The 144179-nt window shown below is 36.2% G+C and overlaps 1 protein-coding gene across 1 annotated transcript; it reads right to left on the bottom strand.

The window, feature by feature from the left end:
* Nucleotides 1-36994: 36994 nt before the first annotated feature.
* Nucleotides 36995-141053, bottom strand: LOC139695078 (fibrillin-2-like). Its single transcript, XM_071593702.1, has 51 exons — nt 140978-141053; nt 108693-108791; nt 107447-107542; nt 105667-105861; nt 104701-104955; nt 104011-104166; nt 102676-102840; nt 98249-98371; nt 97852-97974; nt 96465-96713; nt 96185-96304; nt 91182-91397; nt 90149-90348; nt 89059-89239; nt 88761-88930; nt 87563-88067; nt 85804-85929; nt 85008-85133; nt 84532-84657; nt 84347-84428; nt 82114-82280; nt 79360-79553; nt 79144-79278; nt 77853-78030; nt 77239-77352; nt 76976-77110; nt 75545-75759; nt 70180-70318; nt 69974-70087; nt 69629-69787; nt 69127-69321; nt 68824-68952; nt 66320-66568; nt 64162-64310; nt 60715-60823; nt 60390-60554; nt 60013-60120; nt 56857-57036; nt 53529-53638; nt 53296-53428; nt 49782-50030; nt 48340-48543; nt 45876-46001; nt 45530-45769; nt 44405-44580; nt 43818-44012; nt 41793-41897; nt 41442-41585; nt 41160-41303; nt 40837-40974; nt 36995-39156 (listed from the first exon to the last, which is right to left on the bottom strand). The coding sequence occupies exons 1-51, from the start codon at nt 141030-141032 to the stop codon at nt 38908-38910; spliced, it is 8415 nt and encodes a 2804-aa protein (XP_071449803.1). The 5' UTR covers nt 141033-141053; the 3' UTR covers nt 36995-38907.
* Between the last annotated feature and the right edge of the window lie 3126 nt (nt 141054-144179).

Genomic DNA, 144179 nt, shown 5'->3' with positions numbered 1-144179 from the left:
ATTGGATCAAGCGCTGGCATAAGTGTGTTGCAGTCGATGGGGATTACTTTGAAGGGGACAATATAGATTTAGATGAATAAACTTGTATTTTTAATTTTCTGAATAAATTCCGGGAAATTTTTGATCAAGGTAGTATGTTATGAAACTCAAGGGTGACAAATAAAAGGCAAAAAAGGAAAAATTCTCAAAAACGCAAGCTTATATTTTTTTAGAACAAGCATCCCAACTAAACTAGGAGGATTATGTGCAACCGTGTGATTGCACAAACCTGAGGATATGAAAGAATGAAGGAAACTCCGATGATATACACGAGATGTTTCCCGTCCCCACCCGCTTTCATTCCTCCAGCATCCCTGATCTTGCCAGCGTAGACGCCTTCTTTATCCTTAAAAAGACCCTCCCATTCCACTCCCATATATACGATGAACATATTTTTGTTTAACATAGGGGCGAACCAAAAAAAAGATCCTAAAAGACACCTAACTCAGGAGTCCTCTCCCTACCCGCCTCTATTCCTTGTTTGAGTACGAGGCGTCGGCCCGCATCGGGAAAGGCCGGGAAAAGGGGCCATCACACACATACACACTCACACAAGGGTCCCGTCGTGGAGGTATGGGGGTGAAGGGAGTGATATCAAGCAGTTAGTTGTAGAACCAGAAGGTGCCAACAAGTTAAGGGGAGGGTTGGGGGTCCACGGGCTGTGAGAACAGGGTGGGTGTGCATCTATAGCAAAGAATATCCCATAAGGGGTTGATTTCCAGGTAGCACGGTCCCCCGTTGGACCGTGAGAAAGCTTCCCCAAACTGTTTGCCCAAGCATGGAGACTCTTCCAAATCTCCGAAAATGATCGTGACTAGGCATCCGAGATACAGTGCATGAGATGCCACCGCCACCAAAACAAAAAAAGAAAGTTCCAGAGCTACTGTGGGAAAATATGCGTAGGCAAGAGAGTGTAATTCCTAAGATTCCGAAAATATATTCAGTAAATTCTTACTTGCATCTCGCAAGTCTTACACGCATACAAAACTCAAGGTATTGACAGGAAGTGTTGCTAGAAAGTCTCTACTAGAAAGCATTGATAATTGAACCGAACTGAACGAAGAATATCATAATTTTAGCATCTTTAACGGTTTGGGCATTTTTCCAATGCTGAGTAAATTACATAATTCACAGTTCGATAATTTCAAAACAGTTAAAATAAATATAAAGCACCCCTGAGATACTCTACATAAGGGCCAATTTCATGGCCATCAACGCAAGATTATCGCGTTAGAAAACAATAACCTGCATTCTAATCGAACACCGTAAACTCATGAGAGTGCAGCAATCTGAAATGCAAGCGGAAATTGTAACTTCGGAATGCAGAATTAAAGACGTGTACAGCAGCATGATGAGCGGGAAGATGGGATCTGTAGCTTTTTCATTTAAACACGAAATCTTTAACGTCTGCCTCAGTATTGAAGAAATCGCGCCGACCTTGGAAACTGTGGAATTATTAAATCACATCGCTCAGATATATCATTACATGGTATATTCAATTTATAGCCTAACTACTTGATATTTTTAACCACGTTTGGGTATTTAAATTAGAGTATTGCCAGCTAAAGGTAATTTAAAAGTAATTCGAAAAGCAAGCAATAAAAAGGCGTCGACAGTTGGACGTGAATAGTTGAAAATGAAACGATAGCATTATCGAAGAGGCAGAATGTTTCAGGGCAATATTCTTATACTTAGGCGGAACCTTTGTATTTGGCTTCATTCTTAGGGTAAAGAAAAAGCACGAAAGGAATGAGAATATATCGTCTTGCGACAACACTCTTGTACGTGAAAAATATACGCTTTCATTCATCAGATTTGGAACAGAATTTTAGTACCTTTTATTATTTTTCTATATTATTACTTTATTTATCTCTGTAAGACTCCAAATCCATACTACAAATGACTAACGGAGATTTCTAAAACAGATACTAGGAAAATTGCAATTTTATTTCAAGTAAATGCTTCCTTATGACCATTGATCAGAATTCGACGGGGGGCTTAGAAAGGCCATAGTTATTGTTATTATGTATGAGGGATAGTCAAATGAAAACTGAACACCCGCTGCAACAACCAGTCCACGCACATACAAGGACATGACCCAAAAACTGCGTGTACCGGTAAGTTGTCACTATCACTGTGCAGTTCTCCTACCACAGCGATGGCAGTATCGATACGTAGCAACAGTGTTGGCACCTTTCACGCGGACTGTGTTTTAGCGGGAGATGCGTTTTCATTTGACTGCCCCTAGAAAAAGTAACCTCAATTTCAAACATGTAAAATACACTTTTAGATCGAACATTTACAATGGATTCCTGAGAATGTAACGCACACATTCTCAAACGTTCGATCAAAGATGCAGGCTCATCACAAAAGAGAGTTACTCCAAGTGTGGTTAAAATAATGAATTCTAAATGTAGCCAGCTCTCAAGGACTTCCGACGGCTGAATTTGATCAGATATTCTCACAGCTAACACGAGTTTGTGACGTGGATGTTGGCTCGTTAGGCCATCCATTAGTTGGTCCGGCTATCAACACACCTCATTTTTTCGATTTTCTGTCGTGGACACCTGCCGTCAAAGGAGAACTAATGGGTACACCATCGCCTCTTGGAATCATGTTCCGATTGGCTGAAATTGATCAATCCGGTAACCTGCAACAGCCGGCTCATTGGCTTAACTAAACAAACACTTTTCTCACGCAGAGAGCGCCGAAAAACATTATCTCGCTTGTTTGGAAAAACAAATTCTCAATCTGAGAACCTGATATGGATGACTTGGATTTTATATAAATCAACCATTACAGATGTTACCTTGTAGTTATTAAGAGTGGCCAATTTTGTAGCGATGAGATATCGTACCTGCTCGTTATACGAGAAAATTTTAATTACTAAGATTATATATGGGTTTGAAAATTATATTTCCCATTTATCATAGTTTTCACTTATCACAAAATAAGTTCGATAGACAGCGGACGATTGGTACATACTATTAGAGTAACACAGTTTTCTCAGGAAATGGCGCGGAGTAGTATCCCAAAAGGTAATAAATGAAAATATTCCTGAAAAAAATCTGCCACAGTAGCATTATATTTAAAAAATCTTCTTTAAAAAATGTGAAATTATGCGTGAAATGAGATTTTATGGATATTGTGTGGATATGATAATAACATTGACGAACAAACCAAACCCATTCACTTCATAGCTCATCAGCAGAAGGTAAACTTCACACCTCGTATTATAGAACATCTATTATTAATAACTTGCCTCTCGCCCTAAAAAAATATCTACCAACGTAAACGCTAATAAAGATAACTGAACGATCCACATATCATAAATATGTACACAAAATATCTGCAAACAAATATGTTAACATAAATCAGTTAGAATATCCCTCACAGAACTAAGCGCCACACATTCAAAATCAATATCTTAAGTGCGTCAGGGACTTTTGTCTTATAGCCTCCTAGACTTGGCCGGTACAAATACATTCTCGTGAAGGTTTTCCCCAAGGCTCCCTAATGGTCCGAAATGAATACGTTAATGAATGACTAAGTAACAGGTAATACGCCTCACCCTTCGAAGCATCCGAAAGCAACCTCTATTAACATATTTCCGTTGTCTTCGGCGATAAAACCAGAGACCTATACTATATGTATGTATATATATACAAAAATATGTGTGTGTGTGTATATATATATATATATATAATGGGCTGACACAATATAACACAAATAGAATAGAATAGCAACATTTAAAAGGACACTCACACGGTAAATTGTTCGAGCTTTCGGCCCTCTCAGAGGCCTTCTTCAAGAGAGACTCATATATATATATATATATATATATATATATATATATATATATATATATATATATATATATATATATATATATATATATACATACGAGGGTCATCCGGAAAGTAGTACCCGTTCGTGCCGCATGAAGTGCTGACGACGCGAGTAGCCGCTGGACGAGGTCAGATAGCTTCAGTGGCTTGTCTGCCTTCTCTGAGCCAAGTTGCGTGACGCTAGCATTGCCTGTGTTGTTTCTGTGATTGTTTACAATGTTTAAAAAAATTGAGAACGCCGCCAGTTGTGAAGTGAGGGCAGTGATTAAATTCCTCAATGCAAGAAACGTTCGCCCATGTGATATTCATCGCCAATTAAAGGAGGTGTATGGAGACAATGTAATGGACGAGTCGTCTGTTCGGCGGTGGTGTCGCAACTTCAACATGGGGAGGGGGAACACACACGACGATGAGCGTTCGGAGAGACCGTCTGTCATTACAGACCAACTGGTGAGCTCAGTTGACGAATTCGTGAGGAACGATCGGCGCGTCACAATTGATGACATCAGTGAGCATTTTCCCAATGTTTCTCGAACAATTGTTCATGAAATTGTTAAACACCATCTGCATTATGCAAAAATTTGTGCAAGATGGGTCCCTCGCGTATCTCAATGAGCTGGCGGCGAAGGACTATGCAGCAGGAATACAGAAACTTGTCACACGTTATGACAAATGCCTTAATTTGCTTGGAGATTATGTTGAGAAGTAGTTTAAAGTATCCTCTTTCAAATAAAATTTTTTATGTTTGTTAATATTTACTTTTGTGTCTTTATTTCACGAACGGGTACTACTTTCCGGATGACCCTCGTGTATATGTATATGTATATATATATATATATATATATATATATATATATATATATATATATATATATATATATATATATATATATATATATATATATATATATATATATATATATATATATATATATATATATAAACACACACACACAGTCGTTCGCGAAAATCCACCCAAAGGCGAAAACATATTCACATGAACATATACGATAAGGAAAGGGATTGTCAATGCGCAAAGAGGGACACACAAATATAAACTGATAAGGTACACAAAAAGAGTGAATGCAAGGTCCCATCCATTATCCCATATTCTTGTGAATTTATATTTATTTTCATAACCTTTTCGATTGCTCTCGGTGAAACACCCCATGAATTCCTCCCTTTTGTTAACCAGGAACGTGGTGTTTACCCCTACTCACAGAACTTCCTTGCAATCAAAAGGTCCCCTCGTGAAAGGAAAAGAAAACTATGTTGGTGGTCATCCCCCTGATGGAGTCCGAGGAGCACAATAACAGGAATGCGAGCCCTCTCGAAAGGCAGCCACTCATCCCCAGAGGCCTCCAGAGACGCTGACCTTCACATGGAATCCCACCATCTTCCCCCCATTATCAGTGTAGCCCCGTCCCATGGAGAGAGCGCCGTCAAGTGACCATCGCCTCCCTCACTGTTTTGGCACATGAGGGACCAACTCCCACCCGGGAGAGACGAGTGAAAGGGAACGAGAGCACTCTCACGCAACAATCAAGAGCGCCAGATCATCCCAATTATGGATAGCCATCAAATATATTTCTTTCAAATATTGAGTCGGCCAGTTGTTGGCCGCCCAACTTGATTCCTTCAATTTTTGATTGGCTTTTATTTTTAACTCAAATTATTTATCAATGGCACAAGTAATTAATACGATTGAATAACCATTTATCGGGATTTCGTCTCTTGCGTGAATCGCACGGATTGAGGGAAGCAGTAATCAACAGTAACAGTAGTATAGTAGTAAGGGAGCACTGGGTGGACGGAACAGCTATTGACAAATCTGTCACTTGACGCATGAACGAATTAAAATGTTTTACAGTAAATTTAGGGTCAATATCAGATTGGCTTGAGGCTAAATGGAGGAATGGCTTGAGGCTTGTCAAAAATTATGGAGTAGTTATTGATGCACTTTTTGAGGAAATAATTTAAACCTCCTCAAATGGCGAGTACAAACACTAAATACAAATACTAGAATAGAGAATTGAGGGGATGAGAGTGACCATGAATTACCGCATTAAGCGTAGTTTACTAGAACACTGGAATGTCAAACCTTTGGTTAAGTCATTTTGCTCTTTAGCTTTTCATTTCAATAATAGTATTCCCAGTTGAGGGCCCGAGAAAATAATTATAGAGATACTAACAGCTCCGAATGTAGATAGCATCCTTCTAGAAGTTGCTGTCCACCGTATTGAAATACAACCCTGCTTCTGAAATTTTAAAGAAAAGTCTATAAATGGCAAGGCTTAGAAATTATAGTAGTATAGTATAAATAGGTATTGTATAAAGTAGAGTATAAATGGAAAGGGTTAGAAATTATAGTGCACCATCAAGCCTACATAATACGCCACAATTCGTGATCATTTATTATACAAAATACGCAGCTACAGGGTACGTGCATTAAAGCGTTTTTTTACAACTTGAAGATCAACCACAAATATTGGTTAACGTGGAAAATTTCGTTTTTGCATACTCACAGTGGTATTACTCTGGATTATTACGCATTATGCAATCTTGAAATGCTTAAATAGCATCAGAAATAAAACTGGGTCATAGTAATAACAAAAATTATTAGGAAATCTACCGGTTAAAGTAGGTTTTGGATGAACACAGCATCCAAATAACTATTTTGTTTCTCCTAACAAGACACAACCTAACATCCTGCTCCACAAAAAGCCCCTCTTCATCTCTGTGTGCTTCCTCCCTTCATCTCGCCCAATCCTTCGTATCCTATTCCTGCCCCTCCAGCGTTTGCCTAACATTCCCCCTTCTATCGCATTCTTCAACATCCCACTGCCGATCAATACGCTCTTCGTCCATTTTTCCTGCTTCCTAATGATTCCTCTCAAGAATCCTCTCTCCTCCCCAACATACCTAGCACTTTCTCATTTGTTTTCCCATCGGTCCATTTCACCTTCTCCATCATTCTCCACACCCACAATTCAAAAGCTTCCAATCTAAGAGCTTGGTAAAGAGTATACAACACTCAAGGAAAGATTTCAATATGCGCGTGGTTAGATAACTAAAACGACTGACTCTGGTACTGATATCAATTAAAATATTAAAGGAGTAACGTCTCTCATTTCAGTCGCTCGATTTTGGTGAAACAATAGTGAATTAGTAATCAGACCCTCAAGCAAGATTTCTGTCTCTCCAAGGATTTTGCTAATATTTGTTTGCTGAGACTTAGTTGCTGTGCAACGAGGATGGAAAGAATATTATCTTGATATTAGTAAGAATTGACGCAGTAATTGATACCAACATACGAGTACTATATGAGCCCTAGGGAAAAGACGTGCTGATAGAGCGTTGCAGTTGCTTTTCGCGTACAAAGAAAACTTTTCCCTGTAAGTATTACCTTAAACCAGGATTAAGATAAAATGAAAACTGACTAAAAACGAAAGATTTACTTCTGTTGCACTGCTTCTAATACTTTAAATATTTTCTTGGTCACTATCCAGTGAAAATATATATTCGGAGCAGGTGTCTACATTCCAATAACTTTGAATGCCAATTAGGCAATATGTATATTATATATATCTATCGTACATTCTAGGACTTAGATGGAAACAGATAAAATAATATACATTACTATTTATAGCATCATTTCAACGCGAATTTCGTTGCTTCAGAAATTCAGGGAGTTGAAATGTTTCAACTTTTAATATGATTACCACCTGGGTAATAATAATACTATCGACTTTAGTCGTATTATTACAGTATTGACTTGATTCGCATACCTGAATACACCTATTTGTATTAATTCGTAGAAATATTAATAGAAAGCAGGTTTATAATTCAAACCAATTGGACGTCTTTTAAATTATTTGTCGGGTAGTAAAACGGTCGTACAAGGACTCCTGGACATATTTGGCACCCGTATTACTTTCCAATGATGGTTTATTATGCAGGAGAACAAGAAATCGAAGGGCGCTATCACTCAGGCTTAAAACTCGTGAGCTGAGATCTTGCCTACGGTTTATAACGGGTGAACTAGTCGGAGGATTGCTGGAATTCATATTATTCGAATCACACCTAAATGCCTGCCACCAATCTTTTTCTCCTGTACGATATGATTGCCAAAATTTGATTCTCGCATTAAAATCTTGCTTGAGCAAAAACAAAGGATTGCTGGTAGTAATTCGGATTTTAGGAAGGAATTTGAAGTTGGGCATTAAAATAACGGCCTATATTATTCATTATTTTAATATTGCATGCTTGAACCCAGTGAATCAGGATCGTCAAAGGATGAAAGGAAATTCCTCTGGGTGTAGGAGCTACCTCCCAGAAGGGCAAAACTGGAGTATAGTGAGCGATGTCGGCATTTTCCCACATGATAATATATTCCGACTGACCTGTTCTTTTCTGGCTATTTTAAGAGCTGGTGAAATAATATAGATAAATGGAATTCCAGTACTTTATTTCTAGTATATGAGGAGATTACGCTTTGATATATTTAATATGCATTGGCTCGTTCCAACTTCTGGGTCGGAGGAAAACTTGCTTGTCCCTCTTGAGAGGTTCTATAATTGATTTTAATTTTATGATCATTCAATGGGGAGTCCCGCCACAATAAATATCAGCGTAATTTCTCCAGGTTTAAAATAAATTCCTTGTACTCATGGGAAACCTGAACAGCAGATTAGAGTTTGGAAATAGTTGTTGCACATCATTTCACTCCGCTGACTTCACGTAAACGACTGTAACAGGTCCTTTCTTAAATAGAGCCGTTGGTGAAAAGACACAAGGACCCAGGAACATGACTTTCCTGTCAATTATTTTAACCAACAACAACGGATCCATCCAAGGAAATTCCAGTCGCAAATTACGCCTCACGAGTTTTTTGATATTCACTTTAGACCACGGAGATGCATATTCAGATAATGAGCAGTGATTTAATCGACGTAATATTTTGTAATATTGATAAGATAATAAACACCTTTACAAATTGTGGTTGTGGGTTATAGAAAGGAAGTAGGTCTTGTATTATATTAGCATATCCACTTGATATGCATGCCATCGACGTACACCAACCTCTCTTTCCCCGCCCCCCCAGATACTCCTACCACTTGAACAATCGCTGGAGGGCTTCTTATATGGGCGCATGAGTGCTGACCAATTATCACCTCCGAGCGACATAAGCCATCTCGCATATTCGCGCCGCCATTTTATTTAATTTAATCTCTTCCGAGAAGCGAACTCATAAATCTACTTCCCTCTTTCGCGCAATAATGGAGGAGAGAAAAAAGTTTCCTCGGCGCTACCTTCACAAATAGTCTTTTTTCATATTCACGATCCTTTTTTTAACGATCCATAAAACGTAATTTCAAAGGTCTCATTTTAGGAGAGGCGCTTTCTTTCCTCTCTTTTTTTCTAAAAATATATTTTTTCGCCCCAAGACAAATTTCTTCGACTAGTCCGACATCCATCCGCTCGTCAAGGTATATCGCTAGCAGTCTAATTAGTGGCTGCGTCATGCCGGTCAGCCTCGTGCCGTGGTAAAATGCGAAATGACACAATGACCATGGTCATGTTACAAGTAAAACGAGGCAAAATAGCGAATCGCCAAAGGCAACTTTTAGCCGGTAGCTCGATATAGGAATTCATCGAAACTTCGTAAACGCCAAAGAAATCAGAAATAAAATGTCATTGGCCATTTTTATGAAGCAATCGGAAAAGAAATGTGATGACTTTCTATTTCATAGCATTAGCTATCGATTTGCTTTCGCTCCCTCCTTTTCATTCCATGCAAGCAAGCCTCTGCTTCATTCGCTTTAATGTCACCTTATGCAACAATGAAATACAGCTACTCTGCTACTAGAGGTGAGCATGCTAGAAATATATGCTTCGCTACAAGAGTTTCTCTTCTGCATTATTAGCCGATAAGTACGCAACTTTCATCGGTTTATCCGGTTCATACTATTTAAAAAATTTTAAGAAAATATGCCTTAAAGGAATGAATACTAGCTTTAACGGAAAAATGAAAATTTTTCAAATAGATTACTTATTATGAAGCTCGGAGAGAGGTAGATATGTTGGAGACAATCGCCGTGAAGGTATTATTCGCTTAGTGATAATTTAGTTGGAGTTTTTTTGGCCTAGGATGCTCCGATAGCTAAGGCATTGGTTTCTAATTTCAAGAATGAAAGAAAACCTTAAACAGTATTCACAAGTCAAGCGTTTTTCAAACTTCCTGATTTTAGTTTAGCCATCCAACAGATACCCCTATCAAAATGAGTGGAAACTGGGCACTGGTTCGACAACTATATTTCCGTGGAAGTTCATTAAACTCATTATGTAATTCCTAAGAAAGATTCTATTCTAATCTATTAAATTTATGAATCAATAGGGAAAGAAAAAGGGATAGGAACACAAAAATAGGACGAATACCCTAGAGGTGGGGAAGGCGTAATCAGGCAAATCACGAGTGTAAAAATATTTCCTAGACCGGGACTTGAACTCCGGATCTTTCCACTTGCCGGGCGGATGCTCTTAACCACTAGAGCTATCCAGGAAAAGTAATTTACCCTGAGATCTGCAATGCTTCGAGGCGGGATTTTGGGTTTAAATGTGTATTAGGCCAATTGGCTCGTCTCTTCTTCTGGCTATGCGTGTCACCAAACGCACTTTTCTTACCCTTTCTGATGTTGCATGATTGCTAAACTACCATCCTTCCCTCTTGTGTGTTGTCTATTTCTCCTTTGGTGGGTGAAACAGCTCCCTAACGCCATCTCTAGGCCAAGGAATCGGGGCACTTGGTTGCATAAAGCATCGCAGATCTCTGTATAAATTACGTTTCCTGGATAGCTCAAGTAGTTGAGAGCCTCTGCCCGGCAAGTGGAAAGATCCGGAGTTCAAGCCCCGGTCTAGGGAATATTTTTACACTCGTGATTTGCCTGATTCTGCCTTCCCCACCCCAACTGTGTTCGTCCTTTATTTGTGTTCCTATCCCTTTTCCTTATAACTATTTCTATGTGAATGAGTATACATATATATATATATATATATATATATATATATATATATATATATATGTATATATATAGTATATACAATAATACATATATATATATATATATATATATATATATATATATACAATAATACATACTTGTACACACACTATAACCTTTCTAAGCCGATAAATGATATGACCTTCATTTTTTACGTTTCTCCAAACATCAGTCAAGGGAATGAATAGGAATAAAATTTAAAATAAGAATAAATTATCCTCTACTTCCAATGAGAAAGGCACCGATGCTACATATTCTTTTGAAGCAGCGATTCAACATAACAGAATAATGAACATCACTGGCTACACAAAAGATATTTTTCGACCATTTCAAAAGAACAGTTTCATATAGCCAACGGGGACTGTGAAACCTACTTTTATAGGTAAATTATCATGATCTAAGTGAAATGCTGACTTTCTGAAGTAGGATATTTTTTCTAAACAGTAAATTACAGTTCTGTTGCTTGATACAGGTAATACGATATTTTCGAAATGGAAAATATGCTAGGTTTATTATCAAGTACGAAATATAAAACCTATCTAAATGTTTAAATAGCGACTTCACTCCCCTTCATAAACGAAAAGGAATATCTATAATGTGAAAATTGTTGAAAAAAAATTAGAAACGGATTTTGTCAACAAACTTTTACGAAAATGGCAAAATTGCGACTGAAAAAGAAATTTTATTGAATTATCAATGAACGATCACAACAGTCCAAAGTTATAGCAACTGCAACAGCAAACTGACTACATTTAAAGGGACCTGTAACTATTATGTAACCAATCTTGCAAGCACCGTTCCATCCTGCCCATCTGATTGCTGTCATCTAAACAATGTAAGTCCAAAATTTACAAAAGCACTGGTATTTTTGAGAATAATGATACACAAACATCCTGATTTTTATTTTATGCCAAGACATTAACGCCGTTTATTATCCGCGGTTTATTCAGGGTATGCCATTTTATTTCAATTAAAAGTCCATTTTAATCGCTATTACGAAGGATATGATATAACTCGCTGTTGTTTACAGTAAACACGTATGCCATAACAATCCTTAATGTTCCACGAAAGTAAACGAAAATATGACTTCTTTGGCTTCTGCCTGGTTAAAATATAACTTAACCCTTAATGACAGAATGAGTAACACCTTTTAATATGAACTTCGAATTTGCTTGTGGTGCAAGTTCGTTTTTAATGACGGGGCCAAGCATGGCCCTATGGCAGTAAAGTGCCATTCCATATAATTAACGCAGAAAGGGCTTAATAAGGGAGCGACAGTCACTCAACATAATTAAATTCCTAACCGTACCTCGCAGGGAATAGAAAACTATAACCATAGCCATAATTTGGCAGGCAAGCACCGTCACCTGTTGCCAATTCAAATAGGAATCACATTCCGACCAATAATTCGCTGACGCTCACCTTACACGAAACTATCGCATGTTTTATAGACGGGATCTCGTCCTTGAAGCTCAAAGGGGGTAAGAAAAATTTAAATTTAAAAAATTCACTATTTGAACAATGTATAATTCATTCAAATGGAGCAGGCTGATCTTCACAAGTTATCACACGAAGCACACCTTTTGTAATTCGCGAAAATTGGATGAAGTGCGCATGTATAGAAAATAATGACGTTAGGGGAGAACCATAACCCGTAAACTATCCACTGCTAAGAGTATCATCGATCACCATCTTACTGATCAGAATAAAATTCCCATAAAATTGTTGGGACTAGAATTCAATAGTTGCATCATCATAGTTATTGAAGACATCCATTCTCAGAAAAGTGCGTAGATAACACAAAGGTTTGGGGAGCAATGGGTGCCGAGGCCAACAACACAAGAACAAAAGGAGCTTATGAATTAAATATGCACATCACGCCTTTCGATCCATAAACGGAAAAGATAGACGCCTCTCATATTAAATGCGCCGTAAAAAGAGCTTTATTTTCAATTTTTATGGAGCAAATTATCCACCGGGAGAGCCCTAATGAAGAGAGCCCTCCCAGTTTAGGCAGCCATAAATCGCAGGCGATGGTCTCGGTTCGTTTGTAAAGATGTAGCAATCAATCATACAATTACGGTTTTTTAAATTCATTTCATATACTTACTGAACGTATAAAAGTCAGCCAAAGAATCCTCAAGAAACGACCACATTCTTTCACGGACTTACGGAGTAAAAGCAACAAAATTTTACTTGGCATTTGATTGATCAAAACTCGTATCAGGTACTCGCATGTTTTTTCCTAGTTATTATGTTACCAAAAATATCAAAATCATTTTCTGCCGCATTTACTATTTAAGAGGATAGACCCAGTACAGAATAAACCAAACTTTGGGTAGATTGAAAACTAAGGTATAAAAGAACCAATGTCAATGCCTAGGTTGAACATCCACGTACCATATATAATTTATTCGTAAAATTGGCACGTACCTTTCGTGTTTATTCTGAAATTTACGACAACGGTTATAAATTCAAATTAATTCTCACTTTGCTTTTACTTTCACGATTTGCAAAATTGTAATACTTCGGTGAATTCTCATTGAGCATTTCAACTTATCCACGATTTTTTTAAATTGTCAACAAAATTCTTCTTCATGTTTTTGCCGAGGACAACGTCTTGAAAGTTTTAACGCTTATTTTTTTAACTCATTCGTAATCCAAAATTTTCAAATAATTTCCAGGAATGCGGTAGTGCAAATCTCTGGTTCCGAACTCAGTGACCTCAGATTTAACTCCTACTTCACGAAAGCTGTCGGTCCGTTTCGCTATAGCAAACGAGGGGGGGATTCCACGATGGGCATAAGGTCAAGTAGAGTGGGGAAAGGTGGTGTGGGAAGGAAATGGGCCGCCTTTACGGATAGGCGGCGGCGGGCCGCCTCAGGACGAGATCGAGCGCCGGAATCAATTTAACGGTCTTCGTCAGTTAGGCGACCAGTCGGCCACTCCTTGATTCTTAATCCCCACCTCCCGATTCCCCTCTCCCACTATGTTTTTACATCCTCCTCATTCTTGTTTTCCCTCTACTTCGACAACCCTATCTCCTTCTTTCCTCCCTTCGACTCTTACCCGTCAAGATCCCGTCTCTTGCCGTATTCCTTCTCCCCGTCACCCTCGCCTTTGGACCCAAAGTTCTGTCTTGCTATCACTCTCCCCTTCTCTCGACTGGGCCTATGGATGCGTGCAGAAACGATGCCACTAACTGCGAGTGGGAATAGGTCTAATCATGCGTGACGCTACGAGACAAAAGGAAACGAGGAGTGAGTTCACGGAACAGATAACATCACTTTCACAAGATGCCTCAATTCTTGAAAAAAATTCTTATCACTTTTGAACAAACGCTATCCTCTCTAACATTTTCACTCCATTTCTTTACCATGGAATTTTTGGACGAGTTATAGAGAGAAGTAAGTGCCTAGCAAAGAAAATTACTTGGAAAATATAAATGCGAGAAATTTTAAATGCTGTGTAATGTTGTTTTTATGTTGAGAAAACCACCAAACAGTGGCCCCTCAAGTCAAAGCTCCTTCTTATACATTTGGCATTCTTAGCTATGATGACGATAAATGAGATACTAAATAAATTTAGACGCACGGTAAATCACAGCGAGAAAGCTATTGCTAGAATATTGATTTGTTAGATGGAGATCAAATGGTACACAAATTAGTCAGGTCTTTGGTATACAAGTATATGTTTTCGTATTCTTCAAATGGAGTATGGTAGCGCTGAAAATGTAAGACATTTCGTACTAGTCTAATTGTATTCTTAAATCATGTTTTGTGCCTTTAGGCTCCTTGAAAATGTCATCCATTGTTCTACCCCTCCATTTACAGAGTATATATCATCATTTACACCACACATTGCTTCCACAAAAGCCGAGGAGATTACAGGAGAAAGGCGATGGCCAATAATAATGGTTTGAGCAATATCGAGTACTCGTTTTCAATTCGAATATTTACCTCGTGCAAATACAATCAATTCTTCTCCTCTTTGTCGTATTTCATGGCACACGCATTCCTCCACTCGTATTTATCTTTGCAAAACTATTTCATCGCCAGGTGGCACACTAATTTGAAGAGGTGGTCTAAATGCTGGCGAAGTAGGACGCGTGTGTCGCCAATTACAAGTTAAACCCGAATTTTGACCCCTCACTTAAAAGACGCTTGAAGCTCACCCAACAGTGGAATGCAATGTTATTTGATTTCATCTTTAAAAAGAGGATTTTCAATGAAAATCCGGCATCTATCGCCTGACACCTTTTAAACAAGGGAAATCAGTGCTTCATTTCGTTAATACTGTCGAGGCATTAATTACGAGGTCGCAAGGAATTAAATAACACATGTAAACTAAGGAACAATAACAATTGAATATCATCGAGTTTTATTTAAACTCCTATATTAATAGAGGATTCCATCAAAGCGTATTAGCTACCATTAACATTTAAAATATGGCTGAGAAACAAATGAGTAAAAATGAATGCGCAAAGGTGATTAAAGAGTATATGAGCATATGCTTTAGTTTTTTAAGTGTAAGATCGTGAGAACATTCCTAACTTGTTCGATCACATCGTCACGCGCAAGCCAGAAACACGACCTGAAAGCACGATTTTGACCTTCACACCTTAAGTCGTTATCTAATACAGCCATTCCAATTACCGAAGTCCTCCTCATCCCAATGGAAAGCGATCTCATTCAATGGGATACGAATAAACCGTTCCCAAATAGGGAAAGCACTTAGCCCACCTTTGAATCCTCCACTGCCGAATATGCAGATTTAATATCTACCAGATAAGTGATTCCCCAGATTATAGTAATCAATGTGCTACTTTTCATAACGCGTAGATTCAAAATATTTAGATACGTCCATGTGATCTATCCGTAATATTTCGATGACTACACCAAAAAAGATTTTTTCGTAACAGCACAAGATTAATCACCGAACGACGCATAGAAAGAAGATGGCCTGCGTGAAAAAGCGAGAGTACAACTGAACTCCAATATACCTCGGAAACTACAAAAAGAAATATTTGGAGAGCCAGTGGAAAAAAGGAATGAAAAGATACCTCACAGAAGGCGCCACTCACTCGCCTCCTCCTCCAAACTTAATTAGCCAGAACCATATAAATCAAGGTTACAGTACAGCCCTGAATCCATACTGTGAATTTTATTACCTTACATTTGCCTCCATCCTAAAGTTGGTTTAAAGAATATTATTCTTTACACATTCTAAAGAAAAGCAAACGGTTGCACCGAAGAAAAAAGTGATAATGTTATATAAGCCAACCGAGAGCTTATTCATGTAATATGTTAATACTATGAAGTAACCTGAGGGAGAAAAAATCGGACTAGATATCATTTCAGCTGTCAAGCTTCCTCCGGCTGACCTGCTTGAAAAAAATTTCCTTGTGCTTCAATTCGGCTTAATCATGTACCACGCTTGTTTTATGCAAAGCATGACGCGAGAGCTGGATTTTCTTTTTCCTTCTTCAGATTGACGTTCCTTGGATGAGTCTTATTTTATTGTCATTGATAGCCCTTGTCTTATCAATAGTGTTTATTTTGATTCAATTCCGAAAAAGCTTAATTTGACATGAAACACGAAGTGTATATTAGCATAGTTTTAAATTTTTATTTTCACGTAAGGATAAAGAATATTTTTGCCGAAAGTTCATTCGCCTAAGACTCGAACCCGAAGTAACCCGAAGAAATTTCGTCAAAGAATGAATACGTACACCCTTGAAAACTACAATTTCCCTCGGTTACAACTCATTCAATAGATAATTATTATTATTACAGGAAATCCACCGGTGTCTGTGTCTGATATTGTCCCTCCTAATAAAACGCAACCTAACATCCTACTTTACAAAAAGCCCCTCTTCATCTAATAGATACGTAATTTTGATTACAACATCTAAAGAGATAAAATCGTGTACCGAATTTTTGGATGAACAAGATATTCTCCAGTCCATTCAAACTACGTTGATTAGAAAGCTCATTTTTATTTCTGTCAGCGTTAACGCCACAAACGAAAACAAGTGTATGCCTGGTGAAAACAATAGAATGAAAATGAGGACGACAGAGAACTAGTAACCGTTTTCTTATTTCATTTTCATATGTTATGCTAATAACTTATATTCGTGTTACGATTTCACTTTCATTCGCAAAATAATATATCTTGAGGGAGTATCTATATTTTAAAAAAATTGAATTTCATTAGCTTTAATCGTAAATGAGGACTACGCATTTCTTGTATTTTAGAGACTAAACTACGATTATTATCCTGCGTCAGATAAAAAAGATTACTTTTGATAAAATAATGTTTTGTTAGACCCTGATGTCATTCGATCTTTGCAACCAAACCTTAAGCCGATGATCTCCTTATTTGCGAGGGAAGCCTGAACGGCCATTGATGCTATCGCCTACTTGGCGGAGCAGTTCCAACCTCGCAGACGGAGAAATAGTTCCTTCTGAGCGGTCCCTTCCAAAGGATGACTCCGCAGGCTGATTGCTGACATCCCTGGTGCCCCGCGTCAGAGAACAAAATTTACGGCCGCATTGGCGCCGCCGGGGGCTGCGCTCGCATGAATCCTGATTGTGCACCACCCCCCAGGCCAATCCAGAGAAAACTCCCCCTGCCGCCGCGCCCGCGGTCTTTACATGAATGGGAGAACGTGTTGGCTCGCTGGCAGCTTCCACGGAGGCGAGAGAGGAAATAAAACTGGATGCGCATCTGTTTCGAAGGCGCGATGGGACTGACCAACGGCGTACACCCCGAGGGCAAGCCCTTTTCCAATGGTCTTGATAAACGAGCTTGGATAAGGTGAAAATAAATGACCGCTGGCGTATCACAAGGAAGGTGTCGTGGTTGATTTCCGTCGATGGAGAACGGAGACAGTCCCGGAGATAGTATTCCGATCCCGCCGAAAGGGATAATCGAAAAGTTTACGCGCTGCTGCTTGTTTCATAATTCATCGACGGAGTGAAGAAATAAACTCGCAAGTGGCAATAAAATGGTAGAGCCAGACGGATAGTGAATCTTGCATGCACGATGGGACGTCAATGTTGACGCTCTTTTTTTATCTATCGACGAGAAAATGCAAAGCCTGCGCAAGGCTTAACAGAAGGGTTAAGCTAAGGGGATTGGTGCGGTGACTACTGCACTTCCATCGCAGACCTGTCACTCCCGCGGATTTGTTAGCGATATGTATTCTCGCATGGACTTGTGTCTCGACGAGGGATTTCAAATCCTGCACCACCCACTCACCCTACTCACCATACACTCCTTTTTGGTCGGCACGTCAACCGAGGGCTCTCAACTGCCCTTCTTCAGAAGTAACCTCGACCTAGTAACTGTCAACTTTTTCCACCTCTCCGGTTCATGAAATTGGTCAACCTGGAGTAAATTTCTCTGTTTAAGCACATGATTTGTCATCTAAATTAGCGTAAACACCACCATCATAAATTTCGGCAATACTTGGTGTTGGCAGTTATTTCTTATATCAATATACTTGACTTTTACAGGTTTTTCATACCGAAAATCATGCTTTTCCGTATCCTTCCTTACATTTACCTTGAAAAAAAACAATGAAAGGACTGCTTCAAAATACTACCATTGTAAATAATCTACGCATATATACACACACACATATTATATGGCTATTTCATTATACACCAGAATCAAAAGGCTAATTTGACCATATTTCATTTAAAAGGTTTGGTGCTAAATAAAAGTACTTAACGAAATAAGAAACACTTCCTTTCCTGAAAAATTATAGATGCAGCCTTCCTTTATAAAATGCCGTCCACATTTTGAAGCGCATCCTGTCAACGAGAAAAAATACAAATAACCTATAAATTTTTTCCAGCAGTGTTTCCTATATTCCTTAATCTTTGTCGTTATTTCATAGACCAATAAAATCCTTGATTTTTCCAAGCTTTCCACATAGGTGGCAGCCCTAAATATAAAAAAGGCCTGCAGGTAGCCTTGTTTTAGAACTTTTAAAATCGTAGTTTCATGTTTGTGGGCATTTTTGCCAAAATTTGGCTTTTCTGGGGTCATAGAAATGGCTTACGTGAAGGGCGATACAGAAATGGATACTTTTCAACTTGCCCCAAACTTGTACGCCGCTTTCTTCAGAAAGCCTTATGCAGGCCACATTTCGATCATAACTTCCATAATAAGAGACATCTGCTGGATCCTGGCTCGCTAATCACACCCTTGTCCGAAGCACCGATCATAGTGCGCCTACTGCATTTTCCGATTAATTAATGCTAATGCCTTCTCCTATGCGGCAGCATCTACTTACAGATTCCTCCACTTTTCATCGTCAATTTCTACGACGAAGTGACCAGAATAAATATCTATCTGTGATGACACTTCTTTCCATCCTCTTCGAACGGCAGCTGCCAAAGAAGGGTACTCAGAAGGTTTCTCTACGGCCATGCTAACAACCTTTAAAGAAATTCACAGCAGAAAATAATTAGACGAAACAAAAGGAATGCAGCCGATGGAGAGGGCTGGAGGCGTTTCAATCGGGGGTAAAATCGTTGCCTATCTTTTACTTACTGCAAACAAGGAATAACCGAATTCCCATTCATTGCAACCCTGCTTCGTGCAAGGATGCTGTTTTAATGAGCCACAGTTATTCTGATTATATGACAATAACGAAACAACTTTTAGCGTCTTGTAGATGTGCGCATGTTGAGTAATATCACCAGGCGTACGCACCAATGTTCATATGCTTATAAAACTTGAAAAATCACAAAGCTTCTTCGTGGCTAACCTCCTGTTACATGTCTCCTCTGTCACTTGTTACTGCTCCGTCTTTGGACATAGATTGGGCTACTCACACAGCATAAAAACATAAATCCATTGGAGCGCCGATAGCACTAGTATTTCTACCAATCTATTGCGGTTTCTACTAGCCGTCATTACGAAGTATGAACCTAGCCTCAAGCCCCCATTATTATTTCATGAGAGCGTTACTGCTTATGACATACAAGAATGGTTCATTGAGCCTCTGCTTCTGTTAGTAGTATTACATTTAAGCAGAAACGTGTTCAACGCAAAATTATAAGATTTTTAGTAAAATTAAATGCAATTATTGAAGAGAAAATTAATATTTGAATAAATAAAGCAATTGATATGTTTTACACTACGGAAAGTGTGAGAAACCAAAAACTCAGAGCATGTTTGGACTCCCATAGATTTCAACGCATATATTTCGTTCACATCCCTGCCAACCATTTAATACAAACAGCGAAGTCATTTGAGTTATTAAATGCAAGTAAGCATGACTAATATCAACCTTTTAACGACGAACGAAATGTTTTTGCTATATGAAATTGTAATCGGAAAATTCAAGCTGTGTGCATTCTCCCTACAGTTAACGTTGAGAACGACTCGAATCATTCAGACGTCATGGGTGCTCTGAAGCTATTTATTTACTTCTTGAGCTGATGTATTAATCTTAGGAGATATTTAATAAAATTAGCCTACAGTTTTCGATGTACATCAGTAATAAATTCGCCTCAGGATAACATGTCAATAAAAAGGTTGACTTTTTTATTTCGGCTTGCTTAACATTCTTTTCAAACAAAAGATTGCAAATTTTTATTATTGTAGATAGTTTATTTATCTTTCTGATTTTTTATTTTATTAATCTTGGTAGGCATATCGCCTCGATGTCGTACGGCATGACAATTAGAGGACCGGGAAGAGAGGTGGGTGCACAAGAATCCCGCCGTAAGGATTCCAGCATCGTTTTTGACGGGTCTCCTCACCAAGACCCCACTAAAAGCCAAAGCCCAAAAATTGCAAGAGCTCATGATGTGGCAGCCTTTTTAGGCGTAATTATTTTACCGCTTGGCTTGCAGAATTAATTCTTTCGTCAGGGCTCCCTAAACACCCACTCCTAATAGTAACATTTGCATCCGCTCTTTTTGATCTTTTATCTAATATGTGATGCTTCGTCACCTCGATCCATTCTCCTCCGCAATTGATATGGCAGAGATACCGTGACACATTCCGTCATGGCTAAGTAGTCATAACATAAGCAGCATTAATAATGATAATCAAGGTTTATATAAACACACCAGACTGCAGGAAAAAATGACTTATTCCTTGAGAATACTCTTCAGACGAATTGTGTCTTACTCTTAGTGTCTCGGGGTTTACTCAAATTATTTTTATCCCATTTTTACTGCTCAACTCAATGCAAACAGAACGCGAAAATAATATATAAACTAAGATAATGTCAAGATGTAAGCGGACTACCTCGCTGAATAGCACTCGATAAGTCCGTCGGTCGAAAATGCATCACCATACTTTCTGTGAAAACTGAAGGATAAGTGGATATTTGGTGGGTTTCTAAGATGGGAGAGAAGGTAAGGGCGGAAGTGCTAATAAAGCAGCTAGCCTAATGCGAAGTGACGAAGGTGTTGGTTGGGCTAAAAGCTTTGGCATGACTCTTCAAGTCAAGCTCCTGAGTGGGCGGCGAGGGGGAGGAGTGACTGGGGATGAAATATCCCACCTTGATTTATCTTAGTGTCGGATCTAGACCCTAAGGGAAATGGAACTCTCGCCGCCAAAAGTGCGAAGAAGTATACCTTTAACTTTCAATTTTTTTCACTGACTCCTCTGACTGTATATCCTCTCCGTACCTGGCCGAGGCGCCTTTCATCAATCGATCTGTTCTCGCTTTAAAACCCGACCCTTGGGACTTCAGTGAGACCGATTTTTTTAAAGTTCTCGTGAGGTCCAAATTGATCATCATTATCTTGAGCATCCTACCCGGACCTCTTCACATATAAGCTCTAGCAGTCAATTCGTTACTTCAATGCCATTCATTCCTTCCCTATTATTCTCCGAAGATTTTAATTCTGAAGAATTCTAGACTTCAATCGAAGCAAGATAAAAATAACTAGATAAAATTTCTATATAAATTTAAGGCAAAATAGTACTTTTCGTTGAGTGATAAGACGACATCAGGATTCTTACCCATTAAAAATTGTGCTGAATGCACTATTGCTAGTTGCATAGTTCTCGTCGGGTTCTAATTAACCATTATTATCTTGAGAATCTTATCCGGACCTCTTCACATGTAAGCCCCAACAGCCCATTCGTTACTCCAATGCTATCCATTCCCTCCCAATTATTCTCCGAATATTTTAATTCTAAAGAATTCTAGACTTCAATCTAAGAGAGATAAAATTAACATGATAGAAGTTCTATATAAATTTACAGTAAACTTGCGCTTATCATTGAGTGATAAGACGACATCAGTCTCCTATTCCATTAAAAATGTACTGAATGCATTACTGTAAAAAATTTTAATCCGATGACATTTTTTGGGAAAAATATCCCTTTGGCAGATAGCTTCACCCATAGTATTTTTCAAAATAATTAGGTAATTATAACGTGGATACAAATTTGAATTTTCGAAGTTTTAAGCAAAACTGCCACAAAGATGAATCACACCCTTCAAATTTTTAAGGCATGCTGCGATCGCAATTTCCTAAAACTGATATGTGCTAATGTTAAAACTACTGCCCTCCGTTAAATTGTAGTTTCGTAGGTCTCGATAGTTCCACGCGGAGACCGATATTATTTTCATAATTATTCCCAACAACTGATACTGACCGTAGACCCGAAATACGAGGAAACATTCACCTCCACCATCTTTGCCATGGCCGCCACTTTTTAATTTCTTCCTCGAACTGCTGAGCTTACCACTAAACTGCAGCGAAGCGGTAATAGTCATCGTAGACATATTATTCATGTCGTCTGTATGGTGCTGCCAGCCGATTTAGGAATGAACTACTAGTACTGGAAATGAATTTCGGAACGAACCCATTAATGTTAACTCTTCCGTTAGTTGTTTGTTACCAAGTTTATCTAGAAACGGTTGCTAATGGTAACTGTCACAAACATCAACGATCACAATATTCTAACTAGTAGATTAAGTAGGCGAAAAACATACAAACTCACGAAATTATCACCATGCAAACATTCTCGGAAGAATCCCACTCAACTGCTATTACTGACGCAATATCTAATAACAGTGGTCTGACGGAAAATGATATCGTCAGTTTTGTGGCTGAGAGTCGGAAAAGGAAAGCAACACGACAGTTCGCTCGAAGCGTTCGAGCAAGGCTACAGGAGCTATTGAAGACGGGCACTATTGTCGCCATGGATGATGGATATTACTTGCGCAAGTGCTCCATTGCCTCAAAAAATCCAAATTCATACACTGAAGATGGGTCAATGGATATGGACGATGATAAGATTATACCAAAGCCGTCGCAAAACTTGTCCAGGACCAGCATGGAAGTATTCAAGAATGAAATAAAAATGCCGGATACACATATTCAAAATTTCTCCGGTGATAATTTCAAAAATCTACCGAGTAAATCCACTCAGTCATTATAAATGCATTACACTCAAAAGAACGCTGAAATAAGAATATGGGTATGGCCACTCATCGACTCGGCAAAATCAAATCCACAAATGTTGGCAAAAATCAAATTTGCCAGTGAGACTCCCAGTTCCCATTGAACCCTGGGATGAGCACTGTTCACAATAACCTAAACTCCAATTGAATATGATAAAACTTGTGTTGAATAGTGTCAACGGTTCCGAAGCTTGGCAATAAACCTTTGTACAAGAATCTGTCTCTATTATTGACCATTCACTTTACTTCATGGCCATTGAGGAATCATGAAACAAGTATAATACCCTTTCTCATAGCATATAATCAAATATTGAAATACAGCGATATTTCACCCAAGATAACATAACTGGGTATTACCGAGTGAAATTCCGCACCATACCATATGAATAGCAATCAAATGAAATATAAACGAACAGAGCAAACAATTCTTCTTAAATTCTACAGTTTAAAACTAAGCCCAGATTCGTTGCCTCTTCACATTTTACCCATAGAAAAGGTTTTCTATACCAATTCATACGTATGCCAGGACCTGGAATTATTTACCTTTCGTACGTTTAAATCCTGGAATAATTCTGACTTGCTTCAGAATAGTCTGGCTGACCGAGGCTATTACTGCTTCATAAAGTTAATGCTGCCACTTCATCTCTGAAAAGAGTTGTCATTATAAATTACGAGCATTTGTTTTAAATACTTGTCAAATAGATATGAAAGCTTTACTCAAATTACCATTTTTAGCAAAGAAATAAATCGCTCATGTCCTCCAACCTTCAAATGCTTCCAGATACTTCCAACCGAATGACTTTGCAGTAAAGCAACATTCAGAAATTCGTTTACAAACAGTTGAGTGATGAAATTAAAATTCTAATGGCGGATCAAAATAAGTGAAAGATTTTGAATAATTAATTAATATGAAATAGCCCAAAAGACTGGCTATTTATTACCTGATCCTGTCAAATTCCAGCAAAATCTTGTACTAAACTCGATGAAACAAGCTTGTACCTCCGGTGGCCAATTCATGAGCTATTTCTTCTTAAAACTCTCAGCAAAAGCGAAATTATACCGATGAATGATAGGTACCTGTAGCACACTACATAAATGGAGATGAAGTTGTTCAATAGTAGTTCAAACCTGGGAACAATTTAATATTCTCTTTTGATACAAGTAGTTTCAAAACGGAGGCATCATAAGCTTATTTATTTATAACCCTGCAAGGATATGTGGCAGGGGATGAATACACACCAGACGAATTTTTACCCGAATATGACCCTACGGCGTTCGAACAATGATATTATGATCCTCTATCCTTCGTGGAAAAAATGAAATATTCTAAGCTTAATCACTCCAAATTGATTTACATGATCTCTCCTACCGTAGTGCGATGTGGGTAATAATACATTTTCAATATCATCACTGCTAAAGAGACATCCTTCCAATTCATGCAAGAGCTTCAATCTGTAGTTTAACCTGCGCTCCATTAATTGATTTTAAGCCTAGCTGCCTGATATTTTGGCTACACAACTAAGTTTATCATAACAACGTTTTGCAAATCTATCACCTTGACACTGCACGCGATTGAATCCGGCAATTAATCCAACTTCGTGAGGATCCCACATACTTGCAGCATATTCTAAATGAGGCCTAACCAGCGACAGGTAACATTTCTTTTTTACCTTTTTATCACTTTAACCCAGTACTCTTTTTGTAAATCCCAATTTTTTGTTAGCTTGTCCACATATTCTCCATGTGCATTTCACCCAGGTGTAAAGTTAAAATGTTAAAGACGTGGAAGGTATCCACATGCATCCTGATTCTGAAAACCCGTTTTAATGATTTAAAGGAGATTATTACAGTTCTTTGTCAGCAGATACCTACGCCAGCCCACTATTCTTGCTGCCTCAAAATATAAAATAAATGATTTTCGCTTGATAAAGTCGGGAGAACAACGGATGAAACTGCACATACAGATATGAAAAAAACTGCGAACCGAAAGAAAGCAACACCGTGAAAGGGTAACTTTATGATTAAAGTGGCCAAATAAAATATCAGTCAAAAAATGCACGCAAATTTTCAAGGTAAGATCATATCCATCAACTTGTGGTAGTTAGCAAAGATAGGGCACTACCAACCGATCTCTTCAGGATGTCTCTTGTTGCAAATCATCGTCACTATGTTTTCGGGCACTATCGTGAGGACGACCCGAGTAAAATACGCTGGATTTCCTCATTCTCCAACCCCTAAGGAATTGAGAATGTTATTGTTATTACTAATGTTAGTCTACCGGTTAAGATTCATTTTTGAAGGACATGGGCGCGCCACCGTTACATCTCTAATCTCCTCATGACACCACACAACGTGACATCCTGTATCATGACAAATATATCTTCCTTCTGCATACTTTGTTTCCCTTCATTCCATCCAAATTGCCTATTATTTTCTCCTGCCCAGCTTATATAACCTCCTCCCTCCGCCAACCTTATTCAAGGTGCCTTCACCCTGCAAAATACCCGGCATTCACTTTTCTTGGTTGGTCTGGATTCCTCCCAGCAACCCTCAACACACTCCTGCCATACCTAATTGTTCGTTTGTTTTCTGCCCATTTCACCTTTTCCGTCCTCAACATCTACATTTAAAAAGCTTCCAATATACACCTATTATTTTGCTTGAACGACCATGTTACCGCGCCGCACAAAACTACACTCAGTACCTAAGTTTTGAAGAGTCTTTTCTTAAAATCCTTACTCGAATTTCCTCTCATCATTTTCCTCCTTGTGAGAGCTTCTTTGCTTAGCGCAATTCTTCTTCTGATGTCCGTACTACTCTGACAATCTTGGTCCAAAACATTTCCGAGATAGGTAAACTGTTCCAGCAGCTCCGGCTTATGAGCTCATATTTTTATAATTCACTTATCTTTTATCTTTCTCGAAAACCGCATAAAGTTTGCTTTATTTACAGTTGTTCTCATCCAATACCTATCGTACTGACCTTGCAAAGCACTCAGCAAAGTTTGTAACCCCTTGGCTGACTGACAAACCAAAGCTTGAGTATTACCGCACATTATTTAATGAATCCTCCACTGACTTTCACTCCTACGTCAGTTCTCCCCGTGTCTTTTTTTCATTTCCTCCACAAATGCGTCCAAAACACATGTATGAATGAACAAGCCTGCCTTATCTCTCTTCCTAACACTACCCATTCCGACTCCTCATCCGCCACTCGTACGTGCGCCGTCTGAGACAAGTACAGGTTGCGGATTATTTTCCTATCATTTCAATATACTCCTATTTTCTGCAACACATTCATTCGTTCTGCCTAATTACTCCAGCAAACGTTTTCTAGAAATCTACCGAACAAATATCTCCTGATTACATTCTATGTTCCTCCAGGGTTTATTAAATAACTACAAATCACTTTAAAGATGTCAATGCATTTGGGAATGGGGTTGGTGCGGTGGCGAGTGTATGGTTTCCCACCGAGAGGGCCCCGGATCCTGGAGTTGATACAACTTTCCAGCGGTGCCGCGACCCCCACTTGTGTGACATGAGGAGATAACCTCCAGATGAGTCCACCGTCCGTTGGATGGGCTGTTAAATTGTGGACTCCGAGGCGCTTATCATTAAGAGTAGGCTAATGCCGACGCCAAGTTTCTCCCTACTTCCCCCCCCCATTCCCTGAAAATATCGTACTTCCACCAAATCACCCACCTATCCCTAATGGGGCAAATGACCTCAGCCGTCGCCTCCCCTAATAACTGCTACTACGATGATGAAATTTTAACTCTTCAGGTGCTCACCCTGGCCGCCAGCGTTCGAACGCCACCCGCTTCAGCAATCAGCAGCGACTTTGACACCCTGTTCCACCACCACCACCAACATCACCACCGGCAATCACAGCGAGTCCACATAAGGCATCACAACGGGGGCAGCAACGATCGCGAATTCTTGGTGGAGTCATCGTTCGACGACGGGGAAGAGACACCTTATCCGTCTGACTTCCCGGAGACAACGACGAGGCCAATGCAAGACCCCTTGATTAGGCCGCCTAGGCACTCAATGGGATTCAGGGGAGATCACGACGATCGTGTCGAGTGGTGAGTACTAAGTGGCTAATGATTCATCATACACATAAGTACAATGGTAAAATATAATAAACTGGCGTAAATACGTACAATGTCATCACTTCTATCCTAGTGAAAACGTTTAATATTTGCAACGAAAATTACGGTATTCAACTGCAGTTTCGTATTCAGGAATGCGGATTTTAATAACAAATTTTAATAATTAACAATGATGATTTTTCAAATATCAAAGTTTTACGCACAATGGGATTGTTGGAAGAAATACAATTCTTATCCCCCAAAAATACCGATACGCTTCATAAAAATAAAATACCCGTTTGGCGATGATCAACTATTGCTTTTACGAACTTTCTTCGGCGACATTAAAATTCAACGTGATTAGCCCCCTCTGCCAGTTTAATGGTGCTCACACATTTCTTTTCTCTATTTTTGAACCATAAGCTTTGGACAACTGAAAAAGCAACAGAATCTAATATCAAAAATCATATTGAGAAATAATATACATCACAGCAATGTCATATTATTACATTTAACATATCCAGTGAGCCTTCGTCAGGCTTTGCGAGGGAATAGAATAATCTAGGCACGAAGTCTCTTAGATTATAATTTATGAAAGATCATAAATTACACGTAATTATACTTGCGCAATAGTATATCATGGACGAATGTGACCCATTCTTTCTTGGGAGAATTTGCTAACCGAAAAACACACTGACTTGTCCACTGCCTTGCCGTTTGAAATGCTGATGGCTTTCCCAGGTCGTTAAAAATGTTCTCGTGATGAAGAAGCGCCGCGAATAACATGCAATTTTGCATTTTTTTGGGAGACGATCACGGACGGTGAATAATCGTTGTTTTTTCCCTCATTCTATCTGCAAGGGTGACGGATAAGGACCTCCTGCTCTCGGATGCCGCAGTAGATGACGACGCTGAAGACATGGCAGCCTTGGGTTTCGACGGGGGCGGAGGGCGACCTACCCATTCTATCCGGGGTGGGGGAATGGAAGTGAATACGGGGGGCGGGCCACTCAGGAAGTCCACGAGGGAGAGGACGTCGGAGGGGAGGAGAAATCCTGATGTTGAGGAGTGCTGCCCGTCTGTGATGGAGATGGTCGAACCCGACGCCGGCAAGAACAGCGAGGGAATGTACCTTGAACTCTATACGGTCGATAACAAGCGACAGAGATTCATCGACATCTCGTGCGCCGAGGGCGTCGAGGGAACCCCTTGTAGATTCTTGAACAAGAGGCACCACAACCAATCGCGCTGCATTCAGAAAACGTCATACTCATACGCTCTCGTGAAGGGTGACCCCAACAGAACCTCTGATAGCACGAGGCACCAGCAGAAATACCATCAAATCCACGGTGTAATTTTCCCAAGCTTCCCTTTGGTGAGTGGACCGGGATGGACGTTGGATTACATAGAAGTCCGAAGTGGGTGTAGCTGCGAAGTCACCCCTAGTGGCCGGAGAAGGGGGGGCAGAGGAGGCGGTGGGGGCGTTAAGGGGAAAAAGAAAGGCCCCAAAAAGAAAGCACAAGGTTGACATACAACAAGTGAACGCCGGAAAGGACGTTGGTGGTGTGCAGTGCAGACGATTTGTGGTCCTTGAAGTCATAAAAAAGGAATGGCTTATTGGAGTCTATTGACGGAGTCATTTTGTACAGCTTGTCTCACAGGAGAAAAACGAATTATTCTCCAGCCGAATTAAGGTAGATTTCTGCCAATAGTATTTTCCTTGGTAAGACTATTTGGGATTTGAAACGGACGATTCCAATCCTGATGCATAGAAACAAGTGCGGACTCAAAATCTAATGCAGCCGTAGTGAGTGCCAAAAAGATGTCATGATAGATTTGAATGTAAAATGAGTCATAATCGATATGAGTGATTGAAAGAAACTTTGTTGTGAATGATAGAGCGAATGGAAGAATTATTTGCCCTTGTACCAATCACAAAGGTGGTTTTAATGTATATTTTCACATGAAAAATCTCAATTATTTGGCCCAAATAAATCATATTCCTTTCAAATCATGGTGTTTACACTGACTGCCTTCAGTGACTGATCTAAAACTGTTTTCTCTGGAAAGAATGATGGAAACATTCCCAAAAGTAATGTAATAGCAGTTAGCTCTTACAGATGAAAATGTGTTCTACAAATTTTGTCTCTAAAAATGTCTGTGAAACTACCATGGCCATTATTTGTAAATAAAGAACAGCCTCTAACTAGTCCCACGCTGCAGTGTGTGCTAATGAAATCTCATGCATGATAATTAAAATAAATACTGTTTAAATATGGTTATTTTTGTATAATTTCAATGTAAATTTCCGTAATAAGTTATATTTTCACCTTACTTAAGATATTTTGCAACGAAGTACTTTTGAAAATGAGCAAGTTTTTACAAGTGACATTACCATGATCATAAATGAGTGATTAAACAGAGAAAGCTCTGATTATTAAAACTAGTAAATTTTTTCGTGTATTATATCACATGTCTGTGTAATATCTTTCTGTATCATACTGAAATTAAGACATATAATCATGTACTGATAATTGTGCAATGTGAATAAAACAGTCGTTGCAAGAATGTTCTACTAACGAAGTTCAAAACTATTTAATTATTTCAATATGCCTCTGATGCCCCACCATCAACAGCTCCTTTCTTTAAACAAATATTATTATTACAGGTAATCTACTGGTTAAGGTAGGTTTTGGATGGACAAAACTACCAAGTAAATATGTTATATGCCCTTACAAAACACAACCCAACATACTACTCTACAACAAGATTCTCTTTATCTCTGTATACTTCCTTCCTCCCTTCATTCTGTCTGATATCCCTAACCTACGAGGGTCATCCGGAAAGTAGTACCCGTTCGTGAAATAAAGACACAAAAGTAAATATTAACAAACATAAAAAATTTTATTTGAAAGAGGATACTTTAAACTACTTCTCAACATAATCTCCAAGCAAATTAAGGCATTTGTCATAACGTGTGACAAGTTTCTGTATTCCTGCTGCATAGTCCTTCGCCGCCAGCTCATTGAGATACGCGAGGGACCCATCTTGCACAAATTTTTGCATAATGCAGATGGTGTTTAACAATTTCATGAACAATTGTTCGAGAAACATTGGGAAAATGCTCACAGATGTCATCAATTGTGACGCGCCGATCGTTCCTCACGAATTCGTCAACTGAGCTCACCAGTTGGTCTGTAATGACAGACGGTCTCCCCGAACGCTCATCGTCGTGTGTGTTCCCCCTCCCCATGTTGAAGTTGCGACACCACCGCCGAACAGACGACTCGTCCATTACATTGTCTCCATACACCTCCTTTAATTGGCGATGAATATCACATGGGCGAACGTTTCTTGCATTGAGGAATTTAATCACTGCCCTCACTTCACAACTGGCGGCGTTCTCAATTTTTTTAAACATTGTAAACAATCACAGAAACAACACAGGCAATGCTAGCGTCACGCAACTTGGCTCAGAGAAGGCAGACAAGCCACTGAAGCTATCTGACCTCGTCCAGCGGCTACTCGCGTCGTCAGCACTTCATGCGGCACGAACGGGTACTACTTTCCGGATGACCCTCGTATTTCTGCCCCTTCATCATAGTTTTAACGAGGCTTTTCTTAACGTCCTTACTAAACATCCCTGTCATCAATTCCTTCCTTGGGAAAGCTTCTCTGCCTAATGCAATTCTTCTCCATGGGTCCAAAACAAATCCAAGATACGTAAACTCTTCCACTTCCTGCTATAGTTTTTGCCCTCCTATTTTTACACTTAACTTAGCCTAATAAGATAAATTAAAAGGTTCAATGTGATACATTCTTTTTTATGAAGGAATGTTTTATTTCTTAAGAATCACTATTTTGGAATGAGAACTATTATGGCATTAATAGACAGATCTCTGAACTCTTAGTGATAATTTTTCTTTTTCCAGTGGCATATCAACGGTAGGACATTGAGGGAAAATCAAATGTTCAATATAACTATGCATGTTTTCGGTAGAGAATGCTAGCTAGATTTTCAAATTCAAATTCTAAAATATTTTTAATGATTATAAAATAAAAATATCCTAAATTTTTAGCTGTGCTTTTCCTTCTTCAATGGCACAGTTATTGTAGCCCTCTCATTGAAGAGTATATAAAGTGAGCTTACTGCCATGAAACCATCTAGACAGATGATTTCTGCTTACTCTAAGTTTGACAATTTGTTTTGAATATTAAAACAATTGCCACTTCAGGGACCTGAAATACCTTAGTAAGTATGGATAAGGAGTATAAACAATTAGCCAGTTAATATTCAACAACAGTACAACTTGTACTTCACTTAATAATAAATGATATGCTTTTGCACAAGTGACTAACCCACTCATCCCAGTTTTCAATACTCTGAGGCCAGAGTTGGCCTCAAATCAGAGGCCAACTACTGTACTGCACAGTGTAGGTTTGTCGGAATCCACAAATGAACCAGCAACAGTTTCTTCTAAAAACTTCAACAACCATTACCTTCATCACATGAGTGAATTTTGAAGGATAATTCAGAATAAAGGGAATATAGAGAAAATGTGAGAAGAGAAACTAAAGAACGTTGGAAACATCAGTGATTTCCAGTATCATTATCTTTGATTGAAAAAAATTTGATCCAAGTATTCAGGCAATACTTGGATCCAGGATTTTTCCATTTTATTAATAAGCGATTTGTATAAATTTATTAGCATTAATATGAGAAGCTGGCCAGAAAATGCATGAGTAAGCTTCATGATGAGAAATGTAGCTATGTTTACCAAAAGCATTTATCTTCATGACTTCAAAACATGAACACAACAACAAAATATTATACTTTAAATATATTTTGGCAAAGCAAAATAGCTGTGAAAAAATGTTCCCAATGTCATTTCTTCTGCTATTCTTATCTCTTGATGATCTGATACCAGTTTTCTAACATCCTGTTTAAAGTCACTCAGCAGGAGTCCTCTATCACCACGTACACAAACCTGAAGTCTGTTTCCAAGCTTGGAAATCAGGTAGATGAGTGCACTAAAACCACGTTCCACCAAATATGAAGTCGGAAATGCAACGAGTTCTTTAACCACCATCTATAATGCAGGATAACGGTCGGAAATCTCCTACTGCAACCAAAACTCTTGATAATTTATCTTAAACTTTGGTTTCAATTCAACGTCATTTTGTAGTCCAATTAATTCTTCCTCTAATATTCCAACTCCCTCAATATTTACAAATGGATTTATCACCCAGTCTGGAATTTCCAGCAAAAGAAGATCCTCAAATCGCTGCATCATATGTTATGTGACATGGCTTAATGGTCACAAAAAACTCGAACCATTATCACCCATACCAACTTGCTATTATAGCTTAAGCAGGGAAGGAAGTGATAAAGCTTGTGACGACCTGTGTTGCACTTACATAAAATCAACTTGGAAATAAACACAATCACCACAGATTTTTCCTTTATAAGGCTAGTATTGTTTCCCTGCAATTGTAAATTCATTTCAATGATATTTGCAAATAGTTCAGACAGAAATGCAACGTCACTCCAAATCTCTTTAAGTTTGTTGCTGAGAAAAGCATCTTCCTCCTCAAAAAACTGCATGACGGTGCCAAAAAGATTATATAAGTGCCTTATACAATTGCCTTGCCAACGAATTCCTGTGTGTAGTAACAAAAGTTTGAAATCTTCGTCATTCTCATCATGCAACTCTCAAGAGAGTCGATCATTAAGAGCATTAACTTTGATTTTGTTAAACACTGTAATTACAATGTTGAAGGACTTGTGAAGGCGATCACTCAGTATTTTAGCCACTAGATGTTGTCGGTGAATGATAAAATGAATAGCACAAACATTTGGCACATATTTTCTCAAGTGCCGGCCCCGGTGGTGGTGGGGTAACGACCTGGCCTGCCAATCTAGAGTTTGCGGGTTCGATTCCCGCTTAGGTGGTTTTTCCTCCACCTAGGGCTTCGGTGTATGTAATTATAATACTGTTACATCATTGTTTAAAGTCTGATGTAAAGGTCGAAGTGCGGTTTTCGGACTAATGCATAATAAACAAATAAATAAAGTATGCAGTGCAGCCATCGTGGCGTTCAATCATCTATACGTATCAACTTCTTCCACCCTATGATTGCTTAGTGGTATGTATAACTAAACTATGACCAAGCTCATTCATTCAGCTTTTCCTTCTACTGATAATATTCCATCATTCACTTGCTTTATGTTTACTATGCTTCTTCCTAGCTTTTTGTTCTCTGTTGTCACCACCCCTTACTGGACCTCTTTTCTCTGCTGTGTATTTCTCTACATGTATGACGATGACTTAAATAATCTGTAATTCAAACTTAAGCTGGAAATTCTGCAATAAGTATGAATATACAAATATTTGAAATCTTCCTTTATTCCATTATACCTTAACTACTTGACCTTAAAAATTTTAGATTTTGATGAAAAAGAAAGGTTTACTGGATCAGATCTGATCGTAGCACACCCAAAGGTAACTTCCATATATTAATTTATGGCATGGGATATGGTAGTCGAGGGGTAGAGCTTTGGACTAATGACCAGAAGGCCCTGGTTTGATTCCGTGGCATACCACTCTGGGCAACCCCAGCTCCTCCCAAGCTGTGTGGTTAATCAGGTACCAGAACTTCCTGGGAAACCATAGCCGGCAGAGAAAAAGGAACCGACCCCCCTTACCCTGAAGTGAGAATTTCACATGCCGTTGGGCTTAGTTTTAGGTGAATTCCACCATTACCTACCAAGCTGACAAGGTTGATTACTGTGTTTATGGTTTTTTTTACTTTAATGTGTGGTAGAGTAGACCTTGATATACTCCTTTTCTGCTTTTTTTAACTACTAAACTTCTCTGCCCACTACCAAACATATTTTATTACAAACATTCTACTACATCAGCCATGGATTCTGTGCCTCCATGGATCTTGCCGGGTCTCAGCCATCAAGCTATCATTTTTCATACAGGAGATTGAGTATATAAATATAGGTACATCTGCAATCATTGGAAACACCTAACCCATCCATGCCTTCAACTCTCACAAATTTATTCATGAATTATTAAACAACCATGGTGACACTACACCACCTTACTCTATACTATGCTTTATTTCAAACCATTCATTCAGTCTATTACTAGCCTTACCATTTTCATAATGTTTGTTCAATGATTGCTCATTCATTCAATATTCTCTCAAACCCTTGGACAACTTTCCTTGATTCAAAATGCGATATGAATCATCCACATTAACAGATGAGCAAAATACTTGCTTTTGCAAATCCTTACATTTCTTGAGTGCTTCTTCAAGTGCAAATAAATAATCTGCACATTCTCTACCAGCATAACATCACATTGCTTTCTCTTGATTTGTTCCAATACTACTTTCACACTCTTTCAATCAACATTTTACCAAGCATTTTGCATGATTTATTCAAAATACATAGTGATCTATAATTCTTGCATTCTACCTTACTCCCCTTCCCTTTATACAAAAGTAAAATAATTGCTTCCTTCCGATCATTTGGTACGGTAGTATTAGAAAGGATAAAGTGAGATTTAGCCATCGCATTTGCACCTATTTGTAATAGGGAGTCACTAAGTACTTTACAAATTTCAGTCTATGAAAAACAATTTCTATTTTTTCCATATGACAAAATTACTAGAAATAATCGCCTCTGCAACTCAAATGGTCAGGTAATAAAAGTAATACCCATTTTTCAATGCAATGTTGACATAAAGATGCATATTTTTATACAAGATTGACCATTACTTCATTCATATAAAAAATCAAATAAATGTCCGTCTCTGAAAAAAAAACTGGAAATGTGTATCACAAGAAAAGTCTTTTGTGTCGGCATTAAGAATTTCTTTACGCGTACAAGTAGTAATATATAGTTAGATTCAACAATCTAATTTTATCAAATCATCAGGTAGAAAGAATAAGCCCTTTATGAGTTTCATTCTTTCTTAGACCCCCCCTCTCAAAAGGATGTTAGGCAGTAGGTACTGCTAATCCATGAGCCTTGGGACCTCTAATTACCCATGGTTAAAACTATTCCACCTTGGATTTTTCTTACACATTTGTTTCATTTAATGTTTTAGCACCTCTGCAATTGAAATAAAAATTTCATTTTCCTCATTACTCAAGTTTACCTACCCAATGACAAACAACCTGTTTTGTTAAGCCATAGGTGACAGATATAATTTGTCATTTAATAGCTAGAATGGGTATGTTAGGCAATGAAGAGCAAATAAACTTCTTGGCTCTCACTCTATTTTTTCTTGTACAATTATACTGATAAATACCAGTAATTATGTTTTAATAACCTGCAAAACAAACAATTTTCCCATTGAAATAGCATTTGTGATATCTATAATATCAGAGGCCTCCAACTCTAGCAATACCAATTTTCACAAGGATGGAAGTTCATGTTATCAATCAACCCATTTAGACTAGGCAATTGTTCAGCCATTTATATAGGCAATATTTCAAATTAGTATTCTGCTTATTCAATTGTTCCTGGCTCAACTTTGTGGAAATTTATGTTTTTTAAATGAAGAACACAATGTATCTTTCCACTGTCCTTTATTCACGTACAACTAGTTTCAACGCTCAAGTGTCATCATTAGGCACAATGCTTGAGCGTTGAAACTAGTTGTACGTGAATAAAGGACAGTGGAAAGATACACTGTATTCTTCATTTAATATAGTTTTCTACTCTTAAAAGGGTGCATGTAGTTTGCTCACCTCATCAAAATAATGGGTATGACAACATCTGGAGTTGAGAAAGCGGCAGGGTTTATCACATTTTAAAAAGATATTAAAGAAAATTCGAAATTTTCATTTTATGTTCTTTTACCTCCTATTTCACATTTCCTCTACCCTCATTTTGCATTATTTTCTCATTAATTAGATATTCCTAGAAGTTTTTCTATTTATCATATTGGCAAGAAGTTGAATATGTAATTGGCTTGTAGCAGACATTTCAGGAATAAGACCAAGCAGGAAAAAGCTTGAAAACTGGTCTACATAAAATACAATACAACTGGTAATAGCAACCATATCCTTGGGTTTAAGTGAAGCACAAAAAATGTCATCAAGAACTGCATTGGTTATAATTTTTCCTTTCTTGAAGCAATTGCAGTTTAAAGTCTAATTAAACAGAGATAAATTCCATAGACATTACACATTCCTTAGTCTCCACTTTGATATGCCCCTGATTAAAGTAACATCAAAGTGTTTATTTAAGTAAAATAAGGTTAACCGTATTTTCAAACTTTTTATACTATATATTATCTGTATTTTGATTAATGGTATGCTAATATTTCATACTCACATGGTCTAACACACTTAGATCCCACAACCCTGTTTTAACTATTCTGACGGAGTAGGTTTGGATTGCATTATAATGATTAGCAGGTAGCAACAAATGATAAGAATGGAAAGGCATTTCCAACTTCCAAGTTGTTCAAGTGCTCACAGTGGAAAAAATAGATATGTAAGTATTCATTCCTGTCCACAATTGATATTTAATTAATTGGAATCAATATTATCAGAGACTCGCATGTAATAACTGCACTGCATCATACAATAAAAGTTAATGAAATTAATTGCATATCAGAAAATATAACTTAACCCAGAAATATTAGAAATAAATCAAAACCACATATGCAAGTATCATACAAACATACCTTGAAATTATTTATATTTGTCTTGGTTGAAATAAGTAGAGATTTCAAAAATGCATATCCACTGAATAAGGTTTCATTTGTCACAAATAAATTATATTCAGGTCCTTTAATGGGAATTTGCTGTCTGTTGTGGCTTCCCCATTACAAGAAGTATTTATCTTGTTGTCGCCATGAAATTTGAAAATAATATTGATTCCTACAAAATTTTACATTTATTATCCTAATTTTTAATCACTTAACAAATCATATTTTACAATTAAGTACCATTTTTTCAGAAAATCAGCACCAAATTCAGCATTTCTCCCGTATTACAGGGCTTGTCTTAGGAATAACAATAACAAACACAGTGGACGAATATTGAAAGACAAATATGTTCTCAAACCATACAATTTGTGAAAAAATGCACTAAAAATATTTTAAATTCATTCAAAAATTTGAGGAACACACTAAAATTGTTATTTCTTGATTCACAAATTGCAAGGTTTTTACAAGAAACTTTTATACTAAACAAGAAGAGTCATAGACAAGATGTATAAAAATATTAATTGGTTCAAAGTTTAGAAATAGAATTCTGTATTTTAATACTACCCAGAAACATCAAGCTTACTGTTAATGCTCATTCAATTTTACGAACAAAACCTTAATAATTGATGCCAAGAACTCAATTTGATAATTATATAAAATAATAACATTTGAAAAAATAAAACTATAAAATTTTCCATCAATATTTTACATTATCTTCAAGTAGCACTAAATGAAAATTGGCTCATTAACGAATACTATGTTTATTAAGGTCTGAATTAAAAAATAAACTAAATATTTACTCTACATAATCAGTAGTAGTGGCAGTTTAAGGTCTACAACTGATAATATTCTGCACAGCCATTAGGCACAGATAAAAAAGATTAAGATTAACCATTATTGAACTAACAAATACATTACTACTAAAAACAATTTGATTTCAATGTAGATTTGGCAGTGATGAAAAATACAAGGAGGAGAGAAAAATTTACTTATCAGGACCTAACTCCTCAAACTTTGAGTAAACAGAAACCATTAATGAGAGAAGGTACGGCACTTCTTTGCACTTCAACATCAAATCCTTTCACTAGTAAAGTTCATTGACACTAATACATCAATGAAATCATTTATTTACTCATTATAACAATCTGCCTAACTTGATGAGCTATTATCTTAAATCTCAAGATAAGTTTCTCAGTCCTATTACAAGGTCACAATAACAACAGGACATCACCTTAGGTAATTGTAACAAACCATTTTTTACCAATTTTAAGCAATATTACAAAAATATAAGTGAACCAAACATACTCTCTTGAAATAAAACCAAGACAAAGTAAAATATATGTGTTCAAAATAGTCTTACTGTCTTAGCTGCATTCAGGTTTTCCATTGATTTGGTGCACAAATTACTTGATCGTTTATTATTCCTCAAGGCTCTTAAGAAATTAACAATATGAGTACTTCTCTTCTCCAAAGTATATCAAGTATACAAATATGAATTGGAAATGTTAAAATTATCTCATTAGATGCAGATTCTCTGTCCTTTGGTCCCTTAAAGTCAGCCAGGCAGAGTTGTTGAAGAACTTGCTCACATAGATGGAGAACTATCTTAAGCCCACAGTGAACAATAGCGTGATGAACGATGGCACTTAAATATCCATGGGAAATCTTAAAGCTTAAACTACTGTGTCACAACTAGCCTTATTCTCAGCTCCAAAGGCTTCTCCCATAAGCTGTTTTGGTCATCTTCACTTGATTTATGACCACCCTTCTTCTCTCCTCTGTGCTTGGTTCTTCCCTCCACTTCCAAGTCAAATGTCCCAGGGTTTTTCAGCCGCTGCTTGAAGTGCAAAGCCCAGACACCATGCTTTTTAACCATTTCAAAATTGCCACTCTCATTGCCATGAGTTATCACATAATGAAAGTCCCCCTGAAAAATAAAGGCATGGGAAAACACTTGTACAGAATGATTCACAGAATAATTGATAGCTACCAAGACAATTAAAGCCTAACTGAAGAATATTGATCAATTCAAACTGGTGGCTTTTGTAGTTATAAAGACATGGTGTACAAAGGAAATCAAAAAATTTTTCACCTTAAGCCTGGATGATGTGAGGGAGAGACCAGAACCAACCCAAAGGGTGAAATTAGGGGTCACCTTAATCACTGTATCCCCAATTTTATTCATGCCAACCCTAAAACTTATCAAACCATTTTTATTCCTTATTCGTTTTAATAATTTCAGGTTAGAATTGTTGGCACAGGAGAATTGCTGAGTGCCTCTTATCTATACTGGTAGATAAAAATTGTTACTATCACCATGATAATCTGTAGGTTTCCAGATCTTGGTTTCAAATGTTTTCATTTGTTTTACCTTCAGAATAATAGATACAGGATGAAGATGAGGCCATATCTGCCAAATGTTTCGCCTCCTTAGTGTGTTAAGCAGTATTCTTAATCACCATTGTCAGTCCAAATGTTTAAATTACATAATTGCAATATTTTGATGGTCAAACTCTAGTTTAAAATTAAATACATTGAGGTGAGATTTTTCTAAAACGTAGAGATAGATAAAAACGGAAGCTAGCTGATTCCAAAGGACATCAAACATCATCTTTCTTATCTGATCCCTCTGCACTCCAATACCAAAGGGATAACTGAGAAAGTATTCTCCCACCAAATCTACCCCTTGAAGAAGTTCACTTGTTTTCTGCTGCATTTCCATGAAAATTTGGACATTGGTCATTGAATATAAATACTATTACAACTACACTAAAAAATGACAATTTCCCATCTGGTACAAAATTGCAAACTTTGAACATTAAAATGCTAAACTTTGCAAAACAGTAGTTTTTTTGGGCTTTGTTTTTATGCACTCATTTAAAGCCATATAGCTCTTATTAAAGGCAAAGCATTAGAGATATCATTATCTATGCTTACAGAAGGACTTATAGTCAAGACCTCAAAAGGTGCTGTACTCCTCTAACAATGTATATCGAGACTAGCTTCACTGAGATGAAATATTGCAAAATAAGAAAAAACCAACACCCAATAACAATCCAACAAGTTTCCCAAATCACCTAAAAGCCCTAACTGTGTGCTTCTGAGCTAAAACAAGTTTTAAAAAAGTGTGTACTCAGTAACATCAAGAATTATTACAGTAATAATTCATCGGCAATCAACTCTCTACAGGAAATACATAAATTAATAACTTAATTAAAACACAATAGCAATTAATAATAATTCACCTTACCAGCAAAAATATTCAAGCCCTTTCCTAACAGAGTGTTTACTTTTAAGAGTAGATGTAAGAAATATATGTAATCTTTTGATTGATGTGTAGTGTGTTGTATTATATGTAATAGCTTAATTTTTTTAATTTATCTTTTTTTCTTGCTGATTAATGGATGTAAATGGGATTGGGATTCGCTTGTTTTGTTGAAGATATTTGTGTTTTGAAGTCTGATTTTATCCATTATCTTTTGCGATTATTTGGGACCTGTGTGCCACCTGACACTGTCTATCAGCACATGTATATTTTTAATAATAATAATAATAGATGCTGCTATTTGCAAAATTTAAATGGTGGGTTGTGATCCAAACTACTCACTCTGTCATGGTGGACAGCTGGCTGGAGTTTGATGATTCTTGTCCTATGTTTAGTCTGTGACAAACTTATTTTAAGAATAATATGTTCATCTCCATGATGATGCTTTCTGTGCCTTCTGAAAGCCTCACGTTTTTTGACCTGAAATGGTTTTAAAAATATGCATCAGCATATAATGTAAACATTGGATAAAATGTGTGAAACCTCTTGATTCAGGTTGTTCTTATTGACTAGTGTAAAGAAAGCCACTTTTATGCCATGGATAATAAATACATTCAGCATTATAAATAAGAATTTTGCATAATATTAAACATCAGATAGTATACCTTATGGGCTATGCTAAATAAAACACTTGAATTAGGGTGAGAATTCCCATCAGGAGATGATGACAGGCTCATTGATCTATATGGGGCATTCAAAACTGGACCAGGTATTTTAGGAGATCTCCTGTGCCGAGAATTCCCATTGACCTGAAAATATATGTCACTTAAAATTTATGGAACTATGAAAAACTTTCAAACAAGCTGTTCCATGTAACTTTGGATATACATCTAAGATTAATAGGGTTTCACTCAGTTAAAAAGTTTAAAACAATATAGCATTTCTACCTTGCATGAAAAGCATCCCTCTGTAGATATAATTCTGTCTTCAGGTATCTGATAGGGATCTGAATCGATTGGAAAAGTTGGAACATTGCCAATGTCATCACCATAACCATGTACAGGTGGACTGATAGTCGATAAGCAATGACCCTGAAAAAGTATTAGCATAAAATAAGCACACCAAATTCCTAAAAATAATTTAGAAAGAGTTCACCATTGCAAAATTATACCAGGTCACATTATTTATGGACACTTTACATAATTTTCATTGGTGAATCTTTTTGCGTCATTCCTTGAGAAATAGTAGATATTTTCACTAACCAAATAAAACAGAGGGTGAAGAAGTGACAATTTTACCTGTCCTATTCGATGATATCCACTGGGACACCCACATGTAAATCCTCCACTCCCAAGAGGAGTACAGCCAAAAGCACAAGGACTACCACTGCACCCAGCGCTGACCTTTAAGTAGATGATGTTTTATTTTAATGCCAAAATTAATATTATACAATTGAATTTGACATATCATCCATTAAAAGTTTTTCTGTGAATGTCATGACTGGTTTGCTCCCTCAATAGTCAATCTGTACTAAAACAATTCACTATCCTTCATTATTCTTAATTGCTTGTAATTAAAAACATTTTATGCAAATTAAGTATTTAGTTAGAGAAAACCTGCATCTGCAACCTATTCCAATATTCCACAGTTATCAACCTGAAGGTTGATTTGATAGATGAGGGCAGAGCTCACCCAATATTAAGTACATTGGCATACCCAATTCACATATCAGGGAATGGGGGCCTTCCTTTCCCTGTGCCACCAATGCTTTCTCAGAAAGATCTGATATCTTCAAAAGCACATAACTTGGGTGAGGCTCAGGGTTCCCAGAGGCATCCCCACAAATTGTACCCAGGCCCTACTGTCAGACGTTCTGTACTCTACCCAGTGGACTACAGCTGATACCTATGTTCCCCATATTTTATGTTACTCATAATTAAAAGCCTGCACCTCAGTTAGGTGGATATTTTATCTACCATACTGTTTTTCATGATTAGTCACAGGAAATAATAATTGGCATGGTTTCCCATTACTTCATGGACTTGTGTTTTTTATAATAAACATTTGAATTTTTACACTTAATATTTTATGGTCTTATTTGTAACAATTATGAGGAAAAATTTGGCTGAAATATTTGATAACATCAATGTAACAATCTAAAGTGTGAAGAGCAGGAGAATATAAGAATAAGGGTGGATATAATTTTTCATGACCAAAGTTAGTCATTGAGATGGAACTATTAAGAAAAAAGTTTGACAAAGACGCAAATGATTACTTAGGGAAGGAAACGTTTTAATACTTAGAAGTCCAGGCAAAAGAAATAATAAACACCATAATATCCCTCCTTTGGCTTCCTAAAATACCTATCACCATATTACCCACTCACCCTTAATGACCCTTAAATCTTCGTGTCCCCTCTCCTAAAAATACCTTGTTTATAAGGTTTCATGCAGTGGCCCCAAATTCCACAGGGTTTACTCATGAGAGTCACAGAACAGAAAACATGAACAAATTTCATTAAAGGACATACAAGATATCGTCTCATATAGAGCAATATATTACCAAAGTTCTTTTCTGCTGTGCCACAGATCTTCATCAACCAAAGTTACAGACTTCATGACCCAAGTTTCCAACTTTCTAATTTTATGTTTTTATATGCATGTATATATATATATATATATATATATATATATATATATATATATATATATATATATATATATAACCATAAACACAGTAATCAACCCAAAGGTCAGTTTGGTAGGTGATGGTAGAGTTCACCCAGTACTAAGCCCGACGGCGTGTGAAATTCACACATCAGGGTAGGGGGGCCAGTTCCTTTCCCTGTGCCGGTTATGGTTTCCTAGGAAGACCTGGTATACATAACTTGGGTGGAGCTACAGGTGCCCTGAGTACCTTGCCCAAGAATCGAACCGGGACCCTCCAGTCAGCTGTCCAACGCTCTACCCACTAGACTACCGCGACCCACACACACAAATAAATAAATAAATATATATATATAAATATATATATATATATATATATATATATATATATATATATATATATATATATATATATATAATATATATATATATATTTCTGGAAAACCACCTCAATTGTCATTCCCAAGATGAAACGTGTGTGTTCTTTTCATGTGTTCTTATATTGTTTGTTGCTGTCCAAGTTTTTTATTCAACATTTCCTTGTTATATTTTTTGACGAAATCATCTATATATATATATATATATATATATATATATATATATATATATATATATATATATATATATATATGTATATATAAACCTTGTGCATTTTACCTGAACACAGACCATGAGTGCATTATCAAATTGATAACCATCAGGGCAACCACACCGGTAGCTTCCAATTGTGTTAAAGCAGGTACCAGAGCCACATGGTGACTGAGCACATTCATTGTCATCAACACACTGGTTATAGTAGAAGTGCTGGAGAAATCCCTCAGGACATGCACAGCGGAAGCTTCCCAATATGTTCTGCAAAAAATAATCACAAAAAGTATAATGACTGTGCATTAATTACCCCAAATGTACACACTGCTAAAAACTTGCTAATATGAAAATAATGGAATTCGTTTTTTAAAAACATTGGGTGCCTTTCTTTTTTATGTAAATTAAAATTATCTGTTCTCAAGAGTTTTCATAATCTTCCAGGGTGCACAAATATAGAATTATTTCCAGCAAAATTATTACTAGTTGATGTAGAAACATTTCAACTATTCTTAATGGTGGCTTAACTTGGGCAACTATATTTTTTGGCATTTAGAAAGATTTTTTTAGCATATTTGGGTTAATTTATTTTTTCTTGAATGTTTTATATCAAAACAGAAAAATAGGCTAGGACAAGGCTATAATAGTAATTTATTTACCTGACAACCATATTGGCACTTGGAATCATCTGTGCACTCATCCATATCAGTGCAATAGGATCCAGAAGAATCCAATTTGAAGCCCCTCGGGCAAATGCATCTGAAACTTCCCAGGGTGTTGATGCAATTTCCAGGTGGAGGGCAGATGCCACTCTGATCTGTGCATTCATTAATATCTATGAAAAAAACACAAAATGGTAAGATAATTTGTCACATATTTAAAATAACCCAAGGACAGGATAATGTTTATCATAACAAATTTGCATCTACAGAAATTATAAGCAACCATTTAGAGCTTTGCATTTGAAATATTAGAGCTGACACAAATTTATATCCCTTAATATACACACATAAAATATTAATGGAATTAATTGGAAATTTACTTGAAAATAGTAAAAAATGAAAATCAACTTTGGAACTACATGTACGAGTAAAATCACTCATAGGGTCATGAACTATCCCAAGGGAAATTTCAAGTAAATCTTAATGAATATGTGTTGTCATTTAGAATTTCAATCGATATTTGAAATACAATACCATGACTAATATAAGACAGAGTACAGCATAGAAACACATACACAGTGACCTTTTAGGAATCTAGAGATGAGGAGTATAAATCAGGTGCCTTTGCTACAGAGAGGAGAGGACTCAGCATCATCCCAGGGATGCTGTGTCCTCTCCCTGGCACTGACTTAAATGTGGAACTGTGCCCAGGAGAAGCCTGGCCATGGTTCCACATTTAAGAAAGAATCAAACTTAATTCTTGTTATAATCATTCATTGATGAAATGCCCTTAATCTTCTATTTTTTGGCATTGTTACCTAGTGGGAGTTTACTTCAAAATTCCAAAACAGAAAAGACAACATTCTCATAATGATGTAGAAAGGAAATAATTAACAAAATTATGTGCATTGTAGAAAGCATGTACCTAGACTCCCCACCCTTTTGCTAAAGTCTACAGAAATATCTGATGATGCATGTTCACTGCTTGAATTAAAAAAATATGGGTGAATGGGGGCAAACATTTACATTCAAGAGAATCTCATCTTATGTTTTAAATGTTTTCAAAAAACCAAAGCCTGGAACTCTCATTAATAGCACTGTGAATATGACATGGTATCTAACCTGTGCAATGATCTCCCACTTGGTTATATCCTTTTGGACAGCCACATTTGTAGCTGCCTTGAGTATTTATACAGTCATGATGACAAGTGTGGCGGCCTGTAGCACACTCATCAAGATCCCTACAGCTGACACCATCTGGATTGAGTACGTGACCAGGGGGACAGGAGCAAACATAGCTCCCATCAGTGTTCTGGCATGAAAACTTGCATGGCGACTGAGAAAGTTCACATTCATTGATATCTACAATGAAATAAACAGAATTAGTACTTAAGCCAACAGAAGTTTCATTAAAAATTTATTTGTATCCACTCCACTTTTGTGAGTATAATAGTAAGCTGTTCCATACCAATACAGCGTGTTCCAGTAGGATCTGGTTTGTAGCCCTTATTACAAATACAGCGATATGATCCCATGGTATTTATACACCTTCCATTCCGGCACAGATCAGGTATGGTCATACACTCATCAATATCTGAAGAAGAAAGATCACATGGGTAAAAAATTTTCACTTATTTGCAATTATCTATCCTTAACGCATTCCTTCCTGTGTACATTGGTGCTAACTTAAAATACTGCACAAACATTTGGTACTATTGGCATTAAACTGCTTATTTTCATATCAACACTGTATAAAACTACAGTGCTCACAGCAGCAAATATAATTGAGGGGTGTACGGTTATTTACCACTAAAAACACAGTATATGTTTTTTTTAAGGTAATCTACCGGTTAAGGTAGGTTTTTGGGTGGACACAACTACCAAACAAATATTTTATTACTCCTAACAATACACAAAATCAATCATCCTACTCTATATCAGGTCCCTCTTCATCTCTGAGTACTTTCTTCCTCCCTTCATCACGTCCAACATCCCTATCCTGTTCCTTCCCTTTCCTGGTTTGCCCAACATTCTACCCTCTATCACAATCTTCAACATCCCACTGCCGGTCAACACCCCCTTCATCCACTTTTCCTGCCTCCATAGGATTGCTCCCAACAAACCCCTCTCTTCGCCCACCATACCAAGTACTTCCTCATTTGTTTTCTTCTCTGTCCATTTCACCTTCTCCATTCTTCTCCACACCCACATTTCAAAAGCCTCCAATCTACGTCTATCCTCCTGCTTCAATGACCACGTTTCCGCACCGTACATAGCTACGCTCCATATCAAAGTTTTTACGAGTCTTTTCTTAACATCTTTACTCAAAGTCCCCATCATCAACTCCCTCCTCCTTGTGAAAGCCTCTTTGCCTAGCGCAATTCTTCTCCTTATGTCCCTACTACTTTGACCGTGTTGGTCCAAAACACTACGGAGATACGTAAACTGTTCTACCTGCTCTAGTTTTTGCCCTCCTATTTTAATGTTAAGCTTGGCCTTTTTCTTTTTAGAAAATCGCATAACCTTTGTTTTATTAATATTGATTCTCATCCCATACCTGTCGCACTGAATTTCCAATTCACTCAGCAATGCTTGCAGCCCCTTGGCTGACTGACAAACTAAAGCTTGGTCATCAGCAAACCTAACTGATTTTACGAATTCCCCGCCCACTTTCATTTCTACCTCGAGTTCTTCCCATGCCTCTTGGATCATTTCCTCTGCATACAGGTTGAACAGCAACGGTGATAATGGGCAACCCTGCCTTACACCTCTTCCTAACACTGCCCATCCTGACTCCCCGTTTCCCACCCGCACCTGAGCAGACTGAGACATGTACAGGTTGCGGATTAGCCTCCTTTCCCTCCAATCTATTCCTATTTTCTGCAGAATACTCATTAGTTTTTCCCAATTCACTCTATCAAACGCTTTTTCAAAATCTACGAAACAGGCAAATACCTCCTGGCTGTGTTCTATATTCCTCTTGATTAATAATCTCATTACTGCAATAGCATCACGCGTACCTCTCCCCTCCCTAAACCCAAACTGATCATCCCCTAAGTAATCATTTGCCCTACTCTCTATCCTTTTGTTTATGATCCTGAGAACAACTTTAGCTGCGTGGGATATCAAACCAATTGTCCTATAGTCCTCACATGACGCAGCCTTTACCTTTTTCGGAATAGGAACTAAAACTGATCTCACAAAGTCGTCCGGCCAGATTCCTTCCTCATAGATACTACAAATCAACCCATATAGCCTCTTCCTCTCACATTTTCCTAAGCATTTTAAAAGTTCCACGGGAATGTTATCTACCCCCACGATCTTATTTAGTTTCATCTCCCTTAATGCCCTTTCTATCTCATTGTCTAGTACGCCTGGACCTAAGCTGTCTTCCTCTATGTCATTTTCTTTTTCAATGTCTAACTTTGTTGGTCTGAGTTCCTTACTATACAGTTCTTCTATATACTCCTTCCATCTCTCTTGGATCTTTCCTGCGTCAACTATTACCTTACCCGCCTTATCTCTAACTGTTAGCATAGCTCTTCCTTTCTTACTTCCCGATAACGATTCAACTTTGCTGTACAGCGCTGTTATCAGTTTAAATTCTAGCTTAATATATAACACTATGGAGGGTGAGTGCCTGTCATTCTGCAAGTCAGGAAGCCGTGAAACTTATTTATCCCACCCCACCTTTGCTCAATGGCCATGCTCTTTCACTTGCTCACCCGATAGCCCCTACATTAGAGCTTACAGAAATGTCCAGCAATTTATTACTTGTAAATATGTACATTCCTTCATTATCAAAATTCATTAAAAACCCACTGGATCAAAAAAGCATAATATCAATTTCATACAATTTTTGTGACTTGAAAGATCATCAAATTAAGGTTTTATTTATGAATACTGAGCTTTAGTTATGATGCTTTAGTTACCTTTTCCATCAATGGACATTCCAGTTTCCATGCATAACTGCTTGTATTCTTCTGATCTGGAACTTGGGCAAGGCTGGCAACGAGGCCCCCAAGCTGCTCCCATGGTACAACAGCAATCGGCCCTTGTAACTTTCATCAAGCCATCTGTATGGCTAGTGCACTTACCAGCCATCAACTGGCGGAAACAATAACCAACTCTTCTATCTGAAAGCCCAATATGATAGACTGTATTTGTACATAAAGTTTCAAATAAAGAGTACTGTAGGCAAAAGCACTATTTTACTGGATGACCACCTGGTGGCCTATGTGCTTCACTATAGGATCCCACAAATCATTTTAAATTTTACATCAGGATTCCAAGGAACAAAAGTATAAAAAATACCCATGCCTGAATAAGAAATCATGACTAGCCTGAAGGAGAACCTCATGATGACTTACTTTGAAGGGTGAATTATTAAACGCTAGACTGAGGTAGCAGGATTACCTACTGAATTTACAGATGTATATCACCAGATAATGTTTCAATCCAAAAATAAAAAGGAATGAGGAAATGTACGAATAAGATGTCAACACAAAATAAACAAGCAATCTCATAATTTAAAGTTTTTACAAAGTGTCAGCACCAAAAGGACTCAATGTCTTTGAGTAAAATTTGGGATGACATGAAGTCAATGACATTATGATGTAGGCACCTACTCGTATGTAGGTACCTACTACATGTTACATCTATAAGTCATTAATAAAGTAATAAATAAAAAATCTAATTTAGTGGTGAAATGCATAGAAACATTAAAAAATGTTAAAAGATCAGAAACATTCATAAAAATTTATGGCTTTGAAGTTAAACTCAAATATAACATGTTAAAATACAAGAAAATAATTATATTCATTATGTTGGGACACACAAGTTCCTTCACCGAAATCATGAAATAGATCATCACATAGTCCTTGCAGCAGAAGAAAATATAACTTTAATTTTCTCAAAGTTCAAGAGACTATATGCTCTCTCTTTCGAGGTAGTCCAACTTTGAAATACAATTAAAACTCCATTTCGATAAAAAATAAGATACTTAGAACTTTCTTAAATAATCACTTGTCATTTTATTTACAGAACGCTAAGCACTTTTTCTATCTTAAGCAATGACTAAGCTACATAATGCTTGTAAAATTATTACTAATAAAAATAATTTGACAAGGTTGTAGTAAATGAGTCAGCTGATTACTTTACCAGCTACAAAATTACCTCTTGAATCACTAATGCTGTGTTTAATTACCCAATATGGTAATGAAAACATTTGAATGACACAATGAAAAATCTATGCCGCAAAACTTCAAAGTATAAGGATTGAGACTGGAACATATAATCTTAACTGAAACATCAATTACCAGCAAGTCATATTAAAATATATCTTTAATGCACTAGTCATCTCTAATTGTCTCACCAATGCACTGCTTTCCATCAGGAGCCACTTCAAATCCTTCAAAACAGTCACACCGATAGCCACCTTGAGTGTTGACACAGTGACCATTGCGACATGTGTTGTGATCATTCATGCATTCATTAACATCACGACAGTCATCAACAAGGCCAACTTGTTGATAGCCCTCAGGACAAATGCACATGAATGTACCAATCAGGTTCTTGCAAGCAAATTTACAGTTGTTGGCAGGAGTTACGCACTCATTGACATCTGCAGCATGAAATATAGAAGATTGTAAACTTAAACCATTTCTAAAGAGCAACCAAAACTAAATCTTTCCTAACATTCTAATATTAACCTATCCTTAAATTTCTTTGAATAAATTAATTCAGGCTATCGAAAGTAATTAAATAAAGAAGACTAAAATTAGAATTTAATTCATATTACAGACATAAGACTTAAAAATGTAATTGTTGAAATGGAATGAGGCATTCATGAAGGCAATTATTAATCAAATTTTTTCAGGGAAAATTATGCATAAACTTTTGTTCTTTACCCCTATTATTCAGATTTACATAAATGGGATCATTTCAAAAATTGGGTTTTTTCTTAAATTTACAATTGGCCTTTACACCAATCAGTAATCATTTGGTCGAAAATAGCTCCATTATTTAAGTCAAACTTTTTAAGTATAAACATAATCAATTAGACGAAAATCAAAATTTTTAAAACTCGTGAATACGGACTAAATGTTTTTGATATTCATATTAAGTTGTTGCTTTTGAACTTTGGTGTTAAAAGCATATTGCTGTATCTGATTTTCTATTGGGTTAAGAGATAATATGATGCATGGTTAACCAACGCAATTGTCCTGCAATCAGATCGAGATGTGATTAGTGATTACTTAAGTTACTCAGCAAGTCACACTTTTTCATAGTTGAACACTTAACTCAGAATTTGAAAAAATATACATTATGATTTCTATAAACTTACATATTATTTACATTAGTATACTCCTTTTGATTTAATTACTTTGCTCCTTTGCAATGTCAATGACAACTGGTTTGGAGCTTTTTGCAATTGTGTAATAATTAATACATGGAGTGGTATAGTTTTTTTCTAACTAGAAAAACTATAAAATGTTAGGGACTTGTTGAATCCCAAAAAAGTGGCCCATCAAATCAATTTTCAAAGTACTGCGTTCAATGACTAATGCATCAGTAATCACCTGATTAACATTTAATGCAATATTCCACTGTTAAGTCACATCATTTTTCAGCACTTCTGAATATCTCAAATGAGAGTGACATTTGTAAATATTAAAAAACAAAAGAATATTAAGTGAATACTAATTGCATGCACTTGTATTAAAAAAAACAAACTTGGAAATTAATAAAACGATGTGCCACTCTGGTTTCAAATTTAAGGCAAATGTTTCAAGCAAGGATGACTCTTGGGTTATGGTAACAAACAAAAAATACAATTCTACACACTCAAATTAGAAAAATACAAAAGTTTGTAACATTCCAACACAGTAGAAACGTTTTATAATGCTTCATGTCCCAGCTGATAACAATTAAGTCTCTGTGAATTATTTAATTAAAGCAATGCATTTTTATATATGACAGTCAACTGTATATGTAATCTAGCAGAGGCTTCATGACTCCATCATTCTTTGTAATTCATTACTACTTCCCTTTGCCCTTTCCTGTAAGTATTTACTTCAAATTACCAATATCAATTTGCCTATTCGTTATTCATAGAGTTTTATAGAGTCCTCATGAGTTAGTTTTGCCAAATATCAGTAGGTTAACTTTCGATTGCAATGATCTTGTTGCTGCTTGAACTGAAGTATGATTACATTTTACACTGATATTTATAAAATTTCTAGGAATAAATTTTTGCCTATATTTATACAATTAAAGAAAAGTTAGGAAAAATGATCTCCATAGGAATTCACAACTAGCTTGAGTTCCATGAAGACATAAACAATATCAAAATGCCTAAAATAGAACAATTATTCCAATTATTTTGTTACTTTAATTGCAGTTCAATGAACAAGCTAAAGCTTCAACCAGAGATCAATAGAATCATAATGTGAATTATAATGGGCATTCATAATGATTGGAATACCCTTATTTATCTCAATTCATTAATTGCAGCAGTTCTGACAGGACAATGTTTTAATTAACAGAATCAGAAGGTATGCCAAATTTTTATTACAATCATGAATTTTAGTGTCCAATAAAAATTGTTATTTTTGGTGTATATATACTCCTATGATAATACCTATTCATAATATGTATGTGGCATATATGCTTTGCGAGTTAAATGTGAAAATATTCTAATCGCCTTATTATCATTTTCAACATTTCCACTTTCCCTTTACTCAGTAACTGGAGGGATACCAATGCATTGATCCTTTAAAAAATTACTTCAACCTGTAGCCTTCAAATAAGACAGCCCACTTAGGGGCCATGAGTGTGTGTGGGTTGAGAACTTGGGGATGAGCATCAGAGTATGGCACTGTAAACACCATTCATTTTATTCAATCGGACTATTATTAACTCCAAAATCTACCTCCACTCTGTACACAAGCTCTGTATTTACCTGAGCCTCCTTTCTTCAGTTATCAATTGCAACTCTTACTACTTACAAATCCAATTTTAAGCAATAATTGGAATTCACAAGCAAATTCTTCCATTGTAAAAGTTATGTTTGAAGAATCAAAATATAATAACAAGTATGTTGGAGATCCATGAAAATACCAGTTGATACTACCAACAATAGTATTATGCCTGTAGTTTTACAGAAGCAATAAAGCCTCAGAGCTTTCTAATTCTACCAAGTCACCTAATCCCCACCACAGTTGTCATGATAAACTTCGTCCCGTTGCCAGTAAATGAAAATACAGTGGAAACTGACTGCAAACTGAGTTTCCAATTTACAATATCATAAATATTTAAGATGAATTAGATTACCTCATCAAAGATTAGGTCTTGAATTAAAATGTAATTGTAGAATTATCTAACACATAGTCAGAAATACACATTATTCTCTGATGATGATGATTCTATGATTTTATTCCAAAACATTTTTATTTTTTTAACAAAATCAAATCAAATATACTCTTGATAGTCATAATTGCATCATATACTATTTTAGATGTACTATTTTGGACTCATTTCTTGACAGATCTGACTTTGCGATATGTCATTAGTTTCAAACATTGATGAGGGAACAAATAAATGTTTAGTTTCCATATTGTTGATTTGTTTGGTGCAATCATCTCACTGTACAGTGTAGGCAAGAGAATTCTTAAATATCACAAAACAATGCTGATGAGAAACACAATCAATCACTGATCTTGTGCTGTTAATATATACCCTAAGACATTAAACCCATATATTTTCAAAATTTGAAAAAACTAATATTTTTATCCACAGTTGATTACCCATTCATTAAATAAATACTTATACTTTTAAATGTACTTTAACAGACTTTGTTCTACAGAACAATGAAAGGTTATCCTGACCTTGGCAATGTCTTCCATCAGGTGCCAAAGCATACCCATAAGGACAGATGCATCGGAATGAACCAGGAACATTGTGACACCTGAACGCACATTGATTTCCCATTTCCTGGCATTCATTGATATCCTCACAGACCTATTTGACAAGTAAGTTGGAGCGGAGCAAATCATTATAAATATAAATTTAAGTAAGAATCATTAGGATTGTTGGCTTTGTAAAGTTGTTTTACAATCACCTGCATGGGTCCAGGAGTAAAACCATCATCACAGGCGCACTCAAAACCACCCACAACATTAGAGCATGTGCCATTCCCACATACATTTCCATGTAAGCACTCATTGTCATCTGAAAAATTCAGTATTTTCATTTCCACCATTAAAAAATTACTTTCACAATGTACATATGTAATGGTTTTAAGCAAAATGAAAATGAATGATTTGCTATGAACAAGATGAAGGATGAGAACCACATTAATACATAGGAGCAATGATTACATATGAAAATATCTCACAATCCTGAGAGAGAGAGAGAGAGAGAGATGGTGAAAATAGAGTGCAGAAAGAAAAACACCCAAAAGAGGTAAGCATTATATATCAGAGATATGAATTGAGAAAGATCAAAAGGCGCCCATGAAGATTAAATGAGGAATAGGCCTGGTATCAGTAAAATGATAAAAATAATAAAATTACATTTTGGAGAAATTATTGTTTTTGCCAAAGCTTTAAGCTAGGGGTTTTTCCTGAAATACATTTTCTGAACCCATCTTTGCACATTTTGACCATTTTCCTATTGATGTTTGTCCTCGTGTTTATACATAGGTGATGGTTTTTTGTGGGCATGACAACTCGAAAGCAATTTATATGAAGAACACAAAATTTTATACAGAACATAGTAGATGAAAGCAGTAATTTTTGGATTTCCTACAAAATCTATCCACTGGAAATTATCACTACGGCCTTTTTTCAATGTGCATCAGAGGTGTCACCACAAGAAACTATCATAAAGCATGGAAAATTCCAGAAATATTTCTGATGATGATGCCACCCAAAAAGTCTTTCTTAATCAATTTAATTCTATGTTTTCCCAAAATTAGGGGAAAAATGGAGGTTATCACCAACACAGATGCCTATTTTGAGGACCTTCCAAAACGATACTGTCTGGATGGCTTAAAAAAGTTAGAGAATCAGTGGGAAAAGTTTATTAAGCTAAAAGGATATCATGTTGAAAAATAAAAAAATATCTACCCAAAATAATGTTTATATAGTTTTTCTAAGGACTTATTGAACAGCGCACATATATTTAGTAAATTATCAGTACTCGCAATTGCATCAAATTTAAAAAACTATTATAACAATTGACAAGGCTATTGCTATTCAACTTAAAATGTTATAAAAATAACTGTAGTCAAAAATGAAAGTGAGCTTTACTTTAAAAATGAAAAATAATTTTTTTCCTAAATTATATACATCTATACACATATTCACACACACATACATAATGCAGGTAGAAGGTAGGTAAATTTATGTAAATTATCCCTGTAAAAATGTAGGGGTACTTATGTAGAAGTGATTTTGTTATGACCGACTAAGGTGGTGTCGCAAGTATACAAGAGTGTTATGTACCTTTCTATAAGTCTTAGTGTTATCTGCTCCCTTTCTGACTCAAGGCTATTGATACTAATATAAATGTTCATAAAGTGTAATTTAGTTTTTAAGAATAATAAGGATAGAAAATTTTACATACTTATTTAGATCACTATTCACCATATCTCAAAAAATTTTAAAAAACCTTGCTCAAATGTTGACTTGGTGATTTTTGACCCTTACAAATGTGGTCACCACAGAAGCCCCATTTTTGGAACCAACTTATCTCCTTAATAGGATAAATACTGATTATATTCTAACCGTGAAGAAGGGAATTAAAAAAATATACATTTACAAGGTTGTCTCTCTATAATATTATTGGGATATCATCTGTGAACTAGATCTTTTTATATCTCAGAGCATATCAGCAATCAAATCATATATATATGCAACTGCATATACCACAAAGATCACAGTGGACAAAAATTACTGCAAATGCCTTAAAGCAAAGATTTACAAGGTGGTTTGAAACGTGTCCACAAAAATGAACTTCATACTTCACTTTTAGGGATAGAACATTTTTATTTTTCAACATAGTCTCCATTTAGGCTTATAAATTTTTAAATGCTGCCCCAGCTTGTTGATCCTTTCCAAAATAATATGAGTGGTTTAAATTTGCAAAATAAGTATTTAATTCCAAAATCAAATGTCTCTCCTCATTGGAATAAAATTATCTTCCCACCAGTTATTCATATTGGACGACAAGAAGCTAAAGGGAATAACATCAGGAGAATAGTGGGATGGGAATGAGTTGGATTTATAACACACATCAAAATTGTGATCACAACGTCAGTAAAGCTGAGGCATTGTAGTGATGGAAAAGGACTTCTTGTCAGACATTGCAGTCAACTGTGAACATATTTCTTACAACATGGTTTACAAGTTTCTCTTTAATTTTTCTGCAGGATTTGTCTTTCATAAATAGGTTTGATCAACACATTAACTTCTCCTTCATTCATTTTTGGGAATCACTCAACTAGTTTGATTCAAACAAAAGCCTAACATGAACCAATATTAGTAAGAGACCAATGTATAATAAAGTAATAGGCCAATATGGTTGAAATTCGGTGTGTGTGTGTGTGTGTGTGTGTGTGTGTGTGTGTGTGTGTGTGTGTGTGTAGCTTCAAAGGATGCAAGTAACCAAAAATAATTGTATGATGTGTACCAATCTGTGCACATATCTGATGTGTTTCTCTCTAGTGTTGAGCACACTTTTCAAACTATCCTCATAAGAATAAACTGTAAGAAGACACTATTTTAGGACCATTCCTTCATTTCATCTTGCAGAGGCACAAAGAAAAAGGTAGCACATTACCAATGCAATAAGTTACCATCAAGTTACAATGATGGCCCTACCCTTGGCCATAAAAAGAAAATTCTTGGAAGGAAGTACCAAATGTACAGTCACATTAGAATTGTACATTTCATGTTCCACTTGACCATTTTCTAAAAGGATAATACATGTATTGATAATGAAGTGACATGTAATTTATTTAGGAAGTATTCGTGTAATTGCATTTGCATATGTAGGAACCGCTTTATTTGGAATCACGATAAATCAAATTGTTTCAAAGTGTTAGTCATAATCAGCAAGAAAAAATTTAAAAAGGCACTACATTGAGTACTTAAAATCACCAATTATTGAAGAAAAAAATCATTCCCCTTAGTATCTTCAAAAAGTATGAAAACATATTAAACACATGCCAAAATTTAATAAATACATATAACTACCATTAATCAGTTCATTAATATCATGATAAGTATTTAAAAAATCAGCTTTTAGGCTTATGCACAAATAATCAATTTTCACCAATCATTACATTTCACAAAGCACACATTAATGTATTCTTCACACAGTTAAGTGAAACACATTCATTACAGATACAATCATAATAACCTTCTACAAGCCTAAGTACTTACCTATACATTTCTTCCCCGTTTGATCAAGAACATACCCAGTTGGACATTCACAGCGGTATGACCCATCTGTATTGATACATTCACCATTGTCACAAGCACTGGTCATAAAATTGCATTCGTTCAAATCTTCTCCAGTATCACCTCGTCCTGGGCCTTGGGGACACAGCTTAGCAAACTCCACTGCAGTAAAGAAAATAGAAAATACTTGGTAAAAATTTCATAAAGCTATTTAACTAGAAGTTTGGAATGAAAAACAATTTCAATAACATTGTTCTATGCATGTTAACTTCGGATTGAAAATAATTTCAAACACAATTCAAAATGTGCTCCGTACCTGATACTACATGCAACAAAAATTTCATTAGAGATGAAAAACAAGATTAATTTAGTCAACATTTTGTAGTAGAGTTAAAGTAGCATATTATTGTATTCTCAATGGAAATTCATTTTGTCCTCCAAATCCAAGCAAGCCAAAAATGCTGGAAAAAAGATTTTGCAAGCTAAATGATTGAAAAAATCATGACCTAACAAGTGAATTAGTTTGGAAATAAGTACAGCAAGGTGGATAAAAAATATTGCAATTCATTTCAAAACCCTTCACTGAAGTCTTTATAGATAATTAAATGTTTCACTTTCTCGGCACCTATTGCTTGTGAGTAACTTATCTTCGCTGCAGGAAATTTATATTTGTTAATAAAGGGGTGCTCTTAGGAAAAATTACATAAACCAAGAAATATGCATTAATAAATATGTTCAGCTATTTATATTATCATAATAGGTTTATGGAAATGGCTTGAATGGTTAGTAGTTGATTAAATAAATGAATACAACAAAGGGTTTTAAAATGTTAAAAAAGTGCTGGATTCAAGTATGCAGACAAACCCTGAATCCCTAATCCTGATAATGTGGTTGTATGTGCATTGTGCCTTGATAATAATAAACCATTAATTCCGGAGTGTGACCACACTGAACTTCATAGGCATATATTCTTTAATGTTTTACTGATTCCATGATCATTATTATAGGTACTGAGATAGTTCAATCAACACTTGAGAGAGCATATAGCTACACTAACATTCTTGTATTTTGATTTGAGTCCAAAAAACTTAAGGGAGAAGCTTTACTTTCACATTCTTCACTTTAATAATATAACTGGAGGAAAAGTTCACAAGAGAGGTATTTTAATATTAAAAAATTAGTAGTGATCTGCCTATTTGAAACGAAACAAGTACCAGAGTTTGCCATTAATTACCAAACTAATGTGCCTCATAAATTAAAAAATGGAATAATGAGTAACGCTGGATTTGATGCATGGTTTTTCCAGCATGTGACATCTTCCTTGGTCCTATTTCCTGCAACAAAGGATGATGCCTTAAAGTGCATCATGAGGCTTAAAAGTAAACCAACAGTCGGAATCGATGATATACCTACTACGATTATAAAAAATGCTTCAAGGTAATAATCAAACCCTTAAAATTTGTCATGAATGAGTCCTTCACAAATGGTGAGTTTCCAGACTATCTAAAAATAGCAAAGATAAAACTTATTCTTAAAAAAGGGAATGAGAATGATAATAGCAATTACCAACCATTGCCCTTATTTACTAATTTTTTGAAAATCTTCAGTCCTTAGTGAGACAGGCTTATGAAATATATCATTAAAAATAGAATTTTTAGTATGGAATAATTAGTATTCCAACAGGGAATAGGTACTCATGATGCTTAGCAAGTTTTCTTAAAATAATAATGACTTCTTGGGACTCAAAGGAATACTCTGTTGGTGTATGCAATGATCTTTCATGTGCATTTCATACTGTGGACCATGACATTCTTCTAAGTAAATGTGAATGCTATGGGATCAGGGGAATTGCCCATAAATGGCTTCAATGACATTTAAAGGGCAGGAAACAGATGGTGGAGGTTTCTGGAATTAGAGTCAACAACATTATGATAAATCACTTATCAACCATAGAAACAACAAGTGTCGGGGTACCACAAGGTAGCATTCTTGTGCCATTATCATTTACATTATATCAATGATTTGCCTAGATATATTGAGAATAAAAACATAGTTCTGTATGCAGATGATACAACTTTACCAATGAGCCCCAAGGACCCTTACTTGTTGCAAGTTAAGCTTGGTAGCTCATTATTGCTCTTGGAAAAATGGTGTAACATTAACAAACCACCAGTAAATGTACTAAACACAAATTATATTCAATTTGAAAAAAGAAGGGAAGTGCCTCAGTTAGACCTCTAATTAAAAGGCCAACCAATAGAAAGGGTACACAGCACCAAGTTTTTAAGTTTTTCTATTGATGAGCCCTTAAATTGAAGGATCCATACCAATGGCCTATGCTCCACTTTGGCAAAAAGTGAATTCATTCTATGAAATCTTATAAACATTGTAGATGTAAAAATACTGAAAATGGTTCACTCTGGCAACTTTCAGTCCGATATGAGCTTCAGAATTATTTTTTGGGGAGCATCACCTGTCTTCTGCAAAGTTATTATAATGCAAAAAAGATGGATTAGGTATGTAGCAAAAATACCCCCATGGCAAACTTGCAAACCTTGTGCTAAAGAATTGAAAATTCTAACTTTACCTCATCTATATATTACCTCTACATTTTACCTCATCTATCTATGTTATAAATGTATGAATGTTATGGATAATATAAAACAACAAATCACCAATGCTCAAGTAGATAGGCATAATACTCGGCAGGGTGTTGATGTACATTTGTTCTGCCACTCTTCTGCTATGTGTAATAAGAGTTCCTTTAATGTGGCTATAAAAATTTTCAACTAGCTGCCACCAGACATAAAATCTGGTCCTTCTAGAGGTACATTTCAGAAATATCTCAAGCATTTTCTGATAGATAAATACTATTATAATGTGGAAGAGTTTCTAGAGTCTTCAGAGCACTGAAGCAGCTGGTTGTTTTTTCTCTGACTTTTCCTATATTTTACTTCGTTAAGTCCGTGGACCAATAAATATTGTTATTATTGGTAGATAGCTCAGAAAGGAATTTTTCAAATTCAAATTCATAATTCCATCCAATTCTCAATAAATCAGTATTCATATAGTCATTATATTCCAGCAGACTTCAAAAATAAATAAAACATACATATTTTAATGACAACAATTTTATACCTGAGCCCTCCCTTGGGCAATGTTCACAAGATTTTCCCCAAGACACTCCCATGGTACAACAGCACTCCTTGCGAGTAATGGAGTCAGGACGAGGCAGGACACATTTTCCTTTGAAATATAAATAATAGCATATGTTTATTGCTTTAATATCACTGGAAAGAGCTAACCAAAATAATTTAACAAAACTGCTAATAGGTTATAGCTGATTTGAAATCTATCAATGGCGAATATCAGTGGTAATTTAAACCATTTTTGCATATCTAATACATGCATTTGCCACAAATTATACAATTTAATTGCTGCATATTTCTTGATCAGATTTGTGAAAGTGATTTGGAAATTTTTCATTATGAATGGATGTTCATAAAAATACATACCTTGCCTCATTCCATCATAACAGAAATCTTGTCTTATATCAATGCATTTCATTCCATTGTGGCTTAAAATATACCCTTCTGGACATTCGCAAATTACACCTCCTTCTGTATTCACACATCTACCTCCCTCACAAACTCCAAAATCCTCCTGGCACTCGTCAATGTCTACAAATAAATGGAAAATCACCATATGTTAATGCAACAAAATAGGAATATGAGCATAAACAGTTAAAGGTAATGAATTTAATATTTGAAAGATTACAAGGGAGTACTAGTTACCAACAGAAATACAGCACTTTTTTAAATGAGCTTTTATTGTAAATACCTTCACAATAATTTCCATCAACTTGTAGGGAATAGCCTGGAGGACAGCTACATGCAAACGATCCCATTAAGTTTTGGCATTTACCAGGTGGAGGACAAGTTCCAGTGACCTAAAAATAGAGATAATGTTTTAAAAAATAATTATCTGAAGTAATAGTTTCCAATACATATGCATACATTACATTATATATCCAATGGAGTATCATGGAGTATCAAACGCTGTAAATTTGAATAGGATTAGTACCTGCTTGCAAGTAATACACATGATGTTTGAAAATACTGAGCAACTTTTTTTTGATAAAGATACAGCAAGATCGGTAAATTATTATTAGCAGTAGACTACCAAAATAGGTGAGTTTTCATTGGACCTAGGGTTTCCACATTGCTTTGCTTCCATGCCCTGCCTAACACCGCGCAAAAATATCACATCACCATAAACCACTCATTGACTCCCCATACTTTCTAACACCTTTTGTGCTGTTCCAAATGCTTATTCCTTTCTTCATTTTTATGCAAAGAGTTCTTCCTTTTATCACAGTCTTTATATTCCCTTGCTCCTCATTATCGCCTAAATAGATATTTCCTACCTTCTAACTTTTCCCAATAACCTCCTCTCCATTTTCATGGCTAGTATCAATACATTAGGACGTTTACTAACATTCTATATTTTACATTATTTACCAAACCCATATTGCAAAATACTCTAATTTATGCTTGTCCTCTTTCCTCAATGAAAATATTACATAATCAAATAAACCTACAACCTAAGTATCCAAAATCTTTTCCTTACATATTTCTTAACTTTGAGTCCCTTCCATAAACTCCTTCTTCCTAATGCAATTCTTCAATTAGCATCTTTCTTAATTTCCTGCTAGTCATCTAAAATACTTCCTAAATAAGAAGTGGAATAGAATTTCTCTCCATTTTCGGGGTCTTCACTACATGCGTAATTGTTGTTGATGACACTTTTGCTGGTGTTCTAACCAGGGTCTTCGGGTTGAAGGTGGTCTCCTTTGACTTGAAGATGCTGGTTGGAACACCAGCGACACTGATGTCAACAATGTTAATGTACGCATTAAAGACCTAGAAAATGGCGAGAAACCCTACTGATATATGCTGAAGAAACTAAAGAAACACAGTTGGCAGTTCCCAGCTCTTCAATGCTTATGTTTAACTAAATCTTTTCAATTTTTGACTAGCTCGTTATTGTCATTTTCATGAGAAACCATGGCCTACAGCCTACTTCACTGCATATCCTGATTCACCTTTCAATAATTTTACCTTTGAATTATAAGTATTGGAAAGATTTTAGATATGTCGCCAATTCCTCTATCTACTCTCACTCTCTATACTACAGGGTGCAGCAACATAACTTCCTTTTTTAAAGGGGCTTTGCTAAATAAAAAAGGAAGTTATGTTGCTACACCCTGGCTGTTGCTTTGCGGAAATGTTACCTTTAAATGTCATGAATATATTTTCCAAATATGTATATTTTTGACAAATTCCAAGAAACTGCGTGAGATGCTGCAGCAGTAACCTTTGATGAAGTCATTCGCTAATGTGCATTGAAATGCAACAATTTCACAGTGTAAAATTTATTTACCTTGACTGGGATTCAAACCCGGATCCCTCTATGTCCAGCCGAGTGCTTTAGCCTTTAGTTTTTCATTCGCTAATGTGCATTGAAATGCAACAACTTCAGAGTGTAAAATTTATTTACCTTGACTGGGATTCGAACCCGGATCCCTCTATGTCCAGCCGAGTGCTTTAGCCTTTAGTTTTTCATTTTGTCACAACATCTTGTTCCTTTGAAGCCCCCAAAATTTCTGAGTGTAAGAGGATGCTGCGATAGGTTAACTGGCTAAAGCACTCTGCCAGGCATCGAGGGATCTGGGTTCAAAACCTGGTCAAGACGAATGAATTTTACACTCTCATATTGTTATGTATATTGAATTTCTCATACCCTGGATATCATTAAATTGTGAGATCTTCAGGCATAAATGTATATTCTAACACTTCTTATATTAAGAGGGTAGTGGAGAGGGAGTGGGCTAGAGGTAATTGGTTACAGAAAAAATGTTTTAGACAGAAAGGTGGAGGGCAGGAAAGATTGTAGATCACTGCATAATAACAGTTGAGGGTTGGATCCAGGAGCCTCTGATGTTTCATTTGATTCAATTTTATTTTTAGACCACATCCACAATGCAGTTCTTCATATAACAGAACCCAATTCCCTTGCATTAAAATTAATCCTTTGAACTGAAAAAGTATGCACAACAATTTTGAAAAGCCTTTCACAATAGCGCAAACATAAATAATCTGATCAGTCAAACTAAGGGCAATGTGAAGAGGAGAGACAGAATTGTAAGATTTTTGAGTTCAACTGAAGATGTCACAATGCAATGAATCAGGGTCATGTGCAATAAAATATTAGCAGAAAAAGTTATTTCTTTCAATTAGACTTTTGGAAGAAGAAAAATGTATCCTGGTAGCATTTCATATTACTTTCTATCCGTGATTTCATTATCATTACAGAATCAAATGTATCCCTCCCTTTTCGAAACCCAAATTAATCTTCCCCAAATAGTCTTTAGCCTTCTTCCCAAACATTTTGTTGATGATTATAAGCACAACCTTTAATAAATATGAAATTATAGTTATCACCTTACAATCCTGACATGCTGCTGCTTTTCCCTTTCTTTTGGATGGGGAATTAATGCTCATCTTTTGAATCTAGATGTGAATTTTCAGCATTGTTTTTCATTTGAGTAACCTTTACTCCATATATTGACATCAGGAAAAGCTTAATTTGTTTTAATTGTCTTACACATTGACAAAATTTTATTAATTTATTTTTTACCAATTTAAGTGAGAATTTACTGACCAGTAAAACAATGCAAAAATTTCAGAGTGTAAAAATCATTCGCCTTGACCTCGATCCTGTTCAAGGCGAATGATTTTTACACTCTGAAATTATTGCATTGAAATGCATTTTAGCGGATGACCCGTCAAAAGTTACTGTAGCGGCATCCCTTGCAGTTTCTTTGGAATTTGCCAAGTAAAAGACTTAGTTTAATCCAATTCAATTCTGGCAAAATAAATTAGTATTTGCCCTATTTTACACTTCCTCAAATTTACATTTTCCCAGAAAATACTTCTGACAAGAGTAAAATAGGCATTATGTATAGGAGAAATATAAATAACCGTTTCACAAGAATTATACAAAAATATTTTACACTAGAGCTTTAAGATTAAATATTGAAACTGACCAATTTTTCTGTCTAATTGGAGATTTGCTACCTAGGTATTTATGGAAATCATAGGGGTACAAATAGGCAAAAATTATGGAATCACTTAATTTTTAATGCTGTGTACGTGAAAATGAAATAAGCAAACTATTGGCATAGATTCCACTGAAGATAATTAGGAAAATATGATGTTTACATACCTCATGGCATTCGTCTATGTCACGACAGTATTGGCCATCTGCACTGAGAGTATACCCATCAACACATTCACAACTAAAAGAGCCAATTGTGTTGCGACACCGTCCATTTCGACATAAATTATTTTGCATAATTCTGCATTCATCAATATCTGAAAAATAAAAAGATTTGTTTAAATTTCCTGAGCTTGAATTGTCTGAGAACAAAATGTATACCTCTTAATAAAATTGAAAGCATGAGTATGGGGGCTAAAGGACTGCTGAAGCAGCACAAAACTCTATTTTCAAGGGAGCCAACAAAAAATTTACAAGATTTTTATTGAGCAATAGCTACAAATGTTATATCAGACTAAAATATTTATGACAAAAAATTGCAGGTTATAAATTACATTTCCTTAATCACAAGCTATCAAATGCACAAAGATTTTTTATATGCAAGATTTAACAAGTAAACAAAAACTTCTTGGCGAGACAATTTAAGCAATAGCCATTTATGGAAGAATAAAAGGATACAAATAGAGATATGTTCCTGTTAAATAAATTAAATATAGGATAAAGCAGTAATATAAACAACCCAAATTTTCAGTTTTTGTTTTGTTTGATGCATAGAACAAAGATTCATACATCATCATATAATACACATGTGCATCTATATTTATATAGAATTTATTCACTGCATGGAAATCATAAACATAGACATCCAGTGACCTGAAAGAAAAAATCTCATATAGTTGAAAAAAATTGGTATACCTATTGGTATCAATTACTTCCAAAAGTGGCTTTATTGTCAGGGACATTTGCATTCTGTACTGCCGGGATGAAAATGTTCGTAATGACACAATACCTCACACAAATTGCTGATATCGATTTTCAGCACAGCAAAAACCTAATCTCAAAGATGGCACAATGATTTTCATATTCTGAAAATGTTTACTCTAAATGAGCCAAAACCAAAAATTTACCTCCCTACATATGTGTGAATAATGATATGCAGCATAAAGCAAAAAGGCCCTGATTCCTACTAATTTTTTATTTTCATATTTTGCTTTATTCAAATCAATCCATGACTATTGTGTGCAAAATAGAAGCAAAACAAATTGTTTTAATAAACATTTGAAAAACAAATGTATAGTTTTTTACTTATTAAAATGTACATATTGAATCCTATCTATCAAAATGATGTGAAATATGTACTTCATACTAAAATGATTTTCCAAACATTTGAACAAAAATCCATTGAGACTGAAAATATAAAGCATTGGAAAGAATTGAAAGCACTTTCCTGAACTAATAGGTAGTAATTTAATATTGCTATTGTCCAGCTAAAAGGTTTTCTTAGCAGAGACAAGACTATTTTCAGAAGATGGTCAGTAATATTAGTGTATATTATTCATACAGATGCTGACAAAATTAAGTTTAGGTTTGGAGTATTCTGTTTTCCAATGAACACAGCAGAGTTCACTGTATTAATGTTTTGCATGACTGATTTATTTCACTGATTCTGCATTAATGTTGCATACATAAGTCAAAACAGTATGGATAGGCGTTAAAGAAGGTATATATATATCAATAGACATGAACTGGTTGAATCACTCATGTAAGTTACATATAATTGAAGAATAATTAATTCTTATAAGGATTCAAATTTAAATACATCATGGCAAAATATAACTTTGATGAAATTAAGTAGCTAAAATACTGATGAAAGTAAATCTCAACATTTTTCCAAATTATATTTAAAATTTACAGTACTTACTCAAAGGATCATATGTAAAAATGTTTGAATGTGACAGATATGAAAATGGGGTAGAATGTTAATAGTACCTAATTGACAGAGAAAGTCTCCTGTCATCACCGAAAATCATTTTTTTACTTTCCATTATTTATAGAGCTATTCAAAGTGCGTATGTGCATGCAGATATCAAATCAATTTATTTTTACGGAGAATTTTAACGAATGAAAATTCAAATTTCAATACATTTTGATGTATTCCCAGACTTTTCATGTTTCCTAGGGTTGATGTTTGATTTTCCATACTTTCCCAATGTTTACATATTTTCAAGGCTAGTGAAAAGTCCGACCAAAAAATACTTTCATTGGGTTTTTTTTAATAGCGTCAAATAAAGCATAGAACTATACAAAACATCATGTACCTCCTTACCAATGCAGTCATTACTATGGCTCAGCTTAAAACCAGGAAAGCAGTGACACTTGTATGATCCAACTGTATTTACACAAGTTCCATTATTACAAATATTTGGATGCCTTTGACACTCATCAACATCAACACAAGAGTCCCGGTTGGGTGTCAGAGCATATCCTGGATGGCAAAGGCACCGGAAGCTACCTTGAAAGTTGTTACAATCTCCATTTCTACATATGCCTGGTCTGTCCAGGCATTCGTCAATATCTGCAAAAGATGGAAAGGATTAATTTAGCTTCTTACACCCTTTTTAAGACTGACTATATTAAATAATGTTTACTTATACCATAAAGGGTTAAGGCTTAACCCTTCATAGCTTAAGGAAATATTATTTCATATAGTCAGTCTGCAAAAGATTCAAAGACATCATTGAACAATGGTTGAAAAAATTCATCGGATAACCAATTAGAGTATGTTCATAGTATAACCTCTAAGGGAAATGGGAGAGTTCTGAAATTTTCCTCATAATAGAAAAAGCTTCATTTGAGTACACTTATTTAATCCTACAGGTGAGAAGACCCAATTATTTTATTGCCCCTCTGCATGGTAGAAAGGTGATGGACCAAGTCCCTCTCTTTAATGTTAAGGAAGAGCAAGTAGGGAGAGGACTCTTACAATCTCCTCAGTACCTTCTCTTTCCTTGAATCACAAGGGGTGACCACCTCAGAGTGCACCTGCATGACTCACCAGGGGAATTGTAAATTCTTGAAATCAATTTCTAAACTTTTTAACGTTTGTACAAAACAGATCTATTTATTTTCCTTGTCATAGTCTGGTTGTGACACCAAACTTCATTTATATCTGTTGATTTTCAGAAACATAATGTTTACTTATTGACAGTGGTAAAGAATTGTAAAGAGTGACCATATCTCATGATAGTGGAATGGAATCCCTACTGAGATAGGTACGAATCAGTTTGGAGGAAGGAAATGATCCTCTCTTGCTAGGAAAGAGTTTGGGTCCTAAATATAAGGGGCTCTGAGGTCTTGGAGCAAGCAACAGTCAAACATACATGAACATTTTTCCCGCGTTGCCCTTGCATTCGTTCAAATATTTACATAGGTATTCCTAACCCTAGTAAAGGTAATCTGATCCTAATTACAGGATATATTTCGTACCATGAATGTTTTACATATTTAACAAAGCATTGCCAGATAATTAATTATAAACTCCATCACCAATATCTTTTCTATCTATTGGAATTCTATCAAATGGCATAAAACATAGTAGTAGTAAAGCACACGGTCAAGGGTATGATTGAAAAGGCTACCTTCTCATGGAATATGAAGTCAGCATGAATTTTTAGTACACCTACTTTGCAGCCCTGACCAATACACTATTACCTTACTGATATGATGTGGAGTCTGGATGAAAAAACATTGAAATGTGCTTAACCTTCTATGATGCCCAGATTGACAGCTGGATGAAATAGAAATTCCATTAGCTTATGCCTACACACTATACAGTAACCATACAGATTTGAAAAATAGTTTAGTGACCAGAAAGGCCTTTGAACAGTGGAGATGGGCTTTATTCAGAGACTCTTCAAACTCTCCAAAATCTTTGTGGAGGTAACAAAGTGTAGTGGAATTATTTAATTGCATAAATGTGATTGCAGTACCATCACAAGGAGCAGCACCAAGATGTTGGAGCCTCCTAGGCCATAAAAAAGTTAGCCATGGATATAACCAAGTGAGCACTCTCTTATGGGTCACTCCATGAAAATATCCACGCCAAATAATATTACTATTGTTCTCCTAAGAATTTTTGATTAATTCCTTTACATATCATGGACCCATCAATATCCCCATTTAAAAATGACTGTAACAGAATGAACAACTCGCAAAGCTTAAGGGAGGACAAACTCCTATGAAAGCTTAAAGGAGTTGCCACAACATTAATGACAAGAAAATGCCTCCATCATTGTAGCATAGAGCAGTGGTGATTATTAATAGTGAAATCAATTATTAAAAAAACATTCACAACATTTTTTTTTTATTTTAGAAATCATGTAAATTGCAAAACACAATAAAATTAGGCAAAATATTTTTCAACAGAATAAGTGTGATAAACTTTTGAATATCAAAGTGATTCAACTCATTTAAACTGCATCCATGTCAAACACTTGCAATATTTTTAATTTTTGTATGTAAGGAAAAATAATAAATATAAATTATACGAAAATGCAAATGTATAATTTAACATGAAATTAAAATAGAAAATGATCTAGCAATATTTCAGTTCTTTTTCTCGTTCATATTAAAATAATTTATGTATGAAGATAGGCACCATATCTGTATCTAATGGTATTAGTTAAGGCTATAAAGCTTAAGAGAAGAGTTTAATCTGAGGCATATCAATTTAGTCATTGATGGATTGCCTCAAAACTTTTCATCTATGTGATTTCAGAGATTTAATTGATAGAGGTTAATATTAAAAGTATAGCTATGATTTCAACACACCTATGCAATCTCTTTGGCTCATGCTTAATTTATATCCTTCAGGACACTGGCATTCAAAAAACCCTGGAGTGTTTATGCATTGAGCATTCCCTCTGCAAGGTCCAGGTATTTTGTTACACTCATTGTCATCTGGAAATAGAAGAATATATTCAAATACACACGCATCATAGCCATTAATTGCATTCACAACCACATAGGTAAATGCATTTTAATTATTTTAAGTAAGGTAAGTATTGCAGAGGATTTCTTTAAAGGCTACAATATAAGGATATTAATTTCAGGCAAAGGATAAAGTGCTCTTACCAATGCACTGATGTGAATCACTGTCATATATATATCCTCTATTGCACTGGCATTCAAAACTGCCTGGTGTGTTGATACACGTTCCGTGCTTGCACATTTGGGGCATCAGATGGCATTCATCAATCTCCTCAGACCTGTTAGTCAAAGGATTCATGATTTGCCCTGGCTTTGCCCCACATAATGTCAAATAATCTCCTGAAAATATAATAATTTCCTAATTTATACAGAAAAAATACAGAAGTATATAATAACTAAGCTAAAACTGGATAAACATGATCTTTCTCATGATGAAAATTATTAATCTTTGTATGATAATTCTTAAATAACCAAATGAGCAGCACATCAATGAATGTCAGCTAAAATCCATATTCATTAGCAACCTCTTTCAAACGAATATACAACTAGTGCTCAGGAACTCACTGTTTGGACATACATATGAATTGAAGACACCCCTGCAGATTAGGAGAGAGTCAAAGAGAAAATTAAACAGAATGATACCTACGTGTTCCAGGACGAGGGCATTCTTTGCATGGCCTCCCCCAAGCTTGCCCCATTGAACAACAGCAAAGCATGCGTGTTTGTTCTTGGGTCATTGGTTGAGTACAGACACCATCACTGAATTCCAGGAAGCACTGCTCCTTCCTCATATCTACACACTCCTCTAGTAAAATGGGTAAATGGAATTGTAACTGTATGCATGTCAAATCTTAAAATGTCAAAAACTCATTTTTTCTTCAAATTATCACATGTCATGCCATAACAAAATGCATTCCTAATCCAAATTCATGCCTAAGGATAGATAAAAACAATTACTCAAAATATGCAGAGTTATAGGCAAAAAACTTACTTCCATTTGGCATTAGCATGTATCCCTCGGGACAGATGCAATGATAGTTTCCATTTGTGTTCACACAAGTGCCTACTCCACAAATATCTGGGTTTTTCAAGCACTCATTTACATCTGCAGGGAATGATTATGATATTAAAAATCAAATCTATGAATGCTCAGGTGTAGAAAAATCAATCAAAATATCACAAATATGTCAAAAGTACCTATGCATGATGTATTTGAGTTAGCTAATTCATACCCATCATTGCAAGAGCACATGAAACTTCCAAATGTATTGGTGCAGTGGCCATTCTTACAGAGATTGTCCATTTCTTCACATTCATTGATATCTTCTAAAAGCAACTGCAAAAAAACATTAAATGCTATGCTTATTTACTGATACCAGTACTAAGACATATTAAAATTAGCTGCACCAAAACATTGGTACATATTTATTTAGGTATTTGCAAAATTCACAGGCAGTCAACCATCAAGTTAAAATTTTAATGATAGCCTCAAAAAGTGTCATGAAGAGTGGTGCATGAAAGCATAAGAACTAGGAACACCATGAAAGTTTCAAAAGAGCTAAAAACTATAACATTTACACAATATTTTTATGCATAAAATTGTCATTCACACAACTATTACATGAACTTAAAAAATAATTTAAAAAAAAACAAGAGTCAAAATCTCAAAACAGGTAAAATATACAATAATAAGTAATTCTAACAAATGTCAAAATCTTTCAAAAATAACATTAGTTAAAAATAAAAGAAATGAGATTCAGTAGGGAGCGCATTTGCCTATCTCATTCCTCTTACACTGAGGCTGTTACATAAGTAATTTGTTATACAGACTTAATGTAAAACAGACCATTATTTTTTTAATTAAAATTTTGAGCACAAAGATTTATATTCCTGGCAAAAGGTTGGCAACAGTATGCGTAGTCAAGTAGCTTGTACAAAAATCGTAAATCCGATTTTTTGCATATCACTCAAAGTTACATGCCTAAGATCTTTATAGACATCATTAGTAAAAGAGATCACATATCCATTTTAGCCAATTTTTACCATTCACGCTCTCATGAAATGTATTTGAATTATCTCAACCCAATTCATGTGGCAATCATAATGAGGTGCCCATACAATGGAGCCATACTCAATTATTAGCATAACTTAAGATTGGTAAAATGGCTGTAGCAGGGGATTTCTTTAAATGTTTGGAGAAAGTCTGATGCCGGTTCAGTTAAGAACGACGATATGTTTTTGCAGCATACCTTAACTCATCATTGAAATTTTGATCGTCCTTTACAAAATAGTCCCCAACAGGTGCAATACATCCATCTCACCTTTTTTCTAGTCTTTGAAGACATTCTGGAAGCCATTTTTTGATAGGTCCTTCAAAGCCACTTCAACAATGCTTCTGATGTTGAAAAATGCTTTCCAAAAATATATTTCTTTGAATTGGGGAACAGGACAAAGTAAAATGGATCTAGTTCTCGACTATAGGAAGCATAAGGAGTACACCTCACATTAATTTCCATGAGATATTCAGTAGCAACATTGGCCATATACAGCCATGCATTATCATTGTGCAGCATCCAGCCTTTTGCTTTGAAATGTGAACTTTTGAAATTGATTTGACCTTGGGGAATTTCCAGTACTTCCCCAGAGCAAGCTCAATTTACAATTGTGCATGATGGTACAACATTCTGATATATTATTTTCCTGAATACTGAAAAATGATAACCATAACTTTCCCAACAGAGGTCACCCACCATCTTGATTATTTTTTGTGATACGCAAGATGCCTACACCGAGCTTAGCTGTTTGCTCCTTAATTCATAATGCTGTTACTAAGTTTTATCTGCAGTGATATCCACCTAAAACTCTCCCCATTTTTCTGTAACCTCAACTCCAACTGCAAACATACCTGTATGTAACATCCTGTTGTTCAGGCAAGAGGAATCTGAACCCATACTTCTGATGGCCCTGAAACATTATCTGAACTTCTCTCACAGCAGCAGCATAAGTATGAAATGTTTACTTTCGTAAGAGCAGTGACTGGAGCTGCCAGTATGCCTTCCTTTCAAATTGTATTCTCACTTTAAAAATTTTAAACTATCTTCTAGCTGTGGTATAGAGAAGACCTGACACCTCACAGGCCATTACATAAGAATCTCCACAAACAGCATTACTTAAGCCAGCCGCTGCTGATGAAATACTGGAGTCAAACAAATAAAACTTGTACCATATATATGAGCTAAAAAGGGGATCGCGATGGTGTGATGGCTAATGTACAGACTTTCCACCGTGAGGGCCCAAGTTCCTAGATCCCAGAGGCGGCAGATTTTTTTCAGGGGTATCCCAATCCCTACTTGAGGTGCTTTGTGGAGAGCACTTTGAGTTGGTACGACGTCTGTCGTATGGGACGTTAAACTTTGGGCCCCTTGGCACCTTTTAACAAGAGTAGGCTAATGCTGATGCCGGGTTTCTCTCCACGCTTCCTTTCCCATCCATCCCTGATGGTGCAAATGACCTTAGCTGTCAGTCGCCTCCCCTAAAACTACTACTATGAGCCAACAATTTGAGATAAACCTAAATATTTGCCATAAATTGAGCAGTAATAAATGTAAGATCACTCTTTATTAAACACTCCTTGGAGATCCAAATTGCAATTGAAACATGTCTTACTGTTCACAACACTTTCCAGGAAACACTTTGCAAATTGATTCCCATTGCATATGAAATATGATACTATAAAGTTAATTTTACAATTTTAACTGGCCATAGTTTCAACACAGTATCATGATCAAAATGCCAGGGCCTTGATTATGACCAGTGTTGCAACCATGGCCAGTTTAAATTAAGAAAATAGGCCATTTGGTATTATTTATTATATTGCTTAGTTTGACCTCTGGGAAAATTCTGCATTCAGAAAAAGAAATGTTAGTAAGAATGCTCATAGGGAATATTTATATGCCAGAAAAAAATCAATGTTGGAAGAAGTTACTATGCATATATACTACCTCGATCAAAAATTTCCCGGAATTTATTCAGAAAATTAAAAATACAAGTTTATTCATCTAAATCTATATTGTCCCCTTCAAAGTAATCCCCATCGACTGCAACACACTTATGCCAGCGCTTGATCCAATCCTCGAAACATTTTTTATATTCGGTTTTCGGTATGTCCATCAGTGCTTCCTGCGATTTTTCCATTACTTCCTCTCGGCTGCTAAAACGCGTTCCCCGTAATGGTTTTTTAACTCGATTGAACAGAAAGAAGTCACAGGGAGCCAAATCAGGTGAATTCGGTGGCTGTTGGATGGTATTTGTTGCATTTTTCGTCAAAAAATTACGAATAATGATAGCACTGTGCGACGGTGCGTTATCATGGTGCAAAATCCACGAGTTTTCTGCCCACATTTCTGGTCTCTTTCGGCGAATTGCTTCACGCAAACGTCTCATAGCGCCCAAATAATACTCTTTGTTTACTGTCTGGCCTTCTGGCAAAAATTCATGATGCACTACACCGTTGTAATCCATGAAAACCGTCAGCATTGCCTTCTTTTTTGACTGAAAACGACGTGGTTTTTTTGGTCTCGGCTCATTTGGTGAACGCCATTCACTTGCCTGATGTCTGGATTGCGTGTCGTACTCATAAACCCACGTCTCGTCTCCAGTAATGATCCTTTTGATGAATGTGGGATCGGATTCAGCCTCGCAAATCATGTCTTTTGCGACGTCAACACGGTCTCTTTTTTGCATGAAATTTAGGTCTTTTGGCATGCTACACGACGGAAACCCAAATCATTAACCACAATGTCTTGGGCGGATCCATAGGCAATGTTCAAGTCCTCCGCTATTTCTCTGATGGTTAATTTGCGGTTATTGACCAACATTTCTTTTACTTTATCAATTTTTTCACCGACTTTCGATGTCGATGGTCTGCCACTGCGTTCATCATCTTCGATTGACTCACGACCACTTCTGAACCGCTCGTGCCACTGGTAGACGACCGTTTTTTTTAGAGAATCGTTGCCGAAACACTTTTCCAACATTTCCAACGTCCGTGCGCCACTAAATCCGTTTTTTACGCAAAATTTAATACAAGTTCGTTGTTGCAAATTTAAATCCATTTCTGAAATTGTAAAAAATCGCCAACACACACAGAGATAGATGTACTCTTGGCTACGTAACTTTTGCAAATGTCAAGTTATGACACTAAGATTTAAAGGGAATATCAACAACAGATGTACCAATTTAACAAAAAAAAACAGAACTCAAATCGGAACGATGGGAGCGCCACACGGTGGTTATTCCGGGAACTTTTTGATCAAGGTAGTATGTGGGGGTACATTTAAAAAAAAAAGTCTAGAGTGAAGGTAGAAAAACCAAGGATTAATATTTTTAAGGGCTAAGTAGAATAAGAAATATGTATGGTGGTAAGTAATAAAGAAAATAAATTTAGAAGCACTTATGAAGCTCTGATAGTCTATTTGAATTTAAAAAAATATGAATACATGTGTTAGGTAAAGACAAATACAAGTGATAAAGGCTGATAGCATTGAACCATTAAGAAACCTGACCTTTGAGAAAATACTATGTGCATAGAATGTTTGTCTTCCAAGTGTGGATATAGATATCAAAGAAACAAGCCTATTAGGGAGGAAGAAAATTAAAGAAGTAAAATATATGGTAGGCTCACAATAAAAGAAATTAGAAGAAGTTGGAATCTATTGGTTGGAGGAAACATTGAAGATCACAGGATGTGGAACACTATGATAGAAGGAAAATGTCTGGCAAGCAGGAGAGAAAAAGAAAATGAATACCATATGTACTCATACCCCATAGTTCTCATAGCAAAAGGTTGACTTTTTTTACATCTCATCCATAGGTCAACCATAGTTTTCATTTCTTGGGAACCCTAGAGTTTCAGCAAAGTCAAAATTTTTCATTTTGATATCTTGAACCTATCAATCAAGGTAAATATATTGAATTATTTTTATTTTCCGCAGATTGCAATGTCATAAAACTAATTATATCATATTCACATTATAATTTAGGTGATGTGAATTTTTGGAGATGAAGTTTCAATCCCTCAAAAGTATTACTCACATATACTTTCAGTAGTTCAACCCTTGGGTTTTGGCGAGAAATATTGGTCTTAAAAATGTTAACTATTGGTAATCACTTTTTGCAGATCAATGGGGCAGAAGTATGAAGGTCCAAAGAAAGAAATAATGTATAAAAGGAGCATAGGTTATGCGGAGAAGATTGACCTGAACTTTGGACTAGGGCCAGGAGGACTGACCATCATCTTGTCCTAATTGAAGACAGTAAATAATCATCATTTTGTGGTACATTCTAGGATTCTGTGTAATTTGTTACCTCTATCAAACAAGAGTACTCAGGGGTAAACCTTTTATACCCTCTGACTGCAGCTGTTTCTCATCTAGATCTGCTTATTTGTTGAGCACACTACCAGATAATAAAACTAACCTATTAACATACATACCCCACCATCACCCACCCAGTTGATACATTAAATACTCTAAATGGCATTAGGATCAAATGATGTGATTACCGTGACAGGATTTGGCTTATATCCAATTCCTCCAGGGCACAGAGCTTTGTATTCTTCTGTATCTGGCACAGGACATATTTCACATCTTGGTCCCCATCCCCTTCCAATTGAGCAGCAACAAGTTGATTTAGAGATTGGTCTTCCCATTTCATTAGTGCACCTCTTTCTGCCATGCCTTTCATCCACATCCAAGTAACACCTTCCTTGTCGCTGATCTTTAAAAAATCAAAGAACTAAGAACACAATGCCTCCCCTGATGAATAAAAATTATCCAGAATACAACTTAAAGAATAAGTAGGTTAATGACCAAGTCAGCCAAATTTTGACTAGTATGAAATAATATCCTCAATATTATATACTCAGTAATAAAACTCTTAAGTGCCAAAATTACTGTGAGTGACGCAAATGAATTTTCTCAGGAATTCCAGCATCAGTCTAGGCAACTAGTTTGTCAATGACTATAAATGTTAATAAAAATTGAATTATTCCCACTTTTACACTCTATTCTTTTTTTTTTGGACCTCATTGCGCTAGTTTTATCAATTTTTTCTCATATTGATCCAATTCTCGAATTTATATGCTTATTCATATGCTTTCATATTAATTCTGCTGTAGTTTTTTCTTTAAATTTACATGGTTCTTTTAATTTCAATAACCACTGAAATAATCATTGAAACTCTAGGCATTTTGCATGGCAAGGATGCTTTTGGTAATTGATATTTTCATAACTTCTTTGGATAGCAATTTAACTTTTTCCAGTTTCTCAGCAGAATAGGTCCATTGCTCTCACAAAGGAGTGTCTTTGAGGCATTTGACACTCATCTGGGGAGATAGAAATTATAATGAATATGACATAGAGTGAGAGACCTTGTATAATCTTACAATGAGTCTTCCCCATGAGGGAACATTGTTTATAGCTGAAATTTAATGCAGCATCTTAGGCTCTATGTTCTGGTGACAGAAGCAAGGAAACCCCTTGAAACATTTAGCCCCTTCATCAGGTGAGATAAGGACCTGATATCCTCTGACAATGAGTCAGGCTCTCAAGGTATCCCCTTTGCAGGTTATAAACATAACATAAGTTAGTCTCTCTCTGCATAGCTTCAGTATGATAATTTTACTGTAATAAGTATTTTTGCTTAATTGCTTCATAGCACCATGCTGACAGAACCAATTTGAGATGTCATCACTAATTTTTCTCCCCTGGCTTGTAAGGTAAACTAGCACTTTATTCAGCCATATCTCTGACCAAATGATGATGTTTTTGTGACACCAATGACATCTAGTTCCTTTTCCCCTATTTCATGCCTAGATGCTGATCTAAAGAGTGTCATATAATGTCATAATAAGTTAACAAGGGCAGCTTTAAATAATACACAATCAGTATTCTTAGATTAACACATACAACAAGATTGAATTCAGGTGACTTACCAACACAAGCATTTCCAGCAGGAACAAGTTCATAATTTGGCGGACATTGGCATATAAACTTCCCTTGAGTGTTTATGCAAGTACCATACTGGCATGCTAAGGGACTCTCACACTCATTTATATCAGTGCAATTTCCTGTTTGAAAAGAAATTTTTTGGTGGAATTATATCACATATTGCATTAAAATCATACTAAATATGACTGAGGACTGTTTGGAGACAAATGAACATGTTCACAATTTCTGATTGAAAATCAATTCATACCTCCAGATCCATCCAGCTGATAACCTTCATTACACTGGCATCGAAACATTCCAAATATGTTTTCACATTGCCCAAAGACACAGAGGTTGCTGAACATTTGGCACTCGTTGATGTCTAAATATAAAAGACAAGTCATAATTAGCGAGAAAATGTTTGCTTCCCATATTACAAAACATTATAATAATCTTTCATGAATTACTGCAAATTTTTACCACGGCAAAAGACATGAGAATTTAAAAAACTAAAATAAACAACTTTTTTTTTATTCCCCACCCATACCTCATTCTACCATGACCCCATTTTATTTCCCATCTTTTTTCAGTCATTGGCCATTTAATTATGTAATTATCCATCACTGTACATGATAACTTGAAATGTACATTTGCATATGTGAAATCGCTAATCACAGAAAACTGATTCCTTCTACTTAATTTTCTTCAGTTATATGCCAACTCTTGTGAAAAAAATTGACTGGTCTAAAAAATATTAACCGTTTTAAAACCTCGAAATTAATATCTGTAAAGTTCATGGACACATAACACTTTATTGTACAAAATTTGTCATAAATAATATTTATAATGACATAATACTTCCTGCAAGAAAAAAATGCTTACCAATACAAGCCTGCTCGTTCATTTCACTTGGATGCATGAATCCCATCTCACATTCACATCGGAAAGATCCAGGGTAATTAAGGCAGTGACCATTTTCACAAAGTTCAGGGTTGTCAGAGCACTCATCAATATCCATACAAGAATGCCCATCACCTCTAAATCCTGAATCACAGACACACTACAGAAAAATAGCAAAATCATTGTCATTACAGAGAAATTAATGGCTTTAATGGCATTCCGTGCTTTGCCATAGCATTTAACCTCTTAAAATAATGCCAACAAAATAAAACATTTTAACCTTGTGCCCAAAAATTAATATTTTTCAATGGAAAAGAATATTAGTAACAAAAACCGGAAAGCAATAAGAGATACTGAGTGGATCCCCGGAGCACTAAACTCCAAAATGAAGCACTACATAAAACTTCATATTGAAATTAAAGGGAATTTTCCTTCTGGCAACACTCATTACACAATATAAGATTAAGTGGGTGAATAAAAAGAAGTAAATCAAAGTTGGATACATATGTTATTCCATTCTCTATCCCTGACACCATCTGTGATTTCAATACAACAATTTCAGAGTGCAAAAATCATTCGCATTGACCAGGATTCGAACCCGGATCCTTCAATGTCCGGCTGAACACTTTAGCCAGTTAAGCTATCAAGGCGTCCTCTTAAACTCTGAAAACCACCCGTTATGGTCACCAATTGGTCTGAGAATCCTTGCACACACAAATGCCATTAATAGATGAATTTCCTATGTTGCAGAAAGATTATTCAAGCAAAATGGGCTGGAAATGGAAAATAAAACATGAAAATGTTAAATACCATTATCTTAAGCACTCTTTAATATGCTTGGTCTCCCCTGGAAAATTCCTGAATGTATTCCCTCAAAACAAAATGCATTTTACATAAACTAAAAAGATTAAATTCTTTTTTAACTTATACGCAAATTTTTCATAAACCTTACTTCTTGGTGAATTAACCCTTTGCTGAAATCAATAGATCATTTGAGTAAAGGTTCAAGTAAAATCGGTTCAATATAGTGAATCATGAGTACATTTCTAGAAATTGTCAGTTTTTTTTTGCGAGATGGATTTTCATAACATTTTGAATTACAGCCCTCCCTCCGATGCTGAAAAACTGGATTTGGAATTTGACTGAAAAAGGGACATATTTAATTGCTGCACACTGATGCCAGAAACTATGTAACCAGAAAATTTTAATTCATGTAATGCACTAGAAAAATATAAATAACGTTGGCTGAAGAAAAGATAGCTAATATTCTCACCTTAAAAGATCCATCAGTATTAACACATTGAGCATTTTCATCACAGCCACCATTATTGATGAGACACTCATTCACATCTCTACAGGTGATGCCATTTCCAGTAAACCCCTTTAAGCAGCGACAATCATAGGCACCCTGGGCAAATAAATGTTAGATTAAATTGATTTTGCATTTCATTCCTAGCTTTGAAAGTAGAGCAATAGATATGCATTTTACCTGTGTGTTCATACATTCCGCATTTGGATCACAGTTATGGATACCAAGGAGACATTCATCCTCATCAGTGCAGCCGTGACCATCATCTGGTTTAACAGAATAGCCATCCTCACAGCGACAAATAAATGAACCCAATGTGTTATCACATTCACCATTTTCACAAATCTGTGGATTCATTTCACATTCATCAACATCTGAAAGAGAGTTACTGTTTAAGTCAGTATAGCCACCAAAATGTATGTCATCTTAACAAGTCCAGGCAAACCAAAAGGTCACATAATTTAGGAGATTTAGACAGTCTCACACAAATATAAACAAGTCTTATTACTAAAAGCCTTCCTGCCCTCATACTATTCATGTTCACAAGATTTATCAAAGGAAACTACTTCATACCCATTACAGATATTCCTCATTCACTCCTGAACCCTTCTACTTGGGAATGCATATGGTATAGTACCAGTATGCTGTTTAGAGTACAGCCAAAAATAGTATGAGTAAACAATAAAGAGAAGCAACCACTTTAAGTTAAAAGCTTTGGGAGTTTCTCTGCGGAATAAGTGAAATCAAGTATCGAATAATGAAAAGAGAAACTTTGTAATTCCACATAGATTTATTATACGGACGACCTAGGTTTCGACGTGGCACGTCATCATCAGGTCACGTGGCACGTCATCATCACCTGATGATGACGTGCCACGTCGAAACCTAGGTCGTCCGTATAATAAATCTATGTGGAATTACAAAGTTTCTCTTTTCATTATGTTAAGTCGATTCCATGAAGTCACGCCCGAGACAACGAATTATATCAAGTATCGAATCATTCAAAGAAATGAATACAACCCATCTGAAAAGCCATGAAAATTTTACCAGAAATTTTAAGCATATTTTCCTCTAACTTGCCCTATACTGATTACAAATGATAAGTAATATATTAAAATACAATAATAAGTGACAAATAGTCATTATTAGGTAGCTACCATTTAAGGTAGTTTTTGAATGGGCTCAGTCTGATCATAAGTACGTTTCTTAACTATAACTAACAATACACAATCTGACCCACACTCTATTTAACTGTCCCTCAATTCCACATACATTCTACATTCCTCTGTTCTGTTCAACACGCCTACCCTTTTCCTCCCACTACCTTGCTTGCAAAATTGCTTCTCCCCTCAATCACAGTCTACAACATCCAATGGTCATTAAAATACTCTATTCACCTTTTGTGCCTCCTTTGGGCTTCTCCTAACAAATCTTGCTCCTCCCTTACCTTGCCAAATATCTTCATTTTTCCCCCTTTCAATCCATCTCCACAGCTGCCCTTTAATAGTCTCCAATCTACACCAATCATCTTGCTTTAATGACCATGTTTCAACCCGACACCAAATCAAATTTCAAGTCAAGTTTTAATGAGCCTTTTCTTACCACCCTTACTCAATACCACTGTCATCGATTTCTTCCTTATTGTGAAAGAATTTTTGCCTAACACAAGTCTTCCTATTTTGGCCCAACTACTTCAACCTTTTGGTCCAAAACACTTATTGCCAGCTTTTTTAACAATTAACTTAGCCTTTTTCTTTCTTGAAAACGTCAGGGCCTTTGTTTTTTTGCATTAACTCTCCTCACATGCCTATCACACTCATGTCATTAAGTGTTCAGTAATGATTGATAACACCTTGGCTGGTTGGCTGTTTAACTAAAGCTTGGCTATATGGCAATCTAACTGATTTTATGAATTCTTCAACAACTTTCACCCCTCCCTCCAGCACTTCCCATGCCTCCCTTAGCATTACTTCAGCATATGCATTGAAAATAACAGATGATAGTGAGTACCCTTAGTTAGTCTAGTTATACTACCCTGTCTAGCACGACCGATCCTCACCCTCCATCTACCACAAGCACCTGAGCAGTCTGAGAAATGTACAGACAGCAGATAAATCACCTATCCCTCCAATCCTATCTTCATTGAAAGAATAAATATGTAACATAATTTTGTTGCTGAATGTAATGAAAAATATGCATTGCAGCTACTTATGGTGTATGCAATACATCATTCAAATGCACAAAGTAATTTCTTTATTCACTAAAATTTTTCCAAATGTAGCCTGCAAGCTTGAAAAATATCTGTTGGGCCCTTTTGTCGAAATCACTTTGAGAATATCAGTGTGAGAGTCCTAAGTTGATTCCCAGAATTGAATTATTTTCCTCACAAACCCATTTGTCTGCTTGCAACCTGGAGGTATCCTTCATGGGGTCAAATCAAATAGATAAAGATGTTAAAATCACTATTAAAATATATACACCAAAAATAAGGACTCTTGCATATATACTATTAGAATTCGATGGCCATGCCATCTATTTCAAATGAAAAAGAATGATATTCTTCGAGTTGAGGTGAGACAGAGTTGGTTTATGATAGCAAGGGTTACAAGGAGGGAGGTGGACAAGAGAGGATATTATGTGTGTGTAACACTGAAAGCAAAAGCAAGATGACCTCTGAATATATAACTCTCAGAATGGGCCAGAGACATTTAGACACATCACCACCTTACCACCCAAACAATCTCAACAGTAAAAAATTTATTATTTTATCATGTATATGCATCGATTTCATTTCTAAAATAATGTTTATGGTAATGATTTTAGGTACTCAGAGATGCCATTTTAGAAGGTTATTAAGAGAATAATGGTATCACAAGGGAGAATTTGCCTTTAATTTATTGCAAAGAGAAAATGTGACAAATTTGTGATTTTTACCTATGCATGTGTTTCCTTCTGGTGCTGCAAGCAAACCTTCAGTACATTTACATGAAAAACTTCCAGGAGTATTTGTACATTTTCCACCATTACAAGCTCTTGGGTTTTCCTTACATTCATTGACATCTGTACAAGTTCTTCCATCAAAAAGCAGCATATAACCCGTGCTACAAAAAGGGTAAAATGCTGATTTAATTTTATCACATTGACACATTTCAGATAAGGTTTATCATAATTTCATGCACATAAGATATAAGGCTAAGATTATCCTCCATTTCAGCCCTAAATCTTTAAACAAGTACCTTTTTAGCATAGTATAATATCTATGTAATTTTCATATGAGGGGATATAACAGGAATAGTACTGCAGTTGGCAAAGCTTTTGTGGTACACATTTCTTGCATTAGGTGAGCATAGTGCAAATCGTTCTGAGCTCTACGGAGGCATTGTTATCATCTCAGATGGTTGCATATGGTCACAACAATTACTTTTGAAAAATCAGGTTTGCTTGCTCCTCATTTTTCGTCATAGCAGATTTAAATGAACAGCACATCACCATGTGATTTTGCTTCCTACGTAGGAAAAACACTGCAGAAACTGCTGTTGTGTTGTTAAACAGCTTACAAGGATTGTGCAATGGGAAAATCACCAGTGTATCAATGGTTTCCTCATTTCAAAGAAGGTGAAAAGTTACTTGATGAGAAGCCTTGTTCAGGACGCCTGCCAAAAACAATCAAGCCAGTGGAAAACTTCATTGTCCCCTCGCCCAAAAAAAGCTTGTTAAGTGAAATCAAACCTCAAGAGGACGATCATTTGTTTTTGATGTGACAGGAATGAATTCGTCCCACTAGGTCAAACTGTAAATCAGCCTTTCTATTCAGAGGTATTAAAAAGATTACATAACAGTGTGCAATAAAAAATGCCTGATTTGTGGTAGACAAAGGACTGGTTTTCTACCATGACAATACACAGGCTCACGCAGCCATTTCAGTGAGCCAGTTTTCAACCAAAAACAGCATGGCTCCCTTGGCCCATGCCCCTTACTCACCAAATCCCTCTCTGTACAATTTCTTCTTATTTCCTTGAATAAAGAGGGACATGAATGGATGTTTTGATGACGTGGAAGCGGTAAAGAAAAAAATAAGGTGGGAGTTGCAGGCCATCAAAACAAATGAGTTTGAAAAATGTTTCCAGGAATGGATTCGCAGATTGGACATACATTGAGTGTAATGGATGGTACTTTGAAGGTGATAAGGTTGTTTTGTAAAAAAATTAAATACATAGCTCTAAAAAAAAATAATTCCTGTTATTTCTGGTTACCCCCTCATATAATTTTAAACACAAAGAACCCTTTCTGAACTTGGAGGTGCACTAATCCCCATGAATGAGTTTTCAAATGCATTTCAAATTGTTATAAAATTTCTAAATAAATTTTTTGTTGTTCACAAAATATATGTTTAGTAGAGAAGTTATTAAATATTATCACTGTAATGACACAGACAAACAAACTTAGCAGCCTGCAAACAAGTGAGCTAACAAGCCAGCCATTTCCTTTGCATGTTAGAATATGGGTAATTCTAGCATGATTCAAAAGAAAAGTGATCATTGTAATGTGATTAAAAACACAATCAACCATAAAGTCAGTTGGGTAGGTGATAGTAGAGTTCACCCAGTACTAAGCCTGACAGCGTGTGAAATTCACATATCAGGGTAGGGGGCTCAATTCCTTTCCCTGTGCCAGTTATGGTTTCCCAGAAAGATCTGTTATCCAAAAAATCACATAGCTTGGGTGGAGCTTCAGGTGCCCAGAGAGGCTTGCCCAGGAATTGAACTCGAGCCCTCCGGTTAATAGTCCAACACTCTACCCCTGGGCTACCATGACCCATCTTTTATGTGATAATTGATGAAATAAAATCGATTAATTATCAATCAATATTTCCATCAAAATAATCTACTACAATCTGCACTTAGAACAGATAAATCAAAAATCTCACCTGAACTGAAAAAAATCACCAATTTTCATACCCTCCTTCACATTTACTCACAGCAATCCTTCTGATTTAATCGATACAATTTTGAATAACATTGAATAATATATCTCAATTATAAACAGTTATAAAGAGTGCATCATACCAAACATGTCCAATAGTAAGATTGTATTGTAATTCCGAATTTAGATAAGAAAAACCAAAGCATATTCAATTCAAATAATATTTAGAAATTACATTACTAACCTACATGCACAGGAGTAGCTGCCTGGAGTATTAACACAGACATCATCACAACCTCCATTACTGACTTGGCATTCATCCACATCTGCATATAAAATAAAATCAATTAATTTATTTTGAATTGGGCGCATTCAGCTTTATATGTTTATTTTCATTAAATGTGATATTTCAGCAAAACAATGCATTACCTTCACAATGTGATTTCTGACCAGTCTGCTGGTATCCATCATTGCAAACACATTGATAAGTTCCCATCATATTCTCACACACTCCATTTGAACATATTCCACTTGTTCGTGAGCATTCATCAATATCTAGGAAATTCAATTTCATGCAATGCAGATTAATGAGCACAGAATGGGATAGGATAAACATAAATTCAAAAATAATTTGGTAAAAATTGATTGAATTATTATTCACCTTAACTATGCAATTAATAAATGCCATTTAAATGGCTGAACCAGTATGATATGTGACCATTGTTATCATAATTTATGTTAAAAAAAATGAAAAGCTCTACAAGATATTTTCTTTACATACTATTTAAAGAAAGAGGAAAAACGTTAACCAATGGTTTTCCATTAATATATATGATAGGAATCATTCAATAATCATACAATATTTCATTGTTAATATCAAGCCGTAACATTAATTAAGAGTCTACCTTTGCATGACTTTTTGTCAGGTGCTAATTCATGACCAATGGGACATTCACATCGAAAACTTCCAGGAGTGTTTATACATGTCCCTCCTCGGCAAATGCCAGGTATTCGCTTGCATTCATCAATGTCTGGAAAATATAATAGAACACAGTGACAAAAATTGTGAGACAATAATTAAACAAATATTCACATCTCATTCAAACTATTAGTTCTCTTTTAAATTATTAGTGATTTATAGACATCAAAGACAATAGAAGTTACATTTGAACACTTATTTCAGCAACCTTATCAAAGTAAGAGTTCACAGTTATATGAGTGACTTGTTCTTTTCCTACCAACTGCTTTTAACTATCCTGCAGACAGAGATCACTGGATAGATTATATATACTGTTGTAAATCTCTCAAAATTTTTCTGACACCAAGTAGGTGTATAATAATTATAGTTATAATAGATAGGTATAATTAAATATTGTAGATCCCAGTAAAATAATTCGCAGTTGAGAATCCAAGCACCGAAAATGTCAGATCACATGGATAGGTTTCATGGCCATTGAAAATCCATCTAAATAGACTTCTTTCCACTTGGCCATTGAAAGTTTTAACAATAAAAACATAGATAACAGATAAAAAGGGGCTGCAGAGTAGACAAATTTAAACATGTGCAGACAAAAGCACAGTACACAGGGAAACCTATATCTCCAAAAATTAAATCCCTAATCAAAGTTTACCAATAAATATTTACTCAAATGTATCAACAATAGCTTAGTCACATTCCACCATATTGATGAGACATCTTACCCATGCACACCTGCATCATCATTGTGCTTTCATAACCTTCATTGCAGTCGCAAATGAAATTTCCAGGAGTATTTCTACAGGTTCCATCACCACACACTCCATGCATAATGTTGCATTCATCAATATCTGCAAAGAGATTGGACATAGTAGTTCATATAATTAGTATTTCATTTTGATTTTTGGAAGGTTTTTCAATAATTGCCCATTGAAAACCTTTCAAAGAAATCACATTCCCATTTGGCCTTAATTCAAAGTCTTTTTAACATAGCATGCTGAATTGACCAGCAAATTCTTTAATATAAATTATAATAACAGAATGCCATAATTATCAATATATTATTCTGAACCCCTGTGCACACCACATACCAAGTTTTTCTCCAGCTAGGCAACATTTAATTTAAATGGAAAGAGGAAGTTTCCCTGAATGGTTCCCATTTCCAAAAACATGTTCTCGCAAGCCCACATGTCCCACTTTCCTTTCCATACTTGTCATAATCTTCAATGCATGGATTATCAGGCTAATTATTTCATGTTTCACACTTTCCTGCCCTTTTCTTTATTTTGGTATATGAATTATTACATTCTTCTTTAAGACCATTTCTACTGTTGTTGATACCAGTATTGATATCCAACTCATATACTGATTCTTTCTGCTTAAGCATTTAAGCACTTCCAGAAGTTGGTATGCTTAAATCTGTTTAGGCCCCCAAGCATCATGAGATTCCAAATTCCCTGGTGTATTTCAACTGACAAATTACTTGAATTGTGTATGCAAAATGAAGTTTTTACTTTTTTAATCGTAATTATAAAATATTCTAGCAAAAATATACAAACATTAACCCAGTACTCACTTTGATGCTGCCTGATTAACCTTATTCCCAATAAACAATAATATGAACAAAATACTTAAAAATGTGTAAAACTGATTGATAAAGCAATCAATTTTTTTTAATATCCTGTTTTTATTTTAAATGGTAATATTAACTTCCTAGTGTCAACAGTGCCTAAACAACAAAGGACATCAGTATTTAGAGCCAGTGCTGCTGTATTCCATGCAAATTACACTGAATGACTTGAACAATCAGCTGGTTATAAGACTTATTTAAAAATAATAAAAACATATTAGCAATTAAACCACTATACTTTGAAATAATTTGTGATGATCATTAAATTGAACATATTAATTATTTATACAGTGTTGTTTATTATATACACAGGGAGAGGATTATTCAGTTGAATGCATTTGTTAAAAAAAGATTGTTAAAAATATAATTAAGTAGCATGAGCAACTCCACAGCTAAAGAAATGAGCTTGGTAAAGTTACTTTCCTGATGAAAATGCCATGCTTTAAATGAGTATTTTCATATAGATAGGTACTTCAAGATGAAAAATGCTATCTGATTTCAGGCTAAATTGCTATTCAGTGAGCTCAAAGCAAAAGCTCATGCTAGTTATTTCTAAGTTATTATATATTTTGAACCATATGTGAGACTGGATTTGTTTGCCTCTCACATTCACATAAAATGTTCACCATTGGTTATATTCTATATGGCAATAATACAGTTGCCCCTGGGCCTTCAAGTATTGGATCAAAGTTATTTCAATTTAAAATTCACTTATATAATAACAAATTCTAGGCTCTTTTTAATCCCAAACAAACACCAAATTGAATGACATTGCTATTTTGCCAATGATAGGAGAAAAGACACACAATAAAGTCATTACTGAGAAGAAGGGTTTTTAATCAACGTGCACCTACCTATACAAGCTACACCATCTTCATCAAGAGCATAACCCTGGTTGCATCTGCATGAAAAACTCCCAACTGTGTTCTTGCAGCGACCATTGTCACACATTCCAGGGTACACTGTACACTCATTAACATCCTTTCTTTCAACTATGCCAACACCTTTAGGACAAAGCTCTGTGTGCGCATCAGAACCCACACGGGGGCATGCTTCACAAGTTCTCGCATCCCCATCACCAGCCAAACCAGCACCACCCCACCCTTTCCCAAGTGTACAACAGCAGGTGGCTTTGCTGTGGAAGCCACCAAGAGGGGAGCGGCAAACACCATGACGATGCTCCATGAAGCACATTTCTTCTCGGTTATCAAGACACCTTGTCTTTGTTGCATCCAGCACCAAGCCAGGAGGACAAGCACATATGAAAGAGCCTTCCGTGTTGACACACGTTCCCCCACCTTTGCAAATTGTAGGGTCTAAATCACACTCATTGATGTCAGTGCATGTCTTCCCGTCCACCTAGTGGTCAAATTAAACATCATAAGTACAGCAAAATGACATGTCAGTGCATCATTAAATGCAGTAAACAGTTTAGCACGACCAATCTAGCCATATTACATAGTTATGTCACACAAATAATTCATAAGGACAAATTTAAATGTAAACAATTCACAGAATCAGTAATGCTCCAGCAAAATTTTGTGATATATAGTTGAATTCAAAAGGATTGAAAATTAGAATTCCAACTTATGTTTATGCAACCATCAAAGATATTATAAAAAAATTAAAATAATAATAGCAAAAACAATTGCTGTTAAATGTTGTATGATGTTGAAATTTCAAAATTAGGTGAAGTTAATTACAATTTGATGGCCATAACTTTATAAAAAAGGAGTCCTGGACACACTTGCAGTTAACAGTAGACAGTTAAGCACTCGACACACTAATCATTCAATTAATTGATATGCCTTCCACTAAATTACATGTCTCAATATAAGAAAATGATTCCATGCATAAATGGTCCTCAAAATTTATTTTAAAGTTTTATTAACTTGAAAATAGGCAGAAGAAATGTAGAAATGATAAGTATTCATATTTGTTCCAAATTTTTAATATTTGGATGTCTATTCTTAAGCATTTTATTATAAAAAGGAATTTTCATGTATTTTATTGGATATTTCAAAATGAAAATAAAAGCACTTATCGACACACCTTTGCATAGCCCATGTTGCAATCACATTCATGTGGACTACAAACTTCACAGGGACTCCCCCAGGACAAACCTATTGAGCAACAGCACTCAGACCTTAGAGTCAATCTTGCTAAATCATTTTCACATCGACCATCCACAAATCTAGTCCAGCAAGATCCTCGCCGATTATCTAAAGCATGGGAGATGACACAAAATAGAAAAGTGCGCATCAATATATAACATACCTTTAGCAGGATCTCATAATCTCCGTTTTCTTTCCAAAACATATAAATGTACTTTTAATGAACAATTTCATACCAATACATATTCTGCCAGTGTTATCCAATATAGATCCAGGACCACATTCACATTCATAAGATCCACGAGTATTTATACAATGGCCATCCACGCAAGCATCACCACCTAGGGTTCTGCACTCATCAATATCTTCACACATGTGGTTGTAAGAGTTGAGCTGTGATCCCGTCGGACAGATACACTGCGGAATGAATTTTAAGAATGCTAAATGCAAAAAATAGAAGAGAATATATGTAATCTAAGGTATACTTTTGAAATAGACTGTACTGAAGGAAAAACAAAACCTAATGCAAGCTAACCCAACCATCACAGAAAAGGGATTGCAAGATATTCAACAACCAGGATGAATAACACATTTGTAATATCTGCATTGAGGGTTTTATGAATGTCTACAATAGAGGAGTGATTTGAAGACCTAGCATATCCAGTGATAAATGTCAAGATATCTTAGTGTCATTATTAATTAAGCAATAAGTATTATAAAATTACTAGCATGTTATCTTACTCTATATTTTTTAATTACCTCAGAAATCTATGATTCAACAAATGCATTCAGAGCATACATATATATTTATAGAACCACATGCAATTTCCTAAAGAATAAGTTTAAATGAATGAATTATCGGGTGCATTTTACAAATGATGCAAGGGAAAAGATTGACATTATAAAGCAAGGCTCCAATGCACTTTCATTTTCCAACTCCATGCCAAATTTCAGTTTCATAGCTTCTATTCTAAGTATACACTGATATACTCTCCTATTGTAATATAACTGTTAAAGGAAATAGGTGGTAAAATACAGAAATATAATCTAATGAGTTGGGAAAAGCATTAATACAGACACTCGCTCTGAACAAAGTAAAAATATTTTTAACCAATTATCCTAAATCTTCAAAGTCACAAGACCAACACATAACACATAGAAAGTTGATTTTTTGTTGCATTTTCCGTGCTCCAGACACTACATTCGTGAAACCTTACCCTATATGGCCATCCTACTCTAACTTTTATGACTCTTCTGATTATCTTTTCTTTGAAAAACCATGTATATTGCTATCATAATTAAATGGGGAAATGTTTTCTAGATTACCTGAAAACTTCCTGGGGTATTTTTGCACTGACCACCACTACAAACTAATTCTTCCATTTCACATTCATTGATGTCAGTGCATATTTTCCCGGTACTATCAACTTCATAGCCAGGGTTGCATATGCAGCGATATGTGCCAATGAGGTTTTCACAAGCCCCATTTTGACACATGTTTGGATTCTGAGCACACTCATTTATATCTGCAAAAAAAAAGATTTGAAATAAAATATCGAATAGCTTCAAAAAGTAATAAAAAAACAAGTTCACAATTTCCAATGATATAATAAAATGATTAGTATGAACCACTTAAAAGAATTAAAAAAAACAGATGAATTCACTCCAATTTACTATATGCAATGATTTGTAGGAAATGTAGCGCGAAAAAACTTGAGCAGTAGATATGTTTGCTACTCCATTACAATTAATTTTTCACTGAAAAATTTGACATAGGCACCACAGTCAATGCAGTGAGAAGTGAATTAATAGTGACTGGAGCCTGGTTTCTCAAAACTTGATGATATGCATTATGAATTATGAAAAATTTATAGATAATTTTTTGTTCATGCTCCATCAATTTTTCTCTTCTCCTCCTCATCACATTTTTAACAATATTTTTTTAATTCAAGACACCATTCACTGGAAAAAGTAAGGTAAGCACTAAAAAAAGTAGGTACAACTTACAAAATGTGAAACAGGCCTTCAAAACCAGAAAGGGTTTAAGAAACAAATTTAATTATAAATTATAAACAAATTCCAAAGAAACTGCGGTAGATGCCGCAACAGTAACTTTTAATGGAGTCAACCGCTTATTTGCATTTAAATGCAACAATTTCAGAGTGTAAAAATCATTCACCTTGATTAGAAAAATTTCAGGGTTAAGAGGACGCCTCAATAGCTTAACTGGCTAAAGTTATAAACATTATTTAAAAATATTTAGAAAAAATTTACTCATATTTTGGCTTACTCTGCATAGAACCATAAACTCCATTTGATGTCTTAATATTAGGAATTTCAAAATAAATGCAAGAAATACCATCTCCATTGTAGGTCATTCCAGGACCATGAGGGCACAGTGAGTCAAAGTCTGATGTCCCCAGCATTGGACAAGGCTGACAGGGAGTTCCCCAGCCCATTGGTTGGCCCAAAACAATAGTGCAGCAGCAACAACTAGATTTGGGTACCGGGGTAGAAGCAGGGTTTGAACATTGACCATCTTTGAATTGGGCATAACAAAGATCTCTTCTTGAATCTATAAAGTAAACATTTACAATATAATATCAGTTCTTTCCAGTCCACATTCTGAACCATTGAAGAAGATTGAATAGACAAAAGATAACCAAGAATGGAATTCCAAATTTTAGGGGTAAGATTAAAAACAAATGAGAAATCTATGAAAAAAATTCAGAAGTATGAACCTTATTGCAGACAATTATTCATATGAATTAATGACAAGCATCATTCCTGGATTATATTTTGAAATTATGCGATTTGGTAAAATTTCTAGCCTTTTTTTCATAAGTGATACCAAAAATTCTTATATTCACACCTTTAGACAAGCTAAAATACTATATACATCAGTCATCAAGGCATATACAATTGGAGCATACTGTTTCCTGCTATGTTACGCAACCAACACTCACTCTTTATTATCCCTCCCATTTTCACGACATCAAACATACTACTTTAAAGGGCTATTTTTAAAAGATAATTTATTTCACCATACACAATCCATGTTCATTAGGACATGCACATCAATTTTGAATATCTGATGAAGATTAATAATGAATTCAACTAGCAAAATACAAAACTTTATATGTGATAGTAAAATCATTTATAGCAAAATTCATGACAAGAAATGATATTTTCCCAATGAAATTATATTATACTATGTCCCCTGGGCGCCAAGGGTGGCCAACGTTCCTGACTGCCCTTGCTTCGCTCACTCTCTTACCACAAATGCTAAGGAAGAAAAAATAATACTTTTATAATACTATAGAGTACTTCATCTAAAGGACTTATTTCCAAACAACAAATTTGATAAACCTTTTGGGTGTTTTCCTTCATGCAACCTTCAGCAATGACACAGATTGCTAAGAGGATGGTTCTCATATAGCACTGAAATTTTGGAATATTTTTTATAAGTCCTTATCTTTCAAATCAAAAAATTAAAGATTCAAAATAAGAAAGGATTAAAGAAAAAAAGGAAGTTAATTAAAGATACAATTAAGAAAGTTCAATCCATTTCCTTTTTTTGACAATTCTCATGAATTTATATTACCATTATTTCTAATTTAATTTTGCAAATTAAATAAAGCCTGCAAACAATAAAAATGAACTTTCCAAGCATCTTTCATGGAACATGATGTGAATGATCTATAGTCGAACCTGAGTCTTGAGATTTATATAACAGAGAGCATACATGCTATATTAATTGCAATATATTATTATTAAGTTTCTTAATATTTTACAAGACATTGTAATTAAGCTAATTTATACAGGAACCTTAGGAAATTTTTCAAAAAGTTATTTATTGGATATTACAAAGCTCGATTTTTTGGTCTCTTGAATTTCAAAATAATGAAGTTTTTCAGTATTTCAGGATCACTTAGTGCAAGCCACATGCTAAAGGTAGAGTTTAGGAACAGATTAATTCATTATAACTGAAATTTTGCTATAAGTGCTTTAAATGAGTTTTTGATAGTAATAATAATAATAATAATAATAATAATAATACTTTATTCATTTTAAAAATGGCACAACCATATTAAATGTCGTCAATCATAATATTACTTAATATATAAACATAAGTTCTTAAATGTGATGAAGATTGTCACAAAAGAATTCATCCAATGAGTAAAGTGGGTGAGCAAGTAACCAGGTATATACCCTATTCTTGAAACTCTGGATACCATCTGATTTCAACTGAGTAGGCAGATAGTTATACAGTCGTATGTTCATATTGTGAAATGTGTTGTAAGTTGATGACAATCTACAATAAGTAGTATTTAGATTCGATTTACCTCTTGTGGAATAGTTATGGAGGTTGGATCTTAATTGGTAAGTTTCTAGATTAACTTTCACATGAATCAGAGCCTTAAAGATATACAAACAAAATACAGTCATGATTCTATACCTAATAAAAAAAGGTTTGCAGGAATCACGTGGTGGTATATTAGCAAGAGAGCGAATAGCTCTCTTTTGCAGTAGCAAAATTTGTTTAACATGAGGGGAATGACCCCATAACTCAACACCATAATTCAAATGACATTGAAAGAAGGCATGGTAAAGTGTTAAACGATACTCATTTGAAATGATAAAGTTGAGCTTTCTTAACATATAAACAGCTTTACTAAGTTTATTACAGGTCTGACTGATGTGAGTCTCCCAATTAAGTTTTGTATCAATATAAATTCCTAGTATTTTAGCAGTTTCAATATTAGTTGTTTTTGATTTAAGACTGCACACAATATGCTGAGTTTTGTTAGTATTTAATTGTAAATGATTAACATCAAACCATTCCTTAGCCTGTTTTTGGGTAGGGCTAGATCGTAACTTTGCATCTTCTGGATGTTGACACTTTTGTACAAAAGTAGTGTCATCAGCATATAAAACAGATCTAGGTTTCATATTACAGGGCAAATCATTAATCATGATAATGAAAAGTACTGGGCCAAGCACAGAGCCCTGTGGTACACCACATTTTACTTTAAGAGCTGCAGACCGACAGCCATCAAGTTCAACCAATTGGTGGCGATCATCCAAATATGACTTCATTAGTTTCAGTGCAACTCCCTTAATACCATAATATTCTAGCTTTGTTAGTAATATTGAATGATTAACACAGTCGAAGGCCTTACTAAGATCACATAGTGTCACTGAGACTGATTCCTTTTCTTCAAATGCATTAATGACATAATTAACTATGGACTCTACTGCCAAAATTGTAGATTTCCCAAATCGAAAGCCGTACTGGGATTTGGAAAAGAGATTATTTAACTCAAAAAAATTACATATTTGATCTTTCATAATAGCTTCAAAAATTTTACCAAAAACGGGGACTATGGAAATGGGGCGGTAGTTAGCTAAATCATCTTTATCACCTTTCTTATAGACAGGTACTGTTTTGGAATATTTTAGAGCTGTTGGAAAATCTCCTGTCTCAAAACATAAATTGACTAACATTGCTAATGGTTCCGCAATGAGCACAATAATGTCCTTTATTAGGGAGTTAGAAAGACCATAAATATCCTTACTGTTGGATTTTTTAAATTTTTTAACAGTCGATATAATATCAAGTGGAGTAACAAAATTCCATTTAAAATTTAAATTATTCGGAGGAAGATTTTGCAGCATATTACCAATATTGGCAGCATCAACTTTTCGAGAGAACAAATTGTCTTCAACAGCTTTTAAGAAAAAATTATTTACAGCATCTGGGGTGAAAGGAAGATTTTCTTTTCCATTACCATGACCAACTTCTTGATTGATTACACTCCATGCTGCCTTTTGTTTATTTTTTGCATTCAATATAAAATCCTTGTAAGCATTATTTTTTGCACACCTAACTAAATTATAATAATCTCTTTTGTATTTCAAGTAGGCCTCTTTGTCATGCCGGCTTCCACTGGTTTTGTAAGAGTGATAGTAACTAAGTAAATCATTTCTAAGAGCTAATAACTCCCCAGTATACCAGAGATTTTTTTTATTTTTAGTGGGGATAGAGTTTAGAATTTTTTTAGGAAAGCATTGCTCAAAAATGCCTAGGAAATTACCTAAAAAACTTGAGAAACATGTTTGTTCTACAGAGTCTGTGCAAAAACCATGCCAATCAATACAAGATAGAAGCAGTTGGAAACTCTCTAAACCTTCTATTGTTATGGGCCTCACAATTATGGTTTTACCTCTATTTGGATATATCTTTTGAGTTATTTGAGTATTAAAAGTGAAGCTTATACCTTGATGGTCAGATAGGAGATAGTCAATAACACTTATACTGTACAGTTCAGGACCATAATTGGTAATTACATTATCTAGGCAGGCAGAAAGTCGAGTAGGCTGTTTGTTTGCCCAGTATAAATTATAAGAAAGCAAAAGATTTTCAAGAACCTGACAATCACTAGTTTTTAGTGTTATGTCAATGTTGATAATAATAAAGATAGTGATCTTGCCAGTTATATGCCTACCACATTCAATTCATTTCAGATACCAGATAGCTCTGCACCACCACACACACCCTTCTTCAAACCATCCCTAATTGCCACTTCAATCACTTGCATCTTACCAAATATATAGCCATTTAATACTAATTTAAATCCATAGTTACGGAAAACTATTTGAGCTCTATCATGAAATAAATCAATTATAAATCCCATACAAGAGAAAAACTAATACAGAGAATTATAATGAGCCTAATTAGTTTTTTGCTACACACTAAGCCATTGCTCACAATCATATATATTAACAGTTTATTCAGTTGAGCAGTAAAATATAAATGAGAAGATTATGAGATTCTCACTAATATTTTTATAATTCTGCTTTAATTAAATAAGTGGAAATATTACTAGCTTCACAATGGTACTGATTATTTTTGTCCTAAAATTCCCGGGATGTTCTGTAATCTCCCAATTCCTGTTTATAACTCATTAGTGATGCAGGTATTAGTTTATGCCAGAGTGAGAAGTTCTGTTGAACACAGGTTACTCTGCGAACTTTATACTACAATGTCACAGTACCTCTAATTGATCTGTCACATCAATTCATTCTAAGGTTTGACAAATCAAATTAAAAATAATTAGAATAGTCATGGTCATAACAATTAATGAGCCATTATTACCTTCTGCTTTGATGTCATAAATATATTGTCCAATCTTCATGGTGACACCAAAGTAAAGTAATATGATCTCTACACAGGTATGCAAATGTATAATGCTTACTAGATAAGAAAAAACTTCAGGTCTAGAAATATTAACTGCTTGAAATACTTGAATCCATGTAGAATTGGGGCAGAAAAATTTCAGTATGAAATAATATATATACCCAAACAACTTCGTCCATCAGGTCCAATGTTGAATCCAGGTAAGCAATCACACTTAAAACTGCCTGGTGTATTTGTGCAGGTGCCATGTTGACAAGGATTGCTTGAGCATTCATTTATATCTGAAATATATGTTCCGGATTAATAAAATTCATAAAATTAAAACACACTTTTCTTCCAAGAATATGAACATTTCCACAATAGTATCCTGCAATTTGGTACACAATTTCTTCACAGATTAAAGTATGCATATAATATTCAAATGTAAATCTCATTACTCACCAATGCACTTCTTCCTATCAGGTGCAAGTTTGTAGCCAGGGTCACAGACACATTTGAATGAGCCATCTATGTTGACACACCTTCCACTTTCACACATGCCTGTCTCTGAACATTCATCCATATCCACACAAAATGCCCCATCTAATGAGGCTGTAAAACCTGGCTGACAAGTACAGCGATATGATCCAGGTATGTTGTCACATCTGCCATTTAGACATATCCTTGGGTTTTCATAACATTCATCGACATCTGTGAATATACAGCATTTTAAGTACATACATACAGTACAATCTTGGTCAAAAACTTCATTTTTAATTGTACTTTCTTAAGATATCTCCCTCATATGTATGCTCTTTAAGCAATATACCAAAACATTTTCAGTTAATGGAATGTTTTTAATAGAATAATTAACTCTAAATTCCAGGTAAATCAAGTAAATTTAATATATTTCTAACAAACTGTAGTCTGTGACCGCACAATCTATTAATTGATTAAGTATAAGTATATTCAAAGAAATCATTTACATTTAATGAAAATATCATCTCCTGAAAAAAGAGTCAGCCATTACAACAATAATGTTCTTCAACATTACCAGTGTGAAACCTGAGAAACCTTTGTGAGAAATTTTAATTTATCTACTAAGTAATTCATACTCATATAGAATAATACCCAATTGGGGAAACTAATTGGTGCCTAAAAAGCACGTACAAAATTATCCATAATGATTTTCCAGGCCTATCATTAAATTCTGTTTTTACATATAAATTTGGCCAGAACCTTTGCAGTATGGCTCTTTTTTAAACAATGTATATCATATAACAAAATAGCATCGCTACATGCCCTAGATATCATAGAAATATCACAGAGCTTTAACTCTGAACCTCAAACTTGCTAATGCTCTCTCAGCAACATGGAAAGCAATCCACTATCTTTAAAGTGTCAAAGATTTTTGCCATTTTTGGTGTCTCACTCTTGGTTCTATCTCAGGAATTTGGTTTTTCTTAATTTGATATTACAGCCCCATTGAATATTTATCTCAGGATTCCTTGATGCAAAATTGTAAGAACTCATCGACATCATTTCCTTTGGCATTAAATACTAATTTCCTGTACATTTCCACCAGATCCTCAAAAAAATTTTCCTTTTAAGTGTTCGAATATCTTAAATCTAAGTACATATTTCTGCTGCCATCCACAATGGGCAAGAGATGATATGCACTGAAAAGTTAACCAACCACACTTGTGACTTGTATGGTCAAGCTACAATGTAGTGTATTAATGTCATGTTACTGTAGACCTGGTTAACTCAGATCCATGTAACTTGTGGATTTGCTGTAAAAAAATTAAAACAAAAAAGTCACTATTAACTCAGGAATAAATTAAATTACCTATGCATGAATGTCCAGTAGACGATAGAACATATCCAGGTTTGCACTGGCACTTGAATGAACCATCCATATTGATGCAGAGACCATTGGCACACATTCCTGTTTCACTACATTCATCATGATCTGAAAATAAAAATAATTACTAAGCCAGTACTTGTTTCTATGAAAAAGATTAAGTGAAAAATACTTTATAACATATTTTAATCCAACTAAACTACAGGATAAGAAATGTAACACTAAATTAGAACATACACATTTTTCAGTGACGTATAACATTTCCCAGAAAAAAGGGACCAAGTCTGTACGATGGTCTGTTTCCAAAACAAAAAACTTTTTTATGTTTACAGTAGTTTTAAAGATATACATTACCTATTGTCTAATGGCAATGTATTCTTACCTATGCAGGACTTTCCATCTGAAGAAGTGTCAAACCCTGGAGGACACAAACATGTGAAGCTGCCTTGAGTATTCATACATCTTCCTCCAGTGCAGTAGCCTAATCCTAAGCATTCATTTATATCTGAAAATGAAAGTTGATACAATATTTAAAAATGTTTAACTGCAAATTGATGAAATTAAACCTAATGTATAGAAGGCTAAAAATATTTTTTTTTAAATCACCTTCCACTGAAATTGAAATTTATTTTTTATTTCTACAATTTGCTTTCACCCTAATTATAGCAATCAAGAAAATCAATGCAGACAGATAAATATATATGCAGTTGTATTTCCTTATGGAATATTTCCCTGATGAGTCACAAATTTTAAATTTAGCATCTGGGATAAGGCAACCCCAAAATTCTATTCCTCAAATTTTTAGCCCTTTTATTTTTCAGACACTATTTCTATAGATCTTTCCACGCTGACTTCATACTGGAACATACAAAGGACTTATAATGGCAGAAAATTAAGTTAGGTGCCTAAATAACCATTTGAATTTTAGAAATTTCACCAAAGACTAGGGGATTGGGATTGGTGCGGTGGCTGCCGTACTGGCTTCCCACCCAGAGGGCTCGGGTTCAAATACCAGCGGTGTTGAATATTTTTCAGAGGTATCTCGATCCCTACTTGAGGTGCTTTGTAGAGGGCACTTTGAGTGAGTACGCCGTCCGTCGGATGGGACGTTAAACTGCGGACCCCTTGGTGCCTTTCGTTAAGAATAGGTTAATGCTGACGTCAGGTTTCTCTCCATCCTTTCTCCTTTCCCATCCATTCCTAATGATGCAAATGACCTCAGCTGTTGGTCGCCTTCCTTAAAACTTCTACTACTACCAAAGACTATCTACTTCATGTTTTCCCTATTTCAGACAGTCACCATATTCCTGATGTCACATCTCCTCAAAAGTATGGATGTAATGGACATCTTACATTCTACCCTATCTAATGCCAATTGGCTTACTTCCTGGTATTTTTTGCAATGTGCTTTCTTCTTCATCTGTCTCATGTATTTATCCCTTGGCCTTCCTCTTGGCACTTTTCCCTCGATCTCTCCTATAATATTCTTCATGAATCCATTGTGCCTCGGAATGTGGCCAATCCATCTGGTTCTTCTTGTGTTCCTTCAGGTCCGTTCTTCGTCTATGCTTCCGTATACTTCTTCATTTCTTATTTTATCCATCCATTTGATCCTAAGCATCCTCCTCCAGCACCAGATTTCTAAGGCTCCTAGTCTTTTCTGGTCTACTTTTCTGATGATCCATAGAGTGCCGCGCTCCATATGAATGTTTTCACATATTGTTTCCTTGTCTGTAGTTCTATCTTCTTTGAATACAGTGGTTGTCTTTTCATTTTGAATGCTCTCTTAGCTTGAGCTATTCATTGCTTGATGTCTTTGACTTTGATTGATACTTCTTCTGTTCCATGTGATGGTACTTCCGAGAGAGGTGAAGGAATCCACTTGGTCTAATTTTTGTCCTTTCAGAGTGACTTCTGTATTCTGCTTCCCTCTTCCAAATTCTAGGATTTTAGTCTTCATCTAGTGTATGTCCATGTTGTATCTTTGTAGAACTTGACTCAATATGTTTAGTGACTTTTGAAAATCCTCCTGGTTTTCTGCTATCATTGCAATATCATTGGCGAAGCGCAGTATGTTTATTTCTTCTCCATTGATCCAGATTCCATTCATCCAATGTCTTGTGCTACTCTTATTGCCTCTTCCAGGTACATGCTGAACAATGGAGGTGAGAGGTTGCATCCTTGTCTAACTCCTTTGTTAATTTTAGCCTCTATATGGCTTCCATCTCTCATTCGCATTGTGGCCACTTGATTCTTGTGTAGCTGATAGATAATTCTTCTGTGGTTGTTTTCTCTTCTGAGTTTTTCCAGCAGTCCATACATCTTGTTCCATGCCACATTCCCAAAGGCTTTCTTTAATTCCAAGAATGCCACATACAGTTGCTTGTTCACATGTTTTGTTTTCTCTATCATGATTCTCAGATAGAGTATGGCTTCCCAGGTTCCTCTGTTCTTCCTAAAGTCAAATTGGTTTTCTGATAGGTTATCTTCAATTTTCCTTTCCATCCTAAAATGTATTATTCATGTAAGTATTTTTGATGCATGTGACACAAAACTCAAGGTTAGGTGTACCTCACATTTCTCTGTCCTCATCTTCTTTGGTATCACGATCATCACAGTCCTTTGAAAGTTTTCAGGAAGGCTTCCGTCTTTGTAGATATCTTTGATTATTCCATACAGATTGTCCTTGGCTTTGTTTCCGAGTGTCTTGATGATGTCTCCGTCAATTTTGTCTTTTGTTTATCTTAAGGTCTTTTATGGCTCTATCAAATTCGCTCCTCAGTATGTATAGGCCCTGGTTTTCGTCATCCAATTCACGCTCGTCCTTCACCTGGTTTTCTTCCAGCGATCTCGGACCTTGGTAGAGTTCTTTGATGTATCGCTTCCATTTATTGCCAATATATTTACCTTCTATCAGTATATTTTCGTTTACATTCCTGATGTTGTTGCTTATCATTTTCCTTTCTCCAAAATGTTTCTTCATCAGTTTGTACGCCGTGCTGGCATTCCCCTTCTTCATATTTTTGTTGATTTCCTCACAGCAGCCTTATATCTAATTCTCCCTAGCCTTTTTGCATTCTCGGTTGACTTGATTCTTAAGTTTCTCACAGAGCCTTTTGTCATCATAATTCCTGGTATTCTTGTGTTTTCTTCTTTCTTCTATTAGTTCCCTAATCTCCGTCATGGTCCATGGTTTCTTCATGTCAGCTCTCTTTTTCACCAGTTACTCTTCTGCAACTTCTGCGATTGCCCTTTTCAGTTCATTCCATCTCTCTTTGGTGCTCCATTCTCCTTCATCATCTAGTTTGCTGTCAATGGCCATGGTGAATCTTTTTCTGGTGTCTTTTCCCACCAGCAATTGTGAGTCCCACCTTGGATCTTGTTTTGTCTTCTTAATTTTCTTGTAGTGAAGTTGGCTCTCCATGATTACCAGGTTGATATCACTATTCATGTCTTCACTGGGGTAGCTCTTGCACTGCTTCACCTGGTTCTTGTATCTCCTTCTTACTAGTACGTAGTCTACGTGGTACCTTGCGATATCAACTAGAATCTTCCATGCATACCTCCTTCATCAATGTTATTCAAAGAGGGAGTTAGCTAATACCATATTCTTCTGATTGCAGAACTCAACTAGTCCTTCTCCTTTGATGTTCCATTTTCCCAGCCCGAAATTTCCCATGCTTTGTCCTTCTTTTCTTTCTCCTATGACTCCATTCCATCTCCCATTATGATGAAATTTTCTTTCCCTGCCACCTGTCCAAGGACTACTTCCATTTGTTCATGCACTTCTTCTATTTCTTCTTCTGTATGGCTAGACGTTGGTATTTATACTTATACGATCGCGGCGTCCCTGGGCTCTCCTTCCAGCTACACCATCAGAATTCTCTCATTGTACGGCAATATTGCTTTCACTCTTATGCTCCATTCTTTTTTCAGTATGATGCCAACACCTGCGATCCTCCGGTCGTCTCCCAAGTATATAACTTGATATCTGTCACTCCAGTAGTCTTCTGCACTCATCCACTTGATCTCGCTAACTCTCAGGATGTCTATACCCAGCCTCTCCATTTCTATCTTGGCGTACTCCAGCTTTCCGCTAACCCCTAAGGATCTCACATTCCATGTCCCCATCCTACATCTGTCTTTCCTGACTGATGTACCCTTCCCAGTAGTCCTCAGCTAGAGATCCGATTCGGGGACTATTTTACCTCAGGCATATTTTACTGGGGAGGATGCTGTCATGTCCTAAATAGGTGGAGTGCAGGGAGTGCAGGGGTGGAGTCCATCTCCTCAGGAGACTAATGTGGTGGTTTCCTGTTGCCTTCCACATCACAGTACTTTGGCCATTTCTGTGAGCTTCACTCTCACCCAAAGCTGTAGCTGTTGATGCCAGACTCATTTCCTTTGAACCGAACTACTGAGAGGAAGCAGCAGTGGGGTCATTTTGTGTTGTGTGTAAAGTTGTCAACAGCAAATAATGGTAAATATTTTCCGACAAAATAGCCAGAAAAATGTTCTCTGCATGTCTCGAACCTGCGACTCGCGGTATGAGAGTTGAACAGGCTACCACTGGTCCACCCCGGTCACCCCACAAAATGAGAGCATGGTGAGATTGTAAATACTTATTTTAGATGGAACTTTTTTGTTTCTTATTTTCCTATGTAACTTTCCTACATTTATTTTTCTGTTATATTATACAATTGTTTTACCATTAAAGTACTATCTGAATTCTTCTATCTGCAGATCAATTAAGTGAAATAAAGTCATTATTATTATTATAACTTAGCATTAATTAATTAATTTACTCGCCTTCACAAACTTCACCGTCCGCCTTTTCATAGCCTGGATGGCATTCACATGTGTAGCCTTCAGGGATGTCAATGCAGCGGCCTTTGCCACATATTGTTGGTCGAAGAGCACATTCATTCACTTGGGTGATGTTTCCAGGTTCCACGCAAAGTTTGATGTAAGCCTCTTCAACAAGAAAGATCATTGTCATAATTAGAATTATGATTTCAAAATACCAATTTCATAAACCTTCAATAATTACAAATAATAATTATGTTTATTGATCATTTAGCCAACATTTATCAGGATGTATCATGTCGAAAATTATACAAAATCATATAGATAATTGTTAGTAGTAGTAAGTCCAGCATGACAAGTTCTCAATATTCTACTTTGTCCATGACCTAAATTGAGATTTTGGTTGGCTTATTTAGATATATCTGTATGAAGTATTAATTAAGAAAATTTTACTTGAATGAATCACTTAGGTATTATTTATAATAAGACGCTCTTTAGACTTAATATGCCTTTTTTTCTTAAAAGCTCTTGATAGAAACAGGGAGAATAATGAATAAAAGAAAGGATGAGACATGTTTTTCCAACTCTGAAAAAGAAGAAACAGAAAGGCTAATTGGAAATGTATCAGATTTGGTTCAATGTCAAACCAGATACCATGTACGAGGTACTTATTTCACCACCATTCTCTGTGTATTTTTACTAGTTAATTAGAGCAGAAGCAAAGCTATGGCTTACTTGTTTCATTTTATTGCATTATTCATATCAATTCCCATAAAAATGCTTCTAATTTTTTGCATTACATTTAATCATGTATTATTTATGATCATTCTTTTGAATGAAATGAATGAATGAAATGAAAATTTAAAAAAATATGTGAATGATGCCACTTACAAAAATGATGAATTATGGATTTAAAATATTTTACCCATTTTTTAAAAACATTACAATTGGCATCTCAATTCGAAAGCTAATGCATTATTTCCAATCTGAGGGGATGAAAATTTTAACTTATTAGCCATTGGGCTGAGTACTGGGTGAACTCTACCATCACCTACCAAATCAACCTTCAGGTTGATTACTGTGTTTATTGTTTTCTTTTATATTATGTACAGGCAATAACAAAGTGGTGCAAAAAATGAATATTCTGAATTAACATTCTGAACAGAATGTGACACAAAAAACAAAATTACAAAAGTATGCTAAATCAGTGATAACATGAAATCCATGAAAGTGGTCAGTCTAGAATAAATGAAAAATATATAAGTTCAAGAAATGAATTTACTGAAGGAAATTAAAGAATTAAGTATTTAATAGGCATCAAATTCTGCCATGTCTTACCTTCCCCTGGAGCTGGGCAAACATCACAATTATCTCCCCAACCTTTACCCATGTTCATTCCACAACAGCAATCTTTCTTGGTAAGACGCATAGGTAAACGCTGTCTACACTGTCCACCTCTTCCCAAGTATGTGTAGCAATTACCCTGGCGGGTATCTGAAAAAGGTAGAGGAAATAGTACATGGAAAGGGGTTGAGAAGACAGCATGTTTCTCTTTAAATTTCATCAGAAGGTATATTTCTTACACTTGAGTAATCCTGGATTTCTCTTAAATACAATCATAGATTGGTTTTTGAAAATATTGGATCATGTATTTAGTGAGGTATGACATTTATATATGACTCTTACAGGTATGCCAAATTTTTAACAAGTGTCCAATGATGCACACACAAAAAGATTGCACAATAAAAACAACTACATTATTAACTGTTGTCTTTTTTTACACATATCCTGGTTAGTATACTTCCCTGCCAACATATTAATGTTTTCCTCCCTTAATAATGAAGTTCTACTCAAATTAGCACAAAATATGGCCATGCCAAATGTGTCCCTCTGTTGGAATAAAAACAAGTGCTTAATTTTTAGGGAATTCCCATTAATTAAGTAAGAATATCCAATCTCAAAAAAAAAGACAGACCCAGACAAGTTTATTCATAAAATAATTTGAAATTCAGACCAACAACTACTTACCAATACAACTTTTCCTGTCAGCATTTGGAATGAATCCTGTGTGACACACGCAGTAGTAAGATCCGTCTGTATTGATGCATTGTCCATTTTCACATATGCTCTTGCCCCCTTCTTTGCATTCGTTTTTGTCCTCACATTGATTGTTGTCAGGATTTCGAGTCTGCCCCTCAGGGCACTCACAACGGAACGACCCCACAGTGTTAACACAAGTCCCACCATTACAAAGACTAGGAATGGCTTCACATTCATCGATATCTACCAAAATAATGTAAAACACATCAGATTTCAATTATTACTCTTAAAATTTAATGCAGATAATTGTTTACAAAGATTCCTTATGGTTTATAATGTTCCATTTCAGCAATTCACTGTTAAAACTTTAAAAGCTATTTTACTAATACATTTAGGTTTTACAATATCTCTAAAAATTTCTCAAGATCAACTGTGAAGGAATTATATTACACTAAAAGCTATTTTAAATGCAGCCTCTAACCGACTTTTGTGGATTAGTTTGATTAATGTTCAGTAAAATCGCTCGGTCAACAAAGTAAATAGATAGAGAGTTTTAAGTTACGTCAAATATTATCAATATTATAATAGGAAAAGTAACACATCTAGTAACCTTTTCCAAATAACATAAAATATTAATATTTATCTCTTTTTTCTTATAAGAAGCTACGATTCCCTAATGAATCCATTTCAAAGTCAATATTTCGTCTGATATGCTAAGCTGATAATTAACAGGAGCAAATATTTTCAATATTAGATTGAAGTTTAAATATGGATTACTAAATGAGATCTATCGATTGATTTCTTATGAGTTAAAAACAAACCATGACATTTTTTCAATGAAACCACCGCATTCAACATTGAGAAAGTCAGTATAAAAAATTATAAAAATTAAAAATAATTATTTAATATGAAAAATTAAAAGATTTTTATCCACAAGCTTTTGGCTCCACTGACCGAGACACTGTCCACTGTGTATGTTCTTCAGGAATCCTTCATCGCACTCCAGCCGCGTCGGACACTGCTCACAGGGGTGGCCCCAAGCCCTTCCGACGGTTGCGCAACAAAGCTGCTTGGTGCAGACAACACCCGGCAGCTGGCCCTGGCACATGTCATTCCGCACGCGAGTGAAACACGGCCCCGTCCTGTAGTCTGGCGTGTCCGTTGGTTGGGGGCGGCGGAAAAAAAGGTTTGGGGGTCGAGGAGGAGTGTGAGGAAGGGTTTTTGGGGACGAAGGAAAAAAGAGAGAGATAAGACGATGAATGAAGACGACTCGGAGTAAAAATTTGCTTAAATTCCGAGAAGGGATCCGAGATGCAGAAAAAAAGATCCCCGCGCCTGCTGAAATGAATGGGTCACTTAACGAGTCGAGAGAAAAAAAAGGCCCCGCGGTGGCTGAGCATGCTAATCCTCTTGCCTGGACGCAAAAAATCATCCGCGGGATGACTTCCTCGGAAGAACTTTTTTCTAACGTGCCTTTTCTGTACAGACGCATTCACTTTGATGCGTCCGCTTTTTATTCTGCTCGCCCTGGATAACTGACCGCAATACTTTAAGGCGAGCTGACTTCGCGAATGAAAAATTATAGACATTTATTTTAGAATGAGTGAAATACACACTTGGCGACTGGTGGTAGCTTGAAATACCTAGAGTAAAATTTATATTTTCATCCCAATTTATGCGATTTAGATTTCGTAATGTTGCATGGAATTTCTTATTCAATGGACGACACAAATAAAGGGCTTCCGGATGACAGCGGGAATTTTTAAGAACGTGACCTTTCTTTTTTTTGTAGCACAGAGAGAATACTTTCCAAGGGTCGCATAAGCCGTCTTGAGAAAAGGAAATATTTCGGTGCTTTACGATCACAGCAGTATGGTTTGATTTTTTATAAAAAACACACTCGAGAATAAGGCTTAATTAAGTAAGGCATACGAAATATATCATCCCGTCATCAATGACTTTAATGAATTAAAATATGCGAAGCTGTTATACGAAACAAGCATCACTATATTTATACAAGTTAACGTTGTATTAGGTACTTGGATTTCGGGTGCACGGGCCGGTGAGGATATTTCTTACCATGAGAAAATATTATTACAACAGAAAAATTGAAACACAACATAGATGCATGACGTAGAAATCGAACTAGTGTGAGTCGAGTCAGAGTCTGTTAGCTGCGAGGATATTGCCCACCAAGCAGGCACGGTCGACATTGTTAGCGTTCATCAATTCAACATGGAACATGTATACTAAAAAAAACTTTGAATAAATATGTTTATTATGCTTTGAAAATACACCGAACATCTCCATATTTGCAGAATGCGTTCATTACATGACTCTTAATGATTCAAAATAACCGATTTCTTGACCGCATTAAAGTCTCTTTAACTCTGATGAAGGTTCCACACTATACAGCTCAAAGGCACTAATCCCACTATTGACGACATTTTTTACACAATTATTTCCATGTTTATGGCTAATTTATAAAAAAACAATACCAAAAACGTGCTCTAAAATCAGCTGTACTATTAATGCTACTACTTCTTAGCATCAACTGTATGCATACGTATAAGCAATGTTGCGATAGCCGTTAGATTCCATTTCTGTATACTGTACAACCAAAACCTGAAAGCAATGCACTAGATTTCATTTCGGAACTCTTATAGTGAGCAGTAATTGAGCCTCGTTATTTTATTACCCAATCCAAATGTCCTGTCTCAATTAAAGCACTTACCTGCATCACATCTTCTACCGGTATAGCCATAGACGCAGGCACACCTATCCGGGCCAATGCAGCGGCCACCGTTCAAACAAGGCTCCCTGCAGATGGCTAATTCCCAGCAGAGTTACAAAACGCGTGGAATCATGTTGTAAAATATACAAAGGAGCGAAAAGAAAGTCTTAGAAATATTTGCAAGGCCAATTTCGTCAACTCAATGCTTACGTTACGACAGCGGCCAATAGCAAAAAAGTATACTTGTTCCTGAAGTACAAATGGGGACGATTTATGATGAATAGAAACAAAGAGTTATTCTTCACCGTTACAGTATACTTTGAAAGATGGCTTATTGGTCACAAAATTCAAGTTTATGAACCCAATTTACTTTTTACATCTTGTATTTCTTTAAGGATTTGCAAGAACTGTACGACTAAATAAATTACGGTCCATTAATTAAATCGCCCATATACGAGAATATAATTGGACACAAACTCAGAATAATTATAGGGAATTTTAATTATCTTATTAGATATAACTAGAATAATTCATTATTATTAAGATGCAATGCAAATAAATTATTCTAAATTATACATTAGGAAATATACATTAGGAAATATAAATCTGTACAATTTTGAAATAAGTGCAATCAAAATTCGGATCGGGAGATGCGCTAAAAAATAATTTACCGAAGGTAATTTGCTTTTCTGATTCACGAAGCTTAAATAAATAAATCGTTTTGGTTGCTCCGGTCAAGCAACTTGTTGCTTCCGGCATTTCAAAAATCGGAAAATTTATGTGATGAGCAATCAACATCACCTGATAGTAATTGACAGTGAGATAAACATGACAGTTTCAGGCTTAACTTTGTGGAATTCTTTCATGATGAGGGTAAAAAAAGAAACTTTGCACTTCCACATTAAGATTTAATACTTCACACGATCATGGCTTCGATGCTGCGCATCATCATCAGGTGCACCTGATGCCTTGTGAGGTCGTGCGAAGTTTTCGTGCGAGGTCGTGTAAATTTCAATGTGGAAGTGCAAAGTTTCTTTTTCTACCGTAACTGAGAGCTGTTCCAGAAGTTTATCAAGTTTCTTTTTTATGCTTTGGACAAGGTTGGCGTTTCGAATAAGGCACGTTTACTACAGAGTGGAGTGAATTTCACCTATATGAAGTATGAATTCCACTCTAAGTACATACATCCATCACAGAAAACATTTCAATATATAAAGACAACACTCGTAAATGTTGGTTCACTCACGTTCACCGCAGAACTCTCCCTGATATCCATGACGACAGACGCACTTTGATCCGCTGCAAGTCCCTCCATTTAGGCAAATCGCCTTGCAAGAATTTCCACCTGAAAAACATTTAAACGATTATAAGTCATTGGATATATACAATTTAGTCTTTAAATATCATTACCATAATCATCACTTGTCATTGATCTAGTTAGACGAGATTTTTTAAATTTTTCTGTTGGCTAACCACGTCATATTGTATTTCGTCATGCACCCTTAGACTATTTTTAAAATAATGATTAAGCCGCCACACTATCCATTAATTGACTACGTCGTAGAAATACTGGATTTTGTCCAACGGTGATTTTTTGTAAAAGATGCATTTCATCTAACAAAATTAATTCCATTATCAGTAATTAATTAACATAGCTCATTGCAGTATATTTTTTAAAAATTTTCTTGAATGAAAATAAGAATAACATTTCTCAACGATACTAACAACAAAATATTTTTTTTCGCCATTCTAATTTAAAGAGAAAATGCTGATACTTTCTTGTGAAAGAATAGAAATAAAATCAATTTTAAAAACTTGACAATTATTATCTCCTTTAATAACTTATTGCATAAATAATTTAATAAAAATGTATTAAATACTTTCCCGGTTGGAAATCCATAAAAGGGAAAAATACATCCCTGTAATTAAAAAAAATTGCGGAAAATCAGAAATCCGAAATGTTGACAGATGAAAAAAGGATAGGTATCCCAGTTTCTAGTAGAGGCGCCATTCCTACCCTTCATGCGCTCTCAAGTTCGTATTAGATAGGTTCCTCACGAATTCATTCCTGTGGATCATTGAATTTTTTTCATCGAATTCCATAGTACAAGTATCTTGAATCTCCCGGAGGAGTTAAACTTTTCATTGGATACCAATTCAACTACTTAACAGAACTTTTTTAACATTATAAATGGAATAGATGAGTGGGGAATTCGAGTGTCTTCCGCGGCTTCTACGAAAGTCATTTGCACCACAATGGTACTGCTCAGTGCATTTTAATACGATTCGCATGATTAGGGCACATCATGATTAATTTAGGTATAGGCAGCTGTTAAGAGGAGAGAAATTAGAACAAGTAGATTCGTTCCCTTACATCGGAAATAGATTAACGGGATGAAAGGAGCTTGACGGATACCGAGCGGCGATTAGCTCTAGAAAAGGAGGCGCCGACCACGAAGGGCCAACTACTATCCCTAAAGAAGATAGGTTCACAAACGAGGAAGCGTCACATGAAGCTTTCGTGCGGAGCACGGCATGGAATATGGTTCAGAGACAAGGACCACTGAAAAAATAGACCAAAGAAGAATAGAATCTTTCGAAATCTTGTCCTGGAGCGAATGCTATAGATCAAATGGAAGGACAGGATAAGAAATGAAGAATAAGCAGAAGATTAGAAGAGGAAAAGAAAAAGAAGAACCTCATGGACAAATTCATTATGCTATTGAACCTATGGCATAATGAATTTGTTGGGACCATAATGGAAGGGACGGAGGCATGCGGAAGATCAAGGGAGAAATACAGAGGGTAATAGAAGAAGGGCATTCGACGTAAGAGCTGTTGGAGCTTACGAGGGAGTTAGCATTAGACAGGGAAGAGTGAAGTGCTGTAGTCAATTAATAATAGGATTGAAATACTGAATGATGCTGAAGTATAGCACGCAGCATGAAGATAAGTTGATCATGATTGGAACAATGAAAAGAATACCAACTAAAAGTGACGCAATGAGATATTAGATTTATCTTATTTACAACGCCATTGGTAAATGTGAACATGAAGGAATTTTGGTATGCAATCATAGTTTCCAGGATGATTCAGAGAATTATAACAAATAAAATGAGGAAAGAGCATTGCGACGAAATGACTCTAACCGATTATTTAAGGGTTTTCGCAAACCTGTAATGCTAATCTGCCTGAGTTGTTTAAAGCTGCTTCAAGTTTCAACATATAAACGAGAACAAATTACTTTTTTCTGATTGAGATGTAACTAACATCACAGAGCCAACTCCGATCGAGAGGCTTCAAATAGCCAGGGAATCATTAATTATTCATTACGGGGTTTCCGTTGGAACTCCTTCGAAGAGCGTCCTTCGCATTACATTGCACGCATTCACTGTCTGATACTAGCCGCTTCATTAGCGTTTTACAACAGGCCGCCGGCGTTTATCCAAGTCCTTCATCTGCGCGTGTCAGTCACTGGAAATAATTTATATAGCATGAAGAAATACTTAATCCTTTCTTCTAATTCCTGCCAGACTGAGGAAATTTTCTGGACTCCAGAACCTTAAAATGTGTGAATATCACCCATGCAATACCATAGTCGAGAAACGACAGGTCAATCGCTACATATTAATGTCGATATGTTCGTCTAATTAGTTACATTTTTAAATCCACATGTTATGAAATGATCAGGATATATAATTCTCTCAATAGGAAGAACGAAATATCTATTTGCTTATAAGACAATGTTTTCGTTTCAGTAGTCATTTTTACAGTTAAAGTTATTTTCTTCTTTCTTGAAAAATACCTGGGTTTCCCGCAGATAAATTTGATTTTTTTGCACCGTATTTAAACGCGAATTTTTGCCATGTGCCAGAATAAATATGTCCCATATAAATTCAAATTTGACAAAGCAATTTTCTGGCTATTTATTTATTTATTTATTTATTTATTTGGGATACATTGCTGTTAGGCGATAAGCCGGGTGGCAATGACATGATATAACAAACAGTAGTCATTCTTAAAACATATCACAGTGTCATTAAATAGTCGCCATTAAATAGTGTCATTTAACAATCCCATCATGTATACCTTTTGCATTCACGCCTAAATGATTTAATGCTTTTGGGTAAGGGCTTAAAGAGTTCATCAGGCAGCTGGTTCCACTCTTTGATTCCCATATTTAGGAACGAAAACTTGGCGGTGTTTGTCCTTTGGGGCATGTATTTGATTTTAAGCGGGTGATCATTCCTGCCGAGATAACATGGCTTATTTACACTCTCGTTCAGTTCTTTCCAGCCTCCGTCAGCTTTCAATATTTTAAAAATGGCACACAGTCTATTCAGCTTCCGTCTGTTCTTTAGTGACCCCCATCCTAGTGAGCCTAGCATGTCACTTACACTGTCGGTCTGCCTATGTCGCCCTAAAACGTACCTGGCAGCCTTCCTTTGCACTGCTTCTAATTTTTTCACATGCCCTATTTCAAAGGGATCCCATACTGTGGTCGCATATTCGACAATAGGCCTTACAATTGTTTTGTAGGCCAATTCTTTAGTTGATTTAGTGCTTCCTTTGAGGCTCCGCATGACCCAGTGGAGCGATTTAAAGGCCTTGCCTACCACAATCTGTGTGAAGTCCCCACCCTAAGTCTTTACTTAGGAACAAAATTATTAACAAAATATTCTGTTCTATTTTAACAGCGAACAAAATTACTGCCTACTAGTGCCTGCAAAATACGAATGTTAATGTGCAAATTTTTATCAATTTTGAGCAATTCGCCATCCTCAAAATGATGTAGAAACGGATCGAGAATTGCCATGGAACGGACAATAAGTCCTTATGATAATGGGCACAATGAACATTTCGCCATCCCAATTGGGTAGTGGAAGATGACGCAGAGCGACACTCCAGGCACCTACTCTGTACGCTGACTCACGAGCTACTCCCGATGCCAAAAGAATCGTGGCGAGGGCTTGAAACTTTGATCCGATGATTTGATAGAAGGAAACCGAACATGATCTCTAGAGAAATATGTGTAACTTCAACTCGCAGTCAAGGAATACTATTTCTATAAAAAACATAAAAGTCCTTCGTTTAGGGGAAAAAAACCCAATACGATCTAATTCGTGTATAGTATTGAAGGATCAAATTTTCTGTAAGCCCAAAACTTGAAATTGCTAGGGTAGGATAAATCACATAATTACAATCAAAACGACAAAAGAGAGGATAAACTTAAGTTGTATGTGCGAGCGCCATTACACGACCTCTTCAAACAACACGAGAAAAGAAACAATTTAAATCCTGCAGAATAATCGAAGTACCCGCCCTCAGACGTGAGGGAATGTGATTCTTACAACCTAACAAAAATATCGTACAAAAAGTCGACTGGCGGAAATGGGATTAATCCGATCCGTGAAAGATTGAACCCATATTAGGCAATTAGACAAATCAGTCCAAAAGATAGAATCTAGACACCTTCTCGATAGCTGAAAAATGAAATACGTAAGAATAAACTCAACTGGAAAGAAAAAGTTGAACGAATGCACCAAGGAAGATTATCAAAGTTAGCTATCTCACATAAACCAAAGGGACGAAGGGAAATAGAAATAGAATGAACTTTGATCCGGAACAAGCATAGAAGGTGTAAACCATACTAATGATACAGAACAAAAATATATGTTTTTCAGCATAATTTATTCAACATGAAATGACTACAAATTCCTAATAAAGAGAAAGACATGACCTAGCCTTCCACACCACCAAAAAATGCGCACTACAATATTATTTTCCTGTTGTATTTTACGGCTAAACCCACATTATGTAGCGGAGGGTGGTGTACGAATTACTGTTATGTAGCACTCGATGACAAGCAATGAAAATTCAAGATTTTGTGCAAATTTTGGAGGCTTCGGTTGGAAAGAGATTTTAATTGACGGTTTCGATAACAAGATTTAATTAAAGATAAACACATTTCTTGGCACTAAATAAATGTCACAAACATAGGAATATTTTGTCTTAAACTCACGTTCTGTAAAGTGCTGCACGTGGGTTGAAGATAAAAGACGTAGAAAATCGAAATCGTAATATTCGCCACACGTTTTAGAGAACCAAGGAGCTTGGTGAGGAAGTGAGATTACCTCTACATTATGCAGGTCCTTATTGATTTAATGATACATTTTCGCAGTCCTCCGGAGAAAAAGAGACTCATAACGGCAAAAGAGGCGGAGGACCTTAGGCCGCAAAAGGGGACGCGTATTGAGTCACTGCCTTTTCCGTTGGGGCAGTCGGAATGTTGGCGTCACAAAATTTTCGTCCTACTTGAGCGGGTCTAACATGGACCATTGGTTGATTACTTTGTGCATTTCATCTCGAGAATAGCGTCTGGCAAACCAGTGGAGGCAATGGAGCAAAAAGGGAGCATTAAATAATTCAAACCTATTACACTTGAGGCTTGCCCCTGATAGCGAGTGCTCCAGAAAAAAAAGACAATGCTCCTTGCCTTACCGAAGCCGGCCCATCAATTCAAATCCGTCCTCCCGCCCCAAGATGCCTCAAGTTGGACAGCCAAATTGACTCCCTCCTCTGGGCGTCCAACAACACATCTAAATACCACCGAAATTTCCATCGCCACTAAGGGTTGGGATATTGGTGCGGGTGGTACAAATGAAGGTCCGAGCTGACACCACCGCATGAACATACCAGACGGTGTTTTTCCTTCTCCTCTCCACCCCCCCCCCTCGATCCCTTGTTTCCTCTCAAACCCAAGGCCCGAGAGCTTCATGTCCCACCCACCACCATTGCCCCTCTTCACCTCCCCCTAAGCCTTCCAGTGTCCCCTTCCCTTGAAGGAATTAATATAAGAGATGGGCAGGAGGAGGAGGAGTATATAAAAAAAGGTCTGAGGAGGAGAGAGACATGCGGGCCTTGAGAGAAGCAGGGCAGACGGGAGGAAAGGGGACGGGCGATGGCCCCATGCCCTGACTGACCCCCGGCTTCTCATGGAGTGAGTACCCCACGCTCGTTGTTCCGAGGGTAAAGCGGGAAACCTTCGCTCTCTGAGGAGCGCATCCGTGTGCATGTAATCTTCATTCCCACTTTCCCCTTTTCCTCGCCCCGGGGCGAGAAACGCTTTAATTGCTCCCAATTGGTCCGTCCCTCTCGGATTACTTCAGCCGCTTTTGTTTGTACTTCTCTTGCTTTAGTTCTAGTGGGGGACGAACACAGGTTTCCGGGGAATGAAGAGCATCCTCAAATAGCCCATCGCACGCGTACCCATGCAAGGACGTTTTCATTATCGTAAACAGGTGCTCGCAAAAAAAAGAAGAGGCTGGGTGTATTTATTGTTCATTACTTAAATGGAATGAATATTCAGGTGCAAAAACATTTTATTTTTCATAAAATGTTTAAACAATATGGATATCTGAATTTTAGTGATTAATATTAACCATTTTTGGAGTAAGGCAAATAAATGCTACCGGTTTATTTTACAATTCATACATTACTGGTACTGTAAACAGTAGAGCATGGCAAAGGGCAGGATGGCCAAATATTTCCCGTGTTATTATTGAAATGTAAATAAATTACAACTTTATTTTAATGATTTATTTTAATGTTGAGATGGAAGGATTTTCGTAGCAATAACTGATTTTTTCAATTATTATTAAAAGAACATTTTAATTGTTCATTTTTTATGCCATTAGAATATATTTAATGATACCTTTGCCGGTTCAACCACTATTCTGTTTTCGAAACACCCTATGACTGCGCCAACATACCTAACGAATAGCATGCAAATTTTAATGTGATGATGAAAAACGTTTTCACGTGTATCGTAGATAGGCAAAATTAAATATAATTTAGTGCATGGTGATTTAAAAGCATGGTTGGGCAGTAGATGGAGGGGGTAAACAACGATTAATTGGGGGTAATAATAAAATCGACTAGGATAAAAGTATTCCTATTAAATGAAAATCACATGTAACGGCAGATCCGTACATCATGTAACGCGCTGGATTAAAATACAGATGAAATTAGTGATCCACATGAAAATTATGAAATTATTACGTATTCATCATATGATCACGCAGCTGCATAAATGGGGCCAAAATATACCAGTTGGACAGGCCCCATCATGTGAGGACTACAGAACAATAAGTTTGATTTCATCCGTGGCCGAAGCTGTTCTCAGGATCGCCAACAAAAGGATAGAGGGTAGGGCAAATGATTGCTTAAGGGATGATCAGTTTGGTTTCCGGACGGGGAGAGGCTCGCGCGATGCCATTGCAGTAATGAGATCACTAATCGAGCGGAATATAGAATACAATCAGGACCTATTTGCTTGTTTCGTTGATTTCGAAAAATCGCTTGATGCAATGAATTGGGAAAACTAATGAGTATGTATTTTCCGAAAAATAGGTATAAATTGGAGGGACAGGAGTTCATTCTGTAACCTGCACATGCCTCAAACTGCTCAGGTGCGAGTGGGGGATGGAGAGTACGGATGGGCAGTGCTAGGAAGAGGTGTAAGGCAGGGGTATCCAACATCACCGGTGCTGTTGAACGCATATATGTGGAGGAAATGATTAAAGAGGCATGGTAAAAACTTGAGGTAGTAGTGAAAGTCGGCGTGGAATACGTAAAATCAATTGGGTTTGCTGATGACCAAGTTCTAGTTTGTCAGTCAGCAAAGTGGTTGCAAGCATTGCTGGGTGAATTGGAAATTCAGTGCGATAGATATGGGATGAGAATTAAAATAAATAAAGCAAAGGTAATGCGATTTTCCAGAAAGAGAAGGGCCAAGGAATTAAAATAGGAGGGCAAAAACTAGGGCAGGTTGAACAGTGTACGTATCTCGGTAGTCTTTTAGGCCAAAATGGTCAAAGTAGTAGGGATGTAAGGAGAAGAATTGCACTAGGCAAAGGGGCTTTCATAAGGAGGAGGGAATTGATGACAGGGACATTGAGTTAGGATGTTGAGAAAAGGCTCGTTAAAACTTTGATATGGAGCGTTTTTAATTATCCTAGTTATATCTCCAATATCGGATGCAAAACCACACATTGAAAATTGAGCAAGTGATTCTTTAGCTAATTAAAATTGTACCCAAACATGCACAAATGAAAAAGGCTTCATAGCTTCATTTAAAATTTATGCATGCATACCAGAAGTTATTATATTTCTATCACATTTTATGGCTAAGTGAGCATTGTTGACAACTGATCACTCGGCAAAAAAGTCAAATTTCATCGGTCAACTCAACCTATTTATGCAAGATTCAATGGCCTAAATGGATCTAAAAAAAGGGACCGGGTAATCCATAAAAAATCGTTCTAGGTCTGTTTCTATTCTTTGAATATAAATACTTAATTTCAATGAATCAGTTAAAATACATAACTTGGGGTTCGTATCTATAGAAACTCCTGCCTTAAGGTTTGGATATTTTCTTCCTCTATTATCAATTAAGTTATTGACTTGGATACTTCGGTGGCATTTCCAAGGTCAAACAATATGGCAGAGGCCAGCGCAAAATAATCCGGATTTGAAAAGTAAATTTCTCGTAATAGGCAAACATATTTGCCCATATAGTGTATTATGAGGCCGCGACTAAATATTTCCAGCAAGTTATTTTCATTGGCGATATGTCATTCTTCCCTGAAGTTCGGTTCCTATTCTTCCCTCCTTTGAAATAAAATAAACGTAATCTAATCACGCAATTCATATCTCTTATCGTTTCAGTTCGCTTAATTTCATCGAGGTTCCATTATAAACATTTTTCCGTCTGAACTCCGTCCATTAAGAAAATATCGCTCAACGATTGGCACTGTCAGTATTAAGTACGATAAATCATACATACGATTACCAAATTGGCAAATATACTATCAAGTATTAGAACTTTCCTTAATTTTTTTGATGCACTTAATTTTTTCTTGTTACTGATCGTATGTTATTTTGATACTTAATACCACACTTGGCAATTCAACCTATTGTTTGTCTGATAACGTGTACTAATGCTGTCAGCAATTTCTTATTAATCCAAAGAGACGGAAACGGTAATATATCTATTTGGTGTCCATGCGCATGCATGCATAATGGTATTTTACTCTATCCTTTCGCCTCTAAAGAATAATGGGAATGAACGGAAAATATTCTTTCAAAACGTCCTTCAGGGAGACATCAATTCTCACGGGAAACTTTTCGGGCAACAAAATTAGATGCATAATGCGACAAAATTCTCTTCAGGTTTTCCTTAAGTAGCATCATCAATAAAACTAATGCCAAAATCCGAAAACATAACAAAAGATCCCTGAAACGTCGATTGAGTCTTCTATAAACAATTATTGATTATATTGTATATTGATAATATTGTATCTACTTAGATTATTTGCACACCAAATGTGTGTGGAAGAACGTTTTTTACTTTTACCACGTTTACCCCTTACCGACATATTTTCAAAGGCTTGTATGAAGTACAGTCTCCAAAAAGACCGCTGGGTTAACCTGGATCCCATTTCAGGTTGGCGTCCGAAGAAATGAAGAAATCACAGCAGAAAAATTTTAACCCTGGCAATTGAACAACATCAGCCTTAACTAACCACCCTACATACCATCTAAAATCTGACATGAATTGCGGCGTGAGTTCTAAGAGGAATGAGACCAAATTGAGAGCAATAAGTTGAGGGAAGTACGCGTAGGGCACTTAGCCACTGGACTAGTAACACGAGGTGCCGGCGAGAAGAGGCGAAGCTGGCTGAGCTATGCAGAGGGCATACACGAATTCATTCCTCTTTTACAGAGAGGAATCACTTGTACATAATACGCTGACTTCATCCCAGTTTCGATTTATTTTGCAAATTTTTTTTTACGCAACCACATAAGGTCTTAATAGGTAATGATTTCATTGAGCAACAGAGTTTACCATACAGCTATACTGTGAGCGATGCCCTGTGCATAAACTTACTGAAAAGCATATTAAAAAGGACTGCGAACGACTTAAAACGAGAACTAGAGACATCACTAATAATCTTGCTTCCTCATCAGGTGGTGGTATTGACGTGATAAAGCAAGCGATGGAACTTTTTTAAGTGACAAACCTTTTAATTTTTTTACGATAATCAATAATCATTCGCTTATTTTAAAATAAGTACTTTTCCCTGCCAATTAATCTCTTATTCTGCTTATTTAATAGGATATCCCTGCTCCAAATATTCGGGTCTCCAGATGCATGTATTTCTAGACTCGGGTTAAATTTTCAGAACATTTAAAGCGTATTAATCTGGCAGCAAGAATTATGCAATTTTAAAAAATCGTCTTATAGTTACGTACACATGTAATATTAGCCGAATATCGTCAGGTTTTATTATAATTTGTCGAGTCACCTAAATACCCTCGGAAATGGATGTATCCAAAGCTAATATGATGAAAACACGTATGCAATTTTTCAGTGCTAATTATAGAATGGAAATTTGCGAACGTATTTTCACTACTGTGGAACAGTTTTATCACATCAGATCTGATACCTTATCCAAACCGTAATCTATAAACCGAAGACTGATTTGATAGCCTAATCCGGTTAATCATTTCGTTCTTAGCCATACTATTTTCTGTTTTTATTGCTCCTTCACGGCGCCACCAACAATTTTTTAGATACATTTGGTACCATACAATCACAGAAATAGCGTTTAACTGGGTGTGTTCCGATGGTTGAATTTTGAGCCCAGGACTGTTATATTGGGCAATCGGACTCTTTTCGTCACAACTTCAGGACAAAAATAGCAGCTAAACAAACTTTTAAAATAAAGAGTTATTACCTATAAAAACTCAAGAATGTACGTTAAACGAGTAAAAAATAGCAAGACTCAATATGTCTCTCCCCGCTTCCCTGTGGAGGCACTCAAAAACCTCACGAAGGAGTGCAACGGCTACTCGCCGAAATGAATTAGACTTTCTTCCTAAGGTACTCAGTACAAATGAAATACAGCAACGCGGGTCCCAAAATTTAGTGAGTATAATTTCAATAGCGAAGTAAGATGGCATGAACTAGAAAAGGTAAAATAATACACGAATATGTGGGGTCTTTATAGAGACAAAAAAAACATTCATTAATACTAAAGGCTAACAGGGCTAATAAAAAAGGATAATAAGGCTAGCTAAATATGCGCTTACAAAATGAAAATAATCGGGCAGTTTAGTAGAGACATAAAGAAACGATAATATTTTTAAACTGTACGTAGCATCGCGTGATTGATGGATTTCGTCTTTAAAGGGAAATATTGAAGATAATTACAAGATTCTAACATCCTTCTACGGTAATGATGGGATAAATATGATGGATAGAATGGAATAGAATTGTATTGATCTAAAAAAATAAGCATTAGATAAGCTGGAGAATGGAGTAATTTAGTGAAGAAAATCTGAAAAAAATAGAAAAATGGAAGGAGATTTTAAAGGCGGCAGAAGTTGAATTTCATAAAATGAGAACGTCATACAGCCAGGAAACGGGAAGAAAATAAGTATTTTGGGCAGTACGCATATGAGAGGGATAGAAATAATAAAGTCAGAAGAATAAGGCGTTAATAGTTATGACTTGTTCAAAACCCCCGAACAATGTACATCATATTGAAGGGACCAAAAAAACAACCTATCAGTGACAAGTACACTAAAATTTACAACAATTATTTAGAAATTCTGATTGCTAACAAACAAGTTTCTATTTAATGAAAACTTCGTTGCAATTTTCCACAGTTAAAACTTTATTGCCGACCATGGTTTCGATACACTGTATCATCTTCAGGTGGATGATACAGTGTATCTTCGACCTGAAGATGATACAGTGTATCGAAACCATGGTCGGCAATAAAGTTTTAACTGTGGAAAATTGCAACGAAGTTTTCATTATGTCTCGATTCCACAATATCACGCCTGACTCTTCACTTTTCGTAAGTTTCTATTTTTGCCAAAAATGCGAGCACTTTCAGCTCAAGGGCTTAAGGGATTAGAAGATGCCGCTATTAATTTTGAGTACAGGGGAGGGTTATACGAATAACAAATCATCCCGTACTGCCACATCCTTCTTCCGTGAATGCCGACATTCTTCCAACGACCGCGCTCCTTTCCCCGGCGTCCGAAGCCATAAGCGCTGCCCTCCCAAGACCGCCCATGCCGTTTGTGCGGCCCATTAAAAAACATCCCTCACCACCCCCTCACTCACTGAGGCCGCTAAGGATTCTATTCACAACACGCCTCGACGGGGCATAAACACAAATTAGCGGCGCGAAGAGAGGCGGATTGCGGTGCAATTTGGCGAGATAAGAAAAGGGAAGAAAATAGCAAAAAGCAGATGACAACGAGACAAAAGCGGGTTAGGGACAGCAGAAAGATGGAAGTGAAGAGAATACCCGCTTCTCTCTTTATATCACTTTGTAATGTAATGAGAATAATGTTTATAACGTTGTTCATTTAATTCCATCAACACATTTCCATTGAAAATTAAATCCATAAAGACGCATTGTCCAAATGTCATCCCGCTTGGATTGCGTCATTGGAGCCATCCCAGATCAGTTTTTTTAATAATAAAAATAATTTATCGATTAATGAAAATATTTTTACCCAAAGAAAAAATAGCTAGTTTTGCCGTGAAAGGCTGCTATGATTTTATACACGTGACAGATTCAAATGAAACTCTGCAATGAAGTTATTTTTCATCACGTTTAACGATAGAGATACCAGTCGTCAACTTTTGCAACCTCATATCCAGGATTATTAGTAATATTCTACCAAAGAGATTACTCTTCTCATAATTTTGTCTTAATTCAAAGAATTCAAACTCACTTTTGCGTATAATTATGGAGTTCATTTATATGCGTAATTGTATTTGAATTATCATAACTATCTTTGAAATTTAGTGTTAGTCTCGCACCCCTGGTTTTGTTTTCCCACAAATTAACGTCCCCCTTAAGTGCTAAAACTGCCGTTTTAGATAATTTGACCGGCTTCGCCACTTGAAGTCCATCCACGGCTTTAACCCCGATGACAAAATAGACTGAAGCCTCTTTGAAGTGCTTCTTTCATCTAAAATCCCATTTTAAGAGTGGCATTCGTCCTTTTCCAGGAAAATAACCCTCATACGAGTGTTAAATAGCCTCGTTTCCTCTTAAATAAAGCCATTTCTACGTCTCCGTCACGGTTGTAAAATTAATGTGTATCGTCGGTATCTCGCAGTGTGGGAGGTGTACCCGGATGAAAGAGCTTAAGAATGCAGCGAATGAGAAAGCGAGGGAAGTTGATAGCGAGTAATGCTGCGGACGTGGAAGAAGTTGCTAGAAGGGTCGGAAAATAAGTCCTTGGAAGAGCGAATTTTCATCGGACAACAGTGGAATACATGCCAGTCCGGCAAGAACGAACTAAGTATGGTTAAAAATACAAAACTCACGGGGCATAACTGGAATACTAATTCAAACAAGGGCGCTATTCGGAATGACAATTCGAGAATACCTTACTGACCGTGCTTTGGAAGTAAGATGAAAAAATAAACTATTGAATTATTCCGTTAGATATACTATGAGTCACATCATTAGATCTGAAACAGAACCAGTTACTGTCAAATGGCACGGCCTCACGGCAGCCAGAAGAGAATTATATTGATTGCCACAAGAAACCAATAATTTAACTAACAAGAAAGTTTTAGTTAGAAAAACAATTCTGCGATTAATGTTGTCTAATTTAAAAGTGATTATAAACTAAAAATGAGCCTTCAACCATATTTAATGGAAATTAACTTTAATTGGACTTGTTTAAGTTGTTGATTCACCTTGCCATAACTGTCCCTGTCTACCCTCTCACTTAACGTCAAATCACTAATGCAAATAAGTGTGTGGAATTACGAGAGATAAAATGCAATAAGAGATGGAATTCACCAGGATATCACCGTTTTTTCCTTTATTCATAAATAACTAGTAATGTACAAGTACAAAAATTAGTTTTAAAAAACTGGGTATAATATCCATCTCGTGTTTTGGCTTTATCCAGCTTCGAACAAAAATAAAATTTAACGGTGATGACTCAAGCTTTTACACGCGATTGATATTAGTTTTTAGAACTTTCTATTAAACGCGTGTTCTGGTAGCATAGCCTTATTTGGGTTAATTTAATAATAAACGAGTATTAAATCCACAAGTCAGTTTCGACTCAACTTCCGCAAAACGTCTAAGCGAATAATCCGGAGACTTTTGAATTACATCAACTCGTCCCAAGCTTTTTATATGATAAGGCGGACCCTCATTTTCTAGATTCCAATTCCCAACTTTTCTCCAATGTTTCCGACGAACATACGGTCTTTTTCACGATTTTTCCTGAGCCTTCTGAACATGATCAAATATTTGTTGTGTTTCCCCATTCTTTGCTGCGTATGCCACTGGTATCGCCGTCATCGGCTCTACTATAGTATTGGCTTAGGAAGAGCTACCACGACCGATGGGCTAAGCCAAGCGTGAACTGATCGCATAACTACATTGGACATATTCACATCGTGAATTCCCAATCTACATGTTGTATTCACGACTGGTCAAAAAATTGAACCGTATTCCCAAGTTTCCCTGTAGTTTGGAAGACTTCTATTGATTCCCGAGGTGTCCATGATATCCCAATTCTCCCCAATGCGTGGCTACTATAAATAACAGACTTTGTATTTAATTCACTAGAGAATATTGAACTCATTCAAAAATTATTTATAGCTTCAAGAAAATGAAGTTTGAATAAATGCTATGAATACAATATTGGAGCGATACACTCAGAGAAAGGATATGACAGCCTATTGAGCGGGGAAAATTGTAGTGTTCCCTAAAGATAAAATTTAGCAATGCCTATCGAACATTTTAAATACAACAAATTGAATGCTTAAAATCTATCAAGGACCAATGGATATCGACTTAAAGTTGTGTTTCCTATCTCTTTCTCTTTTTTTTGCTACAGATAATGGGGCAATTAATAAATGATTAACTCAAGGAGTTGGGGAAAATGTAAGTAAGTGGGAGAAACGGATAACATTTAGTAAAAAACAGGTTGGAATCATCGAGAAACAACACTTACTCTTAACTATTGAGGATCGTAATGGAAGGAACGGTGGAAAATAAACGCCTGAATAGAATCAAACTAAAAAAATATGGAAAAATATCGATAAAAAAGATCGATCTGAGGTAGTGAAGACATTGACTGAGAACTGGGGCGATATCAAGCGTATTTGTTTCACATTATCACTATCGCCAACCATAACAAGATTTTTCACTGCAGTTTTGTTTTGATATATCAAAGACGTTGATACTGTTTACTTATTCATTGCGCGAATAACCATAAAGAAAACGCGAGTAGGAAGAATCCATGTTGTACCCCTGGAATAGCATGAAATATTCTCCAAATGGATATAATGATCGCTAACGTAATTTGGTGGCATTCATTTTATAAGTTTATTCCATTAAATTAAAATTTATGCCGCGGTTAGCCACTGTACCTTTTTTCCTCAGAATAGTAATCCAAGCTGTCAAACCTCATTAACGATTTACTAATTACTCGGTGCTAATTCACAATCAGGTATGAGAAGAAGACAGGAATTTATTGAACGAGTACACAACCGACTTAAGGGCATATGCATGCATAATGACGCAACGACGTCCAATGAAACTACCGCGTCCATCATGATGATCTACGAGCACCCTCGACTATTCTTCGCATTAGAAGTCAAACACCACCACTGGAATTACACCTCGCGGTAGAAAGTTACAACATTTGACATTGCCTCAGCGTAGCCGGAGTTAAATTGCCAATCTTACGTCTTCTCCTTGGAAATATTCCAGGCGCAGTGAAATCTCCGCCCGAACGGCTTTTACAGACCACACGCATTTCACCTTCACTGGGAAGACTAATAAAAGATGGAAAACGGAGAAATATGCGCCAAGACGCAAGGGAATTCCAAAATACAATAAAGGAAAAATTATGACCTTCTAGGCAGCAAATATCTTCACCTGCTAATTGCGGATGTAATTTTAATTATTTTACGGGGAAAGGACGGTTACCATTTACTCAACTAATATCATGCCGAAAATCTATGTCACCGTACATGACCACTATATTTCAATACATAAATCTACGTCACGTATTTTTCCAAAAAATATTTTTTAAATTTTGATCGCTCTAGACAACACCGGGGGATATGGATAGTTTAAATGAAATATTTTTCTTTTTCGATGATCAGTTTAATTTACAAGAACTTTTCCTTACCTGCAATAAAGGAAAAATTATGACCTTCTAGGCAGCAAATATCTTCACCTGCTAATTGCGGATGCAATTTTAATTATTTTACGGAGAAAGGACGGCTATAGAAATTACTCGCGGTAGAATCCCACAGATGGCATGTGTAATAAAATGCACCAGATGCATATATTTCAGAGCATTCCTTACGTGAAAGTTAAGGGTACTTCCTTGAATCAAATTCTGGATCACTGGGTACCCGTATTTACGAGGTTGCATAAATGTGGTCGCCGTCATATTACAAACCTAATGACTTTCATGTCCCTTCTTGACTAATATCAAAAGAATTGACTAGAGCAAATGATCAAACAGAACAATAAGGCATTACGAGAATTAGAAAAATTCCAAAATACACTTTCATGTTAAACTGTTAATATCAACGCTTCTGCCGCATTTAAGGCTGACAATAAAGGAGCGCCAACACAGATTTGCGCGAAGAATGAATGTTTTACTCCACTTCGCTTAATGAAGAAGGAATTACATCATGGCTAATCCCAAAGACCACGAGTTCGATACGTTAGGTATGGAAACAAACGGCAACAATCGATCTTATGTGGAAATTCGATCAGAAGAGGACGGAAGCAGTTAATGGCTACAGCAAAGATAATTGTTTGGCCAAAATGAAACCAAGAGGAGGTCGTCATGACGTAGAGGATAAGAAAAACTGGGATAAGCTAAGAGTATACGGAATGAAACTTGAACCAAAGAATAGCCAAAGAGCGAGGTACATAATTTTAAGAAGAGAAATCGAAAGGGACTCAACAGCTGGCAAATTCTCGATTAAATTAATGCGCTGCACTCAAAGACAATTGATGTTTAACAAGTTCTTTTATTGGTAATGACAGGTGAACTGAAACTAGTAAAGTAGGCAATCGACTAGCTTACGCTATTAAACCACGAAAGTCTACATCCACAGAAGCTTCGATTTAATCCACAACGCTCAATCGTATTTCGGCGTGTCTCTCAGGTGAAAACTCTTCACTCAGAACACTCACTTCTCTCATTGCCGCGTGAGGAAATATAACAAACGGAAAATATTCCAACATGTACAAAAACACGTGACATATAGAGATTGAAATCATCCGTAGGCATATCTAAAAAAAACTACAGGGTGGTTTCTCCCACGACAGGGAGATAGCATTGGCTCGGTAAATATTTTGATCGAAGTTTCTCCACGCGCAAGACTTTCGTGTTCCGTGCAAGGTTGGGAGAGAAGGCGAGCGGACGAACTGAGCACCATCGGAGGTGGCCCTCTTCCTCCTCGTGAGTCCGAAGGGGATAGAAACGTAGGCACACCCTTTTAACGCATCCCCTTGCTTCTCTGACTCGCCGCTCGGTAAGTACACACTGGTGGCGGCGACAAGAGGGCGCGGCTCGGGATGGAACAATCGAAAGCGCATCCCGATTCGCCTCGGAGAGCGAAAGCACCGTGACTGATTGAGGGGACCCATTGTTTTCATGGAAGGGAAAGATGAGGGGAAAGAAATGCTATGCCCTACTCGGGGGAAGCACGGGCATTTTCGTGAAAGCGGAGAGTGTTTCGTATAGCAATGGCATAAATAACATGTGAAAGGCGTAAAATGGAGTTGGAATATCATATCGTAAATTATGCACAAGAAGTTTCCAATAAATTCCGGCCTTACATTTTGCAATGAGTAAAAAATAATGGGACATTATTGATCTCGTATCAATTTGAGGGCGGTAAACTCCTTTGCAGGCGTGAAGAACCCGTGAATAGTACGAATGCAAATATTACTAACGAATATTTCTCATGGAAATATTGGTAATGTATTTCATCCATTGCATTAAAACGATTATAACAACAAATTGAAACTATACATGTCGTTACGCATTGATTGTTTACTTATATATATAAATAACTACAACATCACCGAGAAAAAAATATTTTTGAAATGATATCAAAGGCAAATATGCATCAAATAAATACATGTAAATGAAGAATAATTAATCTCAAAGTCATCAAAAAATTTTCTCCAAACACTTTGTCAAAAGAAATGAATCTTCTTCATGAAACTATAACTTAAATAGCGGTTTCCGTGGCTTTGAAAATTATTGGTGCGTGCTCCCGAGAGCTTCCGCGAATGCGCGTCCAATTTCTCGCAACCATTGCCAATCTCATCTTCACGGGTATTTCAATGCCCATTGCTAATAATCAACTATGCTCTTGGAGAAGTCATTGAGAGGTGTGGGATGCTGAAGGCCGTGTAAGAGGGAAGACTGTTGGGTAGGAGGGTGATAAGAAGGAAGAGAGAAGACTTTGAGAGGAAATAAGCGCTAAAAAGCATGAAAAATCTGAAGAAAAGAATTATGAAGGAAAAATAAGATATAAAATTGGGAGGAAGTACTCAGAAATTATGGGTGAAGATGGCTAAAGATGATCAGAGACCGCCAAAAACAACCACCTAGTTAGATTAAGTAGATTTTCTACGTTTCCAAAAACAGGTTCATACCTAATGATAGGATCACACATAACAGATAGGTCGAGGTTCCACCAGGAGAAAAGTCTTAAAGAGTGAGTTCAACAGTATGGGATCAGGAAATTTGAACGACGACGGTGGCGAACTCTGTGGCGTGGTATTGTAACATTCGAAACACTGCTGAAGTAACTACTAGAAGGTAACCCTTCTCTAATAATCTCGCCATTATAACTTACCATAAAATTATGATGGATACAATCAAAAGAATAATGAATAGTGATGTCTACAGATATCAACCCTTGCACAGCAGCAATCTACAATAGCGACAGCTAGAGAATACTTATTTACAGCAGCAGAAAGATAGTTAACATGAAGACGCTTGAATAGGAAACAGAAAATTAGATGGAGGGTAATAAATACACAAAGTGTGAACGATAAATTACATTATCAATGATACAAATCAAAATCTAATCCATTCAAACGTATGTCTCGAAAAGCAATCACAGGAGGAAGAAGTAAATACTTTGTGTAAGAGCAACTCGAGGAAGTGATTGGAAATGTTACTAGAAGAAAACAGGTAATTATGTCTAATCACGAATTTACTAATGAAAGCCGTGAAAATGGCGGTTAGACCGAGAAATAGAATTGAGGTGCATCAGCATCACGCCCGGCAAGCCTTACCGGGCATGAGTACGCGGTGCAACAGGTGCCCGGTCACCCATCAATAGTGTAAGCTGTGACATTTAACATCCGATAACATTTCATTTTCTGATAGTTCGCAATGCTTTGCATGATTTTTTACGTACGCTTTTAGTCTTCCAGAACGCAAAAAGATACAAAAAAAATCGTTTGCCGTCACTGTACTTTCTGCCGACGCACGTTGATCCTTATTAGATTTTTTTATGATTTCGAAGGGATAGATAAAGGTTCCCAAACTGTATACCGCGGAACACTGGTGTTCCACTGAACTTGAGGAGTTCCGCGACAATTAGGAAAGACTTTCTACACTGCAATAGACTTAAAGGTCTGCCACTACCTATTCCAGACAATGAATGAAAAGTAATTTTAAATTTCATGCTTCATGTATGTGTACGCGTGTATGGGTATTTCAAGCAAAAGTGGTGCCGTGTAAATAATGCTTGTTCCCACTACCAATGCATGGGTCTTCGCACCAACCACTCGCGCGTTTCCACCAACAACAGTTATAAGTTACTTTTGTAACTCAAAGCTGCTCACCCTAGGCTGTTGGTGGAAATAATAACATAACAAGCACAAATCTAATCTTGAATAATTTAGTAGAAATGAAGAGCACATTCCATCTTTGTATGTTTGGAAATGTCTTAAAAATGAAATCACAGCTCCCCTCCACTCTTCATCAAAAGACAGTCTTCGGCATCAGTGTATATATTCGAGAAGAAACGGTTAGCGGGAAATTTCATTAGTCCGTGCGGTTTTACCTAAAATTTTGGTTGTCTTTGAACTGAAATTTTTTTGATAAGTTTGTTCATATTATAAACTTTAAATATCATTTAAAAAATACCCATGGATTTTTGGTTAATAACTGAAACTTTGAATAAATGAAGGCCAAGTAGTTCTACTGATACGTCCAATACGTCTATCATCGAAGAAGAAAATGATCGGAAACCCGTGGTATCTTCAAAATCTAATATTAAGAACAAGTGCCTTCTATAAACGGATCAAAACGGAAGTAAGATGAAAGATATTTCAACTTGGGATTTACCTGCATTGGCCATTTGGATGCTGCTGATGCAATGCGTGCTTTATGGCGTAATATACTCGCAAACAGTTTTTTTGCTCAAACAAAACTCCACAGCCACTTCAAACGATGCATAGTGATTATAAAGAATTTTTTCAGAGACAATGTGGCTCAGTAGAAAAATCAAAGAATTACTCATGTGTCGATATTTACATGGACAAATTACTGGAAAGGATATATTTCACTGTATTAATGATAACTTTAATAAATCAAGAGATAGGTTGGGAGAATTGTATTGATATTTGTACAAACGGTGCTCGAGCCATGGTAGGAAAGAAGAAAGTCCAATCCACTAACACCACTACTTCCACTGCGAGAGAAGATCGTGGAATGACGTTAACAGTAATATTATAAACACTGAACACTTCATTGGGTGCCACCCTCATGTTGGTAACAAAAACAATGAGACACGTTTGTGCGCGATGGGTTCCGCGAAATTCGCGATCATCTCGCGAAAATCATGTTCGCCATCCTCTCTACAGTCTAGATTTAGCCCCATGAGATTTTATTCAGTTTTCCGATTGGAGGAAAAAAAATCGTAAAAAGCGTTTTTCATCCTCATACGCAGGCATAGACGAACTGAGCATGTAACAACTTGCAAAGGCTACCACTGACGCAATACAAATCATCGAAACTTGCATCACACACATTACATATCAAACTAACAACAATCCAAAAACATTAATTTTCGTACGGTATATTATAATAATAGAAAATATTATCACTCATCGTTGAATAGTTTCTATATAGTTTCTATTTGTTTAATTGGCACAGTAATTCATCCAGTATATTTTGAATCTGGGTATGGGTTTCCATGATACCTGATCTACGTCTGCATAATCATCTGCGAACTTGCTACGAAATATATAATTAGCATAAATATCATTTAAAAACATTGAGCAATAGCTAACATCATACGATTCCTAGTTAGTTTAAGTTTTTTCAAAATACCCAACTCTTTCCAAAAGGATAGGAAAACAAAAGGTTTACGTAGAAGGCGAAAAGTATTCTACGCAATTAATTCACGAATGTTTAAATCGAAGGAATCAACAAAGAAGTAAAGGCTAATTTTCACTTCAAAAAAGTTCAGATCATGCACCACATATTATGATAATCAAAATTCAATAAGGTGCAATTAATGGAAAAGTAGTTACTTTAGTTCGGGATTTTCTCTTTGAATGCATACAAAAAGATATAATTATGATGATAGAATTTGATTCTATAAAAGCAGCCTGTCCGGGAGAGGGATCGGCCTGATTTACTTAAATGTGGTTATCCTCCATTTTACTCATTTCGTTCAATAATACCTGATTATAGGGAAATAACCATCAATGACATACAATTTCCCACGGCCCTCCACCGTGATATAAGAAATGAAACATCACTGTGAGGCTATTACTAGCAGATTACTTAGTATTTGTGATTGGCACTACTTTGCAGAAGTAGGGTCTCCGTTCGAGACTGAAAAAAGTACGCAGTAATGCATTTCTGGTCAAATAAATCCACTCCTACTTACAACGATGGCTCAGCGTAATGGACAAGTTTACACGGCTTACGTGAAGTACTTAGGGTCACATTAAGGCAGGGCATAAAATGGCAAAGCATGTTTGAAACATATGTGGAGATACATTACAGAAACATTTTCATCCAACGAGTGGCCGAGGAATACTCGAATTCAAAAATAAGGGAGAGGTTCCATTACGCGTTTGGTAAACTTTACCTTGAATACACACCGAACATTTGATACTCAGCACAGAAGGTCCTAACTTCAGAATTGAACAAGCTGTGCGGAAACCCTGTATCGGGTCAAATCGTTAACCGACAAAAATTGAACAAAAACACCACACAATTCCTGGAAAACCTGGCAAAGCTCATCGTACGCGACACCATTGAGATGAACGGATATCATTGTGCCGCGCACTTCACTGCTTATCAATGTTAACAACGGTCTGCGCATCTTCTCAGGTTGAGTCACCTAGGGCGGTCCAAGGTCCTTCATTCTTTTACTCCTTTCGGGCTGCTGACTTCTTCTACAAGTTCGGAAGTAGTGTCGCGTCGAAAATGATCCCGGACTCGTTCACAAGATTACCTTCTGTTACTCACAACAGTATGGACGAGTTCCAAATACACGTAAGGCGCTACTAAAACAATGCTGCCAACTCATAGGTATAAGGTTACGTCGAAAGAGCACAGCGAGAACATGGGTAATTTCAAAGGGAATCATACATGTAGAAGCTTTGCATAAAAAGGTAAAAGAACTTTCATGGAAAGGCAATGAAAAAAACTATGCCAATCATGTGAGATATGACACTGAAATTAATATTATTATTGGAAATGGAGGAGGTAATAGGTAGATAGAAATAAGACGTAGAAAAACTAACTATATGATAAAGTTGTAGCGGGTGTTCGGTTTTCATTTGACTGCCCTCCTAATTCGGCTGTATACCAAGGAACTGTAGTATCGAATCGTTCGGTATAAGAGTATTAATTAGCTTCAATGGATTATTACTAAATAATGCGAACAACTACTGCAGATATTATCAGTTTGGCTTTAGAAAGCGGAGATGAACATGTAACGGCATTTCAGTAATGAGAGCATTATTATAAATGAGCATCCAATATAATGAGGATGCCTTTGTGTTCTTCGCTGATATTAAGAAAACGGAAAAGAGATGGAGAGGAAGGAAAAAGTTTTGAATGCATTGGGTAAGAAAGGTAGTTACCAAATAAAACACAATGAGAACAGAAAAGTTAGGTGGAGGAGAAATCAAGAGGTTATCGAAGGCCAATAGATAAATAGAATGTTGGGTAAGAGGCGAAGAGGAGGAATAGAATAGAATTTTCGGACGGCAAGAAGAAAAAGTAAAATATTCAAGGACGCGAAGAAGGAAATTATTCAGGGTAACAACGAGGATGTTCATGTTACAGGTAAAACAAAATTGTAGCTATGGACGGTCCAAAATTTCTCTAATGTACATGATACCTTTAAAGGATAATTTTCTTAAGATTAAGGTTGACAATTTCAAAAAGATCACCTTCCGAAATACTATATTGGGTGGAAATTCTAAATAATTAAGAGCAAGGATCTTTCGGCAAGCATTAAGAGCATTAAGAATCTAATCTTCCGGCTTGCTTTTTTGTAGTCAATGTTAGAAACCTGTAGTAGCATAACACGCTTTTCATCGTTTAAAATTCTTTTCAAAAGTTAAACGAAAAATTGGTAAAAAAAATGAAGGTACACTATATAGAATACATACATATTAACATATAATATGTTCTCATCAAGGATTCCGAAAGATTAGATAAAGGTTAAGATATTACTTCAGAGGTGTCAAAAATAATGGCATCAACAAGTACTTCGAGACTTCAAGCCCAAAAGTGAATAGAACTGCACAATTACCGGAATAATGCGATGAATGTAGTGAAAGATAGGATTTTTCACTGCGGTAATCCAGTGAAAAGCTAGGGAGGAACGTTGGCTGACTGAGTGAGAAAATTGCTAGTTTAATCCAAGAACTCTTCCCGGCATCACAAGCATGTGGACATTTATTAAACCTGTTTTAGTACGACCAACGCTAATAAATTTATATGAAACGCTGGCAAGTCTATAAGCGCTAATTTAACGAGAAAGCAATATTAATTGCATCGCGCATAATAATTCGTTTGAGAAACGCTCAAAGGTGTGCTCCGTTAACCACGCCTTAAGAAAATCAATATGGTATCATCTAAATAATATCATACAAGGATAGCACAGCTTATAAGCTTACTAAGTCATTCTGCAATCAGTATTGGTTCAAACCATTATTTATAAATATCCATTAAATTTTAGAAGTTGTACCAGACCATTTGTATCAGAATATTTTCACGTAAATATTAAAGTTTGATAAATGTACCGTAATACCGATTAAAAATTCCATCCGCATTTTTAAAGAAAAATTGAAGGATTTATGAAAAATTCTGTTTATATGATGTGCTTGTTACAAATCGTAAGATATTTCGATTGTATTAACCGGGAAATTATTCGTAGTTCCTTACGATTATATAGCCTAATAATAATTTGAATTTAATTTTACCAATAACTGCGAGCATTCCTTATGAATTTGACATATACTTCTAATAAGTATAAATAAATAAATAAATAAATATATATATATATATATATATATATATATATATATACGCACACACATATACATAAAGCTTAAGAGCAAGTCGAAAGATCCGTGGTTCAAGTCCCGGTCAAAGAAGCTTGTAATCGGCATAAAGTTCTGTGTTCGTATAAGTGTTCCAATCCCTTTCCCTTATCCTTATATCTATTTATATGTGAATGAATATAGAGTATACATATTCACACGCACACACATACTCACACATAATTAATTACTCACTAGGGCTGCTTGAATGAGTGTTCATAAAATCTTATAATCACATAAATTATTGCACATAAATTTTTCTCATGGTGTAATGTTGGGATAAGTTAAATATTGAAATAAAAGTTATAATCTCAATGGTATTTTGGAACAAATGGCCTAAGTGAAAGGGGCATAAGAAAAAGAAGAATTGCACGAGGCAAAGAAGCTTTGTCAAGGACGAAGGGCTTAATGGCAAGGGCGTTGAGTGAGGATGTTAAGAAAAGGCTCGTTAAAACTTTGATATGGAACGTGATTTTGCACGGCGCGGAAATATGGTCGCTGAAAAACAAGAGTATAGGCATAGATTGGAAGATTTGGAAATGTGAGTGTACAGAACAATGAAAAAGGTTAAATGGACAGAGAAAAAAGCAAATGAGGTTCTAGGAATTGCATAGGAAGGGAGATTTTTTGGGAGTAATCCAAAGGAGACAGAAAATATGTATTCAGAGCGTTTTGATATGCGATGGGATGGTGAAGACTGTGATTGAAGGGAGAACAAGGGTTAGGCAAGCGAGGAATAGGTAGAAATAGCGTAGGCATGTTGCTGGAAATGAAGTGAGGAAGTAAGTATGCGGAATTGAAGAAAGGTTGATTACTGCCGGAATTCAGGTTGTATTTTGTTATAAGAGGCAAAGAAAGATATCTTTGTACCGTTGTATATTCTGCATTCATAAAAAACCTACCTTAACTGGTATAATAACAATAACAATAATTGTTAACATGATATGTACTATATATGTGGTACAAGTTTCATTGATATGACAGTAGTAAGTCAGCGGAAAACGTGTAAAGTTGAAAAATGTTCAGTTTGGCTAACAGCAAACAAAGGTTTTTATGATTAGGGGTTGAAAAGCACAAAATCGTTCGCCAAAAGGATCTTCCAGAATCTCCAATGACTTTATATCATACACCTTGCGGAAATGTGCAATGTAATCAGTTTTTCGCTCATATACATTACGCTCCTTTAAATTCAAATAAACTACCTTATATTTCCTAAAATAGCTTTTATAAATATCAAATACATATAATCAATTTGAGAGCTTAGGCGGCTTCTTAGTACGACTTACAGCTGAGTTTATTTGCACCATTAGGGAGAGGTGGGCAAATTGTTAGAGGTAGAATTTTTAGGGAGTGGGGAAAGGGTGGAGAGAAACCAGGTGTCGGCCTTCTCTAACCAATTAGCGCCAATGAATCCACAGTTTAGCATCCCATACGACGAACAGCGTACTCCACTCGTAGTGCTCTCCACATGACACCCGAATTGAGATCAGGATATCTGTGGAAACTTCTGCCACCGCCGAAATTTGTACCCAGACTTTCCGGGTGGAAAGTCATTATAATAGCAATTATTCCAGTCCGATCCCATTTTCAGTTAAACAATATATTCATTAATTGGACAACATATTTATCTTTAACAGTACTAAATTCTGTGGTCAAAAAATTGTATGTTAGATGCATGCTTTATGTTTTGTTAGATGAAATAATGTCCTTTTGGTTCATTTTATACGTTATTTTGCCAGAAATAATCTTTTACACTTGTCTTTCGAGGCTATTTATCTGATGATATTTTATCGTACTTCAAAATATTTCCACACACAAGCCACAAAAGCGATAATTAATGCCCAACACTCAGTTTAATTTACGCTGTTATTAATTGACATTCATAGGGTTCCCAAGTTAATGAAGCGGCCGCTAACCACACTATACGACCTCAAGAAACCACCTAGACATTCGAATCGGCCGTTGCGGTTAAGCCGTTTGGGTTTATTGATAGGTTAGCGATACGGCGGAACATGAGACGCAAGAACAACTAGGGAAGTGGCCCGATGTATTCAACAAAGCATTCGTGGGCAAAGCGTGGAGGTCATCAACCACGGCTGACAATGAGTGCAAGAGTGAATCAGCGACAATAGAGTATGTCTCCAATTGGGGTGCGTGTTCTCAGACTTAGGAAATGGAAGAAAAATGACTTGACATGGAATGGAAATACTTAGACATGCTGACATGTACAAATCTGACAGTAGTTCTACCCGGAAAAATAGGACCTACTCATTAGTGCCTTCCAAGAAATTGCTAAAATTAAATATGCTGCATATTTCCTGCTATTAAGTCTATGCACAGTGTCACTTGTGGATACATCATTTGATAAAGAGATACTCGAAAAATATAAACTACAATTACTTACGATAACCGCTTTGAACGATAAGCAATTTTTCTCGTAGACAACTATCGTACTTGTCCATAAATACACATAAAAGTGAATTTTCTATCAGTAATTGAATCATTGACGCATTTATTGAAAATTAATTTAATTTTCGTAATTCATTGAACTTAAAAATTACCAGAAAATTTTATGGATCCACCTCAGATCAATGCAAGCCTTGATAATATGTTCAGGGGGAATGTTAAACGCTGGTTTCTTTATGTTATTCCTCGACAAGTTCGTGAAACACGCATATTTATTTATCAATTAAGCCATTTCATTAAAATTTCTAATAATTTATTAATGATTCCTGATCATTTAAACTTTTCCAAAGTTTACAAAACATAGTATAAATTATGAGTAATCTTTTAAGAATTATGGAGTGGCATTAGTTTAATACTATATGTCATCATGGGGGCATGAGGGCCGAAAAGAGAGAGCAAAGATTCTCGGTGGCCTCTTTAATTTGAGATAAATTCGTTATAAAACCTCATTTTGTTAACTCAACTTTTGTTTAAACCTATCTGTTAATTGGACAGTAATAAAATGACATCTCTGGCAGAAAAACGAAGAGATAATAAATAAGGAAGCTTGGCTCTTTCGTCTCCCACTAGACTACGTCGTGGTGTGACCAAAAGTTTCACCAAACCTGGCTGTGGTTATTTCCAGAATACCTGGTTCACAAAATGTGGTTCCGATAAAAGTGTATTGCATATCAATTCGTAAACAGTGATTGCTTCCATGTGTGATGTCACTATTTCTTATCATTGTTTAATATTTGAGAATTATTTCCTTTGAAATGATAAAATAGAACTTGGCCAATATTGTAGCGACTCTGTTTCATTGATAAATAGTATTCAAGGTACCTGAGTACCATGTACTGTAATTATCAAAGCCCCTTAATGTTTCGCAATGGAGGATATTTTTCACTCTGCAAATATTTCGGCACCGTCAAATTCTTCCCGGCAGCATGCTCCAATTAATTAGTGTGGCCACCCCCCGAGGCTCAGCATTTGCTCATAATATATTACTTGCATACGGAACATGGTCATCCTTTCACTTAAATCTACTATACAAAAAAGTTAATAAGTGTGACAGCGTCCGTGCGGTAAATTTGGAAAAACGCCTATATAATATCGGCCATTAATATTAAATATAGATACAATTTGAATTTGAGATATTGGATCCTACAGCACACACACATATTTACACTATACAATATATATATATATATATATATATATATATATATATATATATATATATATGTATATATTAGCATATATATACAGTTTCCAGACTTCATGATAGTAAGATTTACCACCATTTATTTACTACGTTTAAACCCTAGTCAGCTGTCTACATTGTAAAAATAAATGAGACAGGGAAAATAATACAACAGCAGTTAAACAAAACAGGGCAAGAAAAATCAGTTACATAAAATTGCACAGTTAGGGGACCAAAATAAGTTCATTTACGGGTCTGCCGCCACCAAAGAAATCAACTAGAAAGTTGGTTTGATGTGTGAGGGAAGTGATCACCTCGTTTTAATAAGTCCTAAGGCCCGCGAAATTCACACATGGGAGTTAGGGAAGGCATTTCCTTCCCCGAAGGCCATCTACGACTTTCCAGGAAGATTTGTTCCGCTAAACATTCCCCGAAAAATAGCATAGATTGCGTAAAGTTAAGTATGCACAGTCATCCGGATTTTAATCCGGACGAACTGTTAGTAGACGGACCAGCTACGCTTCCACGTCCCAAGAGTCTCAACGTCTAAGCTAATTTAGCAACTAAATCAGCGTCAACACTTAACATTCAAAGGTTTGGAATCCAATTTTGGTTTGGGGCCATTTTAAAAATCGTTTTCATATTTCAATTGTCTTAATTCATTCATTTTGAATACTATATTTCAACATTGCCATCCCAGTTGCTTCAAATAATTTCCCTCCATACTTTTCTTGTACATACTAATGACGTTACTTAACATAATACCATGTTTATTTTAGAATATTGTAACACAGTTTATTACAATGCATTTATTTTATATCAAGCACGTCATATATAATTTCACTCCAGCGTAGAGATTTTTATAATTTTCGCTAGGCGCTCTTGAATTCGAAATGATAGCGTAAGCATAATGCGGAAATAAGGATGATTTAATTTGAGGCAAAGAGGGAACTATTTTGGAATTATCACATAATGTTGGGGACGTAAACCTTAGATTTTATACACATTATGGTACCCTCGGGCGCAGTCGTGCTAACAGACCCATATCTTTCTCCGACGCCCCCGCTAATTCCAAAACGCCAGAGGAAGTTTCCTTTCAAATCTGAGGCTTCCAGAATTTAATGAGGTTTTCAAAGTATTTTTTTGAAAGTTTGACTACACCAAAATGTGAATTGGAGGAATTACATTACACTCAATACGGAGCTTCCACTCATGAATAAATATTTAGAATGCTGCAATACCGAAGATACCAAACCAACAGGATTAATAATTAGGGCTGCTGTTACTCTGATGATTCTGCATTTCGAAGGCCACAACAAAAGACTCGACAGATGCCAGTGTAATAGAAGAGCGGCATTCTTAGATTTGTTTTTAGCCTACTGATGCATGGTGCATAAAGCCAAAAGGGGTCAAAATTTTACTTATCTAAAAGTCTGAGTATTCAATTGGTAAATATGTAAAATGTCATCAGGAAAGAAAAGTCAAATATTGCAGAAATTTCCTATCCTTCGCACTCAAATAGATATGCGAAAAAATCTTGCGGCCAGATCCACCAGAAATAGTTGAAGATTTTGCAAAATTGTACACATTTGGTTCCAATTTAGGACCGGAATATAAAATATGGTTTGACAATTTCTTGGTCCCAGCGCTGGTACCAAATACCATCCTCAAGGGAGTACTAACGGAACAAGAAAGAAGATGAAGGAACATGAAAATATAATACCCTCATGAATTATTTTCTCCTTCCTACACCATAGACGCGAAATTTTCATTTAGGAAGTCTTGCATGACTTCATTATAGCTGAGATTTAGCGAAGATAGATATTTAAGTTTCTTTTCTATTCGAAAAAAGTTTTCGCAATCAAATAGGAAGATGCATCCTCTTTAAATGGCAACGAAACATTATAAATATCAGATAGGTTTCTATTTTTCGAGATGGTATAATCTTTCACACTGTGTAGACTCTTCAGATAAACAGGAGGATATGTTCATTTACCCGATCTCCCAAACACCGTTGGATTCATGATTCAGTTGGATTTGGTTCTGTTAGCAAACTAATTTGATCATCTTCCTTAGTTATTTTATATGCAGCCATTTTCATTACCATATATCCTAAACTAGTTAACATATGGACAAGAAAAATTCATTTCCCATCAACTCAATCCTTGCCCATTTCTAAACCTTGCTAATTCGAAACAGAATTTCACATACGGGTCGAAACGAGACGAAAATCTTAAAACTACTGGAATTAAGTGGGCCTTCTTATCGAAAAAATACCCAAATTTACTATGCCTTAAAAATATAAATCTGAAGCAACGGTTATCTATAATAATCACAAGAAAAGAAAACTTGATGTACTTGTTGAAGCTAATAGTAATGATACATTACGTCGTTTTTTTCAATTATCTACCACATTCAACGTAAATGTTGACAAAAGAACCGTTGGGATAAGACTGTTTTCTCATGGATTCTAGATGTATCATTCGAACTAAAATAGCACTATTCTGGTATTATGGGATTTCCCATTAAGTGATAACTTTTTTATCAAGAATAGAAGTTTCACTTCCACCTGTTTTTGTTTTTTTTAAGGAAATATAAATGGCATGCATACTTCCGATATTCGTCATTGTTCACAAGTTCCTACAGTTGGTCCATGTGAATGCATGGCAACGTAGGAAATGAATACTTTAATTCTTCTAAACTTTAACCCGCTTTATTTTCAGTGAAATGAGATGAAATTCACTCTTTCAGATTAAATAATAACATCTAACCGATATAAAAGAAAATTGATAGAAGAATATAAGAAGATTTGGTATATTATACAAAAACAATGAGCAAAGGTAACGTGTCAGTAACATTTGATACATGACTGATTGAATCATCTTTCATAGATATACGATTAAGTGTTAAAAGTATGTATTTCGCAAGGAGTCACATGATCTACAAACCTTTGTCGCAGTCACTAATTTGAGGGATAGCCGATAGGAGTCTCCTATAGATAGGAGTCTCAAATCTTGAAAGAGTTTTCTCTCTTCGATCAGATTATTCAGATATTCTCATACTCATTTAACCAGCCGGATAAAAATCTTCTTGATTTGAATGTGTTCTCGCGTCTTTCCTTCGACCTATTCCCAAGCCAAATTAACTCAATACGTGGACAGAGTCACAACAAGGTAGAATTAAGAAATATGAGTCCGCAATTCCGCCCAAGAGAAAAGTTCATCTAGGGACTATCCATGTATTGCATTACACCCTAAGAGGAAGAAATGACTTTTCCAAAATGTGGCATAAGGGATGAACGAGGGTTACAGAAAGACTAATCCCCAACTAAATATTACCGATAAAAAACAACAAATATTACCGATAAAAAACAACAAATACCATTAAAAAATAATTTTCTTTTGTGGAGGTGTGCATGGACCGATGGGCTCCACAGCTGATGATATTAATTTTTTTTTAAATCTTCTGACATTTTAAAGAGTTTAATAACGAATATGTGAAAGAAGAGATGCGATGGAGTTATTTTGTCTTACAATGGAGTAGCACTTAGCAATGTGATATAACACAAGGCTAAAATCATATTTGTTGCATAATATACTGATCGCTGAATCCGAAAATCCGTCCGTTCGTACGTCGAATAAGAAGATTAAGTTGGGGGTGTGGTCTTCAGGGCAGTCAGCGATCCGCTATGATGTATAATCCCCGGTTGAAAACCAATCGCGCATTGGCCAGAGGAAATTAAACTGACGTAATCTAGTCGTAGAAAAAATATCGGACGTTGCAATGTGCGATTTAATCCTCTCGTTGAGGCTATTCGGCACATTACCCCATATTGATGGACCGCAGGGCCATTCTGTCAATGAGCAAAAATCGAGCGTTACGTAATTTAAGGAGTCGGTCCAGGTGTTATTTTTGGGGAAAGGGAGAGAGTGGGTAAAAAAACACGAAAAATTGCGTTATATAATTAATGGACAGCCCTTTAAGGGACAAATGTGACGAGACCTCAAGCGGGGGGAGGGGTGTGAAAAATACGATGAAACGTGACATAAGGGACGCCAGAAAAGGAAAAAGGTGTGCCGTAGGAACCTAATATATGAACGGCCCCGGAGGGTCTTCCATGCGTCCGAAGGAGAACACTCTTCTGAAAGAAAAAACTATGGAGGAGGCAACTTTAATCCTCACCACCTCGGTGATCTCCGTTGCCCCGATGGTCTGCCCCGTTGATCCTGTGGTGCATGCCGCCGTTGCTGCCCCTGTGGTGGTGCTCCCCGTTCATCCTGTGGTCGCCGCCGTTCCCCCGGTGCTCGTCCCCTCCTCGGACGTGGTCGCGAGCTTGGTGGTGACTCTGCCCCCCCGAGGGCGGGCAGGAGTACGAGGTGAGCGACCCCCCCTCGCACAGGCAGGTGTTGGGCTTGATGCACATGCCGTGGCCGCAGGGCCGCGAACATATTGCTGGGCGAGGAGAGACGGAGAGAGAAAGAAGATAATTCGTGCTTCAACCATTAGTAAAAGGCAACGTTGCGATACGAGAGAGAGGATGATAGCCTCGGAAACTTGAGAATGTTTCGTGTGAGGAGCAGATGGAAACACTGTCGAATGCGAAATAAACGCAAATAAATAATAAAAAATGAATCGGAACTATTATTTCATAGATTGGCATGGTTTTTAAAAGGTTTGACGGTTATCATTTAAATTTTATTATAATCTTATCATACATTGAATTCAAACCGTAAACACGTAAGTCCATTAAGAACTTCGGTAAATTAATTCTTCCTCTATAAGAAAGGAAACGAGGTATATATTCGGATAACACAGTCGGCCAAATAGCGCTCCGATATTATGACAAGCTAAAATTGGCTTTTCTTCATGTTTGATGATATCCGTATCCACAATTACCCAGGCTAACGCGGCTGCCCTTTCGTGTGCCACTATTTTATCCCCATCCGAATGAAATTCATCTAAAGCACATGAAATCAAATATATTTCTACGATTCGGTAAAAGACGAACATTTTTATGCTGAGCAGAGTAATTTAAGTTAGACCTGCGTTACAAATTGAAAAAGTGAACTGAATAGCACACAACCAAGTGAGTTCTAATACGCAAAATTTGCGACATCAACAAATTTGACATTGCCATTATCTCGCCACTTTAATGATATTCCGATAACCGCGGAGAATTTCTTTATTAAGATTTGCCAAATACTCACTCAAAATCCCATTGTTTTCTGCAAGGATATGAAAACAAACAATGAACAAACCTACTCAAATTTTGATACAAATTTTTCCGTTATTTCTTAGTAATATGAAACCTAATTTCTCACCCACAAACAGATTCTTTCTTTGGTAGCTTCCAAAAATAATTAGATCCCACCAGTAATTTTGAATTTAATACGTAATTAAAGAAGCTCCCTTCTCGGTGTCTTTGGTTTTCTCAATTAATCGCTACTCCATCATAGTTAAGAATTTCAACATTGCGTCCTCGGCATTTCAACATTGCCTCCATGAATCCTACCTCGACTATGAATTAGTTCTTCATTGGGTACTGTCGTAACATTTTACATAACGTATAAGTGCGTACATAAGATTCAATAAGACCGACTATATTCCGACGACATACGTACATTCCTACTGCACGCAGGTTCTCTGCTCTAGCCTTCGATTTAAATCATAAATATGTGGTTAAGGTGGGTAACACCGACACATAAATTCCATCTGTAAAAATTTTTCTTATTAATAAATGTATAACTTTTGCTACAATCACAATTCCTGAGATGATATCATCTACGCAGAATCTATGTTGAAAATGTATCGTAAAAAAGAGCATCGCTCACAATGCACATCTTTGACAATGGAATTATCTTTTTACACAGCATTTTTATATTAATTTTTAATAAAAATAACTCTGGAAAATAAAATTTTTATTTAAAATGTATGCGCTTTGCGACTGAAACGAGAGAATTATAAAACTCGCTAACACTATTTTCTATCATCCAAATAATTCAAGTAAGTGGAATTGGAAGTTAATACAGGGTTCGTCCGGAAAATAAGTGTACTGAGCTCAGGAAAAAAAATTTATTACACTTTTACATATCTTAAGCTAATATTCCTCAAAATAGGACCCTTGTGAGTCGATACACTTGTTCCAGCGGCGTTCCCATTCCTGGAACGCTCCCGCGAAGGCATCATCGGGAACCTCTCGAAGACTCGTCGTCGACCTCTTCTCTGCCCTCCACGAACATCTTGTGCCACCGAAAGATCATGTTTCTGGACATGGCTGACTCCCCGTAAGCCTGGTTAATCATACCGACAGTTTCGGTAGACGATTTCCCAAGCTTTACCGCAAATTTGATGGAATAACGCTGCTTCGGCATCGCGTTCCGTGACGTGGGTCGAGCGTGGAGGTTCGCGTTAACAGAGCTCCTCACTACACCACAGCTCAGAGCCGACTGCCTTTTTCAGCGTCGCTTGCCAACATACCCCCCTCCAATCGCAGCCCGTCAGAGCGGTGCTGGGCGCGCCTGGAGCGGCGCGCCCAGCCCAGGAGTCAGTACACTTATTTTCCGGACGAACCCTGTATTTAATGCGGGTCTCCTTCATCGAACGAAATCTGAGGTTAAGAGATCGTGGTGGTGAACATGAAATCGCCCCTTACACCCATTAAGTGGTTGAGAATGCCGGAGGTAACATAAATACCACCCCATCCCGCTTTCCACTCACCATTTGATTGTCTGAAGAGGATAATTCATGTCTACATGTCCAGATAGAGAAATTAGACGGATTAGAATCCTACTACCTTTAAGACTTCTTATATACCAATGATATTCTTAAGACAGATACTATATATTGCTCCACAAATTTATTCGATTACCGTTACCACTTTCATGACAGTTGTTCGATGATGCCAAATACATACAAGGACATTCAATGTTCTGTAAAAATAAATCTTCCAGAAGCCATGGAAGAATCAGATTCAACATGCCGCTCGTTGTGATTCAGCATGGATTAAAACGGGATGAAATTGAGAAAAAAATTCAATCGCCACCATCGAGGTAGGTTTTCAACCAGAAATATATCTCTCACAGGAATCCAAAATTCGAAGTGTGGTATAGATAAGGAAAAAACGAGACAAATTTCATGTACTTACGAATTATACACAGTCCTCCAGCCTTCTTCTGAGTCCACCCAGGACAGCAGTAGTTTCTATATCGTGAACGGCAAACATTTGGCCTGAAATAAAAGTATTTAATGATAAATGAACACAATTAATCGTAACATTTCTCTTTTTTCTTAGCTTTAATAGTTAGTAGTGGTTAACATAAAACTTAGTGAAAGTGAAAAGAAGTTACACTTTGTAACCATTTTGGAATAGGAAATTATTCTATGT

This window comes from Hetaerina americana, unplaced genomic scaffold (genome assembly GCF_022747635.1).
Source record: "Hetaerina americana unplaced genomic scaffold, ioHetAmer1.1.p SCAF_6, whole genome shotgun sequence".
NCBI classification, from domain to species: domain Eukaryota; kingdom Metazoa; phylum Arthropoda; class Insecta; order Odonata; family Calopterygidae; genus Hetaerina; species Hetaerina americana.
This window is presented reverse-complemented; position numbering and strand designations above follow the sequence as displayed.

Excerpts from the sequence above, each read along its gene's own strand:
- LOC139695078 (XM_071593702.1), bottom strand. The coding sequence starts at position 141,032 with ATGCACCACAGGATCAACGGGGCAGACCATCGGGGCAACGGAGATCAC. Across the intron at positions 69,322-69,628 it reads ATGCCCTCGTCCTGGAACAC|GAGATTATTTGACATTATGT; the intron begins GTAGGTATCATT and ends TTATATTTTCAG. Across the intron at positions 50,031-53,295 it reads TGATGGAAGACATTGCCAAG|ATGTCAATGAGTGCGTAACT; the intron begins GTCAGGATAACC and ends TTCATGCTGCAG.